Raw genomic sequence first — 108,441 nt, 5'->3', positions numbered from 1 at the left:
GCATTTTCTTCAGGAAATGCCCTTTTCCCTGAAAAGTATTAAAAGGTTAAACATAGATAGATAGATAGATAGATAGATAGATAGATAGATAGATAGATAGATAGATAGATAGATAGATAGATAGATAGATAGATAGATAGATAGATAGATGACGAAGTCAGTGATATCAGAGGGCAGGGAAAACATTCAAACCCAAAGTGCTGCAGGGCAGAAAGCATTCTTGAAATAGTTGTACCATGATGAGAAACGGATGTTCTAGATTTCCAAAAATGGTGTCAGAGTCAGAGAGAGGGGGGGGGGGTGTTCACATGCTTCCTAAAACTTTCTCCTCACTATTTTTCCCCCTCGTCCACTTCACGCTCCCTCTCCTCTCATACCAAGCCGGCAGGTATAAGGTGGCAACCACGCTGCGTGCGTCAGCTGCGTATCCTGCGCGCTCATTACGCACAGACTCCGGTGTGAGGCAGGTGTAGTCCTGGACCCACCCACAAGCCAAACTCTTGTCAGGCAGAAGTTGCCCTCTGTCAGTCGGCAGCAGAGCACCTCGGAGGGGGGAAACATTAGCAGGTAAGAGGCTGATGATTTACAAGGAACACTTGTTGGATATTAACCAGGCGGCTGCGGCTGCTGTCACGGCGTTTTCCGCCTCACAAATACAGCGCGACACTTCCACTGGAGCTGGAGCTTAGAAAAATGATTGTAAGAAGGACAGGACAGAGGTTGAACAGGTATCTATCTATTTATCTCTGCGTTCAAATTAAGCTTAGCTAAACGTCTGTCTTTCTACAGCCCCATGAGTCCCTGAGCTGAGGTTTGAATGTGCAGACAGTTAAACTTGATAAAGGCACTGTGAATGACAGAAGGTCCCATAGACCCATTGAATCAAGATCCATCTGATGATTGAAATGTGATTAGATTTAGTAGTAGGAACTGTGTGTTACATCACAAACCATGAGTTTAGATCATATCACTGTTCCTAACCTCTGTAACCCTGCCTGTCCTAAGTGAACTGTATGTGGATGAGTCAGTGACATGCCTGGGTGAGCGTGCACAGTGAGTTCCACTGCAGAGCACTCCTCTCTGATGGATATGACGATAACAATAAACCTGAACTTGAAACTCAGCACTTGTGTGATGAATTGGAAGAAAAGTACACACATTCAGTGTACTTGAGTATTAGTTATTAACAAATTAAACCTTTTACTGTGGAAACCCCTCCCACTTCACTGTGGAAGAATCTGACTGACCTGCACACATTCTGACCCTTTAAAGCCAGCCGACACCTTCTGGAAAGTCCTTTTATTTCCAACCAGAGTCTAAACTGTTACGCCCGTTGTTTTGGACGTACACAGCCATGCCACATGCATGAAATGTGTGTCCATTAGCATATTGTGTGCAGTTCTACTTACATATATTTAGTGTGCGTTGTATACATGTGTGCAAAACCAAGCAAGACAATGAAAGCTGTATTGAACGCTGATAAAATCCACAGATTGGTGTTTTTCTGAAGTACAGTCAGAGGGCGAGCCTGCTGTACTCTGCTCTCTGATAAGATGTTATCTTTATTTCAGCAGGGTGGAGTGCGCTGATCACCGGCTCCACATGCAGCCGCCTCATTACTTAATGATGACCATAATATAAATAACAATACCTAACCGGTTTATACACTGGGCCTCCTAATCCTGCAAGGCTAAGACCCTTTCTGTGAGGCAAGCCAGGCAGATTTTTCTGCAGATGAAGAAATTAGCAACCAAGAGGTTAAAATCCTGTCTGATGTTCAGTATGTTGTGTTGTCTTTTTGCCATCCTGGCAGTGGACAGTTAGAAAATAGGCATAATATTAAATGTGCTTCATTGTTGGCTGTCTCTCCTATAGGCTACACTGTGATTGTCATGCTGTTGTGTTACTGTCTGCTTCAGATGTTGTGAATGATCACAGTTGTGTGTTAAACCTGCAGCCTCCCGCCCGTGTCTCCATGTGTGTACAACATTGTTGTGCGTTGTCTCCCTGACTTAAAAAGCTAACAGCCGTCAGTCATGCATGTTTAAGTGTTTTCCTGGCTGTGGAATGCTTTCAGCATCCCTGTCTGTCTTTATCTTTCATTCCATCTCTCTCTAAGCTAATTGCCTTTTATCTTACACATCATTATACATATCTTGTTATTTTATTTTTCCACAACTGACCAAACAACAAATCACTCCTCAATCATTTTCTTTACCTCTATTAATTATTTTATTTTTTTTTTACATCATTTCTCCTCTTTGTTTGAATTTCCTCAGTGAGGAACAGAGACAGACAGACATGGGTCATATCTTCCTTTCTATTTCTGTCTTCTTTTTCTCCTCCTTCACTTTTCCCTCAGTGACTTCCACCTCTTTTCTGTTTCTTCACACCACTCTTGGTTGCTTCAGTTTTTCCACATTTTTCCAAATTAAATCTGCATTTGTGGGAAGATGTCTCGCTGATTGACAACAGGACATCTGAAGAAAGACAACAATTTCAATCTGTTTATCTTCATCCTTCTCTCTCAGTCACACTGACACACCCTCTCTCTCTCTCCCTCCCTCCCTCCCTTTAATGGGACTACATTCGTTCCCTTTACTCCAGCACAGACGGTTAACCAACCAGACCAACGAGAAAACCCAACTGCTCTCTCTCTCTCTCTCTGCCCCCATCCCACTGATTCGTTTTCTTTCTCTCTCTTTCTCTCTGGGTCTCACACACACTTGCCAAAAAAAGAGTTCAGAAATAGAGGCATGTTAAAGCCCATTCACAGTTTCCCACCTTTTACTGACCCTAAGTGATAACTGTAATCCTGCCTGTATGGATGAGTTTCCCTCTCTGATAGCACTGTTAGCACCTGGGCTAGGGTTACGAAATAAACGCCTTTTTGCATACTTTTCTTTGAGAACAATGTGTGGGCAAACCTCTTTCCTTTCTGTCTTGTGTAAACCCCGTCCCTCACCAGAAAGGGATCGGAAATTCCTGTGAAACAATGAGTGTGCCTACCTGTGGTCCTACACAGAAAGTGCATGCCGAAGGTGTTGTGTTGGGTTTGTGATTATAGTTGCTGAAAGATGGGACAACCTCAACCTAACCAGGTAGTTTTAATCCCAAGTGAATGTATGTAAAAACGACTGGAGTGTCACTCATTTAAACCTCCTCCTCAACTTTACAGTTACTGCATCTTATCTATTATTAGAAGGTGTGTAGCTGTGTGTTCTCTGGCACAGGTGAAGATTGTGATGGTACCATGAGAGAACAGCTTCACGTGAGAGTGTGTGTGTGTGTGTGTGTGTGTTGGACTATCCTTGAAGGCTCACACCCTCATTCCTAACATACCTGCCACTTCAAACCTTTCCCATGATTCACGCTTGGGTTGCAGTTTGTGACATCATGTCATATTCAGTCTCGATCTGACGTTCGCCCAAACATAAAATGCCAGCTGAGTGTGTTTTGAGGTTTATTTTTTGTCTCTAGACTGCGTGGTGTCACTTAAGTCTGCTGTCATGATTGATGTGCCTTGAGCTCACTGTTCAGGATGTTGACTGACAGCAGAATAATGCTTACATTCTACTGCATAACATCCAGTCTGTAATGACACTCAGCCTCTTTAAGATGGACAGGTAAATAGTAGCTTAATCCCAGCATTGGCTGCAGTGTTTAACGCTAACAATTTAGCGCTCACTATTTTGTGTGGTGCTTTAACAGAGTAGCATGCAAAGTAATACACCTTAATGTATCACAAGCTTCCAGCATTTATCCTTACATGCCAGGTGTTGTTGATGCAGGACACATCTGCAAATTTTGACCTGACCCTTATGGATGTGTTGATGGAGCAGTAGAGCGTACACAGTATAGTGAGTAATAAGCGTCACAGAGAGAGCCTTTTTTTAAAGGTTTGTGAGAAGATTCGCCGCCCGTTCATAAATTCCATTGTGTTAATGATTGATGGTCCCCAGATGCCACTCTTGGGTGTTCCTCATACCAGACAACATGGCATTTTTTTGGATAATAGAAATGAATGTAGCGCACAATGGTCGGCTTGTTGTAAACCTCGGCGCAGCAGAAGCTAAATACTTGTTTTATAGAAGCCTTCCAGTTGCTGGCATATGGCATGATCGAGGATGCTCTGCCCACCCCAACAGCCAAACTAATGCATGCATTTGCATCTTAACATTTGAATTTAAGTAAACATGTATGTTATTTGTGAGTTGTGCAAACAGCTAACTGTTTTTATACAGTCTGCTGCAAACATGAAAGGAGCAGCTTGAGGAAGGCTGACAGGAAACACAGACATACTTCTCTCTATTGAAAAAACATTCTGACAGACAGACAGACAACACCCTGAATATCTGTGACACATGCATAAGAGTTTACTGCAAAGTATGACAGTATACTTCTCTTTGTATTGTATTGTTGGAACTGACCTGTGCACAAATCTAATTCCCCAAATAATTTAATAGAGATGGCTTATGGCTTATGGCTGAATTTAAGCCACCATATACAACACAATGTTGCAGTTATGCTGTATGATCATATTGCCTGACTCTCAGTCGTGGGGCAGGTTGGGGGTGGTGGTGTTATATGCAACATGGTGGACTTTTACTCAGGAGTGTTGGGGTTTATGTCGCTCTAATGCTCTAATGTTTTGTTTTCACCTGCTGTTAGGTTCTATTCTCTAAAAAATACACAGCTTAGTCATTTAAAACATTGTAAGGGGTTAGATCATGTTAAAACACAGGACTGAAATATTGATCTTATGTTCTCCTGGTGAAGGCAGGATGTAGGATGCACCAATATCTGAGGACAGCACATCATTCTAGCCCTGCAAATGATACCTCCTTTGTGATGCTGGCTTTAATCTATATAGTGTGTGCTATTGCTCAATACAAATCAGTTTTTAATGGAGGTGGGAAGGGAGGACCTTGGTATGCGGTTATCTAATCTTTTGATCATTCCTTTTCCAGGGAGAAACACACCTTTCTCTTGCAAGAGCCCTCAATGCACTTGACTGTCAGTCTGTCAGTCTGCTTAGTAAATAAGTGTCTGAGATGTTAATATTAGCTTCACAATTTTGACTTTGAGTCATGTGAAATTGCATGATGAATCAATGAATCATACTTGTGAAATTTCAGTAGATGCAAGAAAAAACCAAATTGAAGCATCAGCGTTTTTTCAGCCTGTAAGACTTGAGTCTCCTGGTCTTGGATGACTCTGTTAGCTACTGTGTAGCATTCCTTGTTGCCCAGGATACCATTTCTTAGTTTAACACAAGACATGACACTAAACACACAGCTCTTTGTGATTTAAACGAGACACGTCTTCAAATTAGGATTTTTCCTCATCCTGTAATTCATCTCACAGCTTACCTTCTCCTCCTTAAACATAATGTTTAAGCCGAATGGTTTAGGTTTTAGGGTCGTGCATGTATGGTGTAATTTCTCTCACTAATGGACACCTGAAAGTCCTAATTATTCATCTGCATCATTTAGAAGCTTCTCCTGGAATGCATCTCCATGTGCAATGTTTGCACTTTATAGCTCCTTGTGTTTTTTTCCCCCTCTAAGTTTTAATGAGTGTTGTTTTGCATTATGCAGTACCTCCAGGCTTCAATTTGGCATCTGTGAAAGTTGGCTTGACTCCAAGACTGTGGTCACCCAGTGCTTATTACTCATTAAGCCTTGTCTGAGGGCCGAGTGGATGCAGCCTGGGTGGGTGCTGGGTGTGAGTTGCAGTGCTTGGAGAGTTGATGTTGTTGTTGTTGTTGTTGTTTTTGTCAATGTTCTAGTTTTGAAACTGAGCTGACAGGTGAGAAGGTGAAGCAGTATAAAAAGGAAATCTTGCTACTCTCCAATCTGTCGGCATGCACACTGCAGTGAATGAAATGGACAGATTATGCCAGGTAAATCATACTAAAGAATCTTTATTGCCGTCGTCAGTTAAGCATCAGTTGACCACATAGCTCGGAAACTAGTTAATTTAATGATGTCATAATTTGTGTTTCATCTATTTTATATTGTTGTAACAGAGCAGTCTCCATCTTTACAGCTCTAAACAACATTTAATGATTTAATATAAACATTTCCCAATGTGAGGCATTCATATTCATATTTGTTGGCATCTGGTATTGATTTAAATACTGGGAGTAAAACCTGTACAGGGAACTTATAAATAGTGCCCAAACCTGTTTTTTTTAATATATATGTTTTGTCATAAAGTTTGACATTTTACCATGGGAGACTATGGGGATTGATTCACTTTTGGAGCCAGCCCCTAAAGGCTGCAGGGTGAACTGCAGCTCTCAACAGTTCCACATGGTCTCTCGGCCTCGGTAGTTGCTGCAGTAGCTGTTTGGTAAATGCCCACAGATCTCCTTGTGAAAAATTAACAATAAGCAAGTTTACAGCCTGGCTAAAAAAAATAAAATAAAATAAAAAGTTGAGTAGTTTGACCACCTTTGCTTTGGTTCTATGATGTAACATCAATGTATTCAACAAAATATGAATTATTATGGTATGAGTTTATGGTGGTTGGGAGAAGATCCACAAAGAACATCAATCTGCATGATAGACATTTCTTTATTCACCTATAGAGCTGCACTTCTGGCAGCACTGACAGATGGGAGAACGCTCCACTTATCCAACCAGTCAGTGTAGCAGAACCACAGTCACATCCACTGCCGTGTCTGTTTTCAACTAGATCTTTGGAAGATTTTGTTGTGATACAGCAATGTCAGCATTTCTCACATATGCTGAAATGTAAGCACATTCATCATTTTAGCTTAAGAACAAATGACCAGTGATGTGTGTCTGTTCAGGTGAGGACGGTTCTGCACGGCCCTTTGATAAAACATGTGCGTGACCGTGACAGCTCGGAGATGTTGTTGTTAAAACTCTTTGGGAGGAGCTCATAGTAAGCTTACACACCCAGCCTTGCACACCTGTGTGAGTTTGTGTGTGTTTGGATGTGGTTGGGTGGTGATGAGTATTGGTATTGTGTGAAACCCAAAATAACCTGTGGTAATGCATTAAACACATACCACAGATAAGTCTGGTGTAGATGGTGCATAAGGAAAAGAAGACACTGAGCTCATCTGATCATTTTTAAAACTCGGATATAGTCTGCATATGGAGTCTGCATGCATTGTTTGCATTTGTCTGCAGTTTTAGAAGGTGTATCCTGAAAGAGAGAATCCTACACGTTTTCTGAGTGCTTTTCATGAACTGCACGGCCTCGTTGTTTTGTTCTGTTTCTGTAATGCTAGGGTTAATGATTGTGTGCAGAGAGATCTGATCTTGAACTCGTGTAATTGTTAAATACAGAGGAACTGGTTTGGCCCTGCTTCAATTAAAAAGGGAGGAGCAAAGTGGGAAGAGAGCAAATGTTGCCCTTCACCTCCTCATTAGGTACAGACAAACTGGTTCTGCAGTTTTGTACTGTTGATGTGTTTATAGAAGAGAAAGGCAGAGCTATGTGCTGTGCTGTGTAAGCACTCTGCATGGTCCAGTTTGGATTACACCCAGGATTAACTAATCCAGGTGAATAAAATTAACAACAATGCATGGGTCTTTGAATTCAATTGGAGTAGAGATCTCAGAGATGTTGATTACGATTCTCAGTCATCCAGGTCATTTTAATTCAAAGGGTTAAAGCGAGGCATCTGGACTCGTAGAGTTTTCTTGATGACGTTTTGCTGCTCCTCCAAGCAGCTTCACTGACATCGCAAAGATGTGAAACAGACTAAATACACTTTGATGCCAGAGAGGATGTGGATAAAGAGGAGATGATGCTGTTTATAAAGGAAACATCCACCCAAAAATCAAATATTTATGATTAGTGTTATTTCAGCCTGTCCTAATCAGGAGGTCAGGAGAATGTAAAAGTAAATTCACCATATTTTGTCAATTCTACATCTGCCAAATATGACACTTGCTAACAGAACATATGGACGAACTGCTAGAGTTTCAGGAGGCAAGTTGGGGATGGTGGGGTACATGCAACTGTCGACTTCCACTCAGGAGTCCAGGGTTCAAAGACCCCCTGACTGGTTTGATTGTATTTATGTGAGTCACATATGGATTGGACATAGAGATTTTAGTATTGTCAATTTCAGATGCCAGGTGACTCCTACCTGAAAGAAATCTAGACTTCTGATAGTGTTCTGGGGCTCTGCACACAATGCAGATGGACAGTGATATAGTGCCACAGGACACACACACATACACACACAATAAAAACTCATGCAGAAGAGATTTCCTCTAAGCCAGTTAGCACAGGTGCTAAAGTTCAATGTAGTTGTTGGTTTTTACATAGTACATATGACATTTTTTCACCAAGCCTACAAAGGAACGGGACCTACCTGTTGCCTTTTACAATAAACAAGAAAACATAATCCATTAGGATGCTACCAGCCAGCACCAGTAAGTTAGGACATCACCTCTACAGGGCATTTTAGTCCCTCTATCTAAAATAATTGGTGTAATTCTTGACATAGGCTGCTGATATGTTAGGCAATTTAGTTGTAACTTCACTTTAGACCTATTGACATTTGTGTCCATTGTAAAGTTTATTTTCATCATGATGAAACAGTGCTGGTCATCAATAAGTGAGACATCGGCATCTCCTGCGGCTGCCTCTGGTTCAAAGTGCAGTAGTATACAAGGTGGCATACCACAGCTGTGAGTCAGCAGTGAGGCGTGCTGGCCGCAGAGGCTTCCCTGCTCTTCAGCTCCAGAGACACATCTGTTTGCTGAGTAATGACATGTGTTGTCATCATGACGCCGCATGCTCACAGACCTTTTAGTGGTTTATTATAGGACAGTGTGAGGTTTTAGCTCCACCACTGAAATAACAGGAACATTGTAGGATTTCTGGGTTCAGGAAAACTAATTTAGCTTTCACAACACAGTCTGCAGTCACAAGGACATGCAATGTAGACTGTGTAAATGACAAAGCCGATCACAGGTGATTCATAAGTTCCTGCAGGTGGAGAAGCTCACCTGTAATATTATTTGTTCAAACAAGGAGAGTCTGCTTTCACATGAGTCTGTCTCATCTGAAAAGAATGGGACACTCCTATGACATGTTGGATGAGTTTTTTTGGTGAGAGTGAAAGTGACTCTTATCAGATTTACTTTCAATTTTTATCTAACATGGGAGGCGGCAGACTTTCACTCAGCAGTCTAAGGTTCTCTGTTAGGTGAAAATGAGATCAATAAAGCACACATATAAATATAAATCACATTCATCTGGGCAAACACACCTAACACCACCAGCCCAGCAATTACTTTTTGTATGCTACTAGTGCACAGAACAGGCTTACCTTTAAATTAACACTGAAACTAATTGCATTTCAAGAGAATGAAATACCTTTTACATTTGAATGCCAGCCTCAAAATAAACATCTGTAGATCACTAAATTATTAGCACCTTGTGTTTTGTCCAACACCTTTCATACTTAAATGACCATAGCAGACACAAACAAAGAGGTGCGGGGAGGCTCCACCGTCCTTATACCTGGCTGTGTTTCAGGGTGTGTCTGATTTGGCGACCGGCCACAGTCACCACGCCCCACTCCAGAGGGCACACCCAGAGGCGGGAAACATGCCTTGGTGGAGAGATTGTGAGGGCTGGTAAGAGCTCTTTGACACTTCAGATGGAAGAAACCAAAAACCCCAAACAAAAATAGGGGAGCACCGTGACATCACAAACACACCAGGCACACATTTATAAATATTTTTATTGCTTATGGCTGTTAAAACTTTAACATGGAAAAATGTGTGTGTGGTGGCATCAAGTTGCAAATGAAGGTGTGTCAGAATAGGCCCAAGATAAGTGTGTTGTGCTTACATTATTGCTGATAGGAGCTGGAACTGAAGCTGCTGATTGTACCCTTTCTAATTGAAGACAAGAGTCATTGACCATCAATGGGTTTTTGGCTCAGTGTGAAAAGAGCCATTGGATTATAGGCTTTATTTAATCCTTATTGCTTTGTTTTCTGCTGACGTTTAAGTGGTTCAGTCCAGCCTTGTGAAACTTTTTAAAGAAAACTCCTCCTTTCATTCATGCTTTGTTTCCTCTCTCTATTCACACACAAGGTTGAGTGAGCTGATCAATCAGCCACTCAATCGCTGACAAACTCTGCCCGGATATTAACTGACCAGCTCGCTCGCTCTCTCTCTCTCTCTCTCTCTCTTTCTCCCAGTTTGTGGGAGGTTGTAGTTAGGGTCATCTCCATGTACACAGTGGTGCAGCCCACCCACTGACGCACACACACAAACACACAGAGGAACCCCCTGTGGTCTGAGCTCAGTCAGAAAATTAGTTTTGAGCCTGTCTGTCATCATGAACACTTCTCTCTCTCCAAATCATGCAGTGAGTATTTTAGAAACATTGTGCAGCCAGCAGGCTGGGGAAACTGTACTTTAAAGCTTTACTTTACTTTACAGGTACGTTATTTGTACAGTAAAATGTTAGCAGTTAATTTGTCTTAGAGCTGTTACACTTGGCTTTAGACTTGAGGAATGTATCTTTTTGTCATTAAGATTATCTTATTATTAGCCAGTCATCATGTGTATGTGAAATTTGAAAATGTGTGGCTTGTAAACATAAGTCATGTATTGTTAGAAGAAAGTCTTGGTATTGAGTAACTTAGTTGACAGCCTTTATACCGTAGACTGTGAATAATACTGTACCTCTGTTTGGACTTTCCAGCTGTTGCTATAGCAGCATCATAGTCTACCTAAACTCCTAGTTAATCCAAATGCAAGTAAAGAATTGGAGGACAAGTGGATCTGAGGTGGGTGGGTGTAGTTCAAAGTTTAAACATGGAGGTCATGGAAACTGACTTACTTTTGGAGCCAGCCTCAAGTGGTCACTAATGGAACTGCATCTAGTTACATTTTCTTTTTCAAGTCTCACAGATCTAGAACATTTAATAAGAATATAGAATAATATAGAGATCCTAAAGCTTTAATAAGTTAAACTTGTTTTGATCAGTAGATACATTTTAATTTTAATTTTTAGACATTAAAATATTACCAGGTTTGAATTGGTTCAGGACTGTTTTTTCTTATTAAATTTAAAACAGCAGACAGTGTTAGGTTTATCTTACAGAGAGTTCCATACTGTTTGTTAAAAATTACTGCTGAATTGTTTTGTTCTGACTCCTGTGAGCAATTGAAAAAAACATAATTGAGGAAACAAATCAGAAGTAAATAACATGATTCATTGGAGACAGTGTTGGAGAGTGAGGACAGAATGATAGCAACCCACATTCATAAGGCACTGAAGAAAGGGACTTTGATAGGTCACACGCTACTCAGATATTGAATGTTAAGACTTTTCTTTGTTTTGCTTCCATCGTCCATTTAATAACAATTAAAATGTTTCTGCGTTCTTGTCATGGCACTAAATCTTCCTCTGAGGGCTTAAAACACAATGGACTTGTTTTCATTGCATTTAATCAGACAACACAGGCTCAGTGTGTGTTGTGAACAGCCAGCCCACTCATGGTATGAATGCATCCACTCATATGGCGAGGAAAAGAATTAATTGCCTGCTGTCCATCTGTAGTTTTTTTTTTTTTTTTATGGGAAGATTGATTTTCTGCTTTAAGATAAAAACATACATATGAGTCACTCGAGTTCGCTGCATGAGTTCTATCTGACAATGGCTCTCTGTGGTGGGCTTCACACAGTGGTGGGTGGGAGGCTGCTACCCGCCGAGGCTGTGAGGAAGATACATAATCATCTTCCTCCTCACATCAGTTTTGGACAAGTGTACACATATATGTACTAACATTTAAATAAAAGTTCTTCTTCTGCAGTAACAAAGAGTGCATTCTTTGTTTCACGTTATGAAGTCCGCGCATCTCCTCCTGCCAAATATTTGAACTAACACAGTTAATCCATCACTGTAGACACTAGAGCATCATGATCAAAAGACCCGCTTGGTACTACAAACCCTTCAGCCTCCCCCAGCACCAGGGTACTGGTGTCTGTAACTGTAGTACAGACTGGAGCCTATCCCCACCTTGTAGTGTGTAGGGGGCTGGAGCCTATCCTTGGTTGCCAGTGTATCGCAGGGCTAACACACAGAGAGAGAAACAGCTGATTTAGAAACCTCAATTGACCTTATATGCACATCTTCAGTATATGAGAGAGGAAGATGGAGTACCCGGGAAAAAAAACCCAGCCAGCACAACAAGAAAAAACAGGATTCACTACATTTCACTACATTTCATCGTTCCTGTCTGTCTCCATTCCACACAGATGAACATTTTTGTGGACTCAGCATGCTCCACTGATGGGAGGTTACTCTGATTTTGGTTGACAATGGCATGTTGATATTCAGGCAGAATACTTTGCAGAACATACTTCACATGAATGGCTTTCCACGGGCCAGAGATTTTTTAATGTTTTCCCTATCGGTCGCCAATAGGACTCAGACTGTGGAAAATACAAAGCAGATTCATTGCATGAGGATTCCAGTTATAAACTTTTTTTTTCCTCTTAAGTCTCCAGAATTCCAGCATAAGAAAAAAGACTTCCCTGCATCTCTGGACAAACTACGGCAGCTGATAGAGGACAGCGTTCACATCCTACAATCACCCATCACTGAAAACCAGCAGGTAAAAACTTAATAGAAATATATTTACTCTAAACAAACACTATCAATTCAACAATATATAATATCAATATATACAGTACAACATATTTCCATGTACCCACACGTGTTAAAAATCACAGCTCCACATGTTATACATATGTATTTGCATTTTACAGCCTCTACAAACCAGTTTTTCACTTCACTCTGCACGTCAACTGCACAACATGAAACTTTTTCTAGTGAAATATTGACAATAATTTCATGTATTATTTCGGGATAAAATGAATAATATTTGTGAGAACCAGCATGACAACCTTCAACCTTACCGTGTGTTTTAACACCTGATCTTAATGCTTTTATTCCACCCTTGAGTGGAAATGAGACGGAAGTGACGATGACAACAGTCACGAAGCACTTCATCAAAATAAGTGGATAAATACGATTCACATCAGTGTGCATGAAACAGTACATTTGTGACCATTTTACATAATGTGGATGTGACTGTGTTGGCTGGTTGTAGGGGGGTGGGTGATTGCTTCCTATTTTTGCTGTATAGTGCAGAATTTTTCATACAATCATATTTATACAAACTCTTTATTTAGAGTGAATTTATGTGGAATAAAGCGGTTGTAATAATATATCACAATTTAAGCAGAGATTTGTTTAGCTTTTCTGACTGAACCACACATATTCTAAATTCTTTATATAATGGTTGAAGAAGAAAGAATGTGACTACCAGTCAGTTACTGGAATCTAAATCATGACGCCTGCAGTAAGACTGTCAGACGTTGATGTGACTGAATGATCAACTGTCAGTTTTCTTTGCTGATGCAAGCATTTTTTTTTAAACTTTGCTGGAAGGTACGGGTCTGATTGCTTAGCACTGTGTTAACTGCATTCCTTCTAATGGTCTAAAACAGGGTTTGTTTTTATCTGCTCTCGTTTTCTCTCCATTTGTGGGAATCTGAGCCCTTCCTCTCCTCCCCCTTCCTTTCCCTCTTTGTAGATCTCTCCTGAGGCCGTGTTCAGACAGGCAGCTCAAATCCGATTTATTCCCCTATTCTGAAGCCTTAATTTGAAGAATGTAAAATGATAAAAACGGCTGCATTAATCCTACTTTGAGATGCTAGTCAATGAGATTTACTGTCACTTCCCAGAGTATATGAAATGATCGTTGAAAATCATGGAATACTGAACCAGAATTTGCAACAAGCCAGAGAGATAGAACAGATTCAGAATGTAGTTAATGTATCAGAGGACTAAAGATCACATCTGAAAACCCATCAGATTTGGTTGTTGTGTGAATATAGTGCCAGTTTGTCTCTCAGACTGAGTCACATGGATGCAGACAGACGAAGGGGAGGATGAGGGTGATCGTCATGTTCTGCCAGAATGACTCAGTCGGTCTGTTGTCTCTCAGCCTACAGCCGCTCGCTGAAGGACTCTTTGTAACCTTCAGACTCACAACCAGAATAGATGTTACCTTATCTGCAACTTTTATTTTTACTTGTCTGTTTTTGTTTCCCCTCTTTATCTGTATATCTCCTTTTTTTTGTTCAGCTGCTGATTCACCACCCTCTGCTTGTCTCAGCATCTTGGATACATATCCGTCACTCTTTTTTTATTATTATCTCTTTTTTTTAGAAAGATGTTTGGGGTATGTGTTGTTCAGAGACAATAACTGACTAACAATAACATCAAATCCAGCCCAAAGGACATTTTCCAGTAATAAAACTTTATTACTCCCAGTGCCTCTTGTTTTGTCTATTTGTACTGTCCAATATGTGGAACTAGGCATCAAATCAAGGTCAGAGGATGCCATTTAAACTTGTACCTTAACAATACTAAGAAAGTGTGTTTACAGGCACACAGGTAATCAGAATATGATCGGGTTTTTATGGTATCCTGCATGTAAACACTGTGGTATAGTTTCAGAAATCAGATTACTGAATACAGGGAACCTGGATAATGATGTGATCCTGTATAACAGGTTATATGTATTTGATCAAAGCCAGGTTAAGGCGCATAGCTTGGGTATTGATAAGAAAGTCTACATCCTCTGAGGATGACAAATGCTAATTTTCATTCTAACAGACATGCATATCACATGACTTCAGTTGACACCCAGGCTCATGTCAGAGCAAAGTACTTACTAAGCCTACACTGATTTCAGATAAGGATGATGTAACGAGCAGGCTCATTTACAGTGAAAACTTTGCTCACATGTTAACCTACGGTACTCATCAGGGTGTTAATCAGTCAGGATCAGCCTGAGGACTGAGTGTGAACTTGCTGTGGTTTAGCTAGTTTACAGACTAACATCACATAACATAACGCCTAAAGCAGAATTTTGAGCTGACTTCTGTTATGGCCGTCAGCAGGTTTTGCTCCTGAAACTTGCTTTAATGCCTTCTCCCTCTCAGGGTTTGGTGTGTGAGGACAACGCAGGAGGAGAAGGAGTGTGGAGGTTTGCCGTACTAAGTCAACAACTGACCTTTCACCTCCAGCAGCTACAGAGACAAACGGAGCAGGAACTCAGCAACATACAAACACAGTAAGTCAGTTTCATTCAGTACTGTATGTCTGATGCTTGCAAGCACAAAACCTTCGCTTTCTTTGTGATTTCCTTTCATTGAGGACATTTCCTGCGTCTCACTCATGGAATTAAACAGTTTGAACAGGAGTTTTCTAGAAGTTGACAACATGAGCTTAAAACTGTGTGCCTACACACAAGACATCAAAGATAAGATGATACATATGGGCTAAACAGGATGACTATTTCCCAAAATCTTACTTTGGCACAGACACTGTTCGGGATGGCTGGCAGCAGTGTCTGAGCTCTGTCTGACTATAAATCTTATCTGTTTGGCTGTGGCTCATTTATATGGTGATGGTGTCACATGATGCTATGATCTCATGTTTGATCATCTGATATTATTTACTTTAATCATGAATTCCCACAGGTGAATCGTTTAGTGCAGCGGTCCCCAACCTTTTTTGCACCACGGACCGGTATCATGTAAAACAATACTTTCACGGACCGGCACAGAAAATAAAATAAAATAAAAACAAAGTGCATAAACAGACAACTTACTCTTATGCTTAATTAGTGGGAGCCTTTGAGCTTTACTCAGCAATGAGGCGGTCCCATCTGGGGATAATGGGAGACATGACACCCGAAGTGTGTTTCTTATGTCCAGTCCACTCCGTCATTTTGTTTTGGCCGTCATTTATTGCTTCTGTCCTTCTTGTTCATGTTTTCTTCTTTCAAAAAACTCCATGGCTTGTCTTTTAATACAGGGTGCTCGGTCTCGCAGTTTTGAAGGCTTCGTTGCCTCATTTGCGAGTCTGTCGCCACATATCACTCAGAGCGGACTTGGTGTGTGAGAATCACCTGTTCCAATAAATCCGTATTTTAAATAGGACTCCTGATATAGTCTTTTAAATGCAGGTTTTTTTTTTTTGAAGAGGTAGGCTCCTCTTCTTCTGTCTCCTCGTTAGGCCTTTTCCCCTTTCCGAAGAAGCTCTCCAAAGACGTTTGTTTTTTATTCATTTGTGCTGCTTGTGGGCTTAATTTTGGGGTGCCGTATCCCGTGATTGAGACAAGCGTCTGGGCAGTTGCTTAAAGGCACAGGCGGATGAATCTGATCGATTTATAAATGAAACAGCTTTCAGACTCGGATAATGAATAATATATGTTTTGCTCAGTCTTTCTGTGCGGCCCGGTACCAAATGACCCACGGACCGGTACCGGTCCCCGGCCCGGTGGTTGGGGACCACTGGTTTAGTGGATGAATACCTCGTCTACACTGCCAAACTACAGACACTGCATGCTGCTCACTGAAATGTCTTCATGTTTCCCTTCTCTTAATGATCCCAGTTCTTTTCACTGAAAAGTGTACTATAACTTATATATTCTTGTAAAGGCATATTGTTAATTATTCTATATTTAAAGTGGACTCTCCACTCAATAGAATGAGGGCCATGCTGTGTGTTGCTTGAGTGGATGGGAGGTGGCTCTGTGTTTGTGGGGTTTGTCACACAGCTGTAACATTATAGGGAGTTTCACTGTATCTCACAACAGCAGCAGGTTCTGCTCCAATGGAGAAAACAACAGGATCCTGCCTGCTTAGCTATGCGTGAGAGAGAGTGTGTGAATGAGAAAGGGAAAAAAGAGAAACTGAAAGTGAATGCATCCTTAATACATTTTCCATTTATCTTAGCCATGCCTTTGGGAAATCAAATAATGGAAAACAAAAGGATCTAAATAGCAAAAAAATTTAATACAATTCTTCAGCCACCAGGTTTAAAATAAGAGCACAGCCGATGCTAAAATCCAGGTACAAAGTGACATCACCACCACAGATTGAATGGGTACAACTGGAGCTGTATCAACATCATAGAAGTTCACTTAACTGAAGGACGTTTTGTTTGTGTCTATGGTCTCCAGGTTGAGATGGCTGAGGAAAGGATCTTGCTGAAATTCCTGCTTTGTTTCACTTTGTGTTGTGCTGACAGTAAATCAGATGCTGCTGCCTCGCCCTCTTTTCTCCTGCTGTCTGTTCTCCTGCCATTACCTGGTCTCGCTTTTCGGCAGATTAGACAAGCTAAAACACATCTCAGGGTTCAAGGTGCGGCAGCAGACACCCACCCACATACACACATGTATTATCACGATCTTATTCCAGGAAATCTCCCAAAACATTACTTCTCAATGCCAAGACCAATCAGCTCTCGTCACAGGTTGACTCAAAAGCTTTATGGGACTAAATGAACAGTTCTGTAATAAAACTGTAATGTGTCTCTGTCATGTTTGCCCTGCCCTACATGATGATACCAACTTCTCATATCCACTCGGCTTACTGGAAGAAGCCGTCACCCTGTCTGCATTTTAGTGGGGTTTTCCTTGGCTGTAACGGAGGCTTATGTGGTAATGTCAGTGCTGGGTTGGGTGTTGTGCAGGAGAAGGGGATAAGGTGATTGTGTTTTTTTTTTTCCGGAGTGGAGTTATGCATGCAGCTTTCACACCCAGAGCACTTCAAAAGTTTAGTTTACGTAGCTTCTTTGTTAAACTGGAAGTGAACTCTTCTATGAACCAGGCTCTGTCCTGAACTCTAAAGAAGTACATCTTAGTGTTAGGTCCTCATCTCAGTAGTACAGCTTCTTAACCCAAAACCAGAATGTGCTGGATTATGGTATGTAATGGTATTTATTGTATGGTGTTTATTTTAAAAACTAGACTTCTTTAAAAAGAGGCTAGTGTGAGTGCACAAAACCATAATTAAATGACCAAAGGACCACAATCCAATAGATCAAGTCTCAAATTGCACAGCATTTTAGTGCTGTTAATAGATTCCTCTCCATCCATCATCCAAAGCCTATCAAAGCTGTCTACAGGTGAGAGGCAGGGTACACCCTGGACAGGTCACAGTCCATCACAGGGCATCACACACAGACAAACAACTATTCACACTCACACTCACACCTACGGGCAATTTAGAGTGACCAGTTGACCAAACAAGCACGTCTGTAGAATGTGGGAGGAAGCTGGAGAAAGACAGGGACAACGTGCAAACGCCACACAGAAAGGCTCCAGTCAGAATGGAAGTGGGAACCTTCTTGCTGTGAGGCGACAGTGCTGCACTAATAAAACAAGTTTAACCTACAGGTGGCTTTTGTTTCAAATCAAATACAGGCTTATTTCTGGTTAATATTGCTTCAGTTAGGATAGTCTATCACAGCCCATCAAAATGTAGATAGATTTGGTTCCATGATTGGATGACATCAGACAATACAATCATATGTTAGCATAAATAAAACTATAACTGGTGGAATGTGATGTTTTTTTTTGGAAGTGTTTATATACATTTACTGTGTTAGTTTGCTCATGGTGCTGCTACTCCTGACTGTAATCAGATTTATTATTTCCTTTCTCCCTCGATGGATTTCTTGTGTTTTTTAAAGCTTCATTATATTTATAAATGAGCAGCATATATTTGAATGGTCCAAGAAACTGAATCCAAAAACAAGCTACTAATACAAGAACACACTAAACATTTTGATTTCCTGGATGTCTACCTCTCAGATTACGTTTGTACAAATACACTTGACTTGTATTTGTGAAAGCTTTCAGAGGAGCAGGGTGGCCTGGTTGTTTAAGCAGTCAATAACTAGAATTTCAGACCCCAGGAAGTCTCCAATCTGTCCTGCTGAAGTAAGAACGGAAGTTCTTAAAGGGCCAGTTCATGTAAACTACAATGGAAAACTAGGTCCTGGAAAATATAGTTGGTGGGTTTCCAATGTTTTTATTATCATTAATGTTTTGTCCATAATATTATAAGTGCAGACAATGGTTGTGTATATATATATATATATATATTCATATAACAACAACTAGAGCTTTTTAATGTGCAGTATAGCACAAGATGTACTGAAACAACTGTACAAATGTGTGCTGCTCTACAGGACACGGTGGAGGGATAGATGAGGTCTGATTGTGACGGATTATGTGTTGTTCTCTGTGGCATTTTCCCATAAACTGAGTGAAACATGGCCTTTAATCTGGTTACGCAAGAAGAGTTGTGCTTGTTGCCAACACTAACAGGCAGACTGGCAGTTTGGAAAATACCCAGCAGAACTCTGTCAACTACTCTCCACGTCTTCTGTTCATTCTTCTTCTCATATCTTCCAGAATCTTCTGATTTTTAACCATGAAATTGATCAACAATGTGAAAGAGCTCAGAAGCCTCATTGATTATTGTTTATTAGAGCTGAATTCAAAGCAGTCACGAACATGCTGCATTTATGGCCAGAAAGTATTGTTCACAGAAGCAAGCACCTGTACACTAAACTTTTTTTTAAACCACATCTCATGGTCCTCATCATGCCAAACAGTAAACTGCTGAAGTACGAACAGATCATAAAAACACAGGTGAGTGTGATGAGACACAGGTGGAACCGATGAGGGTGGGGTGGCAGCCGATCACAGAGAATGGATAATGATAGTAATAAAACAAACTTATAAAGTAAGTCAAAAGAAAAGTACAAGAAAACACAGAAGGAGAGAGTTCAAAATAATCCGGAACATGGCCAAGTCCTTTGTAGGATGCAGACCTTGGATTGAGCTACAAATAATAAACAAGCCAAGCAGTCATTTTTTAAAAAAGTCATTTTAATCCTTTTCTTTCTGTCTTGTCTTTCACTTTCTCTTTTTTCTCTCTTTCTATTGTGAAACAGACACACAAGAGTTGTTTGATTGAACAAGACGAAACAGGATTGTTGCTTTGTTCACTCCTTTCTGTGTCAGTAACAGTCTCTCCTCCTTCTCCTCGGCCTGTCAGAACATTTTATTATACCTAACTTTCCCCCCTCTTGTTAGAAGATATTTGTCTTATTTCCCTTTTTGTAAAATATTTTTCATAGCACCTGTTTTTAACAGCACGGCAGCGAATAGGTTTAAAAATATAACGTCAACATGACATGAGTCCATGTCACCAAAGATATTTCAACGATTTGGTTCAATGTTTTTTTTCCACAGCAGTTATCATAATTTCTGTTAAATAATTCATCTGTTTACACCTGCAGACAGTTTTATTTATGACTGTAAATATCCGTGATGGAATCTTAACACTGTATGAATTAGAGGAGACAGACATCAACATTCATTATCATTTAAACACAGCTTCACCTTTGTCCATGAGAGAAACACTTTCATCAAAACAAATTCTGCACACACACACACACAGAGTGTATACATCCCTCATAAACCCAAGGCACTGAAAATTATATATGTGACAGGCTGAAAGTACCGCGATACATTAATGTAAAAAAAAAAATGAAATAAATAACACCCACACATTTTTCACCTGCAATTATGGAGTGAAATGTGTTTGTCACATACGTTCATGTAATTATGGAGCCCTATTCACGCTTTTCTGTACGTAAGCACCTAATCAGAACACACCGACAGCTGGCAGTGTGTGTGTGTGTGTGTGTGTGCGTGTGTGTGTGTCACAGAGAGGTTTGACACATTGTTTCCATGTGGTGTAGTGTATATCTGTTTACATGTTCATGTGAGTGTGTGCATACAGTATGTGACACACACACACACACACACACACACACACATACAGAAATATTCACTGGTAATTACTATCTTTTCACCAGGGGGGATGATGCTCCTCATTGCTCTGTCTTACACACACACACATACACACACACATGTTTTAATGAAGTCATGTGATTGGTAGGATCGTTTTTGATTGGCAGGTGTCAGGGTTGCTCATTTGCATAAACATCAAAGATTATGATGTGAGAGTAAAGATGTAAATTTGACATCTAGGGTATAATTTACTTTGGAATATGTGGTTGTATTTGTTGTGTGTGTGAGTGAAGGTTTTTAAATCTGGAAGGAAATCAGAGCTTGGTGGCAGTTCATTTGCAATTTTAGTGTGATCACATCATTGTACACACTTCATAACCAACTTTATTTATGTTGTAATTTAAGTTAAATTTAAATAACCTGAGGGGAAAAAAAGAACTCTGGTCAGCTCATGCCTTGAAAAACTTGCCATTAGTGTTTATTAATTATCAGAATTAAGGCATTCTTATACATTAGTAAATATAATACATTGCTACATATTATTCTGGGAATAAAAAAAAATCTTCCAGCATTACAGAGTAAATGTGAATCAAAGACTTTACCTCGGCCTGTGTGGTAACAGCCCTCAGTCAGCAGACCTCCTTGAAAACCTCATTAACAGGATATTGTTAATATATTTCTCAGAGGGGCCTTTTGTGTTTTTGAGCTGTTGTTTGTGTCGTTTCTGCTAATTCGTCTTTCTCTGCGTGTTGATTCTTCAGTTTAGTTCATCAAAGGTTTCTCAGATGAGCCTCCTTTAGGGCCTCAACAACAAAACACTTCTCCTCTTATTACTTGCTCTCCTGACACTCTCACAGAGGGTTAGTGCCTCCAAGTGGACAGATGGTTAAATACACTCTAGTGTGAGGCCCTGAGAAGTCAGTGCATGTCAGGTAATGTGCAGTCTGATAGCCTCTTCTTTATGGTACTGGTGCAAGTAGGACTACTCGCTGATGCTGTCATATTTACTATATATAAGCACAGTAGATGTATTACTACACAAAGAAGTGTAGCTTCAATTATAACACTATTATTATGACATATTTATCATACACTCTTCTAAATGTGGTACTGTACTATAGTATGTTATCAGCCATAGCATTGTGATGTTCCTGCAGCAGGTAGTATTTCTGTGACTGTTATCATCATGACTGTCAATGCTGCAACGTGCTTCCATACTGAAGTTCTGAAGTGATCCTTCTGCAGCGTTAACAGTCACATGACCGCCGCTGCAGCTGATTGTGGTTTGGAATATGCTGTTGACTTTAACAGGGAGCAGTAATCGCTAAATCTGCATCAGCTGTTCTGCTCTTTGTGTATCTATGATAACACTCAGTGTTTGATCAAGGGAGCAGCCATCTCATGTTGAATAGGAGCCCACAGGTTACTCAGAAACAAAACAAAACAAAAAAGGACTGTGAATGTGAAGAGCATTAAGTGATCACCAACAACAGGGTAAATTTGGGGTTTAACCCAAATGTGATGGTTTAAAGTATCAAAGGTTAATCGTCATTTAAAGCACATGTGAAACGTGGTGCTCTATCTGTCCTTTGTATTTTCTAGGGCAAATCTCCCAGCTGCTATAAAATAAACAGGTAAGTCCTGCCCTGTGTGCACAGAGGGACAACATTAAACAGCCTTTATTAGGCTCACCTGTTCAGCTGCTCATTAATGCAAAATTGAGTCAGCCAATCAGATGGCAGCAATTAAGTGCATTCCTGCATGGAGACATGGTGAAAATGACCAGATGAATTTCAAAGAGAGCTGAAGAATGGGGAAGAAAGGGGATCTGAGTGACTTTGAATGTGACAGCAGAGGCTCAGTGGTAGGTCCAATAACCAGAAGGTCGGCGGTTTGACCCCAGCTCCTCCCTAGTCATTGTTGTGTGTCCTTAGGCAAGGCACTTTACCCACATTGCCTCCAGTGCACTCACTGGTGTATGAATGCGTATGAATGAATCGGCGGTGGTCGGAGAGGCCGTAGGTGCACCTTGGCATCTGTCAGTCTCCCCCTTGGGAGCTGTGGCTTCATCTGTAGCTTACCACTGTGTGAATGTGGTGTGAATGAATAATGCATCTTAATGTAAAGCGCTTTGAGTGCCCAGCATAAAAGCACAGTATAAGACCAATGCATTATTATTATTGACATGGTTGTTGGTCTGAGTGTCAGAAACTACTGATTTATGGATGTACAACTGACAAATCTGCTGCAACTGTGTGATGCTAACTCTGCTAGCTCTAAGAAATGTTTCCAACTTCTTGTTGAATCTATGACACCAAGATTTAAGGCAGTTCTGAATCAATTACCTAACCCTAACCCATTAGGTGGACCCTAATAATGTGTCCAATAAGTAAATCAATGCAAATCCCACTTTAAGATTTGAGCAAAGAGCTTGTAAAGTAAATGTTTCTTTGTCTTTTTAGACTCCTTCAGATTGATGGCCGCCAGCAGCTGCTAACCACTCAGCTGTATGATCTTGAGGAGAAGAAGAAACAGACAGAAGAAGAGCTGAAGAGAAGTTGCTGCCTTCAGACGTCCACTGTAAGTGACAGGCATATAAGATAAGATAAGATAAGATAAGATAAGATAAGATAAGATAAGATAAGATAAGATAAGATAAGGTAGATAAGATAAGATAAGATAAGATAAGACCTTCTGCAATAATAATATAACATTCTTTAACAATATATAGAATCAAATTAAAACTATAATAGACAAAAGGGACTAAGAATTGGACTAATGCCCCTTCCTTGCAAAAGTGGTTTCTAATAGACATTACATAGTAAATACATAGTGTTTTCATATATTCATCATCATTACACTCATAACTTTGACTTTGTAAAAATTGTGTATATTTGTTATAACTTAATTTGGACAGTGGGGTGTGTGGCTGAATACTTCACAGTTCAGATCCAAGGTCAAGGATGAACTTTCTGTTCAGGCACACAGCAAATTGTAACATCACAGAAAACACAAGAATACACAAATGATTAAAGCACAATCAGTCTGATAACTGTGGAAGAATCGGAGCTCTTCAGCCAAAAAGAGCATAACATCTTCATTTATAAGCCTATTCCCATTATTTTCCATCACAGTTTAAACTGAACACTTGTCGGGAGCTTCAGACGTCCATCACAGACTGTTTGGTCCAATCTGAGAGACTGGTGTTTCAGGAGAAGGCACTGAGCACGCTCAGTAAACTGCTGACCGAAGACCTGCTGAGGTATCGGGAAGAGACGCAAAGACTGGACTGTTTCACACAGAAAATACACAGGGAGTCACACGGGTACCCAGAACATTACACACACACACAAACAGCTGACTAGAAATGAATGTTTCAGGTTTTCATGTTTGTTGGTTTTATTCCAGATCAGAGGAACCCTTCACCAGCAGACAGAGTGAGGACAGCATGCAGGGAAAGAACGAGACAGGCTACAACAACATGGTACGCTCAACATTTAAACTCACACCTCCTCTCTCCCTCTCTTTCACTTTTATTTATTTATTATCCCTTCTTGGCATGATCAAACACCCTAACAACATATCTAACATTAGTCGTTGTTTAGATGTTAATACAGTTCGGTGTGTTTCATATTCCAACAATATATGGATCCACAGCTATTGTGTGAAATATAGAGGTGTCTTTTTGTCCTCTCTGCCTGTGCTGTGTCTTTTTGTGTCACCACATGTTTTAGATCCGTGTTGAAAGTTAGCATGCTAACGTAAAGTATCACATAACGCACACTTCAAGGCACTAGAATGTCTTAATAAGAAGAAGCAGCATCCTGGTCCCATGATCTGATTACAATATCAAATAACACGGCTCTGCTTCAACTATTTATTAAACTAACAATGGTTTTGTCAGTGTGCCAAATATAGAAATAAAACAAATAGATTTTTTTTCAATAAACAGATATATCAAGTGAGCTTTAACAGTAATCAGCACACAGATAACTGCAATAACACTGAAAGAGAAACAGCTCAGTCCACGTAGAACAGCATCACTCGTCTTTGTCTACCTGTGTGTGTGTGTTTATTTGGCATTGGTCCAGCTGTTGTCAGTCTCTCTCAGACAGTCAGAGTAGAGACAGAGGAAACATCTGCCTGCTCATCTGGCTCTGTCTGTCACACACACACAGATGCAGAGCTACACACACACACACACACACTTACACGTAAACACACTGTTAGCAAAAAAATAAAAATAAATAAATAAAAAACCCTGATAATCTGACACAGTTGTGACAGGAAACGATGAGGGAAGAAACCTGGTTTGGAGTCTTATTATAACAGGAAGCCTGTCAAAGTGTCACCACAGTTTAACTCGTGAAGCTTAAACACAAACAACAGACAGGCCGGCTGCCAACATGCTGCTATACTGCTGTAGTACAGCCTAAATCAGACACCATTTTAGTTGGTTTAGAGATTTTTATTTTTCATATTTTTTTAAATCCTTCCCTTTAAACTTTTCCCTTTGAATTTGTCTTAATTTTAAGGGAGATTTTCAGCTGTTTTTCCACATTAAAAATTTAAAACTGCTCTTTGACCTTTTTGTTAAGTAGATCTTTACATGTTGACTGTACAGATTAGCTTGTTGGTTTACAGTACAACACTGCTTATTATTTCTACCCAGTTGTGACAAAAATACACACCTGCTACCCCCAACTGATTTTATTTCCTGACATTTCTTGTAATGTGGGTTTTAAAGGAAGTAGGTCAGCTCATTGCAAAAGTGGATTTTATAGCTGACAGATGTTACACAATTTGGCTTGTGGCATTTTTTTAACCCTGGTTCCCAAAATAATTCCATAAAGCAAGAGGCAAAAGACTTTTTTTCTGTGTGGGAATTCAAACCATCGACATCTTCATCCCTCCGGTCTCACGCTTCACTTTGCTAATCTAGTCGGGCCGATCCGATGCTCAGTAACCTTTTTATCAGATTATTGGTGGCTAATCTGTCAGAAAATGGATTTGTATAATCACACATCTTTTTGATTAGATACTCATCTAATACATTTGGATTGGATTGATTTAAAGAGGTTTGATCCATCCTGGACTTTTATTTCGAGCCACTTTAGTGCACAAACTTGTACGGTCGGCTCAGTGTGTGCTCTCTCATATAGATGTGGCAGCATTTGTTAAAGGGAAACAATATCAAAGCCTAAAAAAACACCTTAATTTGATCTGAAAAATTTGAAAAATATGTATAAAGGTTGGACACAGGTGTGTGAGCTATCACTGAGCAGCATCTGGGGTGGAAAACAAATGAAACCTCTGCAGCACTTTATCCTCGTGGGTAAATGTGCTTTGTAAAGATTATCTTCTAAAGAGAGGTGCTTTATATTCAAACTATAAAATGTAAAACATTACCAGGATATGTGGGGTCCCCAAAATGTTATGTCCCCCTAATAAGCTGTTTCTAATTTTCCGTCAAATTAAAATGAAATAAACCCAGCTCACTTTATTTTATTCCCACATTAACTAAAGAGTCATCCCGGATTAGCTTGAGCAGATTTGTAACAAATATTCCTCTTAAAGGGATAACTGTCAGCTGATCGCAGTGTAAAAATGGACGGCCCTCGAGGACGGAGCAACGGGTTGGTTTATTCATCCCTGTTATTTACCGCCATAATGACAGGAGGAGTGTAAGGGGCAACAACAACAACAACACAGGAACATATTGCCAAGCAGATTGCCTCGGGCCAAACGTAGCTCGACGATTTGCTCTCCGCGAGATACATACGTGTCCGACATGAGACTGCTGTCACTAATTGCTTATATATATATTTTTACTTTTTGTTACGCTGCTGATTTTACTCTGTGCTGTTCATCTGACATCCTTTATTTTGGCGTGGCATTAAAGTGCATCTGTAAAAAAGCCACTTAAAACAAAAAATAAGCAAACAACAAAACATATGACAACATATGACTAACTTAACATATGATAGTATTGCCCGAAGTCAAGTCCCCTTGTTTCACTTTTTTAGGGTTAGGTTTTGTTTTTAAATGCAGTTAAAAACTAGGTAAAGATCACCTTAAAACACACTAAATCATAACAGTAAACACATTTTACAAGGAAAATCGCTCATCATCATTTTTGGCTGCCATCTGAATACCTGCATGAACACTAGTGCAGTCAGAGAAATACAGACAGGTGTTCAATGAAGTCCTGATGAGGACTGGTTGAAAGTCATCATGATTATGTCAAGTTGTCATCATTGTAGTTTCAGCTTGGCAAATGTGGCATTAAGTTACATTATGAGAATTGTGGCTTAATTGGTTTGGTCTGCTGGGGCTAAATGTCAAAGCTGTAGTCACGATCTCCCACCATGTCGGGTAAAAAACATGAAATAGTAAACCTCTACTGCATCAAGCATCTGCAAGCAGTTCACTGTGTTTAGTTGCTGTTTTATATCTGGGTCAGATGGTACACAGCTCTGCGCCATATGTCTGTACTGTAGTAAGCCACAGGGAATGGACGTCCAGTGTAGGTGTGCTTGTGTTGAGGACTTCAGGGATCACGGGCCTGGTTTTCCTAAATGTAGCTTTGTCTGTCTGACCTTCAGTTTTTCCATACATGAGTTGAGTTCTAATCCTCGGATTGCCAGGTTATGGGTGCTTTATTTAAATCAGCAGTAATGTAAATATGTTTTAATATAACAGCTCCTCTGTGACTCCCCAAGTGACCCAGTGTGTGCAGTCATTTTGATCCAAGGTCTGCTCAGGTGTCACAGCAATAACGTATTGTACAGTTCTGTACATACACAGACAAGTACAGTAACACACTCCTCTGTGTCCCTGTCCCCTCATTTGAGACTGAGGGGCAAAAATAATAACATTAAAAATCATCAGCTCAGGGCTAATCCCTGCACGGCCTGTAAACATTTTAATACCATAGTGATTAGTAGTGATCCTAAAGCCCAGACACCCACCCTCCCTCTCAGCCCTCTCAGCCCTCTCAGCTCTGGGCTTCTCTCCCACCCCTAGCCTCGGCTCACTGTCCCCGGGGGAGGCGGCCAGGCGAGTCCCTGGATTAAGGCCATTCGGTACTTTGGACCCTCGAGCCCAGAAAGTTAAACCCCTGGATGCTTGCCACTTCATTTCTCTAAGTGGCATCGGCCTTCTTGTTATGATTGTTAATTAAAGTTGGATTTATTCAAGTGGCTTTTTGGCAAAAACGAAAAACTGCTGACATTTTCTCTTCCAGTTGTCTCATTTTTTGTCCTGTGTGTGAGTGGATGTTAGAGTTTCAGAGTACCAATATCTGTCTGTTTATCTACCTATCTGCCTTTTACTTCTGTGTGAGAAAGTGGGATGTTGTGTTGGGGGGTTTCAGATGAACGAGCAGATGTTGCAGTTTCTCAAGAGGGATTTATGTCAGGGTAGGAACGCAGAGGCTGGGTTTCATGTCATTATGTATGCATTTCAGTCCACACTGTAAAGGCAAAACAGACAGAAAAACACTTTTTTTACATGCCGCTCTGAAGGAAGTAAAGTGCCTAACTAGCCACTGTACACTATAGGTAGTTTGAATATGGCCGTTTACAGGAGCAGTGACTGGGTTGATAATACTTTTGCCTCTGTTATGTTTTATTTTAGCATGCCTTGGCGGGTGGATGGGCTACAATTTCCAAAAGTGGTGTTTTATAGTAACTGGCCTGCTAAATGTTTCTTCCTATTTCTGTGAATTTGAACAGCTATTGAGAGATTAATGTAACTACAACGATGCACTAAAACATTAAGACCGGGTACTTCAAGCACCAGAATCAATCTGCTGACTTACCTGGACCTCTGAACATCCGAGTTGGACATCTACCAGCAACCCGACTTTTTCAAGATTTGTAGTAAATGTACATATATTGTCAAATGGCCACCACCAACAAGGAACATCCATCATCTGTTATTGTGTTCGCCTCTTTCAGCCAGCGCCAGATTCCTCTTCCCCCGAGTCACCTCTTAGCCTTCATCAGGCCATCAATGAAGAGGCGGCAGAGCCGGCGTTGGGGGCCGCTCATAAGAAACCAAGCACAGGTCTGTCCCACAGGTCAAACCTGCAGCGAGCTGGCAGTGTCAAAAACCTGATCAGTAAATTCTCTGGTCCGGATTATGAACCTGGATCTTCCACTTCGTCCTTTGGAACAGGGCGACTCCAGAAGGCGGTTTCTGTGGAGGTTCTTGCGTGCACTGTGTCCAAATTAGGTCCATCCACAACAAGCAGTGCAGCTCAAGATAAGAAACCAGTTCCCATTATCACTGTGGTTCCTACAATCAGCGAAAACACTCAGAATGGGGGTGCATCAATGCAGAGAGGCACTAAGGCCAGTCGAATAACTGCAAGAATCGACTGCCCAGTAGCAGCTATCAAAACACAAACCACAGACTCTGGTAGAGACTCAGTGGCTGACTCTGGCATGGGATCGGTAAGGAGACCGAACGCTGTGATGCCTTCGCACCAAATGAAAAGCTCTGCGTCCTCTCTGCATGAAGATGGCACGGCAGCATGGCATTGACGTTTTCTGAAGGCATTTTGCTGCATGATTAAAGCAGCAAATGCATGGCAATGTAAAGGACGCAAGAAATTTCCAAGGCATCTAATCATACTAATCAAAATGTGCTCATGCTCACTGATGGATCTAACAAATCCTGCTCTGCTCCGTGATTCTTCCCTTCAAATGTTGATAGTTATGTCTTTGGTCTACGCCCTGTGCTGATTTTTATTGCATGAGAAGTGATTTCTGTTGTATATTCTGCTTTTGCAGGAGTTTGGCCTGTTGCCTTGTGGTATAATACAGTATGAAAAGGTGGTATTAAGTCATTACAATATACAATATACAGATTTTGGTGTTAAAATCATATAAATTCATCCACAAAAACAAAGTCCAATCTTCGTTCTTTTCTAAGTTGATTCCTAAGTGATTGTAGCCCCTCACTCTGTTGGCTAACCCAGACCTTTTATCTCTCCTTTTGCCCCTCCAGGAGTCAGAGTTTGATTCAAACAAGCAGCCAGACAGCCCAACAGAGGAGGAGCCCTCCACGCCCAAAGCTTTGTCCACCAACCACAACCCAAAATATCAACTCTTCCTCAATAACGAGATGAGGACCAACGGGTTGAGTGGCAGAGACGCAGATGGTCCAGGAGGCAACGGGCTGGTCACGGAGAACGGCCCCAGGCTGTCCCGATGGGAGACCAACCGGCTGGGACTGAACCACTACAGAGGGTCCCTGGAGTCCCTGGCCTCACGGGACGGGGACACTATGTCTGACAGGGTGGGTGAGGCAGACTGTGGCTATGTGTGGGATTAGTTTTCAAGAGAATCAGATGCTGCTGTGCTGCTGAATAATGGAGGATTCCAGAGAACAACTCCAGCTATTAAACAGTGCCATCTTCTGGAGAAAACAGCTTCAGGGCATAATTGTTCTGAAAAGCTCCAAATTACTGAAACTGAAAAGTCAACTGAAGTGCCAGTATCTGCCTACGCTTCCAACCATCTTATGCTAACTTGTAAAAGTGTTACATAACATTTAAAATGTTTTAATCTATATTCAGTATGAATCAGATATTAAATCAACAAAAAACAGACAAACAATTTCACTGTTTCACATTTTTCATAATTCTTTAGATATTTTTTAAACTTTTACCTCTCATGCAGCTTTAAAACATGATGCAAATTTCCCTTGCAGTTAATGATCTGCACCAACCCCAGGACAAGGCACAGATATAAGGTTCCTGATTCGGCCGTCCTTACTGTGACTGTGCACAGTGCTTTAATCAAAGCAGAGCTTTACAGCCACACCTCAATCAAAACCAATCACTTTACATTCTTGCATCAGTGTTTAATACACAACTGATTAAAAAACGTTACCCAGCAATAATTACATACACACATGATTTCTAATGTTTTTAAAATGTAAAATTCTGCTCAAGGTTTCTTCCTCTTAAAGGGAGTTTTTCCTTGCCACAGTGCTCTTAGGGGGGTTCCTGTGAAGCGCTTTGAGACAATGTCTGATTGTAATATGCGCTATATAAATAAAACTGAATTGAATTGAATTAATGTTTTTCAGATTGATACAGGTGTTCATAAATGCTGCTATGCAATGACCAGATCTGTTCGATTTTGAATGACAGCCGAAACTGTTGACTGTCACTCAAAATGCACTTTCCGCATCAGCACTTCAGAATTCACTAGCACTGTGCCCTTTATTTCTGTTTTCCATATGTTTAATATTGCTGTTATGCTGTTTCAGGTGGCGATCACTGACAGCCCCCCCAGGACGTTCAACAGTCCATATGCTTCGGCCACCTCTATGGATTACAACCCCATGCTCCGAATGTCAGAGTTTAAGGTTTGTAATGTGATGGCTAAGTGGTTTGTTTTCTCTCTTATGATAGACCCAAAAAAGCGTTTTCACATCTAAAATGTTGTTATGTTATAAGCAGGATTTTAAACAGAATATAGTGTTACACGTCACTGACCCTCCTTTCCATTTCCAGATACAGGGTGGACTCTCTCCTGCCACCTCAGAGCTGAACCTGTACAGCTTCAACAGTCGCAGCACCAGTCCTGTGGGTGTACCCACTCCCACCCTCATCTCCCCTCGCCCCCGTTTCTCTGCCTACGACTCTCTGGTTAGGAGGAGGGCTGAGGTCAACAACACTGTAAGTGATTCACTCTCACACTGACTCATGCACTATATCATCCGATACACAATATAAAGTGTAACTGTGTACATTTTCATTGCTACAGGTGGCACCCACCCACTACAGTATGCGGTCTACTACTCTGGGGGTTCCCAATAAAAAAAACTACATAGAGGAACTGACCAAACAGCTGAATGACTGCCAGAAGGTAGAATCACATTAGGATGTGTTACTTCATGTTAATAATCCACTTCACAATCTATTTATGTAATATTATTATCTGATATTGTATAAAACCATCATGCTGTTAGATAAACACTTGAAGTGTCTCTGCATATAAAAGGTTTTGGGGTTTGACTCATCTACAGTAGTTAAATTTGCTATTATTCTAAAGGAAACTATTATTGTTCTTTGCAGCGCAACCATTTCCTGGAGGCAGAGAGTGTGGAGATGGAGAAAGAGAGGAACCAGATCAGGTCAGCCATGACAGTTAACTTTTGTTCAGTAGATTTTTACACTGTAACATTTTAAAGGTGTCCACTCTTAAAAATATACATATATATATATTTTTATTTTATTTTTTTTTTTGGGGGGGGGGGGTAGAGCCATTGTCCACCAGTAATAAGGCTGGTGGTTCAATCACCTTTCTTGCCTATATGTCCTCGGGCAAGACACAAGAAGCAGCATTGGTGTGTGTTTGTGTGCATGAAATAGGACAGTGTAAAGCTTTGAGTTGTTGAGTGATTTCTTCTGACTAAACTCTTTGAAACCTTTTTGTACAAGTTGACATGCAATTGCTATGTGCGAAGGTTCGAGATGCGCGGCCTGCTGGTGAACAATGAGGACCTGCTGAGGACCAACACCCAGCTGAACAATGAGCTGAAGAGGATGAGGGAGCAGATGATAGAGATGGACAGAGAGAAGCAGGACATAGCAGAGAGAATGAGAGGCATGGAGGTGTGTATACATATATATATATATAAATAGATAGAATGTTCATGTTGGTATCACATGTTTGGATAGTTGACTCTTGTGTGTGGCTTTGCAGATTGAGGTGAAGGAAGCCCGGGACATGATGGTGGAGGCCAACACTCAGGAGTACGCCTTCAATTTCTTCCAACAGTCACTCAAAAACAAGATCCAGGATGCTGAGGTAATTGATAGCTTCAAAGGGACATTATGTATAGTGTACACTTAATCTAACTGCTTGGCTCCAATTTGAACATAAAAACATTTTGAAATATGTTTGTATATTTATATTATCTTCCAAAACTACCAATCAATTGATGTTATTTCTAAGTTTTGATGTGAAACTCAAGCTGATAATCCATAGATAATCAATAATCACAGTCAGTATCTTTGTCAGGGAGGGCATGCACCATCCTCTTTATTGGAATATTACACACACGCTGTATGTAAATACAGAACATTGATCTGTGTGTGTTGTGTTCAGGAGAACCTTGAGAAGCAGACGCAGCACGCTAAGACTCTGGCTGAGAAGTTGTGGCTGGCAGAGAGACAGCTGGAGGAGCTGGAGGTGGACAAAGACACCAAACACAAGAGGACATCTGAACTCAACGCTACTATTATCAGACTGGAGGCTGAGGTACAGACATATCACATATCTAATTATCTTTGTCTTGTGCCTGGTCAAAAGTATTCAGCGCTGCCACTGGTAGCTGAACATTGCTATGTGCAGATATAGACTACAGGGATGCATGGCATTATCAGCAAAGCATTGTATCAGGCCTTAAAATAAAATATTGACCAATAAGATGAAGATATCAACAGGTACTCTGACACTGACCATTGCTCACTGAGTCCCCAGACAACATGTTAGTGAGCGTCTGTCTGCAGTGTGGAGGTTTTTAAAGGGTCAGGAACTGCTAGCATGTTATAGCACTGCAATGGCAATCCTTTAACCCCACATGTTTAAATACTGTTAGGGTTTAGTTTAAAGTTAAATTCTCTGCAAGTCGAGGCTTGTTAATTATCAGTAAAACTTCAGTGCAGTGCATCCCTTGTATATAAGTAACTTCTGTGTGTTTGCAGCTTGGTGAGGCCCTGCAGGTATCCACACAGGCTACAGTGGAGCTGAAACTGCAACAGAAACTACGTGAGGACGACCAGCTAAGGGTGGAGGAACTGGAGGAGTCTCTGCTGGAGAAGAACCAGGAACTGCAGAAGCTACATGCTCTCGTCAGCAGACTGCAAGGAGAGGTACTGTCTCTCCACTCATTTCACACTTATGTCATTAGGGGTGCTTTAGAACACAGCTCCCTTTGGTATACCTGTACACTGAATCTGTTTGTTTGGTGCACAGGTCTCTGGTAAGCTGATTGATAAGGAGCGGACGCTGGAGGAGGAGATCCAGCTGAGAGAGAGGCTACAGCTGCAGTGTAAACAAGCAGAGAGGACGGTGGACGACCTCACCATGGAGCTGCACACCACTAACCAGACCAAGGACGACCTGGCCAAACAACTCAAACAGGCTCAGGTACTGTTCTGACTGCGTCAGTAGCATATCAACCAAAGTAGTGCATTATGTAGAGAATATACTGTAAATGAAAAGAATTAGCACTGTTGTACCTACACTTGTTTTTATTGGAATTTTTTCTCATTTCCTAAATGTTTCATCCTTGAAGTGAGTTCCTCTTTTCATTCAACAGCATCCACAGTGTCTTTGTGCACATGACCTAATGATTCAAACAGACATGTCCACTTGAATTAATCAGGCACGCAAACCATCAGAGTTTGGGGTTAATGGGGTATTAATTATGCAAATCCTGTTTAGCAATCAGCGTGCTAATTCCATAATCCCAAATATACATGTTGCAGTTTCTGAAGATGTTTAATCTGTCCCATTTTTAAATACATTGAGTGACATCATGAAGAGTGACCTCAGATCACGACAAGCTGTTTGGAAAGTTCAGGTGTTCTGGTGTGCTCTGAACGTCTCCCCTTCCTCTCCTCAGGAGAAGTTCATCGACCTGGAGAGCGATCTGGAGGAGATGCACGACAGCGAGCAGAGATGGGCCGCCAAGCACAAGAGAGCTATCGAACAGGTAAACATGCACGGAGAGAGATTTCAAATTACATGGATTAGCCTCATTACATGCTCCAAAATGGAAGAAAAGTGCACGCTACCAGTCACACATTTTTATGTAATGGTTTATTTCCTCATTTTTACTATTTTCTACATTGTAGATTCATACTGAAGACATCATCAAAACTGTTCAGAAACACATATGGAATTATGAAGTCAACAAAAAAATGTCATAAAAAATATATATGTTTTATATTTTGGACCTTTTGCTTTCATGACAGCCCCTGGATTAGTTTTCCAGCAGTCTTGAAGGGGTTCCCAGAGTTTTTTGGCTGCTTTGCCTTCACATGTGGTGCAACTCACCTGAAACCAACCTAACCCAGTTGGGCTTAGGTAGAGCGATCAGGTCATCTAACTCATCACTCTTTTTCTTAATCATTTAGCTTTTACACAGCCTGGAGGTGTGTTTGGGTCATTCTCCTCTTGAGAAACAAATGATGGTCCCACTAAGCACAAACCAGATGGGATAGCCTGTATGTTGTAGCCCTGCTGGTTATATGTGACTTGAATTTTGAATAAATCACAACAGTGTCACCAGCAAGGTACCCCCAGACCATCACATCTTCAAAGTGTAGAAATGATTTGCTCACCTTTTCACCTGAACTTTCAAATTTGGACTCAGGCCAAGGCACAGATTTCCATTGCATTCCTTGTGTGTGTCTTTTTGTTGTCCTTCCTCAGTGGCTTCTTTGCAACAGGTTGACCATAAAGGTCTGATTCACACAGTCTGTTTCTGTTTACTTAGTTGAGTGGTTTTTGGGATAATATGGATTTGAACAGTAGTTGAACAGAACTATCCACTGAATAGTTAATGAAGTTCATTAAGAGAATGCCAAGAGTGCGAAGCTGTCATCATAGTAAAAGGCATCTTAAATATAAAAGATATTCTGGTTTAACACTTTTTTGACTTACATAAATTGCAGATGCTTTTATTCACAATATTATTGCTATTTATTCACAATAACAGGAAATATTAATAGACCTTTGAGTTTAATGAGTCTGTTATGTTTGCTGTCAGACTGAGCAGCTGCAGCTGAAGCTGATTCAGGAGAAAGATCTGAATGACCACCTGGAAACTGAGAAGGCTTCCCTGGAGAGACAGGTAAAGTGTTTTTACTTCACATTTATGTCATTTAACACACTGCTGATGTTTTGTACTCATCAATCTCTAATGGATTTCGTTCTCTGTGTGTAGTTGCGTGAGCTGCGTCTGGAGGTGGAGGACCTGCAGAGCTCCAGAGTCCAGGAGGACGTCATCACCAGGACGGAAAGTAGAGTGAAGGAGCTGGAGAACTTCCTGAGGGCCGAGGAGAGGTAACAGCCCAGAAACCAACTGAGAAACTGAACTTCAATATGAATCACTACTGTGCAGATAAGCTGTGACACCAGATAAAAGCATGTGTTTGTTTGCACAGGAACAAAACAGCTCTAACAAACACTATCGCTAAACTGGAGAGGAGGATCAATGAGCTGAGTGACCAGATGGAGGAGGAGCAGAGGATAGCTAATGAACAGAAAGACCTGGTAATACACACACACACACACACACAGTTTAACATATATACACACTCCACTCCCATGAGGGGCAGCAGAGCATAGAGAGGATTGGCACTAGGCCTTGCAGTATATAAAGTCACATACAGTGTTGTTTTGTTGTGTGATTCCCCCTAACTGGAGCTCTGTGATTGGTTCTGCAGATGACCCAGAGGATCCGCTCTCTGAAGCGCCAGCTGAACGAGGCAGAGGAGGAAGCGAGCAGGAAGGAGGCGCAGTACCGCCACACCCAGAGAGAGCTGGCTGAGGAGAGGGAGACCAGCAGCCGACTGCAGAGGAATCTGCTTGACCAGCACCTGCAGAACAAGTACTAACCACACACACACACACACTTGAGTTTACAATAAAGCATCACTATGGCTGCCAGTGGATAAAGTGTCTTTACAAATAATATTTTATTGGCACATAAAATACATCATTTTTATGCTAAACTCATAAAGCTTCATATGTGTCGCTGACAGGCGTAAGGAGGTGCTGACAATGCGTCAGACTCTGGATAACCTGAGGCTGGATCTGAGCGTGGACGACGAAGACGATGACCACCGACATCGGGAACAAACCAACATTGTCACCAAAGTCTAAAACACTCCCAGTTTGGTGTTTAAACACATCAGTGTTGTGTTGACAGAGGATTTGTTTTTATCAGTTTTTAAAAAACGAAAGTGAGACACAAAAACTCTCTGGTTTCTCCATTCTTAGCTTTTGTCTTCATGATGTCGGTTGGCTTCCTAAAGACATATTGATAGGGTAATGATACAACAAGGTGTAACTACAGACTAAGTGAGGGATCTTTGGAAATGATTGTAGCTGTTTGATTCACTCAATTAAGAGATTATTTATATTGAATGCATTTTTTGTGCGTTTGTGTTGTTTTTGTTTTGTTTCCTTTTTATTTTATAATAGCTTGCGGGGCAAACTTTTAAATTCAGAGAATGAAATGATGCATCAGATGATTTTAGTATTTTAGGGTGCCAATGTGCCCAGTATCTGAATATGAGATGTATGAGTTAGACTTCTATCAGCAAAGCAGACAAAAGTTGTGTTCTCCACATTCAGCCAAGAGTGTACAGTGAGAGTTAGAAAAACAGGTCATATGTGTGTGAGCATGCTGCATTCACAAAAAGGAAAACAGAGGTTATCTTGTAATTTGACTCAATATATATTGCATCAATTCAGAACGTGTCTGGGAATTAGCAAGATTTTAAGATTTGGTCAGCCTGACAGTAATTTACTGATAATTAGTTAATTCAATGTAACAAAAAGAAATACTGATTCAGCGACTCTTTCAAAATGTCAATGTGATGCATACTGTAATATAAATAGATGCAATGTAAGCTAAAATGGAATCTATGCTGGGGTCCACTTCACCATCCATCCATCCATTATCTGAACCTGTTTGTCCTGCTATGCAGGGTCATGCTATCTAAACAACCATTCGCACTCACACCTACAGGCAGGTTAGAGTGACCAATTGACCTAACAAGCACGTCTTTGGAAGGTGGGAGGAAGCCGTGCAAACTCCACACAGAAATGCCCCAGTCAGCTGATACATGTGTTTACTCTATATTAGGGTGGCTGTGGCTCAGGTGGTAGGGGATATGTATGTCCATGTATCCTTGGAGAAGACACTTAACTGCTTCTAATACCTTAAAGTAGGTAGAAAAAAGCACTATATGAATATACAGCAAGAACTCCAACTATCATGTAGTTATCTTAAAACATGATATAAGTTCTGAAGTTTCTTTTGCTACTGTAATCTGTGGTGCATTATCTCATAATTGTAAGAGCTGTTCTGAAATTAAAACATGCTCATTTATAATTGATTATTAGATTTTGTTAGATTTTGGAAAGAGTTTATCAGTTTTTTAAGGACACTTATGTCCCCCTCCCTTATGACACTCAAAGCTGTCCATATACAGTCTTCTGCATGTTCGTTGCTTGAAGGACACAAAGCTATAAGTCATATGCAGATTGTATTCTCTGTTATGTTTACATATGTTGGTGTATTTTGCTTTTTTGGAAACAGGAGCACAAATCACAGGTTTTTGTAGGTGCAGGTGTTGTAGCTTAGCTATAATGCTACACAGCAATAGTCACTTTTTTGTATTTTCTTTAACCAAAAGAAAACAATGAAAGCTACAAAAATGTAAAAAGAAATAAAATACGCTGACTTATTTTTATAACTACACTTACTTTTTCTGTTGATCTCGGGTATTTATTTTTATTTTCCTCATTCTCTCTTTTGGTGAGAGGTTTCTTACAAAATACAAATAAACTCTTCTCCACTGTAAAACTAAGGTATTGTTTTGTGTACATTTTATGATGAAAGCATTCATTTTTAACACAGCTAATCTACTATTTATTTTCCTACATGGGTTAATTTGGGATTTTTGAAAGTGCGCAAGGACTTTCAAAAATCCCTAATTTGGGATTTTTGAAAGTGCGCAAGGACGCCTACAGGAGGAAGCTGGAGGAGAGACTGGAGAGAAACCAGACCAGGGACGTGTGGAGTGGGATGAGAGCAATCACAGGCTTCCAGAGGAAAGGAAGATGTGCAGCAGAGGAGAATGTGGATCATGCTAATGATTCTTCCTTCACACCTCCCATCCTCTAACACCTCTGCCACCTTCCTCCCCCCTGCTGACACCAAACACAGACTCCACCATGCCCCCAACCCCCCAGACAGGAGACTTCCAGCCAGGTGAGGAGAGAGCTGGAGAGACTCGACCAGGGAAAGGCCGCTGATCCTGATGCCATCAGTCCACGGGTGCTGAAGAACTGTTCCACTGGGGCTCCTCAAGGAACTGTGCTGTCTCCCTTTCTATTCACCACCTACACAGCTGACTTCCAGTACTGCTCTGAGTTGTGTCACCTTCAGAAGTACTCGGATGACACAGCCATAGTTAGGTGTGTGGAGAACGGACGGGAGGATGAGTACAGGGGCCGTGTGGAGTGTTTTGTCAGGTGGTGTGGGGAGATTCACCGGCAGCTGAACATGGCCAAGACAGAGGAGATGGTGGTGGACTACAGCAGGGATAAGCCCCCGCCCTCCCGAGTCTGTATCAGTGGGAAAGATGTGGACACACGTGTCTGTATGATTTTCATGTTAAAGCTGCCTACATATTTTATTTAATTTCTATTCACAATTGGTTTTGTTATTCTAGCCTACATAAATGTCATTGTCTGTACTGTATCCCCAATGGTACAGCAAATCCCTCATTAAGGAATATGACATGCAATTTTATTTAGTAGCCTAAACAATGTTTAGCTTTTAATCTTAGTGAAACTGAGGGAAATTTAGGCCCAAGAAAATCACTGCTTATCAATTGATAATTTGCATCCCTATTCTGACCTGTTATTAATAAAGATTGAGAAGATTGGACCAGTTGTACTTTTGGAATATTTGAAACCCTTTTTAATGCAACCCAGCCTCACCCAGACTCTACCCCCAGTGGCAAAGCCAGGTAAGTTGTGTTTAAGACCCCTGCATTAAAGCAAAGGACGCCAACAGACTGGAAAAACTCATCAAAAAGGCAGGGTCTCTTGTTGCTTGCCAACCTGGAGGAAGTGGCGAGGGAAAGAGTGCTGGCTAAACTGCTGTCAATCATGGACAGTCCCTCCCACCCTATATGTGTGTATGTGTATATAAGAGGTTTTGCTGTTTAATTTTTTTTTATTTTAGATACTTTATTAAAGTTCTTTACGGCTGCATTCATTCATTCATATTCATTAAAATGCTGCTACTACAACTTAATTTCCCCCACGGGTATTAATAAAGTTAATCTTAATCTTAAAAGATTTAGGTAAATATATATATATATATATCAACCTGTCCAGTTACCTGAGCTGAGCATGTCTTGGCAGCAACATTCCTGTGGAGGGCAGTAAGATGACTAAACTCCCGAGTTTATAGAAGAAGAAAAGCCCCGCTCTTCCTGTTGCGTATTGGCCAATCAGGAGTCCACATCCTGAAACAGCTCACTGTGTGCTCCAGACCCGGAGAGCTAGCAGGCTAACACACTGACCTAAAGCTAAAAACAAAACAACTTATAATTGTTAGATTGTACGGTTGCCTGCCCAGGAAATTCAGCAGGGTAACCAGCTCAGAACCACAGCCGGAAGCTGCACCATGGTCGGTGTTAAAGTGATCGGGAGCGACCCGGACTTCCAACCGGAGCTAGCGGCCGCCGGCTCCAGGCTCGCCGTGGTTAAGTTCACAATGGCTGGGTAAGCTCACAAACCCGTCTTCGAAGCCGCGCCGTTAACCACGTTTAGGTTCTCTTTACAGCATACAGAGAAACAACCAGAGCCCATTGTTTCATTGCTCTTAAAAGGTGATGTGTAGTGGACAGGTCGGTCAGGGTTGACTTATAGCCAGGTTAGCATGCTACAGTTAGCAGGCGTTAGCAAACTAGCTCTGCTGCTTACAATGACATAGCAATATTACAGTACCCTGGTAGTTGAAATATAGGATTTAATTATGTTTGTTAAATAAATCAAGTATGGGTTGTCATGTCAGGCAGACTATATTATCGTTTTCTGCCAAAGTAGTAACATTACTGCTAGTATTTATGCTAAGTTTACGTTTTACTAAGCTACTTATTACGAGGATTCAGTGACCTGTAGTCAGGTATTTCAAGATTAAAGTTACAGCATATGAATAATAGTTATAGAATTACGAGATATGTTCAAGCTCTAGATTTTGTGTTACTAGAGGAGCAGCCTCTAGTAACAGAGGTCACTCATGAGCTCCAGATCAGTAATACTGGGGCAGAAGCTACTGTACTTCTCAAGTACCAACATACTTGGGATGTATGATGTGAATCAAGTTTATCGTTTGTGAACAATATTATTGCCAATGTTGTATTTGAAAAACTAGTCAGCCTGTGTCATTTCAAATGTATAACAAGTAATTGACTGATAAATGATTCCGCTTGCACTCAAAGTTACTCTGCCCTGCCTCCTCAGATGCCGGCCCTGTGTCAGAATAGCTCCAGCTTTCAACATGTTGAGTAACAAGTACCCACAAGTTGTCTTCCTTGAAGTAGATGTTCATGTTTGTCAGGTAAGTCTGATATGCTGCATCATCCTTCATACTTTTCATCCTTCAAAATACAGGTTTTACTGAAAATGTTTGCAGCACTGCTGCGTCAAAACAACAGAGACCCTAAAGCTGAAAATAGAAAGACAGCCTGCTTGTAAAGAATCAGAAGTAATAAAAAAGATCTCTTTTCTCTTTCCTCAGGCGACGGCGGCAGCCAACAACATCTCAGCCACACCGACGTTCTTGTTCTTCAGGAACCGGGTTCGGGTGGATCAGTACCAGGGAGCGGACTCTGCAGGGCTGGAGGAGAAGATCAAACAGCACACAGAGAATGACCCAGGAAACAGCGAGGACTCTGACATTCCAAAGGGATATGTGAGTAGAACATAATACTGAGTATTCATTTCATTTTTGGTAACAGCTGAAACCACACAAACTACAAAACCACTTTGGAAAATCAGACAGGAATCACAGTCTGACCAGACACTTTATATACACCCAGTGTAGAAGTAAGATCTAACAGGAAAAAAACAGGCCTAGTCAAAAACAAGTGAATGAGCTGTAGGGTGACTGCATTGCACTTACCGGTAATTTTGTTGTGTTTTTCAGATGGACCTCATGCCTTTTGTTAATAAAGCTGGCTGTGAATGCCTCAATGAAAGTGATGACTGTGGCTTTGATAACTGCCTAATCAAAGACTCCACATACTTGGAGTCTGACTGTGATGAACAGGTACGAGCTGTCACTTCAAAGCAGGATCCATAACTACTGCTTGGTGTCGCTCTCTGATTAGTTGAAAGTCACATCTGGAGTGTTTGTCTGATATATTGACTTTTTTTTTTAATTTGCATGCAGTTGTTGATAACGATCGCATTCAACCAGCCAGTGAAGCTCTTCTCTATGAAGATGCAGTCTTCAGATTTCAGTGAGTTCTGTTCTAATGCTGACATTAATGCAAAGCTGCAGAGGACTGCAACGAAATTCATTTTCTCTTTCCTAATAACTAACATTCTACATCTGCCTGTCCTCTGTGTCAGCCCAAGCCCCTAAAGTGGTGAAGGTGTTCATCAATCTCCCCCGGTCGATGGGTTTTGACGATGCAGAGCGAAGTGAAGCCACTCAGACTCTGGAGCTGTCAGAGGAAGACTACAAAGATGACGGTCTGATTCCACTGCGTTATGTCAAGTTTCAGAACGTACAGAGTGTTACGGTAAGTGCTTTACTCAACCAGACGCCATCACACTGAGCCCTGCCAAAGATTCTCATTCCCATTTAAACATCAAGCAAAGTTTATTAAAAAAAAAGAAATTAAAATAGAACATACACAAACACTGGGATTTATAAAACAAACTTGAGGGTAGAATGTAAGTATCCATGTGTACACACATGGAAGACGGTGATTTAATGAGAGTGTGAGAGATGACATTATTTAATGATGTACCTCACGGGTTTAATGATTTTTTATATCCTGCCTTAGATAATATGTAATATAACTATATTTATAACTATTCCTTAGGTACATTTCAATAAACTGCTTCTTAACTACAATACTGCTCAGTATTCAATCAGTGCTGTCTGTCTGTCATTCGACCTGTACTGCAGTCTGCTGAGGTGCTGCAGCTGTTTAAATGCTGTGATGATGCCAGGATGTGGCAGGAAACTTTACTTTCCCCAATATGAAGCAAGAATATACAACCTTTCAACTTTTTTTTTTACTTTTTACATAAGTCTTGTCAATAGAGCAAATTATCATCATTATCATTGATGGAAGAATGATAAGAGAACATACAACAGCTTTAAATTGTAAATTAGACATAGTAGCTGGACTGTCATTGCACGCAGGGTGTACACAATAACCATAATGATTATTACACACACTCCTCCGTTAGCTGACACATCTGCACCACCTGCACACAGGGATCAAAAACAAAAAGTGACAGGTTCACTCTAATAACCCTTAACCTTCTCTTTGGTGGCCACAGCAGTGTCAAGATGTGTTTAGGTTTTCTAGAAAACTGTTCTAGTGTTTCAGGCTTGAGTTTGGAAAGCACAATCTCCTTGAAGTCTACACTTAAATAACCCTGTGCGGAAGACCTTTGTGCTTTGTTTGCAATGTGGGTCCTTAATATACTCATTTTAAAACAGTGCTACTTTAGAAGCTGCTAACCAGGCCAGCCCTGGATTGATACTTGGAAACTTGGCTTTTATCATTTGCTTGCTTCCATGTTCTGTTTAACAGCTTATTTAGAACAATAATTAATTGATGATTAATCATACTTATAACATGCTTTTTCAGGCTTTATTGCTGGACACACTTGTCTTATGTAAAACATATTTTCTCTTCTTACCAGTTGTTTGTCAAGTCGAACCAAGGAGATGAGGAAACGACAAAAATCAACTATCTAACGTTCATAGGCACTCCAGTACAGGCCACCAACATGAACGACTTCAAAAGGGTAAAGAGGAGTCACAGCATCCTGCATTCAGTCACGTTCAGGTTTGTTATGTATTCATGGGTGCTACGTTTTTCTATCACACAGGTTGTAGGAAAGAAAGGTGAGAGTCACTGAGCTGGAGGTCCAAGGGGAGGAATGATGAGACAAAAGAGAGGAGGAAGAATAGGAGGCTGCAGATACACCCAAGGACTTTCCCCTCTCTGCCAAAGCTACCACACACAGCCTCCAGCTGTCCTTGTGTCCTGAATAAATTCTCCATCTGGAGACTCAGTCTATAAATCATTTGTATTGTAATTCTGATGAATCACTGTAAATAAAACAGAATCCTTTTTCAAAGGCATGTGCGTCATGTCTGCTCTTTTTGGGAATAAGGTAAGTTATAGTTAGGTTATAGTAGTAGTGAAACAATATAAATCAGTGGTGGTTATAGAAATTAATATTAGTTAAAGCTTTGTTAGTGTCTGTTCATAGAACTTTGCAAATCATTGTTCAGTGCATCACAGCAAGGATGTGTGGTTGTTACAGCTCCCTTAATAATATCAGTGTGGCAGGGACAACAAGACAAACACTGCAGTTCCAGGAAGTTTGGAGCAGGTATATTGAAGGTGCCCTTTGGTGGGAAACAGAAAATGGGAACAAATCCAAATCACTTTTACCCTAAACAAGTTAAGCCTATACTGTGCAATTATAACAAAAATGTGTAAGAGGTCATCCTTTATTGGTCCCACACAGGGGAAATTCAGTGTTTCAGCAGTAGAAGCACACATAAGAAGAAAAAATAGCATAAAAGATAAAAATAGATAAAGAGAAATGAATACAAGGTGAATTAAAGCTGCGAGCAGCCTTGCGGGCCCTCGCACACCTTGCGGTGTGATCCACGGGGCCATCGCTGTCTTCTGTCCTATGCTCTCCTCTTATTTCCAGAGACAAACAACAAACACGTGTTTACAACAGAAATTTCCTCCTGCCAGTAGGTGGCGCTGTGATCAGATCAGCATATATATCTGATCTGATATCTGTTCAGACTCGGGTACTGTAAGAGTTTGTCCACATGAAGTATGTTGGTGGTACTGCAGAAAATACAGTTTCTTTGTAATGGCCAATGGTCAACTTTGAGGCCACGCCCCCGCCACACCGTAACACTTTTGAAAGAGTGCCCATGTGCGTTTCAAAAGTCAGCAAATTTCAAACTTTTTCAGCCGAATGAATTTTTCTACCAAGTTTGGTGTGTTTTGGGGCATCTTAAGGCCTTAAAAAGGGAAAATAATAATAATCCCTAGGGTTTCATTGGTGCTCGGACCCTAATGAATGGTTGATTAAATAACAGAATAAAGCTGACAAGTCACGCCACCAATCGGCTTGGACGTTATAGAAGTGACGTTTACACTTTCACCAATCAGTGCTGACGTTGCTTCCTGGAAGCTTGCCTCCGGAAAAGGAAAAAGACTCCAGCCAGCACCTCCTCTTCTGTCACCACAGACTACGGCAGGGCTCAAGCGTATGTCCGGCGGAGCAGACAACACCGGCAGTCGCTTCTGAGGGTTTAAAATCCAGCTTTTATTTAAACTGTTCAGTTTCCTCTTTACTGGACTGTCGTAGTTGGTCGACATGGCGACAGATATAACGAAAGGTGTGGAACAAATCTCAGTGGGTAAGAAAGACATTAGCTTAGCTTGCCGCTGAGATAGCTCCCAAAGACATGTGTGTCTTGCGGATTGCATCAGTTGCACCTATGTTAGCCGTTAGCTTGCTAGGTAGCCTGGTTTGTGATTTAGAAGCACAAATTAGACCTCTGCGTCTATATCCATTCATAAACAACTAGGCTACACAGCCACTGAACTCATGCACGGATAGAGATTAAATGAAAAGAAATAAGATAACAGCGTGGCTCAGATATTTTGCTAATATTTAGCAATGGCAGCTGTCAGTGGCAGAACCTAATGGGCTGCGTCAGTGAGGTGATGAATCGATGAATGAAAGTGTCTCTGGTTTTGTAGTGGTTTTGTTCCTAAGTAAAGAGAATATGTAAACAGATTCGGTTTCTATATGATGTATTGGTAGAAACGTACATGTGCTTATAGCCTTTGTTTTAACGTGTCACTCTGTGATTTGATCCTCAAGACTCATGTGATTCAAATGTCGGTTAATATTACACATGTCGAGTTATACCTCGCCTTAAAAAATATTAACCAGTGTCAGCTAGCTAACCTGGTGCTACTGTTGAGCAGGAAGTCTTTCTCTATAACATCTATAACTGTGGAATGCCAGTAAATACTATAATAATAGTATTCATAGTACCTCAGTGGCAATGTTAGAATTAAATATCTATGGAGGATGTATTAGACAGATCAATCTTAGTTTTCATGTTAAATGTATTTACAGTTGAGTACAGCATACTTGGATAACCATGTGACGATGTTTTTGTCACTGTGTTAATACTGCCTGCATTTTTCAGGTGAGCTGTATGTGTCCGACAAATGTGGCAGCGACCAGGATGGAGACGGCACGCAGCAGAAACCATTTAAAACTCCTCTCAAGGTAAGGCATGATGTACAGCGCTCTTACTTCTTTGTTTTATTGATTGATAAAGCTGCACTTGTAAGGTATCTCATGTTTCTCACATTTTCCCATAGGCTTTGTTGTTTGCTGGGAAGGAGCCATTTCCCACCGTCTATGTAGACTCACAGAAGGAGGGAGAGGTTGGTTCATTGTTTCCCCTCATGTTGTTTTCATACAGTTTATATATATATTGCTTTTTCTTACATATTTATTCACTGTCTTTCTTTGTGTCTTCATGTTCTTCTTGTTGTTTTCCACAGCGTTGGGCTGTGATCTCCAAGACACAGATGAAGAATGCAAAGAAGGCTTTTAACCGTGAGCAGATTAAGAGTGATGCCAAAGAAAAGAAGGAGGTTTGTGTCGCCATGGTCATTAAACACCAGCTGCTGCTAGAAGACACACGTTTCTTCTTTATGCAGGTTTATGGTTTACAGTAGGTGCAATCTCTTAAAATGCTGGTTTCATGTTTATTGTGCAGACAGAGGACAATGAGAGGAGAGAGAAGAACCTGGAAGAAGCCAAGAAGATCACCATTGAGAAGGACCCCAGCCTGCCTGAGCCTGAAACGGTCAGCCTCTCTCTCAGTTCTGTACTTCACACTGGCAGTCCTGACAAAATTCAGCAATGTTTTGCTGGTTCACAAGCGTTCCACACTTTATGTCAGCATGTTATCTGTAACGCTTTGCACCCCACAGCCTCACAAATATGAAGCCTAAATATTCCAATCGCCCCCTAGTGGCTTGCCGCTGTATAGGTAATGAGGCTACAAAATGTTATAAACCTGGAAAGAACATTGATACATACTACATATATGTCCCCTCGGGGATCAATACTGTATCTATGTAGCTAGCCATCTATCTAATAATGATATATTATAACATTATTTTTTCATTTTTTACAAGATAAATGGCCCTAATATTGTCTGCCGAGAAAAATTCAGTCCCCAACAAATATAGATGCTGACCCCTGCTGTAGTCCTTGTCTCAACATATGACACTGTTTTCCAGGCTAAAATCCATCGTCTGGGAGAAAAGAGAGGTCAGAGGGTGAAGGTGTTTGGATGGGTCCATCGCCTCAGGAGACAAGGTGAGGAACATACCTCAGCACAGTAGTCCATGTGGGTTTACGTACAGTTTCTAGTTTTGGACTGATTTCACTTTATTATTTTATCTTCAACAGGCAAGAACCTGATGTTCATTGTGCTCAGAGATGGAACTGGTTTTCTTCAGTGTGTTCTATCTGATAAACTGGTATGTATCATTTCACTTTTACACTTTTACCACTGCTGTGTTTTTCATGAGAATATTCAAAGTTTTTATTGTAAGTTGAGTTAATGATTTTGTGTATTTTGAATTTTGAACTGACAAGTATTGTTTCTTGTCTTTAGTGCCAGTGCTACAACGGCTTGATGTTGTCCACAGAGAGTACTGTAGCTCTGTATGGAACTCTCACTGCGGTTCCTGAGGGAAAGCAGGTAAACTTTTCAATTTCTAAACCATGCAAAAATGTGTGTAGTGTGTATAACAACTGTGATATTGGCAATTTTAATTCTGCAACCCTTTCCTCTCCTCCTTACCCAGGCGCCCGGAGGCCATGAACTGCATTGTGACTTCTGGGAGCTGATTGGCTTAGCTCCAGCAGGCGGTGCCGACAATCTGCTGAACGAAGAGTCAGACGTGGATGTCCAGCTGAACAACAGACACATGCTGATCAGAGGAGAGAACGTCTCCAAGATCCTGCGCGTCCGATCCACTGTCACACAGTGCTTCAGGGACCACTTCTTCAGCCGAGGATACTATGAGGTGAAGCACGGCAACTGAAAGTGATCATTAAATTGTTGTTTGTTTGTATGCCTCCAAGCCAACAGCAGCCATAATCAAATCCAATTATGAAACAAACACAACAATAAAAAAGCTGAAATTAATAGTTTTGTAGATGAAAGCGTTTACCTGATCATATGAATTGACTAACCATTGTTTTTTTTTTGTTGCAGATCACTCCTCCGACTCTGGTGCAGACACAGGTGGAGGGCGGCTCCACCCTCTTTAACCTTAACTACTTTGGTGAGCAGGCATACCTGACACAGTCTTCCCAGCTCTACCTGGAAACCTGCATACCTGCCTTGGGGGACACCTTCTGCATTGCTCAGTCATACCGGGCTGAGCAGTCTCGCACCCGCAGACACTTGTCTGAGTGAGTTGTCTGGTCAACACTTAAATAACTAATACTTTAGGGATATTCAAGCAGTCCTTTGTGGGACGTGAAAGTCAATAGAGCCCAAAAGATTTAGATTTGTTTGTTGTCTGGTTCCTCTATTGTGGATTCCCTGCTGCACATTTCCCCAGGGCACCTTCGTTTTCTAGTTGTAGTAAGACGACAGCCACACAGGATAACAACAAAGTAGTAGTGTGTTGTGTATAGGAAATGAAAGCCCTGGACTTGATTGTTACTGTATATACATATTTTATTTATATTAAACTCTTAGACTGTGTTGAGGAAATTAAATCCTGGCTGTCAGTAAATCTGCTTCATTTTAACGACACTAAGACAGAGGTCATACTGTTTGGGCCCAGTGATGCCTCTGCTGCTGATATAGATTTGGGTGTCCTGACACAATATCAAAAGTCCACAGTGACAAATCTGGGTGTAAAATTGGATTCCAACCTGAAACTTGATGCTCAGATCAGTGCAGCTGTCAAAGCGAGCTTTTTTCAATTGAGGCAACTGGCCAAAGCCAAACCGTTCCTTTCTCGGCATCACTTTGAGATTTTAATTCATGCTTTTATTACGAATCGGTTAGATTACTGCAACGCACTTTATTATGGGCTCAGCCAGGCTTCACTTGCACGACTGCAGCTTGTACAGAATGCTGCTGCACGGCTTTTAACTGGGACTAAGAAACGTGAGCACATTACTCCGATTTTAAAGTCATTGCACTGGCTCCCGATTCCTTTTCGCATTGATTTTAAAATTCTCTTATTTTTTTTTAAATCCCTTCATGGTCTCGCCCCTCAGTACACTGCCCTGCTCGCTCTCTAAGGTCGGCTGGCCAGTCTCTCCTGGTCGTCCCAAAAACACAGAGAAAACGCAGGGGGGACCGTTCCTTCTCTGTCGCAGGTCCGAAACTGTGGAACAAACTGCCTTTGCACCTTAGACAGATGGATTCTTTTATGGTTTTTAAGTCATCACTTAAAACATATCTTTTTACTCTGGCTTTTAACTCTGTTTGAGTTGTTGACTTTTACTTGTTTTATTGTTCTTACCCCTGACTGGTGCTTTTATTGTATGGTTTTATATTCCTATGTTTTATCAAACTTATATTTATTTTATTTCATTTTATTCTAGTTTATTAGTCAATTATTCTATGCTTGGTAGGTCTGTGTACAGCACTTTGGCTGACCCTGTTGTCTTTTAAAAGGTGCTCTATAAATAAAGATGGATTGGATTGGATATTTTCCTCTGTATCCAGGTACACTCACATCGAAGCTGAATGCCCCTTCATGTCATTTGAGGATCTCCTGGACCGATTGGAGGATCTGGTCTGTGATGTGGTGGACCGAGTGCTAAAATCCCCTGCTGCAGAGCTGCTCTATGACATCAACCCGGTATAATTAATATGTTTACAGAGCAGACCTTTGTGTGTTCTGCATTTGAGCTTGTTTTTAGAAACCGAGTGGGTGTGTCCAAACCACAATTATTAGTAATTATAGGGTTCCAACCTGCCCTACTAATGCCAACAGTTATTTAGTGCTGAAACAACCACGCAAAGAAACAAACAGCTCATAATTTCTCTTATGTTTTTACGCAGAACTTCAAACCCCCCAAGAGGCCATTCAAGAGAATGAACTACAGCGAAGCCATTGAGTGGCTCAGGGAGCACGACGTCAAAAAGGATGATGGCTCCTACTATGAGTTTGGAGAGGTAATGACTAAACTAATTATTCTCTCATTCACCAGAAAATGTAATAAATGCATCATTTACACTGCATGTTGGCTGAGAGGAGAGATGCACTCAGTAACAGATGGATTATAGTTACATCAACAGCTGCATGTATAGAAAGCACTGTTCACCACAGCTCAAATATACAGAGCCTATAAAAAGTATTCTCTACCTTGGACGTTCATCCTTTTATTGCTTTTATGGGGTGTGTATGGCATCTACAAAAACAAAAATGTACAAAAAAATGTTTGTTCAAAGTAATATCAGTTAATTTACATACATAGTTTGTATATGTAAATATTCACCCCTTTCAATCAGGATTTAGTACATGTACCTATGACTACACTGAGAAGCATTCTACCAGCATGCTTCACTGTGGGGATGGAGAAACATAGTGTCTAATCTGACGACCAAAGAACCTTCTTCCACTTGATCTTGTAGTCCACCACACACCCTTGGGTGAACTCTAGTCCATAATTTATCAGACCATTCTTTTCCCATAAAGCTTCGCTGCTGAAACTTTTAACTTTCATAAAAGTCACAGGTGTGTTGGTGGTCTTGCCTGGTCACTCTTACGAGGACGTTGTGCTCCAGACATGCCATGTTCCTTCCATTTCTTAATTGAACTGAATCCAGGGCTTGAGCAGAGACATGGAAATGATTTTGTATCCATCACCAGACTTATAATTTTCAAAAACCTTTTCTCTGAGGTGTTTGGAGTGCCGTTTTGTCTTCGTCATGTAATTGTAGCCAGGAATACTAATTATAACCTTCCACAGACAGCTGTCTTTATGCTTCATTCACTGCACTCAGCTGATCCTCATTTCACTAATTATGAGACTTCTAGTTCCAAGTGGGCCTCTGTTGACTTGGAGTCAGTCTTTTTAAAATGCATGAATATTTATGCACTTGATGAAATGGTTCATTTTATATAAGAAATAAAACATGTAAGGGTGTGTTGACCACATCTACCTATTTTTTGTTGAGTTGTATTCCATCTACTGCTTACATGCATTTTGTCCTCTTTGTGAAGTGTTCACAGTAATAATGTGTCAACAAAACTAGGTGTCCAGAAACACATTCTCAGTTGTGACCTACCTCGTCTCTCACTCTCTCAGGACATCCCTGAGGCTCCAGAGAGGTTGATGACCGACGCCATCAACGAGACCATCCTACTCTGTCGTTTCCCAGCTGAGATCAAATCCTTCTACATGCAGCGCTGTGCCGACGACAGACGCCTCACTGAGTCGGTATGAACGTCTCAAACTAGAATCTAGCTTAATTTTAAAAAATAGCTCTGCTCTCTGAAGAGCCTCATTCCTGGTCAGAAACCCAAGATAGTAGTTAAGTGTCGAGTCAAGAACTGCAGTAAATAAACAGGCCTCTTACCAAATTATGATCAGGATGTAACCAAGTTATATTATTATCAGAAAATTTCCTTATATAAGACTTTTAAGATCTTTGGTTTATTTGTCTATACAGGTTGATGTGTTGATGCCAAACGTTGGTGAGATTGTCGGAGGCTCCATGCGTATCTGGGATGCTGAAGAGCTGCTGGAAGGATACAAGAGGGAGGGAATTGACCCAACCCCTTATTACTGGTATACTGACCAGGTAAGTGCTACTCAGCATCCTTGTGTGTTTGTGCAATTTAGCATTTGTACCAAATAATAATGTTGTTTTTACTTGATAGTCCTTCAGTTATTAAAGTGTTAATCAAATATTTTTGACAACAATCATTTTTTTCATATTTAAATTAAATGCCAAGGTGTTGTTGGCACAGATGAAAATATACCTTTATGATGACAATATATCTTTTGCAGTGTCCATTTATAGCAGGTGCTAGGTCTTCCACAGTTGTCACGTGCGTTGTGTAGTAACAGCTGCGGTGTGTGTTTGTGTTTCAGAGGAAGTATGGCACATGTCCTCATGGGGGTTACGGGCTGGGTCTGGAACGTTTCCTCACCTGGCTGCTGAACAGGCATCACATCAGAGACGTGTGCCTGTACCCACGATTCATCCAGCGCTGCCGACCCTGAACGCTCTCTCTCTCTCTCTCTCTCTCTCTCTCTCTCACACACACACACACACAGGGGCACACAGTTATTCTATCCAGAACATGGCATGTGCATATTGAAGAAGCAAATAACAGAATCAGTAGTTTTGTCCCTTTAGCTGTATCCAACCTATATTTTAAAGCTTCAAACCTTGACACCTCCATGTTTGTTCTATCACTTAAATCAGATCATGTGTGCCTCTGCAGATGTTCAGTGGCTTACTATTCAGCTAGAAATAAACGGTCATGTCTTGTATTTGTACAGTGTTGGCATCTCAAACTTATTTTTTCCCCATCCAGGTTTGTTGACTTAAAACTGCAGGGATATTGTTTTCCAATCTAAATTGCCACATGAGAGAATAATTAAGAGTAACTGTCATTAGATGCCATGTTAACTTTGCATCAACAAATGTCAAATTAACATAGGAAGGAGCAACAAAAAAGATTTGAATCTATGTATCTGTTTCTGGATAAAACACAAACTTCAGAAATCAGATTCACAGGGATAAACACAAATTCACTTGCATTGGAGCACACTGACTTGGATGAGTATGCCCATCCTATAGCCAAAAAAAGATAATGAGACAATTTCACACGTACCTCCTCGCTGCACTGGATGCCACCATCTTGATTTTAAGTCGGTAAAACAGCACCACTTCTGCACATTTTCCTTCTTGGTGGGAACATTTCACTTCCTGTTTTTAAACAAACCGAGCTATTCCACAATTCAGCAGTAGAAACACTGTAAAATGAAGACCACCATTGCCTTTGTGGTGGTTAAAAATGTCACATACTGTATGTGCTGGGCTCAGGGGGTCTTGTGTCTTTATCTGCTCTGCCTCTTCATCTGATAAAACTCATACTCTAATAAATGCACTTAAGTAAAATGTTAGATTCAGACCTGTAGTTGTATGAGGTTTTCTTCTGTGTGGCTGAAGCCCGTGAATGTTTGACTGATTACTGATTTGAATTTGGAGTATGTCAAAGGGCAGCTGCCGCAAAATTACTGTACATGACATCAACAATTTATATTTGCTTAAATAAGGAAAATAAATGAGTGTAGTGTCCTAAATTTAACTTTCAATTTAAAAAAAAATGCAGATAATCATGTACGTAATAATGAAGCAGGTGGTGCACAGCCCACCATATATACCATCCTACACAAAATATGCTAAGTTGCCATTCTCTATAACTCAATGCTGAGTGCTCATATAAAATGAATGCATTAGGTAAGGTAAGGTAAGCAACTTCACAGAGAAAAGTGTGTCAGGACTTCCTTCTTTAACAGCTCATGTTTTCTTTGTGCTCAATTCCATGTGACGTTCTGGTTTTAAAAGGAAGAAGGAAATGTAGCTTGTACTTCAAGAAAAACTGGCACTATTTAAAAGTAGTGACATCAATTTAAAACAGCAACGCTTCTCCAGAAAACAATATGTATTCAGTTGTGTGATGGTTTGTTCTGCTTGTCATGAAGACGTTACTACAGCAATTTTATAATATCAGTACTCGTTCAGTTGTGTTGTGATGATGATGTGATGTGTCACAGAAACATAAAAAAAAAACTGCTCGATGTTTTTATAAGACAAATACCAGCCTTTATTAAATAATGACAGTAAAGAGTCAGGCTACAAACAGTGACCAGTGTGATCATTAGATTTTGACACGCCCACATCACCACATAACACGCCTATTATCGTATTCTTAACCAAATCCTAATCCTAATCCTAATCATAACCTGATTGTAATGTAACCTAATGCTAACACGACCTGTGTAATCATGTCATCACCTGGATAAACCTATGTGTCTGTGTGCAGGATACAGCGTCATTTGCAGACACCAGTCAAGCCTGGCTCGTATCGTAATCTTCTTTAATTTGCACAAATTCTGTGATCCACTCCAAATTTTAATAAATAAATAAATAATTTTCCACTGTAGATACAGTAGTAAACACAGTTACTCCTGCTGCCGTCTGTGCGCGTCTGTGATGACGTTGCATAGAAGCCCATCTATGTCCAGCAAGCTGGATAAGCGCCAACGTCAGACCGGAAACGTGACAAACATTTTCTCCACAATACAAATTTGTCTGGCAGTTTTAGTTCGTAAATTTAAACATTTTCCCACTAAAAATTAACATATCAGATATTACACTCAAAATAAAATATTTGTTCTTCTTGTCTTTATATATATACAGGATAAAAAATATTGATTATGATATATTGATATATTATTATTATTATTATAAAATGTTCTTCCTGTTTTTCATCCTTTCTATATATATATATATATATATATATATATATATATATATATATATATATATATATATATATATATAATGCAGGCTATTTTAACAGATATATCCATTACTGCAATAGTATGATCCAATTGCGAGGACACCTAATGAGGGCGTGTTTTATTTTGAAACTACACACCGGATGTGTCGGTGTTATCGCTAAAATCTTGACTGGAGTCCAACCAGCCGGTGATAGCTGAAGGAATCTGGCTTCACGTCAGTTTGGCCAGCAGTGAGGCGGTCTGTGGAGGTAGGACGTACTCGCGGGTCCAGCCGCGGAGAGCACACGTTATCGGTCATTTCAACGAGACTTTTATCGGCTGTGAAAACAGAAAACTAACACGATGGCAGTCCTGGGCAGTGCCGGTCGCTTCATCCAATGTGAGTGTGGCTGTTCAACTAAGTTAGCCTGACCGAGGCTGTGCACATACACCTCCAAGCTTCACTTTGTAGCTGAGTATTTAATGTCGTGTAATAAGCTGTATGTCTTAGCTTGTTCAGTTCTGGATAAATCCAGTTTTGAGGCATTTTGGCGTGAAGTCAACAACACGCTGCTGACATTGGCATCAACGTTACATGTTTGCAGGTTATGCTAGCAAGGATACGGAATTACAACTTCCTGTAAAGGAAACTCATAAAATAATCAAACAGCGTGCATTATTGGCTTGTATGCTTAAAGCTTTTCGTCGGTCTTTTTCTAAGGACTCAGGATATGTGTTTTTTGTCTATAGTTACCACCCTACACAGTGGAAACGCTTATATTTGTAGAACACTGACCGTAAATATGCTTTTATTTTATTGACAAATGGCCGTGTTTCCGCGGAGAGCTAGTTGCTAACTCCCGGTGATTTATCAAAGCCCAATGTTACTGTAGGTTACAATTGGATGTAATGTTACATAATGGACTTATCCCCAAACAGAGCTGCATTTAGTAACATTCTGTGGTTCCGTAAATACTACACCTATCTTTTTGCAGTCCGACTTCAGACTACGAGAAAGAAACATAGTTACACAACTGCAGCGTTGTGAACTTGCGTAATGTCAGCATGCCTACTTGCGGCGCGTCAGGGTACTGCAGGGAGAGTTATGAAAGTAAAACAGTAAATTCTATCACTTTGACTGTTAAACCCAGAGAATACTGTTCAAATACACATCTGTCTGTTATTTCCCACACTGCTCTTGATTGCACTGGTGTGTGGCCTACTCCTGCCGTTGTGACCTCATGTAAGGTCATGACAGTACTGACAATGTTAGATAAACATTATTTTCTGTTTGACTTATCAGCATCCATCTTTATAAGGAAAGGACGGGCAGCTAAATGGATTTCTTCTTTTGTTTTAGTCGCCAGGAGCAGCGTCAGTCTGAGTGTGAGGAGACGCTCCACTGCTGCTGCTTTAGCCCACACTGCGACTCCAGAAACACAGGAGAACAGGTCTGTCTCACACACTCGCACACACACAGCTTGTGACAGATTTATAATCAAGTGTATGTACTTTTCTGGTCCAATCCTGCTTCATGGAACCTTGACACATGTCATGTGTTTGCTCTTGGAGCTATCACTGTGCACCTGTGGCTGACAGTTGCTGTTGTTTGTTGCTGGCTCTGTTCCGCACCTCTAGCAGCACATTATAATGCATTATAACTGATGAACCAAACTAATACGCTCTTGTTGAGCTAAGCATCAGTTTGCAGACTGGTCAGTTGTGGAGTTTAATACTTATCAGCAGGGCTCATACAGGGCAGCAGCCGGTGCACAGATGCCTGTTTGTCCTGATTTGACCTGTTGGTGTTTTTCTTTGAAATGAACGGTGGATCCTTGTCGACCAGCTGTGGGTGACTTCTGCTCTCTGTGGATGTCTTTTCACGCATGATCCCTCTCACTGCTTTCATTGTGAATTTTATGGCCTTTTGAGTCCTTTGATGTTTACATCTGAGCAATAATTATGAATGAGACAACAGATTCTTCAGTGTATGACCCCGTCAAAGGGAATGAAATTCCACCTGCACTTTTCTTGTGATAAGTCCGAATATTTGCTGTTCAAGATCTGTAATATGAGTTATGTCCATAGACATACAATAACTTAATTTGCAACTTTATCTAATATCATGTGTTTGAGACATCATTGTCAAAGTGTGTCTGTCATCAGTTGTGTAGAATTTCTCTGAATTGTGTGCTCATACTTTATAATATATCTCTTCATATAAAATATATTATACATGGATAATCAATACATTTTTCATATACATGGGCTGTCTTTGCCAGTTGTTAGATATGTATTATTGATTATAAATCTGTCCTGACTGCAGAAAACCTAAGACTGGCATCTTGATGCTAAACATGGGGGGACCAGAAAAGCTTGAAGATGTTCATGACTTCCTCCTGCGGCTCTTTATGGACACAGACCTGATGAAACTTCCTGTACAGAAGTAAGCACCATGGACACACTGAATCAGAAATACTGTTAAGTAAAAGCAGCTCAAAGGTGTCAGTGTTTTATAGTAAAGGCTATGCTATGGTTATACAAGCACTGGACTGGGAAGTAAACTTGCTTTTAGCTTTAACTAAAAGTATGATTGGATATTTGAAAAGCACAGCTAATGTATCACAAGGTATACTTAGAGTAGCACGCATACATGCTGTGAAAAAAGGATACATCATTTGTAAAGTTGACCTGCACAGACTTTGAAAGGAACAAATGGGGAAGCCTGTTGGGTCACAGTGCTCTGCTGTGTTTCTTTCATCATACAGTGAACCTACAGGCTGTTGTTGCTAGAAGCTAACTTCTGCATACTGATCTCTTTAATGAAAAAAATGCATTCTATTTACTTACATTCTCATCGGCCTCAACCCTACTTTGTGTTGAGCATGCATGCCACAAAGACAAGCTAAGACATGCTTAAATTATTGTGAAATATAACATACAGAAACCTGCCCTGTGTTCTGCAGTAAGCTCGGTCCGTTTATCGCCAAACGGCGGACGCCAAAGATCCAGGAACAATACAGTAAGATTGGAGGAGGTTCGCCCATCAAACACTGGACCTCCATGCAGGGGGAGGGCATGGTGAAGCTGCTGGACGAGATGAGCCCTGAGACGGGTGAGGCAGTCTCAGAGAGAATCTACACAGTGTGACAGGGAGTGAGGATTTTTCTGTTGTGGTTTGGCAGAAAAATAGAATCATCATCCTGTAAAAAGCACAAAATGATACACCAAAAAAAGAGTTATTCCTGCTGGTATGCTGGTTTTTGGAAGCAAAGTGTGTGAAGTGGAGATAGTGATGCCATGAAGGAGTGTCTCTTCACACGCCTGCAACACACTTCGCAGATAAGACATGCAGCAACCGCAGTCTGATCGTATCTAGTGCTGTCCAAACCTGATTCACTCCGCCTTTCTTTTCTGCTCCTTAAACTGTTTATTGTTCAGAGTTTCAGATTATTGTCTAAATGCAGAATTTTTGCAATTCCTTCGCCTGTTTTAGTCAGTAACTTTGTAATAAAGGTATTCAGCATGGTGGTTTTGACTGTTTCTCTTTGATCAGCTCCCCACAAGTTCTACATCGGCTTCCGGTACGTCCACCCACTGACGGAGGAAGCCATTGAAGAGATGGAGAAAGACGGAGTGGAGAGAGCTGTGGCCTTCACACAATATCCTCAGTACAGCTGCTCCACCACAGGTGACAGACACACGCTTGACAGATATAGGAAATGAAATCAGTTCAGAATAAAATATCCTCTGCTCAGGTTCTTCTAAGAAATTAGGAATAATTCTAATAAGAGGAATAAGAGGAGTGTGGCCATTTAAATCACCACACCCAAGGTGATCTGCTCTGTGCCCCCACTCATACACGTTCATAAAAAAACATTTTTAGTATGCTGTCAGAGTGCTGTTAGTAAATATCCAGCTGAGACTGCAGGTCTCCGTGTTAGTATCGTGCTGGTGTGAAAATTGTGGCTTGAGTTGACTTGGCATGAAAGAAGATTTCAAAGGCTGGATCTGGAGACACTTAATTCATGAAAAGTTGCTCACACACTACCTTTTTAGGCACTCTAATGGGCTTTTGTTGTTCTCAGTGACTGGTGGAGAATAAGAATGGGGTCCTACATATCTAGCTATTAGCTGCTTTCTTGAAAATACTGGTATACTCTTGTATACAGGAGTTCATAGTTGACTCAATGACTGCAAGGTGACCAGATCCTGTAGCTGCAAAACAAGCCCAAATCATCAGCCCTCCACCACTGTGCTTGACAGTGTATGAGGTGTTTTTGCTGAGAAGTTGTGTTTGGTTTGAACCAGACAAAAGAGGTACATGTAAAGCCTACAGGCCTGAGCATGTTCAGTGTTAATGTTTTGGTCTCAGTGTTAACCACCAACATTGAACATGCAGCAACAGCTGCTTCTCTAAGGCCCTGTTCACACTGGGGAAAAAAATGTGGCTTAAGCAGGATTTGGCCGCATCCAGATCAATCCAGATGTGTTTTTTTCCGAGTGTGAACACCTCCAATCCAGCTGAATCCAGTTTGATTTCAAGCCAGCTAGATCCACCCTCGAGAGGTAGATCTAGCAGGATTGGCTCAAATGTGGCTCAGGTGTGAACGCAAATGTGGCTAGCGAATCCGGCTTGCCACATTATTAGCCATATTACGAGGCGCCACCTAGTGGTTTGGAGAACAGCAAACACGCTGGATGAAGCCGGATTGAGTGCGGACACAACTGTGTGCTAGCCAGATTTGAAAATAGGTCTGAACGCATCCAGCTTATCCATCTGGATTGATCTGGATGCGGCCAAATCCTGCTTAAGCCACATTTTTTTCCCCAGTGTGAACGGGGCCTTAAAGGCTGTCTGGGCTCAATCCTACTCTAGCTGGAATGACTTTCTCCAGTGTGAACAGGGCCTAACACCACTGCTTATGTCTTTCTCTCTTGTCAAACACCTGTCTGTACACCTGCTGATGATCAATTCATCAAGGACTGATGATCAGCAGCACCTGCTGCAGCTCATCTAATTAAACTATATGGAAGCAGCATGAACACATGTTTTTTCTTTTGGCTTAAATTTTGATAAATAACTATTGGCACAGTAAAAAACAATTGATATTATGTTGTTTGCCTGAAGGTGTATAACACGACAGAAAGTTCTTAATTTGACTGTAGCCTTATTGCATAGCCTTTGGATGAAATATATTTGCTTTAGAGCTCCTTTTTTATATGGAAACAACATGAGAGGACAGTCTTGATTTTTTTTTTTTTTTTTTTTAATAGTAGTTTTTACTTTGAATCCACAAAAAAGGGGATTTGATACCTCATACAAACAGCTTAAACAGATGCTTTGTCCAGGCTCTCACGTTGTCAGTGGCCAGCAGCCCAATGTACTGATTGTACTATACTTGAACATATTTACAGTATTAATCAGGTCTGTTTTGTTGACAGGCAGCAGTCTGAATGCCATCTACCGTTACTACAGCAACAGAGTTGACAGACCAAAAATGCGCTGGAGTGTCATCGACCGTTGGCCCACACACCCACTGCTGGTGGAGGTTAGACACACACACAGACACACACACAGCCTGATATTAGAAAACAAACTCACACGGGAATCAACAAACGAGCTAAAAGCATCCATACTCAGCATACATAGTGAGTGTTAAAATGTCTTTTAACTGAGGAAAATTTTACGGGCAGTATTAATAAAAAATGTGTGTGGATGTTTGACTTTGTGTGTCTGTGTGTGTGTGCACAGTGTTTTGCAGATCACATCACAAATGAACTGCTTAAGTTTCCAGAAGAGAAGAGGGATGATGTTGTCATTCTGTTCTCAGCACACTCGCTTCCTCTAGCTGTAAGTATTATTAAGGAATATAACACTGCTTCTATCACTGTCAATGTTGCTGATCACATAAAGCTGCTTATAAGGATACTACTAATACTTCTGATACTTTACCACTACTATGCTTATACTATTCTTGAGGAATGAAACCCTTGCTTTCACTGACAGTCTTGCTGTTGTCCACCTGGTGCAGGTTGTAAACAGAGGTGACCCCTATCCTCAGGAAGTAGGAGCCACAGTTCAGAGAGTCATCGAGAGACTTGGGCACTGTAACCCCTACAGACTAGTGTGGCAGTCCAGGGTGAGTAGACACAATCATAGATGTAAATAAACCAGAATGATTGTTTTATAGTATAGAAAGATGTGACTGTGTCAACATATGACATTATTTTACAGTCCTTTCTTTTCATTTTTGTTAATCATAGTGCCACAATTGGTGCAGTTTCAAGATGTGGTGTCTAGTCTCACATCTCTGTCTCATACTTGCTTCTAGACCATGTGCATTAGATTTGATAGCATTTATTTCCATTGATATATGGCAGGAAGGTGCCCTGCCTGATTGGATAACTTGGTCATAGAGATAGTTTTTCTTGCTATGCCCCTTTCACCAAAAACACAATTCTGCATGTCAGTCTGCCAGTGCTACACACCAAGTTTGGTAAAGGCAGAGTAAAAACATGTATTTTGTTTTATTTGATCGATGGATTGCCAAAAAGAAAAAAAAAAATGGTAATGACTTTGTGGTCAAGCAGGCAGGAGGTTGCCACAAGATGGAGCCATTGTCTGACTAATACTACTGCTGTACATAAGCTTTATCATAGCTCTCAGGTCACAGTGGATGACAGCCTAGACATTATAGCTCAATGGATGTGGAGAACTCAAAGGTGTCCTTGCTGTATGAATACAATAGATTACAATATATTTTAGCATCAGGGAAGCATGATGAACCCCAACAAGGTGTTTTCATGCTACTATGTACCATACATCAGCTGTAGATATTTCAGCATGCAGACACACTGTCGTCATCCCAATCTGCAAAACATTTCCTGTCTAAAATAAGGCAGGTTTTTCGTGCATACAACACAGAACAGTCTTCCTCAGTCATCCCCACTGAATGCATCAACCCAACATTTTCAACTTGCTCCACTGTTTGCTGTTTCTGAGCTACGTTGCACTGATGTGACATTGATCATTTTCCTTTCTCCGTTTCTCTCTCGTCATCCCCTCTCTTTTTTAGGTGTGTGCCTGGGTTTACTAGAAAAAAGTTGCTGAATAGTTGAGGAGTAGTTCATGGACATGGATTTAAAAAATATATATGTTTTTTTTCCAACCTGGCTGCGGGTTTGGACTCAGAGAGTGAAAATACAAGTTGATGGTCATCCTCAGGGGACAAAGAACATATACTTGAAACAGTTATGAAAAGTTAGAGCCGTAGTTAAAGAGGTTTAGGTACAAGCAAGTAGACAAAGAGCCTTTAATATGTTTGGTTCTTCATCTTCATGAAGTAAAACTCCTCCCATATCCATGTTTGGTCCTACAGGTGGGTCCCATGCCATGGCTTGGTCCCCAGACAGATGACGTGATCAAAGGGCTGTGTGAACGAGGGAAGAGGAACATCCTGCTGGTGCCTATCGCCTTCACCTCAGATCACATAGAAACATTACACGAGCTGGACATCGAGTACGGACAGGTGCTTGGGGAGGAGGTAAGATAGAGAAAAGGTTTCTGTCCATAAAACATTATGAAGAGGAAAACATGTCCCATAGTGCAAGTGCACAGCAATAGCTGTGCAATGTGAGACTAGCAGAAGTGTTTTAGTCAGGTGTGTTACCAGCAGCCCAGTGCTCTCTCTGCCTGTCTGTCTACAGGCACCAGTGAGATGACCACCAATCAATGCGACTGGTGCCAGAAAGACACATACATTTATACTTGTATATGTCTGAGGATCATCGCTTTATTTGAATTAGTGTCTGACCTTAACTTTAAGAAGTCATATGTCCATACATGTCTCCATCTTAAATAAAGACCTTAAACTGAAACTGGTCCTCACAAAGACCAATCTTACCAGACAACACACACACAGTCTGGACCACTTCAGACTGTTCACAGCCAATAGGAGTTTCACTCACAAAATGAAACCTGCTGTTAAAAATAATTGGAAACTGAGACCAAAATGCTTTTATGTCTTGAAGTCCTCATCCAACAAAATGAGGACACTTTTCCCACATGTCCAACTCAATGTTGGACTTTATTTTACATTTACTTTACTTTGTTACATCTGACTTGGTGACGTGTTTCTTTGTTTGTTTTGTGCCTTTATGCTGACATTATGTTAGCACCCTAAAAGTTGTGGCTGTGGACTAATATCACAGCATTTATCCTTTTTACAAGGGGGGAAGGAGAGGATTCCTTTGACCTCAGGGCTGCAGTGTCATTCTTTTGCAGTATTCTGTAAAATAGATGAGAACATATATGATGGCTGTTTGTTTCTCTGTGTTATCCTTCTACAGTGTGGGGTGGAAAACATCAGGAGAGCAGAGTCACTCAACGGAAACCCTCTTTTTATGAAGGTACCTTTCAACACACACACAACAAAGGCTGACTTATAATACCAGTTCAAATATAGGTTTTGTATAAGAAAGATAGAGATGAGAAGATGATGATCAGTAGACTAAAGTTGGAAGATTAAACGGTAAGCCTGTGAATAGTGTGCACGAGTTGGTCAGTGAATGGATACCTCCTTCTTTTCCTTCTTCTTGCTCTCCCTTGTCTTTTTCTTCCCTCCGTCCTTTCTTCCTCTCTCATCTCTCCTCCTATCCTTCCTTCATCCTCAACCCTTAAACCTTTCTCACAACAGGCAACTCCTCCAGCTGTAACAGCTATTCGTGTGTGTGTGTGTAGGGTTTATTAAAGGAAGGGGGCAGATCAATGGGAACCTTTAGAGCTGACTACAGTAGAACTGAACCGCCAGGCTGGCTGGCTGGTCAAACCCGCCACGCTCAGAGACCCCTCGCCTAGGATCTGACTCTGTGTGTGTGTGTGTGTGTGCTGTATAAATCAATATCCAGAGGATGATTAGTTGGTAGTTACTGAAGGATGGTTTCCTTGGTGTGGTTTTAGTTTCTCAGCGAGCTGCTGCCGTCTGCAAGCAGTGGCTGTTGGAAAATAAAGAAAAATACATTCATCAGGATTTTCACAGCAGAGTCTGGCTCAGGTTAGGGCTCTTGATAAATCCCCCATCAAATTACAGGCTTGTTCAGCGAGTCGACTTGTTTTCAGTCTATTCACTTCCATTTTATTGAACACAGATCCTGCAGAATCTTAATCTTATAAAAGTTGTATTCAGTCATGGCCTGTACAAATGCAAATGAAGGCTGGGGAGGAGAGGGGATGGAATTATCTGTACTGTAAGAAGATGTATGTAGAGATCTGTCCAGTCAGCCATGTCGAGACATATGAGACATATGTGGAAGACAAAAATGAAAACAGGACTGAGTACAGGGATATTTATATGTTGTTGGTTAAACCTGTGTGTGAGTTTAAGTAAGGTCGGAGACCTAAAAATTCAACGTTAACATCAGAAAGAACAGCTGTGGCTCAACAGTCCCCCTGTTCCACAAATACTTGCAGTCAGCCCGACAGGTTCGCCTCATCATGTGTTACTCTGCGTGGTGGCAGGTGTATTTACCTCAACTGTGTGCTAGTTTTTCATAAAGATAAAATTGCCGGTTTATTATGAATTTGTTTGGCCTTTAATAGTAAATTTAGCACAGTTCCTTTATGATTAAAGTAGCTTCAGTCTCAGAGCTGTCTAACTGAAGCAATGCCAGCCTTCTTCACTATTACTTCATAAAACATTATTTAATGAAATTCAAATTAAACACTTATTGAAAACCTCCAAGCTGATGTGAAACATCTGTACAGGAAGTGTTTGACTCTTCTAACTTGTCCAGGCCCTGGCAGACCTCGTCCAGTCCCACCTGAAGTCCAACGAGCCATGCTCCCGTCAGCTGACCCTGCGCTGCCCGCTGTGCACCAACCCTACCTGTGGCAAGACCAAGGCCTTCTTCGCCAACCAGAAGCTCTCATAGAGACGAGCACCCGACCATGTACACGCACTGAAGCCCTTCCTGCAACAGCGCTACCTGTAAAGAAACTGATAGCCTTCTTCTATAAGGAAAGTTTAATGTCCCCTCCCCAATAATGTCAGTTACGAAGGAAAAATATTCCAGGAAATGGTTTCTGCAAATACATTTATATTTTTGTTGTGTGATCACCAGAGTTTGGTATATATACCTCCCTAATGTCACAACAGGGAGGATAAAACAGGCACCACTGTAAGGTTTTGAGGACACCCTTTGGATAAACTCTGACCTGCTGCAAAAACTGTTCACATCACACCGACGTTACAGGAGAAAAGTGCACTATTTTTTTGTGTTTATTACATTTCCCTTGCTAACATTCCACTCACTTAGCTCCATCTAACTTCCATGCGAGACTCTTATTTCTCTCCTCACTGGTGCTAAACAAGTAACAGTCAGCCATGAATACATACTACCATCTTCTGACTTGCTCCTTTATGCCATTGGCCCAGTAGCCATGAGTTATCCCACCCTTCCTTCTGCATCCTGCGCAATGTGATTGGAGGAGATTGGTGCTGCTCACATGCAGCTCAATACCAGCCAGTTTAAGACAGAAGAGTATAGAAGAGATACTAAGTGAAGAAGGAATTTTGCTTTGCCATAACAGGAAGCTTTAAGTGGTTGTGTCAGTTAATATTAATCTTACCTTTTTTATACATAAATAGGCTTGTAGTTCAAACACAAACTGAAAAAGGGAGAGTTGATCCTCTTCAAACGTTCACATCTTTAAGCGTGCAGTGTTTAGCTTCATACACAGAAACGTCTCATTTTATTATTACCAGTAATTTTTGACATTTTTTACATAAATTATATCAGTCAGGTAATTAGGGCATCCTGGAAAGGGAAAACACAGCAGGCAAATGTTGCTAGTTTTGAAATTTTCAATAAATGCTGCAATCCTATTTATATTCCTATTACTTTAGGAAACTGAGTGGACAGTTGGTTTATTCGACTGTCAGTAAAAAACTGTGCCGTCAGTACACTTGAACCTGTGAAAATGTTACCTTGTACGCTTTGTATGAGGAGTGTCGAACATGAATGAAAAGGAAAGGTATGGACATCTGTGCTAATGTAGCAAGCTAAGTGAGTAGCTCCCGCCTAATGCACAGAACGCATACCGAGCCGTGCAACTCTCATAAAGTGTGACTCAGTTTATCTGAAAATATAAAGCAGCAAAGCCATGGATTTCAACACCTGACAGCACATGACCACATGTAGTTTCCTGTTGGATTCTTCTCATCAATTAGTCACTAAAAGTCCTCCTGAGCCTCTGAGCTAGCTGTGCATATACTACTTTTAGTCAATCAGTCTAATAGTTTGACACATCTGTATCAAAATGGTCTGTCTGTTGCATTATGGGCACAGTGTATGATCGAAAGCTGAATGCAGCCATTCTGCTGGGAAAAGAAGACCGATGATGATGGTCATAACAAAATGCAGTATGTGACATTTATTAAGATAGGTGTAGAAAAGTAGCACAAAAATAAAGCGTACAATATGTTTTACTGTTGACTGGCTGCTTCCTCCTAAACTTCAGTGCAGTTTACAAATGTTTTGTCCAGTCGCACTCCTCAGATCTAGTGTATTTAAACTAAAGTAGTGTATAGGTTGACGGAAAGAATGCTGCGTCCCATTTATTTGGGATGAGACTAAAGTGTCAAAAGGTGAGAAGTAACTCAGCTCCTGTGCACCCTCCCCACCATTTTTTTCCCCATGATAACGTGCCTTTTACACTGGCTAACTAGGAATACTGGAATTGTGCTTTATGTTACGTTATGTGTGCTTAACCAAAATGCTGTCGTATAAATCACCCTAAAATCTGAATGAACGTGTTCCTGCTGTGATCTGAGCCAATGACAAGTCACCATGTTGGAAAAAGAGACGTCTTTCCCACATGTGTAGCTTATTTGGTCATAAAGTTTCCAACTTTATTCTCCATTTCCTTCAACACGGCGACACGTTGGCGTCTGTAAGCACTGCTGCACGTATCCTATAGTGTTAAATGTCAGTGCTCTTCCACAGGTTTGAAATACAGTTGTGTTTTTATGTTTGCAAGCATGAGATATGTAACATTGCTCATTTTTATCTATAGGCCTTAGCATTAATATTTGCAAAACAAGATCTTCACTGAGCTAAGTATGGCTAACTTGCAATGCATCACACTGCATTATTATTGAGGTAAAACTAAACACTTGTGTTAACTGACCAAAGTCAGAGTTAGTGTACAAATGTCAAAATGTTCAGATCACAGCAGGAAGACCAATACCTGAAGGCTGGGTGTATTATTATTATTTATTTTTAATTATCCTCTGTGAGTCAGTTTTGGTAACTCAGTTATTGAAAATAAATTGTGTGTGTGTGCGCGTGTTTGCTTAGCTGAACATGCACTGTACAGAGTTTGCATTGTGCATATGACAAAGGCACTATAACTTGCTGCTCCAGCCTACTTTGGGTGTTGTTTGAGATTTGTTTTTAATTTGTTCCAGAACACACAACTTTTCTGTCTCTGTTTTTGGATCATGTGCAAATACAGACAACAAGTCTTCCTTCAAAATAAAATACAGCAAAGAAACAAAGATCTGTCGTTATGTGTTTTATTGGCTTTTGTGTTTACATGAATATTTAATCGAATTTTTGTTGTCATGAACAAACTGCACCAAAACATGTCCAGTTTTGTTTAGATCATACTGATAATAACAACAGAAAGCTGTGAACATTGCTGTGATTGGTTTCCTAAAAAAGTGAAATATATTTAGCAATTTAACACATTACTATTCAAAAGTGAGCGTTTCTTTTTGTTCTGATTCACATATAGCAATAATATTATAAGAGAATCCTTTTTGTAGTAAGTTTGGTGGGTTGTGTCATCTATGCTAAGAAGTCCCATTGATATTCTGCCACTAATATTATCACCGTCACTCTTTGAAATACTCAGGTCACCTAACCATGTGCTGCTTTGTGGATAAAGCCACATTTTAAATGCGATTAAGTGGATATTTAGTGAAACTTTTTTCATTGTCTGCAGTCCAGACCTTTGAGGCCAGTGCCAATGAGAAGGACTCACATCACAGAAGGGTCCAAACTGGGACAGGGGCTCAGAAAGAAGCGATTGTTTGGACTCAAAATACAGAATGTTGACATAGATAAATATTTACAGTGAGAAAAAAAAGTGTTTTGCAGACTACATGAATCCATTTCACTGCATTAAATCGAGTAACGTGGTACAACCACAATAGCAGCCCAACAATGTATGCATAGTTAACTGTCACAAAAAGAAGAGTAGCTTTAAATGCTCTAGTGTGCAAAACAAAGGGGACAGGCCAAATGTGGCTGTCCTGCTTTAGAGGACTAAATGCAAAGGTGTGTGTGTGTGTGTGTGTGTGTGTTTAGCCTTCAGGCTGTCTACATTCACTCTGACTGACACCAACACAGAGCTGTAAATCGGTCCTCATGTTTATCTGTTTCCGTCCTCCAGCTCTGTCTCTCCATCCCTTCTCCTTTGTTTCCATCGTTCTAGCGTCCCTCTCTCTGTCCGTGCTTACTTCACTGCTTTTTCGTCCTTTCTCTCTTCCCTCATCTTTTCCATTTTCCTTCCTGCCATCTGTCTTTATTTTGCTCTTCATCCTTTTCTCCTCTTTTCCCCCCTCTCACCCATTTTCTCATCCTGTCATCCAATAATTTTCTCTCCTCTTTTTCACATCCTCCCTCCTCTGCTCTTCCTCCTCCCTCCCCCCTTATCTTTTCCAATCTTCTCTCCTCCCCCCCCTTGCCTTTCTTCCCACCCCTCTCTCCATCCTCACCCCCGTTTTTTCCTCCTTTTCCAATCTTTTCTTCATCGTCCAGCTCTTCCCTCCCCACCTCTCCGCACCTTCCCATTCATTTCTGCCCCCCCCCCCACCCCCATCACCTCCTCTCCTCCCCCCCTCTCCCCATCCTTTTTTTCCCAGCAGTCCCCTGCGGTGTTGCAATCACCTCTGCTGCTGTTGATTAAGCTGAGAGAGATTGGCTGTCCACGACCCAATAACCCCTGAGGGCGGCAGGCTGAGTGCCCCCCACCCCCCACACTCCGCCCCACCTGCTTCTCTTTCTCCTCCTCTTCCTCCTCCCAGCATCTGAGCCAGCAACAATCTTTCATTTCATTTTCTCCTTTTTTTTCTGCCCACTTTCTCTTTTCTTATGTGCCCCACTCTGAACCCTCCTCTCTCCTTTTATCTCTTCCTTTCCCTCCATCCTTACCCCCCACCTTCTCTCCACGTCTTTGTCTCATCTCTCTTCATCTCATTTTATCTTTTTCCAAAATGTTCTCTCCTCTCTACTTTTTATCTCCTTTTTTCTTTCCTAGTATCACTTCATTTCTCCTTCTTTATTTTCTCTTCATTTACTTTTTTCTCTCTTCTTGTTTCCTCTTCTCTATTCTCTCCTTTTCTACCTGTCTTCATCTTTTTTTTCCTCAGATATTCTGTCTTAGTGTTCCTATTTTGCTCACTCGTGTCCCTTTTCTCATATAGTCTGTAACGAAGACTACATCTATGTCTGTTCATCCCTCAGCTGCTGTGACACATGTTGTGTAAGCATGTTGTGCCATTTTTGGTACACTCTTAAATATGAAGGGTCGCCTCATATGAAAGAATCACTCTGTTCATGGAGTGGGACAAGTTACCACAACACACACACAGTCTTTGAGGTAGTCTTTCCACATCATCCTATGGCATGAAGCCATACTAACTTGCTTGTTAAAAGGGGTGTTTATGATGATGATGTCATGCCTAAAATAACATCCATATATGATAATACGGTCATAATAAAACAAAAAAGGAAGTCATGGTGATTGATCGGCCAGCAAAACTTTGGACTGTTTGTTTCTTGTTCCATGTTTATGTAACCACAGAGACCAAGTGTGTGTAACCTAAGCATTAGTATTTTGGTATTTCCTCTGGAGACCTGTGCAGCCAGTCAATTATATGTCCTGTCTTTGGACTGAGACAGATGACAGTCAGGAGTCCAGAAATCCATGACGGCACTAAAACACAGATTACTACACTTTTATCACCTTGTCCTCTGTTCACTTTCCTCCTCCTCCACTATCTGACTCCTCTTCTTTTCCTGCACTTGTTTCCTCTTCTTTATGTACTTTCTCTTTTTTCTAGTTTTCTCTCTTTTTATTTTATTAAAAACACAGAAATTCTGACTTTGTGTATTCTGCCCTCTCAGCTCAAGGGGTGGAGGGCTTCTTTGGATGAAAGGTATATTCGTGTGAGCGTGTGTGTGTGTGTGTGTGTGTTTGGTAACTGCAGACTGCTAGTAATTGAAAAGCTGGGACGCCAGTGCCTGCAACCCTGTGACCTCCTATTGAGAGAACAGCCATTGATTTCTACAGAGAAAGAGAGAGAGAGAGTGGGACAGAGCAGGGAATAAGGTAAAGGAGAAATTTGAACGAAGGATTTCAGGAGAGAACAGATGAAGTTAAAAGCCACATAGAAGAGATGAGGAAGAGTAATGAAGACACATTTTAGCTTAAAAAACCAGTAATGAGCAGCAGCACCTGGGTTACATTTTTGGTGCAGAACAGCATGCTTGTAAATGTAAGTCATGAATCATTTCATTTAGGAGCAAGCAGACACTTCCTGGGCTGAGAAGTGATGCCAATGCACAAGTTCCCAAAACTGCAGTTCTTCTCCAAAAGTGGGTCAATCCTCATAGACCTCCATGTTAAAATGGCCGAATTTACAGCGTTTGTGTGAACATGATTACAGCCTGATACAAACAAATTGTGCACAGTTCATATAAATGTAGTGATGCGAGTTTTAACATGCATCTCCCAGCAGTCTGTTCTGTCACTACCTGTTGTGTTAATGAAGACATTTTACAGCAGTTTAATGTGAGTCGTTGTGTGGTTTCCCACACTTTGTCCTCCTTATCAGGAATCTGACCCACAGGTAATAGAAAGACAATGTCACCAGATTAACTGCTTCAGAATGGACTGCTGTTTCCCTGGCAACGGGGAGAGGAAGAGGAGAAGGAGGAAGGGACGGAATGATTAAAAAGGGGGGAGAGGAGGGCCGTGGAGGGGGTTAAAGGGGAGAAGTGACGAGGTGGATTGATGAGAGGAGATGGATGCTGGAATGATTACACAGAGAGAAAACAGAGCAGAGTGACACAGAGAGAAGAGAAGAATGAAGGAACAAGAGATGTAGAAAGAGACAGTGAGGTGATGGAGCCATTAAAGACACAGTGAGGGGAAAAGATGGAGTGATGGAGTGGTTGAAAATGAGCATGGGAGATTAAAGACAATGATGAAACTTCACACGTGTCTGGTGGGAAATCAGGTTGCAGCAACACTTTTAAATAACAACAGCAAATATCCCCACCACTGATTTTAGTTTTACATGTTTACATATGGCTGAGGTCCATAGAGGATAACAGGGCAAGCTTATGCAATCATATTGTTATTTATTTGTTTGTTGAGACGAATTTTTGTTTTAATGCCAATGTTAATTTTCACTATCAAGCTTTAGCTTTATAACTTTAGTACCATACATAACCCAAAACAAAGTATTCACACAAGTCCTGATCGCCACTAAAAGAGACCTCAATCTAACAAATAAAACAAAAATATTCATATTATTTATTCAGGAAAATGATCTGGTGTTGTCCAGGGTGTACCCAGCCTCTCACCCATGGTTAGCTGGGAGAGGCTCCAGCCCCCCCGTGACCCTGCACTGCAGGACAAAGCGGGTTAATGGATGATGGATGGATGGATCTGATGATACATATGTGTGAATCATATTTCTAAAGTGTTATGACAAGAGTCATATGTTCTGTGTGTGTGTGTGAGTGTTCTCCCTCCCCGCCAACAGGGGGGAGCATACTATTGGTTTTACAGCTGGATGACGTGGAGCTCGAGGATTGGAGGACACAGATGGGCTCTGAATTTAAAAACCCTCCACATCAGCCACCCGATGCTCTTGCCCTCCGCTCCACATCCCGAGAAGACTGCGTTCGATTTGTTGATTATACGTTGGACATTAGATTGTGAATAGTATTTTGTGTAATTTAGGTTTGTCGTTTGATTTTTGCTTTACCTAGAGTAATTGAATTTAAGTTATTACTACATACCAGACACATTCGAGTAGGGGTGAGAAGCCGTTTTTGTTTATTCGTTTTCTCCTGTTTTTTTGTTAGGAAGTCAGGGAAGTCACCTGTATTTTTGTTTGAATCTCTTTTATTTTGTTCAGGAAAGACAGGAGCTGAGAACCTTAGTTGTTTTGTTTGTTATTTTGGCATTGCTCACCCTGAAGGTTTCTGTTGTCTCGGTTCGTTTATAAATAAATTTATATAAATTCCATTCGTCGTTGATATTTTTCATATACCTTGGGAACTGGAACAGGAGGGAAGAGTCACTTTATGCTACAACTAGGTTTCCCCTAGGCCGGTTGTAACAAAAGGATGTACAGACCTTTCAGGCACTATGTAGGCACAGGCACTGTGTAGCATGACTACACTTCAAGGACCGTAATATTTCAAATTAATGGAATATTATACACATTGAATGGATCACTTGTCCTGTGGATGGAGCAGAGATCACTAAAGAATGAGCCTACATCCTCTGATGTGAGAATAATCCATTTAATATCTATATTATTATTCAACTAGAACCTAACCTTCTTCAACATTAACATATTCAAAATATTTAATATAAAGTAAGTGGTGAGTGTCGAAATACAAAATGTAGAGGTCTGAAATATAAGAGGACCTTGCAGTTTCCCGTCATTGTTTTTTTTTATTACAGAAAAAATACCAGGAGAATCAGTTCTACATGGATAAGACCATTGTGATTTCTTTATTGATTTTTTTTTCGTCTTTTATACATAGAGTGGAACAACATTAATTCTCCAAATATCTCCTTCATGTTTGATCATCGTTTTATTCCACACCACAAGTTCTGCAGTCACTTCTCTTGTTCTGTTCCAACCAAATGTCCGAAAATAAAAATAAGAAGAAAATGATGGTTTATTTTCTTAAAAAAGAAAAAAAAAATGAATGAAGAAAGAAGAAATGTCAGTAAACTGAAATGACTGAATATAGTTTTTAGGGGGTAGGTGAGGTGTTTGATGGTTTGGATGAACTGGTCAATGTGGTTACAGGAGGAAACTGTTACAATAATAACTTTTCCACACAGTTTCTGCAGTAACTCTGTGTGTGATGTCTGAAACCTGACGTCATGAATCTGCCACTTTGACCTTTGACCCCACATGTTGATGCTGCTAATGTTGAAAAACTAAACTATATAATTAGACTTGATTTTGCGGGGAGATGTTTTGTCTGTTTTTATTTATATTTTGGGCTTAAAATAATTAATGGAAGACAGGTAAGACCGGAAGTGCTCTTATTTTGTTAAACTCTTGTTAAACACTGCATGAAATTCAATACTATCACAAAAACACTGGCCTCAGATCAAAGTTGATGATCTTTATTAAGAATATGATCTATTTGCAACACTGAAATAACTGTGGAATAACAGTGGTTCTTATTGTTCAAAGACACTGAAGAGGATCCAACGTTTGCTTTGTTCATCAGTCCATTTGTTCTCTCACCCATTTTGATCAAAGATTATCTTTAAGCTTGCTTGTTGCAGCTTTGATGAATCAGCATTCTTTGAGGAAGTACTGGCTGTTGTGGGTGTGTAAGCAGCTTTTTTATGCGCATATTTTACTGACTAAAAAATTATCTTTAAACATGCCGCTGCTACTTGCCAGCCTTCAAAGACCCACTTGTTGTGATTCCTCTTCAGCAATTGGCTGATCTGATTGGTTGACTTGCAGATGGTTTATCCAATCACCTGCTGCGTATTCTTCTTCCTCTTTTTTTTTTAGTTAACAAACTGTTTCTAGGGCAACTTCTCAACTCAACTCACTTTAACACAAAAATATCAGGTATGGTAGCTGGTGTGTGTGTAGCAAAAATAAACTGAGGTGTTTTAAGGCCATTACAAAAACTTTTAACACATCCTCACAAAAAAAAGAACGCCACATTTGGTCGATAATACATCCTCCAAATACAACACATTTATGTTTATGCTAATGGAACATATAGATGTATTGCCGCTGCTAATACTGAAGAGGGTGGACGTCTATGAAACATGGCGGGCTTTCCAGAGTTCAAGTCCCCCTACACCGCGAGCTGTTTTGTTTTTACCGGGTGTTAGGATTTCATGTGTGAACGTTTGTTTTTAATCATGGCTGCATTTAATCCTGGCTACTCTCAGGACTAGTCTCCACCATGTAAATACATAGAGATGCAGCCAGAGAAATACACAAACGTTCCATTTTTAAGGCCTGAAATATGTTTTTACGGTGAGGATGTGCTGCAACTTTACTTTCATTTGGGTCAGTTCCTCAGTGTCACCTGTAAACTATCTCTGCAACTAATTCAAATGGAAGCAAATGATCAGGGTGTTCATCAGCAGGTCAAAGGTCATACTCAGGTGAGATGCAACACAAAATTCTGTGTGTATAGCATTCAGTGTTGGGAATGAAATGAGAAGATGATAATAAGGTTAATAATAAGAATCACAATGCATTACACGGCTAGCTAATAATACTCATGCATAAAATCTGGACTATAGAACTGCTGTATGGGTTATGTAATGTGATGCTAGCTTTACAACACAGGAAAGGAAGGATAGCAAAGTAAAAAAAAAAACAAAAAAAACCTGAAATTGATTGAAAACAAATGGTAGCCCGTGTTATTCTGGGATGAAATAAGAAGATTCTGGCATAATTCGAACAATATTCCCAATCCTAAAAATATTCACATTTAGGGGTCAATCACCCCTTAAAAATAAAAAATAATAAAAAATATTTTTAATGATGCATCCCTCAATCCTCAGGAGATGAGAGAGAGCAGTAATACATCAACAAGAAGAGAGCATAGAAGAAGACAAGCATTTTTCATTTTTGGTTTTAGCGCACCTTTTTTTAACTATCACAAAATCACAACTTAAAAATGTATAAAGCTTTTTCCCCACATTTGTTTAAAGTTACAGTTACCAAAAAACAAACAAAAAAAACTTAAAAAAGGAAGAAGAGCAAGTGAATAATTTATGACATACGCTATTATAACATTATCCTAACACTAGTGTCTATGAGGTATATCTGCAACAGTTTGGTAAAGAGAGCATGGTCTGCGCACAACGCTCACAAGTTTGTCTCCATGTGTTTTTTTTTCATTTAAAGCTTTGCAACCATTTGAAAAGGTGGGAGGAGGAGGAGGAGGAGGAGGAGGAGGAGGAGGAGGGATGGGCGAGCTGGATTTCCAGTAAAGACAGATGAATAGAGTGGTTTAAGATCACAGATGCTGAGATCCAGAGCTCAGATGGTGTTCTGGTGTGATAACAAATTTCATCTCAAGGAAGCAGCATCCTATACTTTAAAGATCTGTCATATCTATTGAGGGTAAAAGGGGTCAAATGTTTGTCTCAGCCTGATGTAATGCGTCCATGGGGCTGGAGAATATGGGTATAAAGACTGCCAAATGTCCACAAACATGAGTGGATGGATGCTAGAATGTCGCTGCAGACTCTGAATCCTGTCACTTTTTGCTCTCTTTCATGTAAGTGCTTCATAACTTGAGTTGTGTCAGTTTTCTGTGTCAGGTTTAGGCATTAAAACTGCCTGGTTAGAGAGTGTGGAAACCCAGCTCAGAAAAAAAGGGAAGGAAGAGGAAGAGGAAGAGGGGACAGAAAAGAAGTGTTGAACAGAACAGGAAGCCTTTGGTATTCGCTCTGGATCTCTTTGCGTTGATTGCATTGCAAAGCACCAGAGAGCAGAGAGGAAACTCAGGCGCTCGGCCCTGCAGCGGCGGCGGGGGGGGGGGGGGGGGGGGGGGGGCGCTGAGGTATGAACTTCAACTTGAACTACAGGAATAGAAAGTTTAGAGAGGTCTAAGACTTCGCTTTGGTCCAAGCAAGGCACTCATCCAAGGTTATCTCATACTTTGCAACTAAAGCGCTCTCTACATCTTTTTGGCCTGGTCTGAAAAAGCAAAGCAAACAAACAAAACAACAGATTTGTTTCTGTGCCATTCGGCTTCCCTGGTTTGATTTTTAAGCCCAGTGCTTGTAAGGGAAGTAAAATGGCGCAGCTGAACGATGCTGGACAGCTCCTTGCATATTGCCGCCATTATGAAAGAACACTTTTGCTGTTATTGTTTTCCATGTCCTGGCTCTCTGTCCTCTGAGACCTGAGCTTGTGTGCATGTGATGTCACTTCTTTCTAAAAACTGCTAGCAGCTCTCATCCTCTGATCCTCTGCACAGTTTTAATATGCTTTGCTTTTCCACCCAGGCCTGTGCGAAGGTTTGTGGAATATTTCAACATCTGTGTCAGGGTCGTGTTTTTTTTCTGTAGCTGGACCCACAGAGCAGAACGAAGAAGCTCAGCAAGAATTCAAATTTGATTTTTTTAAAGGTTTTATAAGGTTTTGATATTTTGCTCAGAAATAACAAGCTGAGGATAGCAGCATAGAAGATAGAAGATAGAAGCATCCACCCTCCCCTTTAGGACCACAGGGGGCTGGAGCCTGCTGACAATGGGTGAGAGGCCAGGTACAACCTGAACAGACTGCCAGTCTATTGCAGGGCTAACAGAGAGACAAACAACCAGTCACAGTCGCACACTTCGACAGGGAGAACCTACAAACTCCATGCAAGGTTCCTGATTCCCTGATGATATCCGGATCATTTTTTCTTTTGAGTCTGAACAACGCAAATCCGGATATATCAGGATTGACTTCAATCCACCTCTCGAAGGTGGATCTAGCCGGATTGGCTTACATCTGGCTCAGGTCTGAACACAAATGCGGTTAGCGTTGTCATACTTCCGGGTTCACAGGGACAGTGTCCGGGTCGCACACAAAAGCCAGACATTTAGGGCGGATACGTGTGTGTGATAGCCAGATTTGAAAATAGGTCTGAACGTCTCCATCTTAAAGGCTATCCGGATTCAGTCCCACTCTAGCTGGATTGACTTTCTCCAGTGTGAACGGGGCCGTATACATAATCCTTTGATTTTAATGTATCCTCAGCTCCAAATGTGTGTGAAATACTGTGCCAGCCAAACGAACATTAGCATGACCTGGTAGCATTTTGTGTGACTTTAGCCATGTGTCTAATTTTGTTATCTTTTCCTAAGTAAACACTGATCAAACATCCCGCTCTCCAAACACAGGGTCGTCATTCAGGTTGCCATGCAGCACCAAGTTAGTACCAAGCAGTCTTCTCATTATAAGGACAGATGATGTGGGTGTCTGAACAAAATACTGAGATGTTACTCATCTTGTCCCAGATTTCTGCCTATTTACCTGCAGCTTTTATATTTCAGTGCAAAATATAGTATGAATGTCAAAAAGGAACTGTATTAGAAGATTTTCTCAAATGCATTATTCAAATCCATACTCCCGATTAAGCCCTGTTAATCAATATATTTATCTATAATCAATAAGACTTCCTGTGCTCCCTGATATTCTGCATCCAGCCTGACCCCTACACTGTGTGTGAGAGAGAGACACACACAGGGGAAAATATAGGAAAGAGAAAGTGAGAGGAAACAGAAGGAAAAGTAGAGAGTGTGTCATAAAGAGAAAGCACATGGAGCTGAGCGCAGACCGTACTGAAGAGGAAACAAATCTTTGGTTTCTTTGGTTTCATCAATACGATTAAAAGGACAAATGGAAAGTCAGTGAGGTAGCCTCTCCGGTTCTCACTATTGAAATAGAAAGTTTTTTTTTCTTTTTCTTTTTTTTTCTTTTTACACACGCACAAAGTCAGTCTTGGAAGCAGCTAGCTTTAAGGGACGCCTCAGTTTTTCCTTCAGAACGAATGAAACCAGCTGGTGTGTTTGCATTCACGCAAGCATTTTACAGAAATGTACTGCACAGCACAGCGTGACGGCAAATTCTGATTAGGACAGGCATAAAAATGAGAATTTCTTCAGAACTGCCAGCTTATTTTTAAGATAACAGAATACTTTTGCCTTCCGTAGATGACATAAAAACATTTATTCAATTCTGAAATACATTAAATAAACTCAATGAATTGAAAGAAAGGAATCCCTTTGCTAAGAAAGCAAAGTATCTTCCAAACTATGGTGCTTTTAGGTATTCATAAATGTGTGACTTTTAAAGGTTGGAGCTGCGTGGATGCAAACACACACTGTTTATTTGGCCTCTCAAGGATTCCAGTTATCTTTGGTGAGTTACTTTTATATCAACGTGTGGCCCTTATACATCACCTGATCAAGTGTCACTAGAACATCAGTCTGAAATTCATTGCTTGTTCAACAGTGGTCAGCAAATAAATTAAAAGAAATAATAATAATCGGCCATAAAAAGAAAAAAAAATCTGATGCAGTGCTCATCAATCAGTAGGCTTATTATTATTTCTCATAAAGATTGTTTTCATTTTCAAAAAAACAGAAAAAAAATCAAACTAGATCAAAGCTAAAGAGTGACAGCAAGTGTTGACATTCAGAAGTACACGAGTCTAATCTGACATTCCTACATCATTCTGTCTAAACATTCATAACAACAATTCCTTTGCTTTTTAAAGTAAAGCTAAAACTAGGAATAAATTAACAGGCCTGGCATAAGCACTGCATCTTTGATGCAACTAACATTCTTAAATACTCATAAATATTCATCAAAAAAAACAATTACATCTAATTAAATAACATTAAATTATTATTATTTAAGTACAAAACTAGCGTGTTCTAAAAACACCTCATAAATAAATACAGCGTCGAACAGAAAGAAAAAAAAAGGTACCATGTAAACTTTGGCAAAAGCTAATCATCGTCAAGGGTAAAAGGGTTCAAGAGGGAGATTTGGCAACAAAACATTTGTTCACTTAAATTAATAAACTATTAAAACATAAATTACATTAAATTTAATAAAAAAAATCACATATTGCAAAAACCTAGGAAGGAATGCAGTGGTTAATAGTTGGCAAATTATTTTTAAGTACTCAAAAACAAACAAGCAATGAAAACCTCTTTGGGACGGTTTTTTGGTTTCATACCCTTCTGTTTTTTGTCTTTTTTTTGGCAGGTTTAGCCTGTATTACATCCAGACAGAACTGCAAGTGGGAATGAAAAATGGCTGCCACCCCCCTGAACCACAGACCTATCGCGCCCCTATCCTTCTGGGTGCGATCAGTAAGACGGTACAGTGGGTCAGGTGGGCGGAGCATTTCTTTGGATTAGAAGCTTTTACACACAGAAAGACAGAGAGAAAAACAAAGGATAAAGCTATTTGACCGATATTTTAGCAGTTTCTCTCAGCAGGTGTTGACATGGTTGTTTTTATTTGGTTTGGTTTCAGTTATTGTCGTTGTTTACATGAAGCAGCAGCGTAGATTCTCCCCCCGCTCCTCTAAGGAACAAGCTAACGTGGGTGTCCAACCATCACTTTAACCATCAGGCTCGTCCTCCAGCATGGCGATGCGGGCTGTGATTTGAGAGATTTTAAAGTGAAAGCATTAATTAGCAGACTTTGGTTTCCTTTTTTTTAGTCAAGATTTTAAATCTAGATTTGAATGATTGGTAGGCTGAAGTGGTTTAAGCTGGTTTCTGCTGGGCTACTGGTCTTAACATAAAGAAAATGATTGAAGAAGTGTCGCAGCGTGCTACTCACAGTACAGCAGAAAATCTTTGGTATGTTCTGTACATCTCAAATAGCACGGCTGCTGGCACTCTTTTACATAAAAGTGTGGATTGGAAGAAAAAAACAAGATGGAAGCCGTCGAATACACTGTCCCTGTGCTTTGTCTGGCAGCTTTTGTTTACCACTGCGGGAGATTGTTGGAGGTAGACTTTGACATGTGTGAGAAAGCTACAAGAGAGAGAGTGAGAGATGCTTTTCCCCAATATTTGTCTCTTTTAAGCACAGCGCAGCAGGAAGTTGTGGCTCCGCGTGGCTGTGACGGCGGCCATGCTGGAGGAACAAGCGGTCAAAAACAAAGGATGGTTTTCTTTGAGCTTTAAAAAAGTGCTATGTGGGAAGAGAATACTGTGAGCGATGGCTACGTTTGTTGAATAAGGCGGACAGAATGAGGCAATGCTAGTTTTGCTGAACACATCCAGCAGAACAATCTGTAAGGGGGAAACTAAAAAAGCCACCCACATGCTGGTTAAACAAGATTTTGACCTTTATGGGAGGGATGGGGGGGGAGAACTGCTACTTGAGTTAACGGTGAATCTTTGGTTTGTTAGCTGATGAGGTTTCTGTTGTTCTTTTAACCATTTTTTTTACTTTGAAAAACTGCATAGGCACACGTTAAAGACACTCTTCAACCGTGAGAGACACAATAATGTTCTGCCTTTTCCTGGAGGGGTCGGAGAGGGGAGGGTTCGGTTCCTCCCCGCCCTTCCCCGTGTGGTTGTTACCCTTTTCAGTCCCCCAACTTGCTTCCCCTTAAAGTTGGCCTGATGCAACATCAGACAGAACAAAGCTACTTCTTCCTTCATTCCTCCGTGATGTCATCCTTCCTCCTTATTCATCTTCCTCGTCGTCGTCATCCTCCATCCATGACATCGTCGCCACCACTCTTTTTTTTTTTTTTTTTAACATTTTTTGGTAATAATTCTCTTCCATCTTCAGTTTTTTTTCCGTTTGTTGGAACAGTTAGGTGCAGAAAAAGGTTTTCTTTGGTTTCGATTTGTCAATAAATAGAAAAAGTCTCAAGTGTCCATTTTTGTATTTTAAATCGTTCTTAAAGCCTTTGGCTTGTCTCTAACCAGGCTGGAGTCAGCCTGGGGTTTCTAAGGAGCAGGGGCTGCTGACTGACGCCTTTCCTTTGGTTTTGCTTCTTTTCTTTTTTCTTTTTGGTTTGATAGCTCGAGTGAATGATGATTGATGATTGGTGATGGTAAAGGCTGCTAGAACTGAGCTGGAGGTGATGAGGTGGTTGAGGTTTGTTTGGTGCAATAATATTTACATCATGTGTTACACAGCATTACATTGGCTGCGGAGGGATTCGGTAAAGAGACAGACAGATACATTGTTTGTGTCTCGGTCCATCTGTCTGTCCTTTCACCAAGCATCCACCACCATTTCCTACACTGCAAACAAATTCCCTTTTCATCAGTTTCCGACATCTGTGTTACAGCTCATCTCTCCACTACCAATGAGGAGATACTGTGGAAGGTGAAAGCTGCTCTCCAAATGTGTGATTGAAAACTTGAACGGACTTGTTTGCAGTGGTTACACCGCTGACCCTCTGGAGGAGACGTACTAGGCAGGCATCGTCTTTAGATTGTCCTCTTTAACTATTACAAAGGCCCTGATCTGCCTGGACAGTTCGTCTTCCGCGGGTCAGACAGTTTTTGCTGTTGTGACAAAGCGGTGGGAGGCTGTTGTGTCTGTGGTGGCAGGTGGAGGCTTCCAACAAACATTTTAGCTTCACACCAGTAGGTGAAATTACTGTAAAACTCCTAAAAGGCATGAAATCTCAGAAAGAATGAAAAGATTTTGGAAGATGCTGGGGTTTCATTGGGATTGTTTCAAAAATGTTGGCTGTAATGGTGATGTGTGTGGGAGTATGACATAGTTACACTGATGTTTGACCCTCATGTTTTCATAGGGGAAAATAAAGTTGGGCTTATCCAATGAATGCAGTCTGTGTTAATCATTGCTGTTGTTTGACCCTGGCCAGCTTTCCTTCAGAGAAAGGAAGCATGTGTCATAGGCAGAGCAACAATGTGAACAATGTGAAGTTCTTGGTAAAGCTAAGATGCTTGTTGGAAAGCACACACTCATGAAAGGGTTACTGTGGTAACACAAATGGCAGATGAGACGAAGCATAGGGTAAACTGGAGCTTAGCTTTGGTTTGGCTGACAGTGCGTGTCAGGGTGGAAATTCTAGGAAACATTTGGGGAAATGACTCTTTAAAGCTGTTTGTATATCTGTTAAGCAACAGTGTGTGTGTGTGTGTGTGTGTCTACGTGTGTGTGTGAGACGACAGATGCCGAATGGATTTCAGCCACTGTTTAGAAAAAAATGGCATCCTGAGTTTTTCTAAGATGTGAAGACCACTCGGCTCGGCAGAGAGACCCGGTTCTATTGCAAAGAAAATGTGCTTCAAGATTGTGCTCACATACATTGTATATATTCATATATATATATATATAATACACTAACACTCCACTGAATGCTATGTATGCAGAGAAAGCTTGTAGTGTCGCATGTTGGCTCAAATTATGAGGACGTGCCTCAATGAAAGTTCGTCTGTGTTTGTGCTTGCATATTTTTGACAATTCCTAACTTCATCTTCACTGCACCCTTTAAAGAGTCAAATCATTACGTGTTGCTTTTGCTGGGGAAATTGAAGTTGCATTCAAAAATCTTGTTTAAGGAAAAATAATGATGCATTCAGAGACACTTTTCTCTTTTAAAATGGATGTGGGACATTGTGGAAACCAACTCTTTCGTTCATAACGTAGGGACTAAAAACCAGCAAAACAGTGAACCCTCAGTCAGATAAGTAATTGCTGTATTTTTGATGGTAGCTTTTCATATTTCCTTAGTGTCAAAAAATGACCCTGGCTGCTCTTGGTTAGTTTTGTGTTTGCACACTGTAACATCTTTGGTTTGGTTAGGTTCACCCTGTGCTGCACTGACCTTCCTTTGTCTCAAACATGTCCACATGTCCCCATTCTGCAGTCATAAAGCTTCCCTTGGTTGGATCCTAGCTTATATATTGCATAACAGAAGACACACTTTGTCTTCTGGTCTTTGGTATTTGGGCTAGTGTGTCAGCTTAAGTGTGAGGTTTGTTTGAGTTTACCCTTTATAGCTTCTTTTTATAGATTTATGATGAGTTTGCAAAAAAGGCGGTTTGGCTACAACAAGTCGTGGCAGTGAGCAGCCCCTCTCTCTCAGTTTGTCGCACTCGACAAATGCAAAACTGACAAAAAGAAAAAATAATGTAAAAAGTTTTGGTTTTCCCGCCACACTATGACCGGACGAAACCTCCACCCGCGCCCCCTTTAAGCCCCATCCTAACCCTCACCCACCCCGACGACCCTCCCCATCGCATTCCCCGCCCGCTCCCTTCCTTGCCATCTATTATCACGCTTTGGTACAAGTGCTGGACGCTGAAGATTGGTTGCCAGGGCTGGCTCCGTCGTCTGTCCATTTGTCCAGGCTCCGGCGGCGGGCGTTCATGAAGAAGTTGCTGACAGTGGAGAGTTCGAGGCCCAGCTGCTGCGAGATGGTGAGCTGCATTTCTTTGGACGGCCGCTTGTTCTCCTTGAAGATGGCCAGCAGGGTGCGCCGCTGCAGGTCTGTGAAGACCAGCCGCGACTTCTTTGGTGTGTTGTTGCGGTCCTTCGCTGTGTCCTGTTCCTTCCGTTTGCATGCTGCGAAGGAGGGAGGGAAGAAGGTGGGAGGACGTGAGGGAGAAAGAGAGGAGGAGGGAAGAAAATAAAGGTGTTAGTTTTGGACAGCAGTTAAATATTGGAGGAAGATTTTACACTGTGAAACATAAACAGAAGGTTTTGTTGACAGCAGGATTGGATTGAGAATGAGCCCTATATTCCAATTTATTTCTTGAAATTGAATTTGAATTGAGATTGCAAACAGGAAGCGGAATTGCAATTCAAATTCAAATTGCAGGAAGTTCAGTTTGGTGAGGAAATTCCCACGACACATGGAAAGCACAGAGCAATCTGCACTTACTGCACTGCTCCAGTCTGTGGTTCCATAAAGGCTACCTCAAATTTCAAACAGCACCTCCAGGTAAGTTTACAGATTTGTAATCTGTCTTTGATTTTGATGACCATGGCATGTATTTGCATTGAGAACTGTGAATCAATCAGTAATACATCGCACTTCACTCACCACTTGTAAACATGTAATGCATTACCTTATACCTCTACTCTCTTTGAAACACAATGACTTTCTACACTATTTCTCATTTGCTTGTGCAAGTCCAAATCATGAATCTTGGCATAGCAAAGTAACCTTGGAGGCAAAGGTCTGGGCAAACAGCACATTATAGAGAGGCAGAGAATCCAATGATCTTTGCAGTAAAAAAGTAACTGTAGTATAACAGAAACACTTGCTGCCACTTGTATCCAAAACATGAACAGTCTGACCAGAACCACGCTGCCTCAATGACCAAACTTGAATTTGAGGAACTCTTGACCATTAGATGCAACAATGTTACCCTATAAAGTACCCTACTTTAATAAATGATCATTGAAGTTACCAAAACATTGTTTGATTTTAGGTCTTCGAAATGAGGATATTGCTTGACTTGACTTGGGTGTTCCTGAACAATGTTAATTTCATGGAATTATTTACATCATTACCTTATTCATGACCGCTTTTACAATGTGTTATTACGCACAACATAATGCAAATCAAACATGGACCATGGCGATGACAACTTCTCCTGTAGCTGTGCCGAGTGTGATAACATGGATATGACACCTTCGAACAACCTGCAGAGTGTGTGGGGTCAGGGTAAAGGACGCCAGCTCAACAATGTCCAACTTGTTGAGCTAAAAGACAACCTTGTGCTACATAAAAGGTAAACAGATGGCACATTTGAGTCTGGTCTCATTTCTACGGGGGCTGAAGAGGCGCAGCTCTGTGGTCTCAAAATGATCACTTCATCTATCTTCAGCCAATAACACCTGTATCCTGCCTTTGAGTGTAATAACATACATCTAAGACCCTTCCCTCATTGTGTTTGGCAGCATACATGTTTTCTCACACGTCTAAACAATATGACGCTGTCATTTATTTGTCTTCTCTGAGGGGAAAACGCTGCAGCAGCCGTGTTCACAGCCTCTCATTGTCTCATGACCTCAGTAGGCTCGGTGTCCCCACCACACCTCTTTATCAGCTTCTCAAGCATGAACACTAATTAGACACGCACCTATACTCAAATGCTCAACTGCTGCTGCAAGGACAAATATTATAATAATATGTAACAATGTGTAAAGCTGGCTGAACCTGAACACACCACCACACTGAGCTGACATGCATGACACCATATAAAACCATAAATAAATATGACATTCATGCATTTTGTCTTACCATTTAGTAAGATGCCCATTCAAAACCATACAAAATATACTGCTGTATATGTGAATACAAAACAGACAATAAGCTAAAACCCTCAGAAAAACATTAACACCTCCCCAGATGTGTTGCTGTTAAATCACAGTCGTTTCAGGGGAGGAGGAGGAGGAGGAGGAGGAGGAGGAGGAGGTCTGGGTGTGTTTGATTTGATTACCTCCTTGAATTAAGTATGCACGAGTCAAAGCCCAGCTGATCAATACGAATCAGGTTAAGGACTCAATTCAGTAACAAAACTATTATGTAAGGGGAAACTATCCTCGCTGTAAACACACACGAACATGCGCACACACACACACATCCTTCTCCTGTCTTCCTCTCAGCCTCTCAGCGTCTTATAACAGAATTTAGCGACCCGACAGCAGATGCAAACAAAAGCAGCTTTTTGTTTTTATTCTCTCAAGAGATGCAGAAACATACAGGTCAATTAACCTGCGTTGTTCCTCTACATCTCATTTTACATCTTCAGAAATGCTACATCCTCAATTCAAATAACTAAATATGGGTTTGATGACAGCTTTGGTATGACAAAGACAAAATGATACCACAGTCTTGTTGTTAAGGTTTTGTATTAGAAATGTGATGGTATACTCAAATGTCCTTTATCTCTATATATGTTTTCAGTGTAGAAAGGGGTTCTTTCTTTGTTCTCTAGGTAAATGAGCCCACCAGTTAAGGCTGTTGTAGTTGTAGATTGCCATTGACAGGTGGCACTGTTGATCTCTTGAATATTAAAAATGCTAAGCTCAAAACACACGGGTTGTTTTTTTTTGTGATAACAAATAGCAAAACCAGAAAAAGCAACATTAACTGTACACATGATTTTGATCATAATAATAATAAATGAAATAATCATTGGACATTTTTGGTGCAAAAAAACAGAAAGAAAGAAAGAACAGAATTAAACAATAATAAAAAAAATATTTTGTTATTTGAATAACAAAACAGGCCTACATACTGTCATACACTGGCTTCAACTACAGTATATATTTTTTGTTACCTAAATAGTTACATCGACTTAACTCATATATTTACTGTACGTCAAGACATAATCCTACAACATGTAATTGAGTCTTTGATATTTCAGGAAAAATATTGCAGCTAAAACTGATGCAGGCTCTCACATTATTTTATGTGAGAGACGAACAAAGTGAATGAAATATTCCAAAACAATTACAATTATAATCTAATAATAATCCGCTGCTATTTTAACTGATAAACGTGTCAAGTCTCTCAGAGAAATACACTCACAGTGCAGAAGGAGTGTGTTACGACAGTTTGTGGGGTAATGTCACTGAAATGCTCCACATAGATGTGAGCAGTGGCCTGGGGAGAGAGAAACTAGAAACCTTCTGTTATCCATGATGACCTTGCTTCCTAACTAGGACAGAACGAAGTGTAACCTGTCAGTCACTGATAGATCCAACACACACACAGATGAAGACGAAACCATACAAGCTGAACAGTCACGCTGGACTTTCAACCGGGGGATCCAGGTTCCACTTTTTGACACCGTTTCATAGCGTCCACTAACACAATTAAACTAATTCCATTGATGTCTTCTTGACTATCTATCTCATTGAAATTATTAAGCTATAATGTTGTCTTGAAACTTGAGATGTGCCATTTGCACACTGACAATAGTTTAGCATAGACTGTATATGACTATGGACATTGTGGATTTGGCAGCATCATATGCCATCAACGTCTGCCTAAACTCCTGGTTGAACCAAATACAGGCAAAGAGGTGGTAATTATGCAAAATCTTAAGTCCTAATGTAATAATTTCACGAGTTATTCAAAAATTCACCTTACATACAGTTGTTATAAAAAGGAAATGTATCCATAGAGACCAAAACATATTAACCTTATATATGTATGCAACACTTTCAGAAACTCATCTATCTTAATCCCACTTTTGATTTTAAAATTATTTTCACAAAAGCCAAACAATGCTTTTGCCCTTCACACCAACTTCCCCTGTAGCTGCTTCCCCTTGAGATATTGTGGTGCGTTCCTACCCAAATGCTCCTATCGTGAAAACATTTATCATCATGTTTAAAGCTTCTGTGCACATTATATGTGCCATATAGCAAACAGAGTGTACTCTGCCTGTCTGCTTACCATAGCTTGATGAAAAGCAGTTCAGCAGCAGTTCACCACCGACAAGTTTTTTTTTTTTTTTTTTACAGAAAAAAGTGCAAACACATCTACGTGTAAAAAAAGGGAGCAATCAAAACCACCCACCCACACACAAACCCAGACTTTGCGTCAATGGAGAAGGAGCACGCTTGAGTGATTCAATCAGCCTTTTTTTTCTCCCCTTTCTGGTCGAGGTTACAGTGAGGATCAAATACACAATTATATTATTCAAAAGGGGTTTACCAGTTTGAGGAGGGGAGAGAGTGAGGATGGGGGAGGGGTGGGTATTCTTTAAAGGTAGGGACTGAATCGATAGGATCAATAAGGAAGGGTTCCTCTGTCTTTCATCAGCTTCCTCAGCCTCTCTTGCAGACATCACTGTGTTGCTAAATGCGTCTCTAACAGCAGAACATCAGCAGAAAATACGGAGAATGACTCGCCTCGTCTTTCTCTCTAAATGATTCAGCTGTCGTGGTTAACCCTGTACTATACAGGATCAATATAAAAAACTAAAAACACATCTATCTATCTATCTATCTATCTATCTATCTATCTATCTATCTATCTATCTATCTATCTATCTATCTATCTATCTATCTATCTATCTATCTATCTATGCCACTTCCCTGCTCCCTCTCTTTGCCTGTATTTGGTTTAACCAGGGGTTCAGGCAGACTGTAATGCTGACAACATGGCAATGGTAGAAGTCATTTTGACTGTATAGTTCCAATAGTCCACCGTTATACAGTTTATGCTAATCATCCATAGTAAGTGTAAATGGTAGATAGCACATCTCAGGTGTGAAGACAACATCAGAATGGATCAGCAGAAAAACTATAATAATTTATGTTAATAAAACAACGGCAGCAGACCACCACTTCCTATGTCCTGCTACTTAAAATGAATGTGTTTGTCAATAGTGCTGACTGGTGGCTCTGAAAAAGGTGATAAAACAGGTTCAATTCCCCATTGGAGTGTTAGATTTAGTTATCTGAAGTGAACCTTGTTTTAGCTGGAGTTGATTGCTTGGCCGTCACTTCCTCATGTTTGTTGTATTAATGTTCGATCATAATGAAAGTCCATTCTCTCATCACAGTGAGTTAAAAATCAACCCTGGACATTAATTGTCAAGTGTCATCACTATAGAAAACCACCAAATTATGCTAACCACTATTAGAGTCAGTGATGTCACAGTAATGTTCAGTACCTAACAACTGCCATCATTATGTTAATAATGTCATCTTCCTAACCATCATCACAATCAGCAGTAGTCATACTGTAACATCATTGTTAGTCACAATGATGTTACAGTATCTTCAAAGACCCCTATGTTATCATCCTGGCTGTTTGTTTATTACTTCACAGTCTCTCAGTCAGGTTTGAGATCAGTCTGTAACATGATATTATTGTGAACTGACTTCATACAAAAAAAGAGTGGTTCCATTTACCAATCAGCTCTGTGCCTGGATCAAGTGTCAGATAGAGCTACATCTGTGCAGAAGAGCTTAACAACACAATAAGATGTTTACACCCACCCCTTACCAAGAGGTCAAGTCTTCCAATATGGCAGCTGAGAGGCATTATTCCACCTTAAAGCCTTTTCTCTGTTCACATGAATGGAAGTTCCAGTCAAGTGCTGAGCCTCAAGAGCTGGTGACACTCACAGCAAACTCATCGATGTATTAAACAGAAGCTTTAAGAGTCAAGAGCTGCTAAATGTCAATAGAAAGTGAATGCAGAGAGGGTGATCAGACTGGGTGAATGAAAAACAGGAGTGTGATGGAAGTGCAAAGTGCAAAGAAATCACAGCGGTCAGCATTCCATTATGTCCAGACAATCTGCTTTCATGAAACAGATTCCAGCTGTGGTGTTCCTCAGGGCTCTATTGTAAGCCCCTTTATTAGAATGCAACAAATGCTATTATACCGTTAACATTATGATACTACTTCCAAAATAAATGAAATATTTTCAACATTTTACCCTTTTCTGTATTTAATACACACTGTGCTGCAGTGAATGCATTACCTGTGATCAAGAAATGTAATTTTTTATTGTTAAGAATAAAGTTGAAAGGAAGTGAATGAGCCAGCTTTGGTTTCATCTTACAGAGACAGAGCTCAGCAGAGTCATTACAGACTGTTTTCATCTTCACCACAAAGATAGATCACAGCCTAGCAGCTTCTCCATGACAGCCTTAGTCTCCACAGAGCACCGTCGAGTCATGTTGCTGATGGACACCAGTTCCCACTATGCAATATATATATATATATATATATATATATATATATATATATATATATATATATATATTTATAAAAATGGAGTCGCAATAGTGACATGTTTGTTTCAAGTAGTGCAGCCTCTAAGAAAATATATTGGTAAAATTGGTGAATGATAAACAGTGAATAACTGAGTTGCCACCTCCTCCAAAAATGATAGATTGAGGACAAAAGCTGCCAAATAAATCAAAAAATAAAATAATTTCTTGCACCATAAAGCCGAAAAAATACACTTTGTTTACAGTTTCTTAGAAGACTACATTAATATGCACATATCTGTTCTGCCAGCTGGAACCATGTGCCATTCAAGTGACTAAACCAACAGTCTTCTTATTCTTTAGCAATCTAGGAAACTGTGTATATGGTCCCACAGTGAACAACTGCAAGTCCCCTAAATGCTGTGAAAGCTAACCACCACCTTATTAAAATCAATGGTTTATACAAAATCACAGCTAACGGCTGCAGAACTAACAGGCAGAACATTCTCCTAAATTTCCCATTGTGTGTGAGGTTGTGATGAGCAGACAGAGGTAAAGGAGGCAGACTAAAATGAAGAGGTGGAGATTGAAGTAAAGAGGAAGAAGTAAAGAGACAGTGAGAGATGAAAATAACAGACAGAGCAGAGGGTTTGGGGATCAATACAGCTGAATATAAAGCCACAGACGTCTGTCAGGACTCTGCAGACAGACAGGGTTCATTCTCAGGAAAAAAGCATTTTCTTCTAGCACAATGGGCTACCCTCTCTTTCTCTACTGCTATCTCTTTTTGCATCTATAACACCTCTCTCACACAGAGTGTCATCTTTGTTTTAAAACTGCAATCCTTTTTGTCTTATCCTTTTTTTCTCTTTGAGGTTATCTTTTCCATCTCATTCATCATTCCTCTCCTCCTGGTTTTTTCTTTTGTCTCCATTATTTCTCCTCCATTGTCTCCCCTAACTCGTCTTTTCTTCCTCATCCTATCTTACATCTTTCTGCCCTCCTACCTTTCTCTCTCCTCCTTCCCTTTTTCTCCGTCTCTCCTCTTCCTCCTCTTTCTCGCTCTCCCTTTTTCTGTTTCTTTTTTTATTGCACCATTACCACTTAAGCCTTGGTATCCATTACACAAAGGGCATATAAGTGCAGGGTAAGTAGTAAAGTCGCCCTTCAACATACACTTCACTGCTTGTGTATGGCGCCACATTTGGATGCTTCGACACTCCGTCATGGGCCTGAGCAATGTTTGGATTTGCCCATTAATCTGCTGTGACTCTGTTAATGTGGATGATGTGGTTGTGATGTCACACACCCCTATCCCAATAATCACGATTGTTCTTCATCAGTCATTTCTGCAGCAGTGCTCCACTATGGTATAGTGTGCATTTCCAAAATGTTTTTGAGCAGATGATCTGTTTAGTGATGATAACAAGATATTCTTTAATTTTATCTTAAAAGTCTTTTCAAAGTAGCTAATTTAATAATTTTAAATTATTATACTTAACTAATCATAATAATAATAAAAATACACACACACACATACAGTAAAATTATATCTATTACATCTTATCTGCTAAAAAAATGTATTTTAAAAACAATCTGTTAATGGTATACGAAATTGCTGCACTTCTATACTTATGAACCAAAGAGGCCCCGACTGATACCTCAAAGGCCTCTAATAGACAATTAATTAAACAACAAAATAATAAGAATTTCTCTCTGTATCATTTTTCCCCAGCTGTAAACTTTCATATTCTTCCAGCAGTTGAAATGCTGCAGTATACTTAAGATGCTAAAGCCAAGCATGGCAGCCTGGCAAACACACTTGATGCATCATATCTCAGCACTCAGACCCACAGCATCGTAGCACTTAGCAATCAGCACTCCACCGCTGTCTAAGCTTGTGTGAGTGAGGGGAGGGTCGTGCTTAATGCACCGCAATGCTTCCCTCCTTCCGCTTTGTGAAGATAACCGGAAATGGAACAACAGTAAAGCCCCTCTCTCTCTCTCTCTCTCTCTCTCTCTCTCTCACACACACACACGAACAAACACTCAGTAGTAACTGAGAGCATGAATGAATTTGCAAGAATGTATCTTATTTTTATACTAATTAGCCCATAATGCACTATACGCTGGTAAACATTATACATTACACTAAACATTACGATGTCTGCATGATCACTGTGTGATGGTTATCATGGTGAAAATCTGCACTCAGCTCAAATCATTACCTTAGCACAGCTGTAGGAGTGATACCCATGTGACCAGGGACGCCATGACCATCAGGTCTTGTTTGACTTTTTGGCTTTTTAAAAAGAATACGATTCCAACAAAGTGACAAAATAATGAAGATAAAGTAATCAAGGATCATCACAAGACTCACCATCTCTCAGTGTCATGTTTTCTATTTTAAATGATGATGTATCAGCTGTATTATAACAATAATAAATATTGTTACTCAGCTATCAGCACGATGGTCCCCTGGGTCCTGCTCAAAGTTTCTTCCTGTTAAAGTTTTTTCTTGTTCTGGGTTTTTTAAAGCACCTAGAAACAAGCAGTGCAAAAGATGCTTTACAAATGAAACTTAATTGAACTGAAGTGAATTTATTTGAACATTTGTGCAAAGATTACCTTATTTTCAAATGTCTAGTGGCCACACATTGGAAGTTATTATGTGCTTGTTTGTGCAAAATTGTTAAATGTCAGAAAACAAGCAGTGACTTGGATAATTAATATTTGACTAATTAATAAACTACAGTCAATATTTATATTCTTGATCCAACAAACTGCTAGACACCTGATATATTTCTTCCTGCCACAGAATAAGTGAGCTATATTACAAATATTACACAATATTAACACATTCTGCCCAAAATACTAGCTAAGGCACCAAATGTAGATTACTACGCCTCAGGAAATAGATCCATGCAAAAGCACTGTTTACTCCTGTTTTGGGTGGATTAATGGCTTCACCCAGACACAACAGATAGATCTGTCTTTATGACCGATGTACTGAGGAACAAAGAAGGACTCAGACGGAGAGAGTGTGTAATCATTGAATCTGTGTGTGCACAGAGAGATGGTTTATCAGCATATAATCTGTATGTCCACACAGTCTGTGGTGACATCACCGGACAAAGGTCTCTCAGCCTCACACACACACACAGACACATACAGTAATGTATCTCAGCTTGTTTACCAGGACAAATAGGCTGACCAATCAGAGCCACTGGTGGTTCAGTGATGTCATTGATCTGATGAGGAAATGGCCTCAGAGGAGTTTGATGTCATCCACCTTCTCCTCTCGCTCTCTCTCTCACACACACACACACATTGGGAGGTTGCTAAGCAAAACACATTTTTACAGTCACAAACAAATATAATTTCGATATTTATAGGTAGAAGGATTTCACATGGTGTCGGCTACACAAAGTGTCATTACTTCTGACAACTTCAGAGACTTACACACACTCTGAAAGTTTGGGCAATTCGGATTTTGTAGTAGCATTTATGCTCATTATTCTAGTGGTCCACTGCCAGGAAAAAAACACACTTTTAAACTGCAATAAAGCAGACAGTTAACACAATTAACACCCAGCTAGCAGATGTACGGGAGCATCTTGCTACTAAAGGACCAGATAAAAGAGCTGAAAGACGGTCACTATCAGACTTTCATTTATCTGTTGGACACAAACAGAACATTAATGATTAGTTTGTTACTGCGTAAGTAAGCAAATGTTTGCATCTCCGCCAGAGTTGCAGCAAGCGCCAAACCCTTCAACATCAACAGCAGTGCAGAAAATCTGAACCTGATTCAGTGTTGCAAAAAGATTCATTTCCATATCAGAGTAGCCTAATCAAATGCCTCAGTCCATTGTGTAAGCACTCTTTTGCATAAATTAAACCAAAATAACAAAATAATCCTTGAAAAAAAATCAGACAAAGCTAAACCTCCCAGTTCAAATGAAGTGTCGGCATCTAACCAATCAGCTACGAGATCAAGTGAGAGGCAGCAGTTTCCCCCCATGCCTAGAGACTGTGAAACTGACAGTGATGCCTAACTCTGCAACCATGGTGATCATATGAAGTTATTAATGCTAGTGTTACCATGACGTTACAGCAGCAAGAAAATTAACCATTGATTCTTCATTGATTCTGCACAGCCAAGCCTTCTGTCCTGCCAGCATCACCCAAAGCATGATGGGAACTGTAGAATAAGTTTATCCAAAATAGAAATTGACTGAATGAACTGATGGATGGACAACAAAGAAATCATGCCCATGTGATTGGATGTAAACGTGTTAGAATTTATGCAAGTAGGAGTTAGAGGATGTTAAAAATGAAATTCTGTGGAGAGAAAGTATAAAAAAGTTCAGGGAAAACCTTTGCTAACCTTTAATCTGCTGAATGTTGACAGTGAGGATAAGTCAGAGGGACGTTCTGTTTGGACACCACACACACACACACACACACACACACACACACACTAATAGATGATGAGTTAACCATGCTCTCAGTACCTTTTCTTATCAGCAATGTTTTTTTGGAAGCCTGAAGCCATCGCCGCTCTGTCTCACAGCACGCTGCTTCAACAGAGAGCAAACACAGCCAGAAAGATAATAGTCTCTGATCAATAGATTGTATTGTAATTGCTGATTGATCAAAAGGAGGTTGGGCAGCTATAAACGGACAACCTGGCAAACCGCTCACCACTGTGTTTGTCTCTGAACGATCGGTGGCAAACGATACGAGTTGATCAGGTTTCCTGCTCTGAGAGAAAGCAGCTCAGAGATTCAAATGCAAAGTGTCCACACACTTTTGACTCTTTGTTTTTTAACAAAAAGATGATTTATTTACATTATATTGTTGATACTTTTAAAGGGATTTATTTGTGTCTTTTTTTCCCACCTTTATCTTCAGTTTTGTCTCTGACATGCTCCTGCTCGCTCTGTCCTCCTAAACCTGTCTCCATTAAAGGCTGTAATATCTACAACTGGATCCCATCCATCCAATATGAAACATAATCCAATAACAGACAGATTCAGCTTAATGAATCCAGTTATGTGGCCCAATCAAATAGAGGAGGATTCCCTTCAAACCCATCTGTCTCTCATACGCATCAAACTGACTGCTTTTAATGCTTTTACCCAACAAACCTATAGAGGAGGTGGAGAACAAAAAAAAACCATCTGACCTTCTAAATTCTTTTCTTGGTAAAATATGCTTTGATACCAACATTTTCAGCACAAACCATGTAAGAATATGGTATATAACAGACATAGGTGAGATTATACTGGCAAAAAGAAGGAAAAAATTCAGATGTCAAATACATAAAGGCAAACAAAAAAAACACTGAAACAGATGCTTAAAGATAAATAAGAGTCTCATGTAATAGCTACAATGTTCCACAGCAGTATAATAAATGTGACAATTTTTAGTACTATTCTATTTTATTAATAGCAACTACACAACCTATATTTTTAGGTTAGAGAAGTGAAGGATCCAGTCACACTGGGAAATGGTTTGGGAAATGTTTTTGAGGTGCTTCTGGTTCTATTCTATATGAAGAAGAACACAGTGTAGCTACACATTCTGATAGTTACATTTAATGTGCATCTGCCTTACTTGCATGCCACAATTGTGTGTTGCACTTAAATCAATCAGATCTTTGTGAGGGAGCTTCAGAGCAGAGACGCTTTAGATTAAAATATCAGTCAGATGAATGACCTTTAGCTCCATACTGCAGCACACACACTTCCATTGCTTTACACATCACAGGGCCCATGTTATTGTTTTGCTGTTTGAGGCAGTCAAATACAGCCTGACTCTCTCTCTCTCTCTCTCTCTCTCTTTCTGTTATTGTATGCTGTCTCTCTCTCCCTCTCTCCGTCTTCACCCTCCCACCCTTTCTCATCTCTTCCAGGAACTGGTCTGGATCAGGTTCCTGCAGATCAATGGAGATCTGGGTCCGCACCGTTTACGTTATCGTTGCCAGTATTAATGCTCTTTTAATCTGCTCGGGATTACAGCCATCGATCCACGTCATCCATCCGCACGCACGGCCGAGCCCAAACCGATGCTTCACACACATACATAACACACACACTTCGGAGAAACAGACAGTCAGAGGAAGCAAGACAACAGAGCAAACAACAACATGAGCAGCAGGAAGGACAACAACAAGACTGTGTCCACTTCCTTGTTTGTGTTCTGTCTCAGTATCTGACCATCAGAGTATTGATCCGTTATAGATACACATCAGCACATTTACATACAGAGTGTCAACTGAAGCACCGAACAGAAATAAATCTACCGAAGAAGAGACTTAAATCGTAAAAGATCAAGGAAACACAATGTGCAATATCTAAAATAAAGATTAGTTTGACATCATTTCTGCATTGTTCTAGTAAATGGGGACACACACAAAACTCTCATCTGGCTCTGTGGGCAAACACATGCAGGAGTGCAGGCCGAAAGGGCCAAAGTATGAAGGGCAAAGTGGTGTTTCTGCTTTTTACAGCCGGTAATAAAACCTTTACTTCAGCTACTGCATGAAAACAAGCTACTGTCTACTAAAGGTAGACAAAGGTTTAGGTTTTTCTTACTTTCAAATTGCACACTGTTGTTCTTGTATATCATATCATATCATATCATTTCATATCTTCATACCAAATTGCAAATTTTTGCTTCTGCGCCTGTGTTTATATTTATCTTGCTGTAAATGATGTTTATACTGTTTAATTTTTACCATTAGAGGTATATTTGTTATTTTTGTGGTATGCTTGAGTGACTTTATTTGGCTGCTGCAACAGTGAAATTTCCCAGCTTGGGATGAATAAAGTATTTCTATTCTATTCTATTCTAAATACTTGAAAATACCTATATATCATGACCATTTCATGACCACTTACACAGTTTAAGCATGGGATGACTAGCTCTTTCCTGCCATTTGAAAATTCCTTAAACTTAAAAAATAACATTTATTATAAATTTATGTTGAATGTAATTGGGGAATTTGTAGGGTGTTGTGTTGGGCTTACACATTTTTGTCAAAGAATATTAAAAAAAAAACATGTTAACATGACCATCAGAGTGAAGAATTGTTTACATTTTAAAATGCCATCCAAGGCTTATTTTTCATCTTTTTAGACATTCTGAAACACAACATACGATATTTTTTGATCAGATGCTTTCATATTTCTAGGTGAACAATAGAAAGGTATAAACACACAAAGGTATACCCTTAGGTTTTTATCAAATTTGTGACATTGAATGACAAGGCCTCTTTTAATTTTGGGGGGTATTTTGAACCATGTAGGTGTTTTTTCATGTTGTGCTGAGACATTTCTAGATAAAAATAAATAAGAAATCATACCAGAACACATAACCCGAGGATGAAAACACTTAAAGGTATATGCTTGTCACATTTTTAAATACCATATTATGACTTTTGTTTCATTGTTTTTTTTTTTGGAAATTCTTACTGCTCAGCATATTTTTTTTTATATGCTATAACACAGCTTTTCATCTTTGTACATTCTGTCCCATGTAGACTGTTTCACATGGTATGCTCACCCATTTCAATATAACAAAAACTGAGATTCAGAACATGACCCCCACATTAAATAAAACATAAGGGCCCCCTTATATTTTTGCATTTAAGTATGCAATATACAATTTTGAGCATAGCATAACAAGGCCTCTTTTCCCTTTTTTTGGCATTTTGCACCATGTAGGTTTGTTCATGTTATACTCACACGTCTCTAGGTAAAGAAAAGGAAAACATGTCATGGGAACATGACCCCAACACTAAAATATAAGGGTATACCTTATGTTGGTTTGAATTTTGACATACCATTATTTTCATACCTAGGGACATTCTGCAGCTTGTAGGTTGTTTTGTTTTATGTCTTGGTAAAAAATGTGATATAATTTTATATTATATCACATTATCTTGGTTGAACTAACCACATGGATTTGTTATAACAAGTTGTTGCAACTTCATGTTTACATTGTTTGAAAATAAGTATTCTTTATCAGTTTAGGAATGGTTATTGATTATTTATTAATGGTTATTTATATATTAAACTAGCAATTACATATTTAGTTAGATTATTATATATCAATACAAACTATAATAAACATAATCATTATATTTAATTGTCATTCCCACAGCTAAAAAACAAAAAAACGGTTTGGTAAAAAAAAATAATAAGAAAAAAAGGTTTGTCTGTGTTTTTATTGTCCTTTTGTTAACGCTGTTTGTCTTCAACCGTAAACCCTGCCTCTGGCCTGACAGGTCTGTCTTTCCTGTCGTCGTTCATTACGCCTCTGGACAGAGTTATTTGAACTGGTCTGTGACACCAATACTAATGAAGCAGAAGGAGGGTCAATGAAAAGAAGGAGGCAAAGGTAGAAAACAAAAGGAAAAAGGATAAAAAAAAAAAAAAAAACTGAATAAGTCACATATCAGTCGGAATGGTCTAAATAAAAGTGGAATATGTCCCTCAGTAAATTAATCCCAGCCCAAACAAGGCTTCGCACTTTTCCGGTCACCTACAATCTCATCGTGACCTAATTTGCTGTGGCCTTCAATATTGATTAGACCTGTGACTCAGATAACTTAACAGTGAATCTTTGAATTTTTTTACCCTTTGCTAAACCAGGGAAACATGATATAAGATCAATGTTTTGGGTCCCTAAAAATATTAAGCCTTTCTGTTTTTCTTTGACCAGATCTCTATGTTTTTATGAAACAAAACTGAGATAGGAGGGAATGGTTTTCCAGAAATCTGAGGAAACCTGATCCATACTAGGTTTGAATTTACAAATGTGTGTTTAAAGACAAACCACAGCCTGATCCCAGTTTTTAATGCCAAACCTAGATAACATTTGGAGGAATTGCTCACGGGGTCGCCCTACAGTCTGATGAACGCTAGCGTCTGCTACAACTGTCATAAAAACTTTCTGTATGTACATTTGTTGAGTAGCTGCCAAGGCATGTGTCTCACACAAGACGGCTGCTTCAGTTCGCTCGTTTTCTTAGTTGTATTCAAATAAAACTACACAGGTTACTGTGGGTTGGAGCTACACCAACACAACTACATCTCTTCTGTCATTTGAGAAGATGGGGGTCATCCATCAGAGTATCTTTGGAAAATAAGTTTACAGGCTGAAAATCTACAAAGTGTTGCTTTAACCAGTAGTTTTTAATGCCTAACCCAAATCATAAATGAAAAGCAGTTCCTGGTGTCAGTGCAAATCCTAGACTCCTGGGTGAAGGTCTGTTGCGTAGGCCTGTACTACTACTGACCCCATCCTGCTTTAACATGAACTTTGCACACATGTATGTACTATTCTGGCCATTCAGCATTAATGTGAGTGTGTTGCACCTGGGAGGGATGTATTATCAACCAAATGTGCCACTTGTTTATTAAGATGTGTTGGAATGTTTTCAGTAATTAAGCAGTTGTAAAGCACCTTTAACACATAGCCTTTGCAGCTGTCTTTTGCTGTCTACGTTCCTGGCACACAAGACAGCAGGTTGGGAAATGTAGTCCTTGAAAAAGACCATTTTTAACAAATCCTTGATGATGAAAACATTACACAACTTTTAAAATCCCACTGTAAAAAAAAATAGAACCTGATATAGAAGTGAACTGCATTCCTGCCCTTGCTGCTGCTTCCAACGTGCCCATAATATGTGTGGAGCTCCACCTGCACAGTGTGCATTCTCTTAGCACTCTGCCTCAATGAGTTCAGAGTCAGGGTGTCACGTTTGATTTGACCGCCCTAATAAAGCAGCGACAGGACCATTTTCTCCTCTGAACCCGAGCCGCTTGGCCGGCCCTGGCAGCACTTCTGCTGCCCCAACACCAGCAGGATGCCATAATTGGTGTGGACAGTCTTAACAAAAAATCACTACGCTGCTTCTCTGATATTCTTATTGGGAGCTACACTGAAGGTTGTAGAGAGTTTACACTTTTGTAAAATGGGTGGGGTGCTTTGCTGAATGTGTTATGGTCAGAGGCTCCAAGTGCCATAATGTTTGCTATAGACCTCAAAAGACTGAAAGTAATGTATATGAGCCTTTACTGATTTGTTCTTTTGAGGGTCATAAACTAGGCTCTGGTGTAAATATTTCACTTTATAGCAGCATATGACACACAGCTACACAAGCTTCTTTACCAGAACAATTAGTAAAACTGTAAGGGCTTCCAAATGCTAATGACAACCTCCATGCATTGGACAACAGATCCGAACAATGCAGCATCATCTGTCAAATATCTGAAGATTATTGAATGGCCTAAACTACAGTTTAATAAATAGCTTGAGAAATCAATCCCAATAGACATCCAATGTCAAAATAGAAATCAACATGCCCCTAGCTGCTTCAGCTCGATTCACACACCACCTCTTTGCTTGTATTCGAGTTAGCCAGACTCATGTACCACCAAGATGGCAACAAAACTGCTTCTTAGGAAACCTGGTTCGTCCATCTTTACTTACAATCAATGGTCAACACCAGGTTCCAGCACTACCTATGTGGCTAGACTGCTGTTACTCCCAGATAGGCATAGCAATTGCAATTGTTGTCCTTAACATCAGTCAATGTGGCCCATTGCAGAGGTACTCCCCAAAACCTGGAAACCAACTTAGTCACATCTCACTTTTTTAAAAACTGCTTTCCAAAATGCTATCGACAGGATAAGACACAGATAACAGCATCTGCCAAATCTTCTCACGCTGACACACAAACAAACATCACAAGTCTCTTCTCAGCAGCCTGAAATCCATTATTACAGATCGATAGCAGTCTGTGAATATGCAGGTGGTAGGAACAGAACCCCTGAAAACGGACATGAGCTGTATTCCCACAGTCTGAAACTGTAAGACCAAACAGACACGCAGTGGCTGCTGTTAATCTGTGTCATAAAGCAGAGTCCAGCTCATTAATAATGCACTGAGTCCGCATGCAGCAGGATGCATAAAATGGAAAATATTTATATTTTGTCATTCAGAGTTTCCGCACAGTGGGCTCTCTAATCTCATTCTGCTGTGCAACATAAAGGAACAATGAATGCATCCTACAGTGTGTAAAGCCTGTTATATGATATTTCTCCATGCCACAGAGCTCCACCACTGTTGTCCAAAGGGCCATGTTACCATGAAAAGCCTCCTAGAAGCTCAAAGAACATAATCGCTGTATTTTCTGGAAAGGCATTTAATGTGAAACATCTGTAGGAGGTGTTATGTTTCACCGACAGCAATAGAAAACAACAAAATAAAAGCTCTTCAGAAGAATGTTTTAAGACAAGAACTGGTGTGTTCTGGTACAGGATCAGGACTGTGGGGATTAGCACTGTGCTGAATATACTATGAGAATACAGGTTTGTAGATGTTACACTGATTTGAGCGTCGTTTTTTCGTCATCCATAATTCACGTGCAGTCACAGTGAGACTCTGTGTCCTCCAACCAAACAATGGACTCCTCCTCTCTCTCTCTCTCTCTTTCTCTCTCTCTTTCTCTGTATCTCTCTCCCTCCCTCCATTTTGCCTGGTTAACCCGGCTGCGAGGTGAAGAAGAAGTGAAGTGAGCAGACCGAGGCGGGTCACGCTGAGATTCCCATCAATAATTCATCGGGCCGCTGCTGCCTCTGCTCTTGTGTTCAATTCCCCTGACGATCACATAATACCTCCCCCCAAAAGAGAGAGAGAGAGAGAGGAAGGAGAGAGGTTCAAGGAAACAGAAAATCAGAAAATGAGAGAAAGACAGAGATTGAAAATTGAGAGAAGAAGATGAGAAGGAGGCAGAGAAGAAAAGCAGATCCACCTTTGTTTTACTTTAAATAATAAACTGTGTTATTGCATCATTTGTATAATATGCTTGGAAAATGCATACCCCATTCTTAATCCCATCAACATCTCTAAATGAGGAAATCTCCAGTCAAGCAAGCTATCGATGGGAGCAGATATTATGGGTTGGCGATCAGACATGAGATGAAAGTTTGAGAAGAAGAAACATAAAGACTGACAAAACCCAACTCCAGACTTTCACAGCAGAGACGTTTGGGAAACAAAGCAGATCACAATGTAACAAACTTCTTCCACTTGCTATTAGGTTTTCTGACATTTCCGTGCACCTTAAATAGAACCTAACCCTCTACATGTCCATATACACACAGGCACAGGAGGTCTCATGACATAAACACCATTAATGTCTGTATGTTCTATTGCACTTTAATCTGACCACAGCTGTCATTTTATTCTTGAGAACGGCATGAAAAGTGCTGAGAAGTAGATGTCCAAGCCTCTCCAAAACTCCATTAACAGCCTGCTTAAATATTGTCCTACGCCACCACTTTTTCGTACCCAAAGGCGAGCTGCCTGCAGATTTTACAGGACTTGCACTGATCTGTAGAACTACACCATGAACTGCATATTTCTATGTTCGCCATCAAAACCAAGTAAGACAAATATCACTGTATGGTTTGCTTTATATATTCAGTTCAATCTGTAATTACATTTTTCCACACTGCATTTGTCCTCACCAGCAACTAAAATGAATGATAATGGATTTTATGGTAAGTATATAGCTATTGTTAGCCTTTGTTTTGGTACAATGTATAGAAGGCAATGCATATATTATTGGAAACCTTATTCTAATGCACATGCAATTGTATTGAATTTTCAATGTATTTATTTTTGGCATGCTTTTTTAATATTGATTTTTCTCTATATTTCCAATCATCTGTATCAAACAAAAATGTGTAGAGGAGAATGAAACTAAAAGAGAATTGATATGACAAATATGCTTAAAATTATTATTAACTGTTCACAATGTAATAGCAAGCTCCGGTATCTTTCTTGCACCGACTGCTCCTCCTTTCTCTTCATCTGAGGTCAGGGGAATATTTGCTCCATCCATTGTCTGAGTGTTGCAGCTCTGACTTTTGACCCCAGCTCTATTGGTTGCTTTTAGTGCTGGCGATCTAGGAATTGCAGCTCCCTGTCTACAGTCATTTTAAAGTCACCGTAGAGAGAAGAGAGAACTGGCGGATTGAGCAAAATGTAATGTCTGGCAATCAGGCAGAAAACATTTGAAATAAGATACTGTGGAGAGTATTTACACCAGATGCAGCTCAGTTTTCTCTAGGAAAACAGAAGACACTAAATACATTGCCAGAGTACTGCTTTAAAAATACAAGAAATTCATATTACTGTCCCAAATGCTATAGTTGTGGATAACAAAGATTTTGCTGGAAAGAACTGCTGCCTACGTTGCCTGCATTGACACTGGTGTGAGTACGGGTACGGGACATTGAAGAAAAGAGCACATAGATAAACACACAGTATAATCAGCAGGAAAGCAGAAGAGCACGGATACATCAGACAGAGGTATATAAATACAAGTCTGTTCTGTGACATTTTACAACACACAGGGGAGCGCAGATCACATGAACGCTCTCCTCCAGCTCCACCCTCCATCCACACTCACTCATGTTATTCCATTTTAACAATATCATCATCAGATGCCAGCCTTCAAAATCGACAAAATCCTGCACAGACATCAATCTACTGGCCAAATCCAGACCCTGATCTCCAGTCAGATATCAATGGAAGCGTGTTTGGATCTTGGACCACCTATTTCCACTCAGTGTTCTTCATCAGATGTAAAGACTCTTCAACCAGGTCATATTTATACCATCAATCACAGACTCTCTGTCCCATCAAAAGGCAATGACCAAACACCATCATATAATGCATATAGCACATATTTTAGATGCATTAGATGTGACACATCACTGTTACATCAAACACACCACCATAGTGAGGTAAAAAAGTAAGGTTATTACAGAGTTCAGATAGTAAAGCTCCTAATAAAAATCTTAATAATTTATCATCCCATTTATTATTAATTCTATTTTCAGTAATACTATACATACATTGTAGACAAATTGCTGTTTGTGTTCACTATAGGAAGCACAACAACAAATTTAAAGGGCCACGCTGCCTAATGGACCCCTATAGAGTGAATACTGTGTTATTGGTTCTAACAGAAACTTCATAAAAGAAGTAAAGTTCCTTTCTGATCTCCTTTCAGACATCAAAATAGAGAGAGGATGTGTGAAGGACCCTTGTCCTTTGTCCAATGTAGGACAAAACCACCTTCTAATGTATCTCCCATGATCTTTAATAGAAAAAATAGCTAAGCATAAGCAATGGTTGACTTAAATCTAACCAGTGACTTTTTCAGAATACTAATCAAAGCATGGCGTTCATGATGCCACTATAAATAATTCTCGTTGGTTTGTTTAAAATGTAATGTGTTATTATTAAAGATACCACAGGAATATGACTGAAAGAATGCTTCATGTGTCCTGGTGTTAAAAAGAATCAATTTTAATGTACTTCATTTCACCCTGTGAGTACCTTTCCAGTGACTGCTGGCAATATATACATCAAAACAGCCATAAAGGTTTATGCTGAAGGTTTAATGTTGGATACATTATAGTGGAACCAACATAAACATGTGGCAAGAACTTAAGATTAAGTAAAATTCTTCTAAAATCTTTTTGTTTGTTTTGATTTTGGTAAAAAAAAGACTTTTGTATAAACAGCAAAAATCAGCTTATATATAGATAATTTAATTTTTTTCATGTTCTTCAGTTTAAAAGTCAACTGCACTGAAGCAAACTCTAAGTATTGACTGTGACTGAAGGTCGACGGCTGTGTGTTTAAAACTGAAACGTAAAAAACATGTACTCATGCACAAAACATTGACGCTATACTTTGTATGATTGTGTAGATTATTGTAAAAGAAAACAGCCATGTGTTCGAGCCAGCTTGGCAATCAAATACTTCTGTTTCTAAATGTATGAAGATTATTCTTAACTATAGATTGCATAAACTGTTTCAAACTCAATGATAAGGTTTTTTCTAAGTTCAAAGAAGTGGACACTGAGGGATGAAATATATCAAATACCTTTCTAAATGTGATAATGGTATCCAAACACATTTAGTTTACTTTTTTAACTCACGATGGTGGTGTGTTTGATGCAACAGTTTTGATTCATAGTTTTATCTGTTTTCATTTTTTGCATATTGAAATGTATGTATTGATGTCTTTGAATTTGTATATTTATACGTGAAAAAATAGTGTGATAACACTAAATAAAAATCAAGTATGTTTAAAAATGGAAAAAAAGTCAAAGGAAATATAGACACTACACTAATATTTCCTCAGTGTGATGAATTACTGCTTTATTTTTATATTGTTCTAATAATGAATGTGATCATATTGTGCACAGAATAACATGAAACTGAAGCATCATTACTGAGACATAGAAACACAAATGATTATGAACTAGGACAAAGTACTTACAGTCAACTAAAACTGGTCCTCTCCTAACCTGACACTCTGACCACACTGGATTCCTTTCCTGCTGCTGCTGCTGCTGCTGCTGCTGTTGCTGTCCCCCTGCAGACAATAGAGGCTTGTAGATGGGACAGAAAACAGGTTCCTCACTAGAGGGGGCACCAGACCCACCGATGCTATACCTTCATGTTTATGTCACAGCCTTCTGATCGCTTCAAGCCCCACATAATCAAACACAAAACCTCCTCTCTTCCCCTCTCTGTCTGGATGTTTCTCACACCTCTCTCTGCTAACACAGCATTTAAACAATATAACATAATGTCTGAATAACACAAAACACGCAAAACTGCGCGATTTCAATCTAAACAATTTCTGAAATATTGCGCAAAAATTCTGCCTAATAATCCTTGTTCGTTGTTTTTAATTTTTTTTTAATTTTCCCATAGCCTACCTCGTTTTATTCTAAAGTGCATTTTAATCTCATTATCAGTGGAATTTAGATCAGAATAATTAACTGATTATTTAGTAAAAGCGCAGTTTCCCTCCCTCGCATGCAGTGACATGAAAACAGCAGACAGCGGGGATTGTTGGAGGGAAATCCCATGACCTTGTCATTTCCTATCGATCCCTTTTTGTTATTGATCAATAATGGTAATCATAACACCAGTGATTCTAAATAAATTCCATTCACCTAAACTGTAGCGGGGAGTGGGTGCTGGAGAGGAGACACGAGGAAGGACCAAAACAAAGCCAGCAATTATTTTTCGCATCTGGACTATTTAACTATCCTCTTTTTTTAACCCGATTTACAAAACAAACCAAAACCAGCTGTGTCTTTTTGTTCTTACCTGCCAGTCTGAGGGCCGACATCCTCTGAAACTCTGGCTCCTGCAACCACTTCCACATTCTCCTGAAGGTCTCCCGACCTGACTTTAGTTTACTCCACGGTTTGGGGTTCCTCAGCAGGTCCGACAGGGTCCCTTGGGAGCGGCACAGCACCCTCTGCGCGAAGATGGCCTGGGGGATGCTGTACCTCTTCAGCTCCGCCGTGATCCTCTGCGCAACCTCCTTGGTGTTGATTTCTTCCAGCTGCCCCGAGCTGTTCCCCCCTTGCGTCCCCGAGGAGGAGGGCGGTCGTTCCCGTGTGGACGCTAACACTGGCCCGTGGGATGGAGACTGAAGGTGAGGGTGGGGGTGGTGACCTGCCGAGGAGGCGACCGGGTGCCCCGGGTGGTGCATACCGTTCAGGTGTGACATCATCCCGGCCGCCGGGCCACCGAGGCCTCGGTGCTGGTGGTGGTGGTCCCCTCTGGCCAGCATGGAGGCGGTGTGGTGCGCGTCGAAGTTCAGCATCTTGTCATGACTTCCGTGCGTTGTGGTGCCGTAATTGTGGAGACCCTGCTGAGTGTTGTGAATGGTGCCCAGGCCGTTGCCCAGCACCGGTGACAGGCTCTGACCCATCCCGGACATGTGGTCTTTGTGGTAGGGGCTGTAAATGTTGTTCATGCCCGGCAGTCCCCGTTCGTCCCGCATCAGGGTGAAGCTCCCGCTGACATTCCCGGAGAGCCGCTGGTGGTGGTGATGGTGATGATGGTGAAACTTGTCCGACACGGTGGAGATGGGAGGCAGCGGCTGCAGCGGGGTTAAGGTGGTGTAGGTGCCGCTCATCCCCATCCCGGGAGAGGACGTGTCGCAGGGCACGCTCATGGCGTGGTGCAGCGGCAGGGACAGCTCCGGACGGTACTCCCCGCTCCCGTCCAGTATCGTGGCCATGCCGGACACCATGGCAGAGCGGGATGACGCGGCGGCGGCGGCGGCCAGGTCCTGGTGTATCCGCAGGGTGGACGCCGCCGCCGCAGCAGCAGCCGCCGCCGCCCCGTGTCCCCCCGCCGAGCCCCCGCGCCCGTGGTGCGGGCTGTGGCCGCTCATCAGCTCCGCATCAGGGGCCACGGAGCTCACCGCCACCCCGCCATGCAGGCTGCCAATGCTGTCCATTGTCATGTCCGTGTTCATGGCGTAAGCGTCCAGATCCTTGGCCAGGCATCTATAGGCGTTAGTGTAGGCAGTCTTCATTCATCTGTCCTCTCAGTCCATCAGGTCGAGCGGAATTATGTCTCCTTCTTCTCCTCCTTTCTCTCGCTGCTTCACCCGTGATGCGCCGGGATGGGTCAGTAGCCTTATTCTCCCCTTTTCCTTCACTCCCTCGGTTGTTTCCCAGTCCTCCTAAGGCCTCTCCAGCTCGGTATCTTTGTGTGTTTTCCCCGGGATGTGCACATGAAAAAAGTGTTTTTATCTCGATCATACGGGCCTGTGCGGTGGAACCCCCATATCCAGCCCTCTCCTCCTCCTGCGTTACTCTGCTCCTCAGACGGGAGCTGTCCACGGTCCCCTAGCAGACCGCTCAACCAAACCTGCTGCGGGAGGCGGGGGTGGGTGAGCGGCTTGGGATGGAGGGGCCTCACCCTCCTGACTGTCGGCAAAGCTGGACCAATCCGAACGGCCTTCGGACTTTGGGGGCGTGACGCACAAGGGAACTGACCAATCAGTGTATTCGAGGATGCAGCGGTTTGGACAATGAATGCGGGTTAGTAGCCTATAGCAGAATTAAATGTTATTCTTACGATATTACTGAGTTTTTTATTTTCTCCTTATGTATCCATAGTTTCTATTATGATTCATTAAAATATTTATAGATATAAATTGCTGCAATATTGTAGACTATAACACAATAAATACTTTATTATTGCATGACATTGCACAGGATGTTGCCTAGACCCATCCTGTGTTTTAACCCTCTTCATCATCTATGTTAAATTTTACAGGCCTACTGCTTACATTTAAGAAGTTAAATAATGTATAAAGGAAAATCAACTAAGGAAGAACTGCTGTAAAATAGTGCACTTATGGTGCACGTATTTCTTTTTAAATTTGAATGTAATGTGTAATGTGTCACTGTTGAAGTATAATATAGCTCAGGCTGAGCTATATTGCCTCAGAAAGAGTTTCCATTCCACTTACAGTGTCACAGATGTACATTCAGTCTACATAGAAAGACCTGTGGGTGAAATATGTTCTGCAGTCATCAGTAAAATACACTTACATCTGGAGACAGTGATGTGCAGTGTACTGCATGTGAGACAATAAATCCAAACACATTTTAATCTGTGTCTTCTTTGTAACAAACTGTGGATGCTACTTTTTTTTTCTCCTCAGCACCTGAAGCAAAGAGGCAATTTGCCCACAGGGATCATTAAACTTTGATCTCATCTCAGCTCTCATCTCATCACCTGCTGCCTCAGATTGTTGAAAATGTTTCCTTACAAAGAGGCAATAAAAGTGCTTGTGCTTGTCTGATGTGTGTTTTTATGGTTTGCATTTTTCCACTAATGCCGCATGATTGCTGAACAGAGCAGTCAATGTTATTATATCATAATATCTCAGCTTTAAGTCAGTAAGAAAAAAATGCAGAGACTGCTACTAAATCTCACCTGACAGTGACTATGACATCCTAACACTGTCAAAATATAGCCTATGTGAAGTGTCTTTATTTAACACATGACACCAAGACATATCATGGCACATCACATATAACATTAAAACATCAAAACATTTTGTTCTGTCTTCTTTAAAATAAGGCATCAAAGTCATTTTGACTGTATTAGTTTGCACACAGTTAGCTAGCTCTGCCAAATATCAGCTAATGTTTTATCCTGCGAAAAAAATGCCCATGACGACTGCTAAATTTCACATAACAGCAACATGAAGTAACATTGTAATAGAAAATCAGAATGTAGCCATGTCAGATATTGTGACGTGACACCATGTTCTTTTTTTTCTTAATAAATAAATTAAAAACACATGAATTATGACATTAGATATAACATTTTGTTATGTATTCCTAAAATAAAGCAGCCCAGAAACAGTTAAAACAGTTAAAAAATCCATTGCTGCACAGGCCTAGTGCCACGTGATATTCTGTTGTGATTTGGCAACACAGGAGCACACTCACCTGACATCACATGATATAACGTTAGGTTATAGTGCAGTAAAAACATTTGATGAAGTATGCAAAAGAGCTCGGAGTGTGGTGTTGTGTTGTGTGGTGTTGTGTTGTGTTGTGTTGTGATGTGTTGTGTTGTGTTGTGTTGTGCGGTGCTGT

At 40.5% G+C, this 108,441-nt stretch overlaps 5 protein-coding genes across 10 annotated transcripts; 4 read left to right on the top strand and 1 right to left on the bottom strand.

The window, feature by feature from the left end:
- The first annotated feature begins 374 nt into the window (after window positions 1-374).
- LOC114443915 (cingulin-like protein 1) lies at window positions 375-38,344 on the top strand. Of its 3 annotated transcripts, XM_028418292.1 has the most exons (24): window positions 375-567; window positions 12,521-12,634; window positions 15,036-15,166; window positions 23,176-23,293; window positions 23,848-24,038; window positions 24,122-24,197; window positions 28,675-28,783; window positions 28,895-29,172; window positions 29,729-30,019; window positions 30,998-31,096; window positions 31,245-31,409; window positions 31,498-31,599; window positions 31,809-31,867; window positions 32,201-32,348; window positions 32,440-32,544; window positions 32,845-32,997; window positions 33,444-33,611; window positions 33,715-33,888; window positions 34,367-34,456; window positions 35,516-35,599; window positions 35,693-35,811; window positions 35,913-36,021; window positions 36,195-36,358; window positions 36,513-38,344. In XM_028418292.1, exons 6-24 carry the CDS (start codon window positions 24,162-24,164, stop codon window positions 36,631-36,633), a joined length of 2,574 nt encoding a protein of 857 aa, XP_028274093.1. In that variant the 5' UTR covers window positions 375-567; window positions 12,521-12,634; window positions 15,036-15,166; window positions 23,176-23,293; window positions 23,848-24,038; window positions 24,122-24,161; the 3' UTR covers window positions 36,634-38,344. The 3 variants fall into 3 exon arrangements, with proteins under 3 accessions (XP_028274093.1, XP_028274092.1, XP_028274094.1); XM_028418291.1 differs by having other exon boundaries at window positions 28,675-29,172; XM_028418293.1 differs by lacking the exons at window positions 28,675-28,783; window positions 28,895-29,172 and having other exon boundaries at window positions 378-567.
- A 1,636-nt stretch (window positions 38,345-39,980) lies between these two features.
- On the top strand, window positions 39,981-43,891 carry txnl1 (thioredoxin-like 1). Its single transcript, XM_028417865.1, has 8 exons — window positions 39,981-40,278; window positions 41,020-41,116; window positions 41,297-41,470; window positions 41,705-41,827; window positions 41,951-42,020; window positions 42,133-42,305; window positions 43,447-43,551; window positions 43,636-43,891. Exons 1-8 carry the CDS (start codon window positions 40,181-40,183, stop codon window positions 43,663-43,665), a joined length of 870 nt encoding a protein of 289 aa, XP_028273666.1. The 5' UTR covers window positions 39,981-40,180; the 3' UTR covers window positions 43,666-43,891.
- Window positions 43,892-45,008: 1,117 nt separating this feature from the next.
- nars1 (asparaginyl-tRNA synthetase 1) lies at window positions 45,009-53,006 on the top strand. 2 transcript variants are annotated; one of them, XM_028418485.1, is made up of 15 exons: window positions 45,009-45,181; window positions 46,007-46,089; window positions 46,185-46,250; window positions 46,371-46,463; window positions 46,589-46,678; window positions 47,118-47,196; window positions 47,290-47,360; window positions 47,498-47,584; window positions 47,691-47,912; window positions 48,104-48,303; window positions 49,580-49,715; window positions 49,919-50,032; window positions 51,169-51,300; window positions 51,533-51,664; window positions 51,958-53,006. In XM_028418485.1, exons 1-15 carry the CDS (start codon window positions 45,160-45,162, stop codon window positions 52,087-52,089), a joined length of 1,659 nt encoding a protein of 552 aa, XP_028274286.1. In that variant the 5' UTR covers window positions 45,009-45,159; the 3' UTR covers window positions 52,090-53,006. The 2 variants fall into 2 exon arrangements, with proteins under 2 accessions (XP_028274286.1, XP_028274285.1); XM_028418484.1 differs by having other exon boundaries at window positions 45,009-45,202.
- A 1,558-nt stretch (window positions 53,007-54,564) lies between these two features.
- Window positions 54,565-66,941, top strand: fech (ferrochelatase). Its single transcript, XM_028417498.1, has 11 exons — window positions 54,565-54,781; window positions 55,742-55,832; window positions 56,708-56,827; window positions 57,348-57,496; window positions 57,938-58,072; window positions 59,827-59,933; window positions 60,137-60,235; window positions 60,417-60,524; window positions 61,764-61,928; window positions 62,734-62,793; window positions 64,177-66,941. Exons 1-11 carry the CDS (start codon window positions 54,745-54,747, stop codon window positions 64,312-64,314), a joined length of 1,209 nt encoding a protein of 402 aa, XP_028273299.1. The 5' UTR covers window positions 54,565-54,744; the 3' UTR covers window positions 64,315-66,941.
- Window positions 57,458-106,663, bottom strand: onecut2 (one cut homeobox 2). 3 transcript variants are annotated; one of them, XM_028417497.1, is made up of 3 exons: window positions 105,131-106,663; window positions 104,289-104,384; window positions 57,458-57,584 (listed from the first exon to the last, which is right to left on the bottom strand). In XM_028417497.1, coding segments are annotated over exons 1-3 (1,323 nt in total). In that variant the 5' UTR covers window positions 106,356-106,663; the 3' UTR covers window positions 57,458-57,582. The 3 variants fall into 3 exon arrangements, with proteins under 3 accessions (XP_028273298.1, XP_028273296.1, XP_028273297.1); XM_028417495.1 differs by lacking the exon at window positions 57,458-57,584 and adding an exon at window positions 82,481-82,778; XM_028417496.1 differs by lacking the exons at window positions 57,458-57,584; window positions 104,289-104,384 and adding an exon at window positions 82,481-82,778.
- Between the last annotated feature and the right edge of the window lie 1,778 nt (window positions 106,664-108,441).

The sequence above is a fragment of the Parambassis ranga genome, chromosome 12, assembly GCF_900634625.1.
Source record: "Parambassis ranga chromosome 12, fParRan2.1, whole genome shotgun sequence".
NCBI classification, from domain to species: domain Eukaryota; kingdom Metazoa; phylum Chordata; class Actinopteri; family Ambassidae; genus Parambassis; species Parambassis ranga.
The sequence above is the reverse complement of the archived record's forward strand: the minus strand, read 5'-3'. Positions and strand labels throughout refer to the sequence as shown.

Excerpts from the sequence above, each read along its gene's own strand:
- LOC114443915 (XM_028418291.1), top strand. The coding sequence starts at position 24,162 with ATGCAGGGAAAGAACGAGACAGGCTACAACAACATG. Across the intron at positions 35,600-35,692 it reads AGGCTTCCCTGGAGAGACAG|TTGCGTGAGCTGCGTCTGGA; the intron begins GTAAAGTGTTTT and ends CTCTGTGTGTAG. Across the intron at positions 36,359-36,512 it reads GACCAGCACCTGCAGAACAA|GCGTAAGGAGGTGCTGACAA; the intron begins GTACTAACCACA and ends TGTCGCTGACAG.
- txnl1 (XM_028417865.1), top strand. The coding sequence starts at position 40,181 with ATGGTCGGTGTTAAAGTGATCGGGAGCGACCCGGACTTCCAACCGGAG. Across the intron at positions 40,279-41,019 it reads GTTAAGTTCACAATGGCTGG|ATGCCGGCCCTGTGTCAGAA; the intron begins GTAAGCTCACAA and ends CTGCCTCCTCAG. Across the intron at positions 41,117-41,296 it reads TAGATGTTCATGTTTGTCAG|GCGACGGCGGCAGCCAACAA; the intron begins GTAAGTCTGATA and ends CTCTTTCCTCAG.
- nars1 (XM_028418484.1), top strand. The coding sequence starts at position 45,160 with ATGGCGACAGATATAACGAAAGGTGTGGAACAAATCTCAGTGG. Across the intron at positions 47,361-47,497 it reads GTGTTCTATCTGATAAACTG|TGCCAGTGCTACAACGGCTT; the intron begins GTATGTATCATT and ends TCTTGTCTTTAG. Across the intron at positions 47,585-47,690 it reads CGGTTCCTGAGGGAAAGCAG|GCGCCCGGAGGCCATGAACT; the intron begins GTAAACTTTTCA and ends CTCCTTACCCAG.
- fech (XM_028417498.1), top strand. The coding sequence starts at position 54,745 with ATGGCAGTCCTGGGCAGTGCCGGTCGCTTCATCCAAT. Across the intron at positions 59,934-60,136 it reads CACACCCACTGCTGGTGGAG|TGTTTTGCAGATCACATCAC; the intron begins GTTAGACACACA and ends GTGTGTGCACAG. Across the intron at positions 60,525-61,763 it reads GACTAGTGTGGCAGTCCAGG|GTGGGTCCCATGCCATGGCT; the intron begins GTGAGTAGACAC and ends TTGGTCCTACAG.
- onecut2 (XM_028417495.1), bottom strand. The coding sequence starts at position 106,355 with ATGAAGACTGCCTACACTAACGCCTATAGATGCCTGGCCAAGGATCTG. Across the intron at positions 104,385-105,130 it reads GTCGGCCCTCAGACTGGCAG|GGGGACAGCAACAGCAGCAG; the intron begins GTAAGAACAAAA and ends TATTGTCTGCAG. Across the intron at positions 82,779-104,288 it reads AGGACCAGTTTTAGTTGACT|CATGCAAACGGAAGGAACAG; the intron begins GTAAGTACTTTG and ends CCTCCTTCGCAG.